General features: G+C 40.7%; 8 protein-coding genes across 16 annotated transcripts; 2 read left to right on the forward strand and 6 right to left on the reverse strand.

The window, feature by feature from the left end:
* The first annotated feature begins 11,184 nt into the window (after positions 1 to 11,184).
* On the forward strand, positions 11,185 to 24,332 carry adam28 (ADAM metallopeptidase domain 28). The gene is made up of 22 exons (XM_026344354.1): positions 11,185 to 11,320; positions 13,507 to 13,595; positions 13,688 to 13,764; positions 14,155 to 14,233; positions 14,376 to 14,452; positions 14,922 to 15,105; positions 15,225 to 15,287; positions 15,451 to 15,522; positions 15,710 to 15,879; positions 16,423 to 16,504; positions 17,782 to 17,915; positions 18,470 to 18,647; positions 20,182 to 20,271; positions 20,598 to 20,793; positions 20,881 to 20,986; positions 21,069 to 21,225; positions 21,384 to 21,464; positions 21,704 to 21,797; positions 21,927 to 22,032; positions 22,272 to 22,353; positions 22,442 to 22,537; positions 22,946 to 24,332. Exons 1-22 carry the CDS (start codon positions 11,263 to 11,265, stop codon positions 22,976 to 22,978), a joined length of 2,304 nt encoding a protein of 767 aa, XP_026200139.1. The 5' UTR covers positions 11,185 to 11,262; the 3' UTR covers positions 22,979 to 24,332.
* A 209-nt stretch (positions 24,333 to 24,541) lies between these two features.
* On the reverse strand, positions 24,542 to 49,023 carry ppp3cca (protein phosphatase 3, catalytic subunit, gamma isozyme, a). 2 transcript variants are annotated; one of them, XM_026344355.1, is made up of 14 exons: positions 48,284 to 49,023; positions 44,128 to 44,325; positions 42,895 to 43,019; positions 38,378 to 38,489; positions 36,388 to 36,533; positions 35,245 to 35,384; positions 33,996 to 34,073; positions 33,818 to 33,912; positions 33,579 to 33,704; positions 32,670 to 32,747; positions 31,742 to 31,826; positions 30,647 to 30,744; positions 28,928 to 28,954; positions 24,542 to 27,057 (listed from the first exon to the last, which is right to left on the reverse strand). In XM_026344355.1, exons 1-14 carry the CDS (start codon positions 48,342 to 48,344, stop codon positions 26,897 to 26,899), a joined length of 1,530 nt encoding a protein of 509 aa, XP_026200140.1. In that variant the 5' UTR covers positions 48,345 to 49,023; the 3' UTR covers positions 24,542 to 26,896. The 2 variants fall into 2 exon arrangements, with proteins under 2 accessions (XP_026200140.1, XP_026200141.1); XM_026344356.1 differs by lacking the exon at positions 28,928 to 28,954.
* A 910-nt stretch (positions 49,024 to 49,933) lies between these two features.
* Positions 49,934 to 65,188, reverse strand: vps37ba (VPS37B subunit of ESCRT-I a). The gene is made up of 4 exons (XM_026343211.1): positions 65,003 to 65,188; positions 59,567 to 59,738; positions 54,634 to 54,716; positions 49,934 to 52,583 (listed from the first exon to the last, which is right to left on the reverse strand). The coding sequence occupies exons 1-4, from the start codon at positions 65,105 to 65,107 to the stop codon at positions 52,101 to 52,103; spliced, it is 843 nt and encodes a 280-aa protein (XP_026198996.1). The 5' UTR covers positions 65,108 to 65,188; the 3' UTR covers positions 49,934 to 52,100.
* Positions 65,189 to 65,561: 373 nt separating this feature from the next.
* LOC113150631 (ATP-binding cassette sub-family B member 9-like) lies at positions 65,562 to 76,953 on the reverse strand. Its single transcript, XM_026343215.1, is given in 14 exon segments — positions 65,562 to 67,455; positions 67,646 to 67,782; positions 69,237 to 69,396; positions 69,877 to 70,050; positions 72,157 to 72,345; positions 72,426 to 72,554; positions 72,645 to 72,842; positions 72,927 to 73,132; positions 73,794 to 73,924; positions 74,052 to 74,166; positions 75,161 to 75,713; positions 75,715 to 75,826; positions 75,934 to 76,028; positions 76,701 to 76,953. Coding segments are annotated over 12 exon segments (2,343 nt in total). The 5' UTR covers position 75,826; positions 75,934 to 76,028; positions 76,701 to 76,953; the 3' UTR covers positions 65,562 to 67,215.
* Positions 76,954 to 79,087: 2,134 nt separating this feature from the next.
* LOC113150630 (ATP-binding cassette sub-family B member 9-like) lies at positions 79,088 to 88,956 on the reverse strand. Its single transcript, XM_026343214.1, has 13 exons — positions 88,864 to 88,956; positions 88,710 to 88,771; positions 87,821 to 88,485; positions 87,344 to 87,458; positions 87,100 to 87,230; positions 85,699 to 85,904; positions 85,264 to 85,461; positions 85,045 to 85,173; positions 84,776 to 84,964; positions 83,101 to 83,274; positions 82,742 to 82,901; positions 80,012 to 80,148; positions 79,088 to 79,821 (listed from the first exon to the last, which is right to left on the reverse strand). Exons 3-13 carry the CDS (start codon positions 88,482 to 88,484, stop codon positions 79,504 to 79,506), a joined length of 2,421 nt encoding a protein of 806 aa, XP_026198999.1. The 5' UTR covers position 88,485; positions 88,710 to 88,771; positions 88,864 to 88,956; the 3' UTR covers positions 79,088 to 79,503.
* A 1,156-nt stretch (positions 88,957 to 90,112) lies between these two features.
* On the reverse strand, positions 90,113 to 94,033 carry zgc:113436 (uncharacterized protein LOC503528 homolog). Its single transcript, XM_033326137.1, has 8 exons — positions 93,686 to 94,033; positions 93,011 to 93,204; positions 92,803 to 92,914; positions 92,568 to 92,706; positions 92,419 to 92,473; positions 92,051 to 92,308; positions 91,854 to 91,967; positions 90,113 to 90,964 (listed from the first exon to the last, which is right to left on the reverse strand). Exons 1-8 carry the CDS (start codon positions 93,852 to 93,854, stop codon positions 90,707 to 90,709), a joined length of 1,299 nt encoding a protein of 432 aa, XP_033182028.1. The 5' UTR covers positions 93,855 to 94,033; the 3' UTR covers positions 90,113 to 90,706.
* A 188-nt stretch (positions 94,034 to 94,221) lies between these two features.
* ogfod2 (2-oxoglutarate and iron-dependent oxygenase domain containing 2) lies at positions 94,222 to 102,975 on the forward strand. Of its 8 annotated transcripts, XR_003297676.1 has the most exons (8): positions 94,222 to 94,777; positions 94,944 to 95,054; positions 95,144 to 95,243; positions 95,461 to 95,585; positions 95,941 to 96,198; positions 96,622 to 96,894; positions 100,851 to 100,964; positions 101,177 to 101,266. XR_003297676.1 is itself a non-coding variant. In XM_026342917.1 (7 exons), the coding sequence occupies exons 1-6, from the start codon at positions 94,574 to 94,576 to the stop codon at positions 96,886 to 96,888; spliced, it is 1,065 nt and encodes a 354-aa protein (XP_026198702.1). In that variant the 5' UTR covers positions 94,222 to 94,573; the 3' UTR covers positions 96,889 to 96,894; positions 102,893 to 102,975. The 8 variants fall into 8 exon arrangements, 7 of the variants coding, with proteins under 7 accessions (XP_026198702.1, XP_026198703.1, XP_026198700.1 ...); XM_026342917.1 differs by lacking the exons at positions 100,851 to 100,964; positions 101,177 to 101,266 and adding an exon at positions 102,893 to 102,975; XM_026342918.1 differs by lacking the exons at positions 100,851 to 100,964; positions 101,177 to 101,266 and adding an exon at positions 101,526 to 101,599.
* On the reverse strand, positions 98,551 to 120,899 carry slc4a5a (solute carrier family 4 member 5a). The gene is given in 22 exon segments (XM_026342922.1): positions 98,551 to 98,724; positions 100,937 to 100,989; positions 101,079 to 101,258; positions 101,630 to 101,803; positions 102,259 to 102,327; positions 102,624 to 102,696; positions 102,902 to 103,080; positions 103,214 to 103,375; positions 103,554 to 103,667; positions 104,112 to 104,303; positions 106,304 to 106,601; positions 107,495 to 107,628; positions 111,472 to 111,646; positions 112,074 to 112,217; positions 112,479 to 112,633; positions 114,395 to 114,482; positions 114,593 to 114,750; positions 116,344 to 116,399; positions 117,159 to 117,287; positions 117,754 to 117,906; positions 119,866 to 120,026; positions 120,832 to 120,899. Coding segments are annotated over 22 exon segments (3,066 nt in total). The 5' UTR covers positions 120,885 to 120,899; the 3' UTR covers positions 98,551 to 98,558.
* Between the last annotated feature and the right edge of the window lie 23,280 nt (positions 120,900 to 144,179).

The following is a 144,179-nucleotide window of genomic DNA, read 5'->3' on the forward strand; positions in this document are numbered from 1 at the left end:
GAGGTATCAGTCACGTACAACAGAACTAGAGTTTAAAGTGATGATAGTGTCCTTTAAGATAACACAGTATGACTTGAGGGTGCTGCAGCATTAGCAGCATCCTGAAAGCAGTCTTCTGATTGTCACTGGCAAAGCGTACAGAGCAGGGTACCACAGTGAGGTGCTCTTCACCCCCCCCAGTGAGGTAATCCTGGAGGCACTGCTGCTGACAGCTCTTTGACTGGGTTACTGCAGCAACAGGGAAGCAGTGAGTCAGTGCAGTGCGTGGAACGGTAACATCCTGTTAAAGCGGAGGCAGACCCAGTTTCTTTGGAGACTCATGCTCCTCTGAGTAAACTGGAAAAGGTTACAGTGTAATCTTGTTGCATCTGAATTGAATTAGAGGTGAAGCTTTGTGGTGTCACTTGAGGTTTTCTACACACAGCTGTTTTAAAGCTGTGACTAAAATGGACACTAGAAAAAAGCTCAGTTCAAATCCCCCTTGTTGGTGTGTTTCCCCCTCTGTTCCCCTGCTTCAATTACTAATGTTATTACTTTAACGATTCGTTTACTCGGCCAAGCTGTGCTACAGTCAGATAGCTCCCACTGACACTGGAGCTTTCCTGTAAAACCCCCACTGTTGTGCTGTAGCTGTTTACCTCTCCATCACTACACTATGTAAACAGACACTTATTAAATGGTCAGATGTGCTGAACCCATATTCATCTAACAGTACATCGGAGAACTTCATGAATTAATGGGGCCTGGGCCAGCGCCATGTAAAGTAAAGAGCTGGAGCTGGTCAACAGTTGGCCTCTTGTTTGTTCTGATGGGACGGTGAAGTAATAATGTTGGAGACATGAAGCTCTACACTGAGACATGAAGCTCCACACTGAGACATGAAGCTCCACACTGAGACATGAAGCTCTACACTGAGACATGAAGCTCCACACTGAGACATGAAGCTCTACACTGAGACATGAAGCTCCACACTGAGACATGAAGCTCTACACTGAGACATGAAGCTCCACACTGAGACATGAAGCTCCACACTGAGACATGAAGCTCCACACTGAGACATGAAGCTCCACACTGAGACATGAAGCTCTACACTGAGACATGAAGCTCCACTGAGACTTGAGCTACACTGAGACATGAAGCTCGCACTGAGACATGAAGCTCCGCACTGAGACATGAAGCTCCGCACTGAGACATGAAGCTCCGCACAGAGACATGAAGCTCCGCACTGAGACATGAAGCTCCGCACTGAGACATGAAGCTCCGCACTGGGACACGAAGCTCCGCACTGAGACACGAAGCTCCACACTGAGACACGAAGCTCTACACTGAGACACGAAGCTCCACACTGAGACACGAAGCTCCACACTGAGACACGAAGCTCCACACTGAGACACGAAGCTCTACACTGAGACACGAAGCTCTACACTGAGACACGAAGCTCCACACTGAGACACGAAGCTCCACACTGAGACACGAAGCTCTACACTGAGACACGAAGCTCCACACTGAGACACGAAGCTCCACACTGAGACACGAAGCTCCACACTGAGACACGAAGCTCCACACTGAGACACGAAGCTCCACACTGAGACACGAAGCTCTACACTGAGACACGAAGCTCCACACTGAGACACGAAGCTCCACACTGAGACATGAAGCTCCACACTGAGACATGAAGCTCCGCACTGAGACATGAAGCTCCGCACTGAGACATGAAGCTCCGCACTGGGACACGAAGCTCCGCACTGAGACATGAAGCTCCGCACTGAGACATGAAGCTCCGCACTGAGACATGAAGCTCCACACTGAGACATGAAGCTCCACACTGAGACACGAAGCTCCACACTGAGACATGAAGCTCCACACTGAGACATGAAGCTCCACACTGAGACATGAAGCTCTACACTGAGACATGAAGCTCCACACTGAGACATGAAGCTCCACACTGAGACGAACGATGTGTGAAAAGACAGCTGGGATAGGCTTCAGCACCACAGAGACCCCTAAGAGGAAAAGCAGTTAATATAATGGATGGACGGATGGATGTGTCCAGCCCCCCATTGCTCTGCTCCTCAGTGCTCTTCCACCATCTGCTCATCTGCGTGACGCTCCGCACGGCTCTTCAGGTAGTCATCAAGTTACAACAGAGTAACAAGAGTTACTTTAAATTCATGAAATAAAAAGCAAATAACAACGTACAGTGTAGACAAGTTCATTTATATTTGTATAAATTGTAGTTGTGGTTATGTAGTGCAGAGACTAAGAAAGTATGACTTAAAATATTTCTCCAGATGATGTGAAACTACGGCTCCGTCTTTGAATCTGCTTGCACTTCTCTTATCCAAAAGCAGAAACATGGGAACGTGACTCATCCTCGTCTCAGAGTGCAGGCATCGCAGACAGACCGAGGTACTTTCAGCCACACAACTAGACTGCTGCTAAGACACAGAGGAAACCATCACTTATTCAAAATGAAGCACCTCTTATTTTACAGCTCTGATCAAAAGGTCAGGAGAAGCTTCCTACCAGAGGAGTACAGTTTCATGAACAGCACAACAAAGCCAAAAGCTTCACGGCTGTTTTCTCAAGGTTCTGATCGATTGAGCTTCAACTCACAGACCAATGACCTGATGTTCAGGATATTCTGGCAGTGGCCCTGGCACACAGCAAACATTACACCTCCAAGCTTCACCTCAGAATGATGTTCTGTGTTTGGTTTGCACCAAATGTAACAAGACCCCAACAGTTCAACTGTTGAATCATCAGCCCATATAACATTCTCCTAAAGGTTTGAGGATCATGGTAAGTTATGTTAATTGACATGAGAAATGACGGCAGTTCCTTCCCGACTTCTGCGTACTTAGACTCCTTTTGGAAGGTCGTTAAATTCTGGGAAACTATTGTTCCGAGTTTTTCCTATTTGTAGATAATGTCTTACTCTGAGCAGTCCCAGAGATTTACAAATAGCTTAGAGACCAGAAGCAGAACAGGACCAGTTGGTATTACATTATCTCATTTAAAATGTTGTGTTTGCTCAGATTGTCTGATACAACAAAATGAAGCGACAGAACATCCAATAGAAAGTGTGCTGCATGAAAAATGCATCAGTGCTGAATAGTCCTGAAAGTAGACAGATTAAGAGGAAGTCTATCAGCTGCTCTTTTAAGAAATTCTATGAGCTCAGGGAGATTTTAAAGTGCTTAGTGCAGTAGCCTTGATATGGAACTGAGAGCTGGTTCAAACCAGTCAGTCCGTCACAGAAATCTGCCTTGAGGATGACTTAACTCACCCTCTGAGTCTTCTGTATCTGCACCCAGGGTAGATACTAGAGACAGTTGGGTGTGAGCAAATATCAGTAGTGAAAACCCAAAGCAGCCTGGAACTGTTCACCTCAAATGAAACGCATAATAACGTATATGACAACAACAAAGAGGAGAAAAGTAGAGAGAGTAGCAGTGGGAGATAAAGAAGGACACGCTGAAATTAGGTCAACAGTCACGCCACAGCGTTAGGAAACAACTCAGCATGCACAGTGCAGTACTACAATGGATACATAAGGTACAGAATCGAGCATTACACTAAAGAATGCTGAGTGAAATGTTGGCAGCAGAAAGGACAGCAGGGCAGGCATCATCCCCACGCTCCAGTCCGAGGCAGCAGCACGTGGCCAAAACAAATTACAGCCAAGTGTATAGTGTAGCTAATGCAGCTCAGGCCTTCATCTTCCAGCTGTCAGCAACATTTCTGCAGTCAAGATCCTGTAGAAATACAAAGACAATACAGTCGTCCCCACAGATGTGTTATTACTGTTCCAAAATGCACGCACAGAGACTAGGAATGGATTCAAAGCACGGCGAGAATGGCTCAAAGGCACAAGCTAAACAACATAAATACAGACTTCCAAACAGCGGAGAAGTTGATCCTAACGGGGAGATTTGTTGCAGAGGTGGAATGGTTTGCACGAAAGCACGACAGAACAAAGTTAAACAGAAAAGATAGATCGACCCAGTGTTGCATAAAGTTCTGCACTGGCTTAGGGTGAAGAATGTGTTTGGACTCGCATGAGAGCCTTTACGCTTCAGCTTCCATTTATTTTCCTCCTTTCACTCTTTGTCTTTATGTCGCTGGCTCTGTGCTGTGATGTGTGGAGGATGAGTCCTCAGCACAGTCCCTGCTTCTCCGCTCCACAGCAGCAGGGACTGATGACAGGGAACTGCCTTTATTTTTTAGAGAAGTGACAATTATCAGGTTGAATCATCAAGTTAAAGGAAACCTTGGTTTAGATTTAGCTCTGAATGAAACTGTATAACATCCACTGGGGTAAACTAAATACATTTATTGCTACAGCACTTTACAAATACTGTAAAATACAACATTTTTACACACTCGAGTTGCAGAGTTAAGATTTGACATTCACAGGGCGCACCATTCTCTAAAGCAGTACAAACATATAGCTTCATGCAATACAATGTTATATTATTAAGCATATACTGTATATTATTATCCCACCAGCCCAGGATTAATAGCGTTTTTTGAATCTTGAATTAGAAATTAAAAGTCCTTCACGCCCACACGGGGTCTTGCAGTTACTATGGCTGATCAGATTTGGTCAGGTTGGCATTGTCCAAAGCTCATGTGAGGTCACCATGACTCAGCTGTACCAAGAAGAATGATCAATGGACGCAGACTACAGAGGCTCCTCTTCATCACACGGAGGCAGTAAGGCCAACAACAAACAAATCTCTGTCTAGAAATCTGGACTTTGTATTTGGGACATTTTGGGATGTCCTGTTCTGACTAAATACCAGTTTTTGGTTACGTTTGTCTTAAACATAAGTTGGCAGTAATGCTCTTAAACTAATTCAGATCACATGACTGTGGTATCATTAGAGTACAGGTTATGAAATGTTCTGTCCAACAGCTAAAAGATTACATCTGGAATCTTTCACAATAAGATCTGACACATTTCAGCATGGATCTGAACCTGTTCCACAGCCGTGATGTGGTATGGATCTTAGCCTGAAGGGAATTTGGTCAAATCTGAACGCTGATTCATCTTTGATCATCAAGGTCAGACCGGCAGCGTGGAACAGAGTGCAGTGTTCCTGGCAGGACTCCATCAGCAACATAGTTTCTGCTGTCGCACTTTCTGCGTACGAAGTCAATAAAGTCACATTTTTCCACAGAGGTTCAGTCACGCAAGCAAGCTGTCCTCCCACTGCCCGGGCCATTCAGTATCATCATCAGACCCCAGGGGTGGGCAGCTGACAGCCAAACAGGCAGAACAGACTCAAACTGTGCACAAAGACACAGCGAGTAGCTTCCAGTCTGGTTGGAGTGAAAGATGTCATTTGTTTGGAGAACAAATAAACACACTGATACGAGTGAGGGGATATCACTGACTTCAGCATGTTTAAAATAAACTGCTGCCTCCATCACTTAAATTATGTTTAACATACCTTAAGTCTCCATGTCACACGTTGTGCATCACTGTGAGAGATTGGATGTTGTGTTAAAGTCCAAACCAGGCTGCTCAGGTTTGGTTCTGTGAGTTTATGAAAGGCAGACACTGCTCTCTGGTGGTGATGTAGTGAAGTGCAAACCAGTGGTGAAAACACTTTAATAATGATTCATGTGTGGGCTCTGGTCTAATGTCAGTCTGATTTAAACAACCATGCGCAGTGTCATCTAGCTAAATTAATGAAAATCATTTAATATAATACTCATACTGGGATCATGAAACTCAAAATGCATATTTCATTATCATACATTACTGTGTTACAAAGCAGATCTCTGTGTGTGTGGGTTGGTGGGTGGGTGTGTGTGTGTGTGTGTGTGTGTGTGTGTGTGTGTGTGTGTGTGTGTGTGTGTGTGTGTGTGCGCGCGGGTGGGTGTGTGTGTGTGTGTGTGAGATGGCTGCACCCACAGACACACCAGCAGCTGGTGAATTATTTTCCATTCAGATGTTTTACTTCTGTACAAGTAACGTAACTACTGCAATATAAATATAAGTTTAAGATTTTCATTATTTCCTTAAATGAAAAAACTAAAAATACTAAAAATAGTAAAGTAAAAGTATATAAATACCAGCCACAGCAATGCAGAATGATTAGAAATGAGAAAAGAATTGCATTTGGGTACATTATTAATGGTGAAGCTGATAAAGGTGGAACTAATTTAACCACTTAATGATAAGTAATAATACATCATGAAGTATTAGTTGATTATATTTTGTACTAAAAGGAACTATTGATTAAGTGGCCAAATAGATAGTCGTGGTGGAGTAACAATGCACATATAAGATGTGACTCATGCCATTGTGTGGTTCCAGCTAATAGACAGTACCACATACACTGGACAATGGTTGTATTCAGTCTTCTGGTGGACACTAGGAAAAATCGGTAACGGTGTCTGATTCGTTTATGCCTCTGATCATTAAACAGAGGTAACATGAATTCACTTCCTCATTCTGAGTTTACACCACCCACCAGTCAAAAGCAAAAATCCAATACAGTCAGTCTTAATGCCCAACACATCCAGGTGCTCTTACTGTTCGTCCACAGGCTGATAATAACAAAAATCAGGATTGTTTTTTTTTTTTCTTTCCTGGTGAAACAAACATCAGAAAACATGAGAACATATACATATAACTGAAGTTAAAGTCTTTGTATTCTTTCAAAGGATGGAACAACCCTGATACACCATGAGACGCAGCAACAGTCACTGAAGTGAAACAGGACAAAGAAACAGAGGCTGATATTAGCTAAGATACTTATAACATGCTAAGTGTAGGTTGTACACACACCTACAAAGAAACAAGTGTGATCACACCTTCTGTACTACTGGATTCACAATTCACACACTGTTTTCAGCTCTTCTCATTTTCTCATGTAATTTGGTCCCAGAATAAGCAGGTGAAATGTGAGGTAGTCCCACAAATAAAGAACAGGACAGTTTTCATCTGTCCTGCTTCAGCTTGGGAAAGATGAGTGAATGACAACATTAGTTTTAGGTTCTGCCAAATTTAAAGGACATGTTATGTTCCCTAATGACCTTCAGGATCTCAGCATGAAGACAGTCGAACTAGAACTAAACTAGTACACACCAGGCACAGATGTGTCTAGTAACAGGGAAGTGAGCAGAAGCAGTCAATGTAAGAGATGTAGACATGGAACCTGCTGGAAGGATAACCATGTAAGGAGCACTCTTCCATTTAAAAGACTATGTACGTGATCTGAGAAGATTAAAATCAACTCTTTGGGTAGAAGCTGCCTTCATTTACTGTATATAGGCTTGGACTTCATACAAACTCAAGACAAAAAGAACAACACTGTAAGCCGTACTGTTATAGTGTACACAACCGGACAAAATAGTTGAATGAAAGGAAAGCCCACAAAGGTCACTGAAGTAACTTGAAACTGACAAAAGTAATAATTAACCAAAATTTACTTAAGATTAACCAATGAAAAGCAGACATTGCTTTTGAACAGAATCATTAAAAAAAACAAACTAATGAATCTGGCCATCTGGTAAATCAGTTAAAAGTCAGTTTCAAGTTATTTTCATGACCATTGTGGGGTTTTCTTTCATTAACAGAGGGGTACCAACAATTCTGTCCACCTGTGTATGTGCATCCAAAGTGTCCTACTGTTGTACAAGAACTAGTAAATATGCATCAAGCTCACCATCATCAGCATTAAGGTCCTTAATTAATCTATGTCCACACATTTACTGTATAGTTCAAATACTCAGCACCAAAAAGAAACCCCAACTTTTCTTTCATATTTCCTTTATTGCCTGTAAAGATATAAATACATTCTAGTGAAAATAATATGTAAAACCATAATCACACACAGACACAACAGGTGCAAATATAACAGTAGAACTTCAGTGCCTGAGTGCCTATGTCAACCACATATCACAATTTCACGACTCTGTAAACCTAAACCATTAGAGCAACAACTGGCTGTGACATAAAAGGTGAAACATAAAAGTTGCATCACAGTGGCAGAGTTGCTGCAATCATTTCTGTTCACTCTGATGTTAATCAGTGTTGTCCACATGTGATAATGTACAGTATTTCACCACTTGGGGGAGATACTCATCCCCTCATACCTAAACCTTGATTCATGAACCCAAATCTGTTGGGAAGTTTGACATGTGACTGTGATAGCATATTCATTGAAGTGATGAGTAGCAGGGTTTTATCATGTCCAGATACTATTTAGTTAACCTCCACACACAAATACTGAATTATACCCAAAGCTGGAAGGTAATTACTGTACTGTAAGTACATTTACTCAAGTATTGCACTGTTCCATTACTGTAGTGCGCTATTGTGAGGTACATATAAAGTACCGCTCAAACATTTTTGGATCACTTAGATATTTTATTGTTTTCCAGGTTAACACACATGAAATTAGTCTGAATGGGAAATATAGCAAAAGAACTGGACATGCTGATATAGTCAGAGTTAGAAATAATGATTTTAATGAAAATGATGATTTGTTCTTCACATTTTGCCTTCATAAAAAAGATCTTAAGCATTCTAGCTGTCCATTTAAAAGCTTTTCTTCCACTCTGTGTAAATCTTATAACTTACCACCTCCAAAGCACCCAGACCATCACGCTGCCTCCACCACACTTGACTAAAGGTATTAAGCACTGTACTAGCGTCTTTTCATTTGCTCTGCATCTCACAAATGTTATTCTATTTGATCTGAAGACCTCAAACTGTAGACAACACTTTCTTCCAGTCTTCCAGTTTCCGATGTCTGTTGCTTTTGTTGGCCAGTCTGAGATACGGCAATTTTAAGTGCAGCATCCTGAACCCCTTCTCTTCACTGTTGATGCTGACACTTGACATGTACTATTCAGTGCAGCTGCCAGTTGAGGACCTGTGAAGCGTCTTTGTCTTAAACTGCACACTCTCAGATTTTTGTATCTTGCACAGTTGTGCATCAGGGCCTCCCACTCCTTGTTCTGTCCCTGTTTGAACCAGTTGTTCTGCTCTCTGAAGGGAGTAGTGAACAGCATCATAAGAAAGTTTAAGTTTTCCTCACATAGACTGACAGATTTGTAAGGACAGTTCTTTCTTTCTTGCTTTTGGTATCTATTGGAACCTGTAAATAAAAACCTGCTGTTGGTCAGATACTAAACTAACCTAAAGAACGCCATTCTCATTTGTTTTCTCTTTGTTTAGTCAAAAGGGCATTTCACATAATCAATTAGCCTTAGAAAATGATTCAGTTGAATTAGCAGCCATACCAGTAGTTTGATACAAAGGACTGACAATTGAAAAATTGATTGATTGATTGTCATCTGATTAATTTTAATTGTTTGTGAAATGGATAAAATTATTGTGAATTGTTTTTCTTTAGAAAACAAAGAAATTTGCAAGTGATCCCAAACTTCTGAGCAGAAGTGTACTTTTCTGGATTATCACCATTTTATGTTTACTTTTACTCCACTGTATTTATTTGATGATAGTTTAATTTACCAGTTATTTTTGTACATTGTCAAACATAATATACAAAATAAATAAATAAGTAAAAATAACTCATGCTGACCTATAATTGTGTAGTTGTAGTAGTCTTTCTGTTGTAGATTTACTGCTTTTTTTACCTCTGTTGAGAGTCATTGTCCTGCTACATCAACCAGCTTCTTCTGATCATCAGTTTGCAGACAGTCACCCTAACACGTTTGCCGTACAGGTTCAGGGGTAGCAAAGCAGCCACGGATCATGATGCTCCCTCCACTGCACGTCACTAATTTCGTGTTGGTTAGTGGTTTCCTTTTTACACCATACCTAGTGCTGTGTGTCCTCTCCCTAAAAACATTGCAACACACCTCATGTTTGCTAAAGAGTACCTTGACACACCACAGTGCTGTTGGGAAAACGTTGTGAGGCTTGATGAAACTAAGGCTGAGTTGTTCCAGTTTGGAGTGGTCACCACACCTACATTTGGGTCATGTCCTCTGGGGCACAGAGAAATGAACCAGAATTATAAAACTGGATGAACCAGCATTATACCCCACCCCCCCCCCCCCCCCCCCTTTTTCCTTAGAATTTCTGTTGATACTTTTAGTGTGTTCTTCTTTCCTGTTTCTAAAGACTGCTGTTATTTCCTGTCTCGATCAAGAACCACATAAAAAGATAAATATGAGATGATTTCATGCTACAGCTAAATTAAAAAATACTTCTACTGCTGTTGTAAAGAACCAAGTAGCCATAATACTAAAGTCAAATCAAATGGAGCATAACATTACTAACCTGAGATACTCACATGTATATGATGATGATTTCCATTTGTAAATTTGCAATTTGTTTGTACCCTCCCCCATTACGTGATTGATTGGTCGGTTCCAGGTTGAATTGTATTGGCTGGTGATTTTTGATAGTTGTCACAGTTCATTCACAAAGTGTGAGCGTAAAATTCTGTGATAAAATGTTTAGAGCGTGCGGAGAAAGGTTTCAACGCACAGGAACCAGTTAACCTGAGAGCACAAGTCCAGTTTTGAACATGAGCAGAGCAAATCTGACTAAATCTACTTAAACTTCACCATTCTGCACCTACATCGAGCCAGTGTTCAGCCAGTGGACTGTCTCTGAGGGAGTGTGCACATTAGGCCTCTGACACTGTGTTTCAGCTCTGACTGTAAGCATGTGTCAGTGGGTGAAGGACAGTGGAGCAGAGGAAGAAGCACTGTGAACAGAACTCACTTTTGATGTCTATATTTGGCAGATTTTGTGGCACAATGATGCAAGTGTGACAAGCGATTTAAGTGGAAACAACCATATGGTTTAATGCTGTTAGTGAGTCATTCACAATACAAAAGGAGTCAAACTGCTGATCAATGGCTTTTCTGCAAAAAAGGAAGAAGCAGCTAAAATCAAATTCATCAGAATGGTACGAGGTGTAAAACCACTGACAGGCATCATGCTTTTCGTATGTCTGTGTAGACTGAATGAGGACAGTAAGAAGAAGGTGTGTCCTGAAATCTAATATGGGTGAATGTAAGTTAAGCTTTGACCACAACACTCTCAGCTGTATTCTTCCTGCATTCCTCAAAAAAAAAGCAAAGGCGTGTTCAGGCCGGTTGAGAGCGAGTTGTGTCAATGAGGAAGTGTGACTCTCTTGAAGGGGGACGGGTGAAGGTGTGGCCTCATGACAGCAGCAACACAGCGCTGCAGGTAGACGGCATTAAAGCCTGATCAGAGCACCCATCTGCTCTGTTACAGCAACTGTCTGCACTTGGACAATGACGCGAACTCTCCTATTGTGGGTTCTCATCCTAAATGCCTCAGTCAAGCCCTCAGGTAAGTCACTGGATACTGTTACCTCCACTCACCCCAGCGGCTAATTAATAACTAAAGCCTGGCTTCATCCTATGCTTTTTGTTCAGAGCACTTTAACCTGTGTCAGACTGCATACAATATCTACATTATCGTATAATGTCTCATAGATAAAATGCATATAGACTATAAACTTAAAGCCAGTATAATCATGTATCCATCGTTTGTCTTGAAACTGTGGTTGATCTAACTTTACCTGAACTTACCTTCAACAATAATACCTGTGTGGGATCAAATGTTAACCAGACCTAATGCATTTACTCGATTATTAGAAAGCAAAGGCTCAGCCACAATGATAGTGTGTCTGGTCTAACATCTATCTTGCTGTGCAGTAACACCCAACCGTTGCTGTTACACTGTTATCATACTCACTACATCCAGAGGGATTTACTTTAAATGAGTTTCTGCTGTTGTGACACACTTGCCAGAGGTGGACTTTGGATCATAACAAAGTCACCACCCGCTCAGGTGCTGTTGAGTACCTGCCTACAAGTTAGCACCGAAATTCCCTTAGTGCCTTAGTCATTTCCTTACAAACAACCCTCGTCATATTCGATCCAAACGTTTCTTTACTTTGGTGACAACAACTCATGAAAGATGAAGTGAGCAGGGAAATTTGGGAAAAACACACACTGTCAGAACTGAGTTTGTGATCCATGAGAAAATAAATTTCTGATAGAAATTTGTCAGAATAAGGAACAGAAAACAAAAACAATGAAGTGGTACTTGTTGTTTTTGTTGTTGTTGCAATATAACCAATCGTGGACTGTTGGATTCACTACAAAGAATGAAAAGACTCGTCCTTCACTGGTTTCATCTGACTCGTACTGTGAATGAACACTGTGCTCACAAACTGTCATCAACACAGCTCACAAGGCTTTGATTTCTAAAAAAAATTAAATAAAATCAATTAAAATAAAGCTGAGTTTCAAGAGTTTGATATAAAACATTGCGGATGTGCTCAAAGTGTAGACTGTCAGCTTCAGTTTAGAGATGTGATGGAAAATACTGCATGAACTGTGTAGGAAGTATACACATTCTTACTCGTATATGGAAAATAATCATAAATTAAATTAAAAGTTAGATTTATTTTATTTAATTTATTACACGTTTTGTAATCATTGAACGTCTGGTACCCACAGATGTCACTGTAGCTACTGAACGTATTTCAGATAAACGAAGATATTTTGTTTACATTTTTACTTATTAAGTAACTAAAGTAACTAAATCTATTTATCTTAACTACAATTCTGAGGTACTTTTAATGTTTTTATTCATTATGGTTGTGTGTTTTCCTTATGGTAGACTAGAACATGAACAGTTCCTACAGATATTACTTTCAGGCCAATCCAACAATGTCCCGGCTGTGTAGGGCAATATTCCAACTTTTTATCAGTGCAGACCTGTCTTATGGTGGCAGGACAGTAAGCAAGAACCAACCAACCCATTAGTGTGCTTAACCTGACGGGAAAATATGCATCTTTTGAGTTTCTGCTGATGAAGATTTACAAAGGAACTCTTCTTTTTTGCAGCTGTTGTCCCCTGTGGAGCTCTGTTGATACTGTACACACTTCATATTAATATGTCATGCGCTGTTAAACAGGCATAATAGAAAATCCTGCACAGCTCGGTTGCCCAAGTTTCTGAACTTTCTACAACATCTTCTAAAACTTGCATCTTTGTACATAATCCCTTGAAATGGAGCAGGTGTCATAGTGTTTGTCTTTATACGATATACCAGCATTTGCTGTTTTTAAGCTCCACTTATACCATAAATAGTTATGGTGATGTTTTCCTGGTAATGACCTCAAACAACAGCATAGGTTTGCCCGTGATGTTTTTAGCACTTCAAAACCTCATCTGTAGGTGGTCTGAACTGTTTGTTTCACAAGAGATCACTGTTTGTTTCCTGTTCCCATTGGTTTATTTCTATCTTGACTCTCCTTCTCTAATCTTAATGGTTCTGCTATTAACCGTGGCCACACAGATAATTCCCCACATTTCACTAAGCACTGCTTTTTATTCAAACTAATATGGGTGGAAGTGTCAAATAATGAGTTTCTCTATGGGGCCTGTTTATCCTTTTAAATGCCCTCTCCACGTATTCTTTTTCATCACAAAGTCATATAATATGTGTTGCATCTTCACAGAAAGCCATGGAAATGTGTTTGAAGAGGTGAAGGACTACGAAGTGGTTCGACCCGTCAGGCTTCACACAGTCAGAAAAAGGCATGCAGAGGTACGTTGTAATCGAGCCATGGTTATGACGTTAGTTATGGAAACTGATAAAATAATTTTTAAAAATAAATTTTACACCTCTATTTTTTGCAGCACCTCAGACCAGACACTCTTAGGTATGCCATAACGGTGGGAGGAAAAGACATTGAAATGCAACTGGAAAAAAATTTGTAAGTTTCAACTTCCTCAAAAGCATCTGCACATCCGGAGAGAGATTTACTGTAAGACTGATTTTTGCTCTTTGTTGAAGGACTAGGTCTGTTTAAACATGATAAGAAAATAGCCGTGTTTAAAGCTATTTTTTTTTACTTCCATGTATTCTTTTATTTCTGTGTCATTGGACAAATTATACAATTACATTCTTTATGAAGAACCTTTGATAAGCTGACTTCTGGCCTCACTTCTCTTATGCAAATGTGTTCAATTCAGTTGTTTCCAGCAGAAACATTTTCATGTCAGCTCTCAAAAATAAGTGAGGCGAATCATAAGTAACAGGAAATGTAATAGACGACAAACAGTGAGGTGACAAATAGTTGTATGACATGAGTTTTCATTACCAGTGAATTACTCACCAAAGACTACACTGAGACCTACTACCGAGACGATGGGGAGCGAGTCACCACAAGGCCAAATGACATTGTGAGTGTTTCAGTACATTTGTAGATTCAGCTTTTTAAATAGGCTATAATGCAAATTATACAAACATTAATTTGATTTTGATTGATCATGTTATTTTTGTAAAAATGTAGAAAATGCATCATCATGCTCATGTCGTTACCAGGATCATTGTTACTATCATGGGAGGATCGTGAACGACAGCAAATCATCTGTTAGCATCAGCACTTGTGATGGACTCAGGTGAGTTTTTAAACCAGCTTTAAACTGTCAATAAATACTCAAAGAATCCTTAGTCACATTTCAAACACAATTAATGGATTAATGGAACCTCAAGTAGCTAGGCCAAAGAACCAGTTTTTCTAGTTTGTATAAAGGACTAAGGTAAGCGTGTGGAGGCAAGAGTTTTAACCTGGATGAACTGTTGTTAAATAACCTGAGTTGTAAACACTGAATTAATGTCTATGGCTTAGATGAAAGATTCCAAAATGCCTCGCAGACTTGTCGAAACCTCCAAATGTAATCCTCTTTACTCCACTGATAAAATGCTAAATATTAATTTTAAGCCCTTTAGGCCAAAAGTTCAATTATTCGCAATATCGAGTTGGCATCTGTCTTTTGGGTCCACTCACACTCAACAAAATGAATTACAGTATTTCTGCTGAAATCAATGTCAAGAAACAAAAGATTGACTTACGTCAACTTGGTTTAGGGGCTACTTCCGAACATCCGCCCAGAGGTACCTGATCGAGCCCCTGTCTGGTGAGGACGAGCTGGATCATGCAGTAATGACAGTCAACGACCAGTCCTCCACACCTGCAGTTTGTGGTGTCACCAACACCAGCTGGAGCGACGACTTCGAACCCCCCACAAGCCGCAGCCGCTCCAGATCAGGGGTAACACTGTTACTGTCATAACACCTTGGACTATTTGAGGGTAGATGAAGTAAGTAAAGGAAATTTGTTATCACATGAACTAAAAGTGTTTTTTTCTGCTTCATTATTTTGTCCTACAGGGTATAAGTATTGTCCAGCAACAGAAATATATTGAGCTCTACCTTGTTGCAGATAACCGTGAGGTACAGTACGATACTGTCTCTATTTGATCTGATTCTAGTGGATTAATAACTCGGTTAACGCCAAAGTGTGTGGGGATCAAATCATGGGTCATCTCTCATGCATCAAATGCTGGATGTGAAACAGGATGGGACCTTGCTCTGACATGATCATGTGATATTTCAGTATTTGAAGATGAAGCAAGATCAGACAGCGCTGAGAAAGAGGGTCTTTGAAATTGTCAACTTTGTTAACATGGTGAGTCTGGACTTCCTGAACTAATGCTGTCATTCATAGATGACACATAGCTGTCGTCAGCTGCTCAGTAACACTGAGTGCATCTGACTGTGACGTAATGAAAACGGACCTAGTCCTAACTCGTCATCGGTGAATTGGTCCCGTGCTCTGTTCAAAGCGTCACCTCTCTTTCTCTGATCTCCTTCAGGCATACAAGCCCCTGAGGACCTTCATCGCTCTGGTGGGGCTGGAGATCTGGTCCAGCCGTGACTTGATCAATGTGACCCCTCCTGCTGGGGCAAACCTGGACGCTTTCATGAACTGGAGGAACAATGACCTGCTGAAAAGGAAGCCAAATGACAATGCCCATCTGATCAGGTCTGTATAGACACTAGTGTAATGAAACAAATTGTGCTCATGCAAGAAACTGTATTTTTAGACTTTTATTGCTCACTCCCACGGACGGTTGAAGTCAAGCTGCCAGCAAAGCCAGTACAATCCAGTGATCTCAGCACCAGACGTTATTAAATAAAAGGAAGTTTCAAGCTGTGGTTTTCTTCTCAGCATTACTCAAGCTATCAAGATTTGTTTCCCAAGTTTAACCACTTTGACGCATCAGTTCTTTATGTGCTGGAACTTTTTGATTTCTGCATCTTGTGGAACTTGCGTGTATTTGTATTTACTTAGTGCTTGAGGAGTATCTGTGGTTAGTTTTACATTTGAATCCTCACAAACAAACCAAAGTAAAACATGTAAGTGTGAGTTTAGTTGTTTACCCTGAGCAGTTCAAAACTAAAAAAGACCACACCAGTGAAACTGATAAACTTGTTTAGTCTCCATCACATTTGATGGATGGATGGAGGAAAGTACGTCATATTGTTGCTAGATTTAATATGATTTGTTTCTCGCGTTCTCTTTCAGTGGCATAGACTTTGAAGGAGCAACTGTGGGACTAGCCTTTATTGGGACTCTTTGCTCGGGTCACTCTGTTGGCGTAATACAGGTAAGGTGTTCCAGGTAGACAGGAAGACTTTCAGCACACGGCTCGATGGGTGGTCGATGCATCACTTTAGAACAGTGCTAAAATATCTCAACAAACATTGGCTGGATAGTTGTGGACGTTTGTGCAGAGATTCACAGAGTCACTTCATCCCTGTAGAGCCACCATAGGGTTGATATGTTTGGTTTTTAATAGAATACAGATATTCATGGTTCTTAGACTATGAATTATAGTTACGCTGATGGTGACTCTTCCTGTAGGTTTAGTTGTTATTATTTAGTTAGTTAGTTATCAGACAATTTTCTAGATTGAAACAAAATGTATTTCAGACATGTGGCATTCCCAGACGATGTATCCTGCTGACTTAAGTGGTTCTTTTTGCTTCACCATGTAGTTCCTATTTGTGGTTTATGTGGAATGAAATGACACTGAAACTATTGGATGCACTGGCACGACATTAGGTAGAGACATTCATGTTCCCTTTAGGATGAACTATAAAGACGCTGGTGGTCTATTAACTTGTCATCCAGCACCATGATCAGATATTGATTTGATTTACTTATTACCTATCAATGCCCCTACTAGCATCAGTAAGTGATATTCTACCCCTTTGTATTATTTCTTTGTTTGAAGAGGAAGTGTCCCTTTTTTCTCATTCTGGTTTGAAAATCTTCCAGTAGTAAAGAGCATGTCTAGACTCATGAAATGTCAAAGATTACTGGTTGGAAAATGAGGAAATAGAGCTGCCTGTATTTTATTATCATGTTCTAGCATAATGGAATGACGATGATAACAGGGACCACGTTAAAGAGAATCCATTCATACACTGGAAGAAAAAGTAAAAAAAAAAACGAAATCACTGTTGTTGTTTTACTGAAGTGTAAAAGGAAGATTAAAGCACAGACAGCATGTTCCTCATTCATGTGTTATCATTAAATCAGTAGTTAAAACATCTAAGACTACAAACATGACCTTTTATAGTCACAATCACATCAATCACAGTTAAACCTGAAGAAATTCAAGTATGGATAGTCTTAAATTAGAATAATAGCAAATAAACTTAGATGGACTAGAATAAACTAGAACCTAAACTAGATAATTTTCCATAGAAACTCTTCAGTCTATACTGAGAAAGGAAGGTAGTTCTCTATGGGATGTTGCCAAGAAATTTAAGATTTCCTTACACGTGCTGGTACACGCTGCTGGAATCAAATCAATAAGAAAAAAATAAGAAAAGTGTGCAGTTGTTTCTAAAATGTTTCTGATTTGTCACATGTCAGGATCACAATGACCAGGCCATCGCAGTCGGAGCGACGCTGGCTCACGAGATGGGCCATAACCTGGGCATGGACCACGACGACTCCAGCACCTGTATCTGTTCTGCTGATAGCTGCATCATGGCTGCAGCCCTCAGGTAGGAAAGTAGTTTAAATGTAGAAAAGTAGCTTTTAAAAGCTTGTAATGAGGATTTAGCTGCACCATAGACAATTATTGATTTAGAGCCACTTAAACATCAACTATAAACATGCTCAATAATCACGGAGGGAGAAACACACCTTAAAAGAGAGAATGCTATTTTCAGTAAGGGAAGCGGCCCTTCACTTTTAAATAGGACAATCCCTTGTTCCCAAGCTGTCACTCGACTGTTGTGTGACATTTAATCTGTGCTAAAGCCAAACACGAACAATAAGCCTTTTTGAAGAGGAACTTCACAATGTTTCCACATCAGAGTGAGCTTCCAGATGTAGGACGTACGATCATTTTCATGAAGTAATGTCACTGGATTCATCCACATTTGGGACTGAAAACTACAAGTTAGAAGCTAATAAGTCTGTTTTTAGCACAGTCTGTGCCGTGCTGCATGACAGGCCTGTAGAACAAGCTGGATCCAATCTCAAAGAAAAACTAATTGTAGTTCAAAGAATGTGACCGTGGCGCTGACATGGAAACCATGTTGCTTTTCCACAGCTGGAACATTCCTCGGACCTTCAGCAGCTGCAGCACCAGTAACTATGAAAAATACCTGACAAGCCGCAGCCCCAGCTGCATTCTGGACAAACCGGACTTCAGGAGCATTGTGGCTCCTGCGGTTTGCGGGAACGGCTTTGTGGAGGCTGGAGAACAGTGTGACTGTGGCACTGTGGAGGTAAATAAAGTGACAGAGATGATGTATTGCTGCTCCGAAATACTTCAGAGGAAGTTCTTTCTCACGGCTCTTCCACAAACTCAAAATGCCCAGGTTCACACAAGTTTCATTGTGATCAACGTTTTCTTGTTTGTCAAGCAAAATATTTGCTTTCAGCTGACAAAAACAACAAAAAACCTTGACTTTAATACAGGTTAGTGAAGCAAAGGTTTCATTGTTGGAGTGACTGTCATTGAACTCGCTGAGCTGGCACAGGCAGTAGATGAGTCACGTCACGCAACACTGGACAAACTGTGTCAGGTCTTGTTTGTGTAATCTGCGGTTATGTGTATTATAAATATAATATATAAATATATTGAAGATGAGTTTAGTTATTTTTAAACGATCGATATTACAAAAGAATAACAGATGATATTTAATACAAATTCAGACAGACAGACAGACGGACAGATTTGATTTTAGCTCCTAACCAGGAACAGTGTATATCCATTTCTATAATGACTCATGGCGTAAACTCAGCTTGAGTTATTTGCCTTCATTTTTTGTAAATTATATGTTTTTTATATCTTAATAACTGTTTAGTAATGTGAGTGAGCAGATTTATTCTTATATTTAACTCCCACAAGTATTAATTGTGTTTGAAATTTAAAAATGGATTTAGGTTTTACAGAAAGGTTTGGTTCGATTAGGCTTACACTGAAATCTGTTTGTTTTTCCTAACTCATGCATGAGGTTTAAAGTTAGAGTCTGTTTAATTAAAATCAAACACCTGAGAGTGGAGCAGGTAGGGATTTGTCTGTGTTGACTGTGAAACAGTTTGCATGTGCTCAGACAGCAAGTCTGCCTCAAGGCCATTGTTTTCTGTGGCGAAGGCTCAAGACCTTGTCTTCTTTGTCTGCTCTTGACTCTTTTAGTCACTACAGTAGGTTTTCAGCTATGAAGCTGTCTGACATGCACCGACACAGATTTCTAGGACATGTGAAGCGTGTCTTCTTGTATAAGTGAACTGATAGCTTCAATTTTGGAAACAACGCCCGTCAGTCAGACACCTGCCAGTCCAGGTGGGGCAGCGTGTCCAGCTTTTCTGAACATGCTTCAGTTGTAGTTAGATGACCAGCACGTTACTGCAACATGTAACTGGAGCACAGATCTGGAAAGCAGAGCAGTGAAGCTAAAGAACAGAACATTCCAACGAGAATCGTGATGCTGAGCTGTGTATTTGTTCAGACCTGTTTTCGCCTGTGCTGGTATTCAGCCAACCCATAAACCAAAAACAAACTCACCACAACTTTCAGCTCCTCCATCCCGTACCCCACAAAAGAATTTTTAAAAAAAAAGTCATGTGGACCTTGTGGGTGGGGTTGTTCTGAACGCAGTGGGGGATATCAGCACATGAACATCTAAATTCTACTGTAACTATTTCTATTCTATTTCCATTACATATATGGATTTGAAACTAACCTAGGTTATTAATAAGTCAAAAACAATCTAAAAGGACATTTAATGAACTGTGTCTTCTTCATTGTCTTTGTAGGAATGCAAGAACCCATGCTGCAACGCCACCACCTGCACCTACAAAGACGGCTCGCAGTGTGCTGACGGCGAGTGCTGTAACAACTGTAAGGTGAGTAAACATGAAATACTAAATGATACTGGACTTGATGCAAAGGACATCCTTTTTTTATACAGTGGAATTTCTGCATGAAAACCTCCTTTAATGGACATGTGTGAGCCAACACAGCCCTCTAGTGGCCATTTTGGGATAGTACAAATGACAAATACTTTTCCCATCACAACTAAGGCAGAGCGAGGCAGGGTTAATACAGTGAGGCAGGCTCACAATGCAGGCGTATTAGTACATGCATAAAGTTTTAATATAAATGTACCTTAAGTAAAGTAACTGATGAGATGATCTTGAATCTGACTGACCGTCCTGCCACCTCCACACAGATCTCTCCTCGCTCCCAGATGTGCCGCGAGAAGCAGGATGAGTGTGACCTGGCAGAGTACTGTGACGGGAAGAGCGCCACCTGTCCCGAGGACGTCTTCGCTGTGAACGGTCTCCCGTGCGAAGGAGGTCTGGGGTACTGCTACAACGGCAAGTGTCCACAGAGGCCAAACCAGTGCATCAGGATGTATGGACCAAGTGAGTATCTTGTTCTTACATTGATGTTGGACACTTTGCTGTCCTATTATGTTAAACACACATCAACACATGCCTCCATGTCACCAGGTGCTAGAGAGGCCCCAGCATCCTGCTATAGCCACAACACAAGAGGAGTCTACTATGCCTTCTGCACACGACCTTCGAAAGACCAGTTCATCCCCTGCCAGCAACAGTGAGCATCAGCAAAGCACACAGTCAAACACTGTGCACGTGATCCTCACTAGAGTTCAACACATCAACTCTTTACTTCACAGGGATATTTTCTGTGGGAAGCTGTTCTGCAGCGATGGCAACGACAGCCCGAACTATGGCCGTATGGTTAGGGTAAACACATGCAAGGCAACTTTCTTTGAGGACTACACCCAAGACTACGGCCAGGTGGACAGTGGGACTAAATGTGGGGATGGAAAGGTAACAGGAAGTGTCACCTTACCGTCCACTGTTACTCATTCTATAGAAATGCTTCACGGTCATGATTGGATCACAACCAGATGAGAAGATGTTTAAAACTTCAAATTAAAAATGATTTGACACCCACAGTGTTTAACAAAGTACTGTACTTTTCCAAGGTGTGCAGCCAGAATCAGTGCGTGGAGCTCGAGACGGCTTACAGAAACACAAACTGCTCTGCAAAATGCCCAGGCAATGCTGTGAGTACATGCTAACACTGCTCTGACTTGTATAGAACTCAGTCATTGTGCAACCTTGTGTTGCAGTGTCTGCACTCTCCAACTCGAAAGATACTTTGGTTTTTTATGTCCAGTCTTGTGTTCTCGGATCACTGGGTTACTGAAACTGTTGGTGAAAATGTGTAAAAATGACTTATGAATTATTATAACATTGTAAAAAAACCTTCTGCCAGTGGTGTGACCGTCTCTGTGCTCTCCAGGTGTGCAATCACAGAAGCGAGTGTCAGTGTAAGCCTGGATGGATGCCGCCTAACTGTATTAGCCAGGATAGAGAATTCACACCTCCTGTAACTGGTACATACTTAACACATAAATATGACTATATAAAACAGTATGCGTGCTTCATGGAGAATTTGACTAAAAGATGAATTGAACCACTAACTACTGCATCCCAACAAAACATCTGTTTTCCCGTCTCTGCAGGTGTAGTGGTTGCTATCGCCGTGACAGTTACACTAGCAGTTCTGGGTATCATCGCTCTAGTGATCGGCTGCATCTGGAGGAAACGGCAGCAGACCAAGTTGAGAAGGTGAGTTTTACAGGTCTTGGTTTGACTGTGTCACTGTAAACCAGGCACGTGCCTTTTTTTTCTGACAGCTTACTTCTCAGTATATGAACATTTGATAGATTTTGCATAAATTCAAATAGATCCCTACACTTTTATTTTCATTTGAGCCCCCGTCCTGCTAAATGTTTCTGCACGTCCCTGCTGTAAACCTTCCTTTGCAGTGTTTGAAAGCCAGCTGATTAACTCTTTCCCCATCACAGTGCCCCCACCCAGAGGGTGCAGGTAGCCGTGGATAACTACAACCACTGTTTTAACAGAGATCCGCCAAAGCCAGCGCCGCAGGTAATGTGCTGAAACATGCTCTACTGACTCATATCTACTTATATAAATAGGTATTGAGAGCATTTCCTAACAATACCTGGCATTTTAGGCTGAAAGGCCAAAGCCCAAAGGACCTCCACCTCCACCACCTCCAGCAGGGAACAGACCTAAACCCCCAACCAACACCTACGTAAACGCACGTCAGGTAACTCTGATTTTAAACTGTTTTTAAAGTGCACGTGACCTGCGTGCAGAACATGCGTGCTGCAGTTTCAGTGCACCCAACTAGCTGAAAAGGTTAAAGCAGTCATTTGACATTCGGAGACATTTCACTGTCCTGACAAGGTCCAGATATCGACATAATGCTCACATCTGTATGTTCGTTGAATATGAACCTACAGGTAGTTCTATTTTAGCTTAACATCCAAACTGACAAAAAGGGAACCACTACATTTTCTGTGTGTTGACTAAACCTACTATGAAGGTGTAGCATGAGTCAGGACGTAGTAGAAGTTCTGATGTGTAACTGCTTCTAAGCTGACTCATCTAATTATGTGCAAGAAAGAAAAGGACCAGCAGAGGTTAAGTGACGTCTTTCTGGTTTGTCCTCTAGGCTCTGAGGCCAGTACCTCCACCTAAGGTCTGACATCTGATAAGGTGCCACCTAGAAGGAGACTAACAAGAGACCAGAGGGAAGAGACGTTTTTATCACAAGAGACCTGGCCAAAGGTTTCCTCTGCACCTTTTTCATTTCAGTGCTGTCTGAAGCACCCGAGTGCGTGTTTGCACCAAGGTTGATTTTGATTTGACTGACAAAAAAAATATCCCAATTGGAGAGCAGCATGCGCCAAATCGCTGTACAAATTGTTATTTAGTTTAATTTATACATAGTTTCTATTTTTTTTTTTGCATTCTCAGACACTGCACCACAACAATGATCTTTAAATGGGTGCCGATTCTACCGATTCTAAAAATATGTGTCATGTCTGTGTATTCAGATTTGACTAAGTTATGACTCCTGACACACTGTGGTGTTAACACCTCCTGTGTTCACCTGTCCCCGTCACCTCACCTCACACCGTATCTACTGAATGCTTCATTTCTCTCTCTCTACATTCACATTTTTCTCTGCTTGATCTCTTTGTAGCTACTTGCATGTCACGCAGTCGGTCTGTTATTCCAGGAATTTTCAAGGCACTTTTTTTTTATTACAGCGTTGGGGTTATTGTTATTATTATTATTATTTTTATTTTTTAGTATATTGAGGTTATACTGAATGAATATATATTGCACAAGAGCAGATGTAATTTTTAAGTTGTATTGAGTGCTAGAACATCACAATTTGTAGTTAAATGTCAAGTCTTCAAAATGAGAAAAATTTGAAAATATAGTTTGGTATGATGTTTATGTAGGACTGTCACTTTGTGTTTACATAAATTAGAAAAGTGATGACTTGAATGTTCTATTGTGAGAACACTACCTGATGTTTAATCAAAACTTTAAACAGAGTACGCTGTTCCACTTGGTTAATGTAAATACGTGTTTGCATTGTGTATACACCAGATTGTGCTGCTTCTCTCAAGTTTACTATGTGAACATGTACATAACCTATACAAAAATCATTATATGAGCTCAAAAGTTTTATATTTATTTCTATACAAAATGACCATGATGCTTTTGGGTGTTGCAAGGCCAAAAACATCAGGTTAAATATATGAATATACAACAAACAGCAACATTTCAAATGGCTGGAAATGTCACAATTTATCAAATACCTGTGCAACCAAACACTATGTGGAGGTCTTGTGCTCTGTTAATGTGAGCGACTCTTCCTTGTTTAACTGGCTGTCCTTGAGCAAGGCATTAACTCCAGATGCTCCCAGTGAAAGAGGTGTTGTAGTAAAAGGCAGCTCTAAGGGAGAGTGCCTCGGATGTGTTGTTGGAAACAGGTACGCTTATTGTACATTAATGGAGAAATAAATAAAGTAACACAAATGACACTGTGCTGAAATGTTATTTCTATATGTGGGAACATTTTCATGAAATCTTCTTATCTTAGTATCTCAGTAATTTTGGCCGCTAGGTGAAGAATGAGCTGTGAACACAAGACATAATTATCAAAATCATCAAAATTCTTTAACTTGGAGAATTGAGAATCTCCTGATGCACTTTTGAATAAAACAAGAACCAACACCTGAGACAAGTCAAATAAAACACTGTATTTGAATTTTATTCTTTTCTTTCAAGTGATACATCTACATAAAAGATTTCATGGCCTTGCATGACAAGTACGGTGCACTTTTTCCGCCCCTTTTAACAGCTATTTTAAGATTATTCATCAACAATATTTCTTACATTCTGCGAGATATGTATAGGACCTAACAGGAGGTCAATATACTGTATGGCTCAACAAGTAAAGCCTTACTTTTATAACAAATATCAACATCACACTTATGACTGTAAACTGAAATACTTCATCAGGAAGCTTTCCCAGAAATCTACTAAACATAACGGCAAAACATATTATATCCACATTTTGGAAATTTCTAGCTTTGCGAGATTAATATTACTGACACTTAATTTTTTAATAACTCAAAGTCTCCTGGATTCCTGGACCATCCACACACACACACAGATCTTGACATGTGTGGCCATGATGGCATGGCACATGGGTGCAAACTCCTCAATTAAAAAAAAAGATTACATTTTAAAGCTTCTTTCCTCTTCCCTTTCTTGGTTGACAAAAAGATAACAGAATTACAGTCAGGTGTGTCGAAGCACCAGTTGAGTTGGGTGTGTGTCGTACAAAAGCAGGTCTTAAAGGGTTGGGAGTGCCTGTGAAGAGGAGCGGAGGTGTTCGGACCAGGAGAGCTTAGTGGCAATAAAACATGTAAGCTCCAGCAATCTGAGAAAGTGTTACTGGTCCCCCATCTTGGTACGACCACGAGTTGTAAAAATAATATACTGAATATGTGAGTCAGCCATTGTTGAGATGATTACAGTACTGTTAGGCCTTGATGGACAGCTGTTAATGCGGTGATGGTGGTGGTACCTTTTATAGTATCATCCCTGCCGAGGGGGATGACTCAGTCCATTGTGTCTGGGTACAGCATCGTTGAAGTGCTGTCATTCCACTGAACATCAAATATTTCCCTTATTTTATAGGTACGGTTGTCACAAGTCAAAAAACATCTGCCTACTGTATAATCAACAATAGATGGAGACACTAACACAGCTTTAAAACAAAAGAAAGCCCCCAAAGCACACGAAATGTTTTTAGTGTCCGGCAATAAAACATCAAATCAAACTGCCATAATTGTGTTAAATACACTGAAATTTCCTAAGCAAGTCTATTCTGAGGGCTGTATGGCCAGCTGTTCCTCTGTTTTGTAAGCACATATGTCCTCTGTTCTCCAAAAAGGATGTCTGGAGAGGAATCCTTTTGTGCTGGGATGATCTCGTGCAGCGAGAGGTCGGTTTAACTTCAGTGCTTAGAAAGAAGAAGTGATTCAATCCAGGATGTGGGAGTATTGACAGGTGTAGCTGTGGTGACACAGTAAGACATGCTGTATATTCCTTATTTGGTTTAGCAGAACGAGGATGTCCTAGCTGCAATCAAGTGAATACAAGTCATACCAGTACAGGGCAGCCAGCAACAGCAACTAGCATTTCACACAAATGGAGAATCCTTCACCTTAACTGTTGCACTCGCTAATGATACAGCACAGGAAGAAGCTGAATACTGAATAAAGATCTATTCAGCATCTTTGGGGATTTGTCAAGGTTTTGTGGAAAATTCATAAATAAGACATTAAATTTCTGATTTGAAGTATAAAATATTAAAGTGTAGTAACTGTTCTTGTGTAACATTCCCTTACTGGTTTTCACCTTGCAATACATATATAATTTATCTTTCAAGTGACACATATATAAGCAAACACTGCACTGAATATAGAAACTCAAGAGTGAGGGGCGCTGAGGCTGTAAGATTTGTACTTCAAATTGCCCCTTGCTAAACACATGGAGAACAACAATAAAATTTAAAAAAAAGTAACTAAAACTCTTGAATAACAAGGGCTTCATCTAAATGTGTAACTTCAAATTTATAAAATTTACTCTTTTTTTTTTTTAAATCATTTTGACACATATAAGTTAGGACTTCAGTGTACAGTATACATTTGAACAACTGCAAAATGATTTGTTGCTATTACACAATATATCTAATATATTTAATCTTTAATAAATAAGATCAGATTATTCCCCAAACAACCCTTCATGTGTTTGTCTTCGTTTCAACTGAAAGTGTTTTCCCAGCACTGTGGGCTTCTTGTTTTCTTTTTTCTTTTTTCCCCCCACTTTCTTTCTTTCTTTTTTTTTTTTTTTTTTTTATTATCTACTGATGTGTCTGCTTCCTTTCTCCTCCCAAGTGTGGGCGGGCAGAAGATGGACAGGCAGTTTCAGTAGAGGCGACAGACGGAGACAGAGAGAGAAAAAGAGAAATGTTGAGGGCTATGAGTCAGGGGATGTAGGTTGTGTGAAGATGGGAGGGTGGTGTTTCTGTTGCCTATCCATCAGTGCCATTTTTGTTGGGGGTGTTGGTGTTGATCGTGGTGCCGTCTGGCTGCTGGCCATCTTTGCGAGGCGGCATCCTCTCGTTTATCCTGTCCAGGCCACGTGCCTCCTCGAAGTTACGAATCTTCCTCGTTGGAGAGAAGCCTTGAATGGCTGAAGGGCACAAGACACAACAAGGAGAAAGTTCTCAGAAGCTGGTAACACTTCATGTATAACGTCTCCACATGTCACTGCACAAATCTACTGTTACTGTTTTTTTTAGCTTTGTCATAATCCTTGGCAAAACTGGAATAATTGTGCAATTTAACTTGATAAACACAAAATACAGTATCAGCCTATCACAGTACAGATAAAAAGTGAATAGAACACATGCACAGGTAAACAAAGACTACTAGTGTTCACACATCAGTGGGACAAGCTACAACAGTAACGCCTCACACTTGATAGACTTACGGTAAAGTCCCGAAACAGCCAAGGAAACCAGACAGAAAACGTGTGCAAATGAAAAGCAAACTTGTAAAGGACTGTTTAGATATACACTTCAGTTATCTTAACTATCACATTAAACAGAAGGAACACTCTGAGGTGAAGGCTTTATAGGTGGATCAGCCATAGAAACAAGAATTCTCAAGGATACTCTTGCACAACCAGATATCTGTCATAATGAAGCACTTGTGACTATCTGAATTAACTGAACAAATTTTAGTAGCATAGTAGTAATAGTATATTCAGTCCAAAAAAAGAAAATGTCAGTCACGATATATGGTATAAACTTTGCTGACTGCGTAGTACACCCCAGGCTGCGTCAATTTTAAGATGTTAAAGCCACTTCAAAAAATAGCCAAAAGTAGCAATGATGGTGCAGCGTCTAAACTGCAACTAAAAGTAACTGTAATGGTTGTAGCAATAATGAATTAAAGTTACAATTTGCTTATAAATCAGCTTAACAGTTAGAATTGTTAGCCATAAGTTATGAATAAAAGATCAACTTGTTAAAAGTAATGATTTTAAGTTAAAATAATAAAAAAAAAAAAAGGTTTGGGTAAGGAAAAGTAGTAGCAATTAGCTAAAGGTAATGGACAAAGGTTGAAATAATTAGCTAAAGGTAATAGATACAAATAACATTAAGTTAAGAGTAACGTATAAAAGTTTAAACAACTGGCTAAAAGTGATATGTAAAAGTTAAAATAATGAGCTAAAAGTAATGTTTATATAGCTATAAAAGTATTAAATAAGCAGCTAGTATAGTTCAGCTTTTTCCAAAACCAAGCGTATGGCTTGTTAGTTGACCAAAAGACCTAAATAATTCAGCTGTACTGAAAACGCTTAACTATTTAGTATGTTGGAATAACTTTTCTCATGACAACGATGCCTGCTGATCCATTAACTATCAACTAGAATACAGAAACAGCCAAATGGTGTAACAGGATTACCTTCTGAAAATATCCCCAGGCAGGGATGTCCCTGGCCTTATTTTAGCCAGGTCTTAGTGGGAGCCACACTTGGCAAGTAAAGCCTAAGTGGCAACAGCCAGGAAATTCAACATGAGACATGTCATGTCCTAAACCTGATATACATAACTAGTCTGTTTGTGACGGACTTTCTTTTTCTTTTTCTGCCGTTTAATGACAAGCCAGGATTAAATAAGGCTGGTAAAATATTGTATTTATGTTCTGTGCACTGTAATTTCATGTAACTGCTGACCTAGATAACACAAACAGTTACTGTTGTACGAGTTGTCTTCTTATGCAAGCTAATTTTCATTTCACTTACAAACTTTCACCTTGTAAATGTAGTGTTACATAAACTAATTTAAAACAGACACTGAGAATGCAAGAGCAACCAACAATATCAATAAATTCTATATAACTGTATATATATCAGTGCTATAATAAACAGTGGGAAGTCATACGTATATAATGAAACCAAGACAAATTGACTTATTTTAAGGGAGGGACTGTGTTTAGGGGTGAACAACACACAAAACAATCACAAGAAATAGGAACCACACAGCCATGCGTACCTTTTGCTTTAGCTGCCTCAATGGTAGCTATGTTAATAAAAGTTGGGGAAAGGGGGAAAAGTTTAGTCATCAAAAGCACCCAGAGACAGCAAATACAACAGTGTAAACCCTGGTGTGATAAACAGAGCAAACAGATGGCAGAATATAGGCCAACACCCATGGCACAATCATTATGGATGCAAAATTCACAGCAGCTGTAAAAAACGTCATCATATCAGTGTGGAGGTGAAGGTTAAAGCCAAGAAGCCTGTTGGAGATATATGGTGGAGTTTGTGTTAAAGGGCCATGAGGACTTGAGAGTGGGATTTGGCCTGGCCATAAGAGTCTAAGACCAGGGAGAGATGTTCAACAAATATTTTTTAAATATATTTACAATGAAAAGAGTTTAGCAAGACTCAGTGGTGAGGAACTTTACATAATTAATATTCGTCCCTGAAAATTTGATGTTTGTGATTCTGTATGTATTCCTATGAAATGTGCTGCTGAATTCAAGAGAAGAATTGAAATCTGCAAATGTAGACAATCATCTCAGGGTAACATAGCAACCTACACATGCAGAATTAACAGCACTGCATTGTGAGGGTGCTGTTATTGATTAGGAAAACAGTTTTGGTCACCTGCAAACCTCTAGTGGATCTCTGAAGTCTTTGAGACTTGGCGTTTCCTCTCATTATACTGTATACTCTCAGAAGCAACCAATGTTCAAAGATCGATGAGAAGCACCCTCCAAAAACGCAGCTGTAGCCCAACAGCTTCAAATAATACACAGAGGGCGGGGAAAAAAAAGGGGTGAAGAATCGAATAGGATGGACAAATATCCTCAATCACCTGCCCTCCTTTTGTTTGAACTGGTCTTGTTGATCTGAAAACTGTGGCTATAAGTGTGGACATGGACAATGACATTCTCCAAAAGGTCACAACATGTGGTTTCTCCTTCGATTGCTCCGCAGCTTCTGTGAGCCTGCAGTGTGGCAAAGCACGACTCCCAGCATGTCCTCTTGGCGGGTGAGACCAGGCACTGACCTTTAGATGAGAGTAGCCACTTCCAGGTGACAGGCTGACCTCCCTGACCAGACAGCCGACAGCTCAATCCCAAAACGTTACGCTGCATGGGGGGTCTGCCATTGCTTCCTGTTATGGGCGCATTGATCTAGAACCCTTCAAAGCAACTATCAAGACAGGTAGGCTAGCCTCCCCAAAGTGGAGGTCAAGATAGAAACCTTCATATCTACCATCCCCAATGAAGTTAACAATACTTAGTGATTATTAAAGTGAGACTGATGTGTTGTATAGTTGTGAGCATAATGATTAAAAGTCCAGTCGTTATCTTTTGCTTAAAGGAATAGTTCATCAATTGATCAATATGGTAATTTGCTTTATTGCATGATAAAAATCCATAGACAACATTTTTTTCAGCTGACTGTACACTCAACATGTATTCTTCCTTTAAAACAAAACAGTGTTCTAGTGGGTTTTTTGCAATTACCTATCACCTTGTGTTTTCACCTACTGGTGTGTTTGAGAAGCAATAGATCGTGTAACACCACATCTTGACATGAAGGAAAAACTGTTTGCTCACAGCAAATACTAAAAAAACACAACACACTTGGTGACAAGGTGTGAAGAAATGTCTGTGGGGATGTGGGTTGTACTAAATGTAGATAGTAAGGAGGAATGAAAAAAAAACATTATTGGTTATTGAGTATAAAACACACTTACCAGTCTGTAAAGTCTGCTTTCCCCCAGACAACACTCCCATTGGAAGAGTTCCAGTTGGGGTCAGGCCTTTGAGTGTTAACACACTCTCGCTTTCCTCCCTAGTGCAGAAACAAAACACACACACACACACACACACACACACACACACACACACACACACACACACACACACACACACACACACACACACACACACAGATTACATTTCAACAAGCATGGCGGTAGACACTTGGTGGTTACGAGGCTGTTCTGTAACTAAGAGGTCATAGGCTTAATCATGGCTGGATATTTAACCTGTCCCCACTTGCTGCCTGCTTGACATAGAGACACTCAGCTCTAATAGCCTCCAGCCAAACTGCTAACAAGTGTCCTGGTTCTGGAAGTGGGTCAATAACAACTTGTGTCAATTTCAGCAGCTAAAAAAAATATAAATATTTTTAAGGATCTGTTTTCAGTGTTAAGATTCATGTCAACACACATATATCTTAGCACACTTGAATTTTCATTTTTGTCATCTTATTTGAATATTTTACATTCTATTCATCCTGAAAAAAATGTGTTATTCTGCTTTCTTTTTTAATCAAGTCAAAGCATTGTGTAAAGGAATTTATGACAACACTTAACATGTGGCTCTATCCTTTGTTTTTGTTCTGGTTTTGTTCTGGTTTCTGAAACACTCATTGAAGCCACTGACCTACATGCAGCAGTTTGAAAGACAGGCTGCTACTACATCTTGCCCACTTGAAGCAGTGAGACAAGCTAGCAGCCACAGCAGCATTAATCTGGAATAATGTCTAATGTCATTATACAGTCTAGGTGACTCATCTCCTGCCAGCTCATTAATCCTAGCGGGACAACATTGTGTTTTCAAACACAACTTCATTGTGTACTCAACTGACTCCATTCATTTTACCAACACTCTGGCGTCTTCCTGGCATAGTGACCTGTTATTCAGTTTTGTAAATTTGACTCCCCCGCCCTACTGTGCTCATTGAAAGCCACATATGCGTGTCCAGTAGCCTTTTACACATGGAGTGTTATCATGAGAAAGGAAAAGGCCGCATCAAAGGGAGTACACTGTTGACTTGGTCAGACCTGAGGACGGAGAAGACTCGGGCCATTTTCCCCACCGCGCGAATCTTGTTCCGAATGACCTCTTTACGCATTGCAGTGGTGCCACCTGGAACATACAACAACACACACTATAAACCGCTTTGATTGTTCTATACTTCTGTTTACACCATTTTGCAGCTAATTTTCTTAAACTAAACAGTAAATTGTACAAAGCCTTGTGGGAATGAAGCGATGTCACAATTTGACGGAGGAACTGAGGGTTTAATGGTGCGTTTTAAAGCAGCTGTACTCCAGGGAGCATCCCTAATCAGCATCAGACATGTGGGCCAGTGGCCGAATTCTGATGAAGTGCTGCGGATAAATCACCTCCCTGCATACTATGTCAATTAAGTGTCTTCCCGGACTCATTTTCTTCCAATTTAAAAGTAAACTGAAAAAGCAACATGCAGTGTAAGAGAAGACAAACAGGGAGGATTTTGGAAACATTCAACATTTTCATATAAATCTGTGTAAAATATTCACACCCATCCCATGACAGGACTGAAATGGCTCTGAAACTGAATTTTTTGCCATCACTAGACATCCCCACTAGACCTTGCATTGATAATAACAAAGGGTGTTTTAGGTGTCAGTATCAGAATAAAGACAAGTGTTTACTGTATCAGTTTATCAGTCAAACTAAATCATAAGAGTGAATATTTAAGCACATAGTTCTTCAAACACCATAATGGGCCTCATTCACCAGCCATTTGAGAAAAAAAAAAAGTGCAGTTTTCACAAAAAAGCTTTACAGTGATTTAAAATGTATTGCTCACAAGAACAAATCTGCAGTTTAAGAAGAGAAGAAGAAGTCAGCAATGTGATTAACAGTTTCTAAGAATAAATTAAATGAAGATATTGGAAAGATATTGGTGAATGAGGCTTAATATTGTTGCCAACACAACCTTACCTTCATATAGGTCGTCTCCCTCAGACATGAGCTCATCATCAGAGCAAATGTTCAGCACATTCACCAGCATCTCTGTCACTGTGGGAGAGAAAAGCCAGTTTTAGCATCCAAATTGCCGAAACCTATGTCTGAGACATGGTTTGCATGAGATTACTTGACGTTTAAATGGATATTCATTTCAAACACAGCCACTCTGTCCGTTATATATACTGTACATGTTTGTGTCTTCTCTAAATATTAACCTCAGGTTCTACACTTATAAATTACTTCTTCATTCTATGCCAAGTAAATCAGACACAGAAGAGGAGCAAGGACAGGAAGATGAAAGCAGTGACCCTAAAAAGTGACATTAGCAAAAACTGTGCTTAATGACAAACGTATGACTGAAGTACTAACTAGTAAGCACTAACTTACTAATCACTTTCTTATTCCTTTAAGTTTAACAGGCCGATACAGAACATAAGCTATTATCAAACAGAGAACATTTAGCTGTTATCTTCCAGAAAAATCAAAATGACAGAATATGTGATAGTGGTTTACAAAGACTGCTAGATGTGGCACACTATTACAATTAAGTAAACTGGTTAAAACATGCAACAATATAAAGATCACCTATGACTAGAAAAAAAAGAAACTAGCTGTATTGTACCATTACATCCTGTGCTTTGTTCTGTGCTCCTCTCCATTAGTTTAAATGGGTTTAAAACCTTCATGAAAAGCATAATTTTATAAACAGGCCAATTTTACAGTTCAATCCTATTGCACAACTTCATAGACAAATACTTTTCTGCGTGCCTGAATCACTCTGGGTTGGGAAGTTCTACAAAGTCAATGAACCACAGACAACTCAATAAAGGGTTTTTAGTTCTGACTTTCCGTTCACATTTTGCTCAATTTATACAAGCATACCTTTTTCTCCAACAAAAGGCAAAGACCATGTGAAGACATCCATGAAGTTGGGCAACCAGTAAGGGTGGGGGGAGCAGTTGAACTGTCGAATGTTCATCACATTGTTCTCATATTTTAATACAGCAGCTATGGTCAACAGAGGGAAAGAGATGCGATGAGGTATTTAAGGACTGAAGTCTGGTAAATACAATTAAATATAACAACAGTGAGAGAAAAGATGGAAAATAAAGGAGAGAAACCTTTATTGTTGTAGACGTCTAGGTAATTTGGAGCTGAAAAGATTGTGATTAATGAAGGGAAGCCTGTGGTCTGGCTTTTTCTGTACATCCGATACCTGCGTGGCCACAAAAGAAAGGTCTCAAACATGATCAATGTTATAAAAATAAAAAATAAATAAAATAAAAAATAAACACTTACCCTGCATCCTGGGCTTCATGGGCTCTTATTACTGATAGTAAGTTATTATTTACCAAAAAGTCACAGACTGCAGAGTAACTGAAACAGGAAAATGGCCAGAGAGAGATGTGTTAAAACACTGAGTGCAGGTCAAAGCTTTTTATTAACTGTGGCCGACTCACTGTTACAGCCTGTCAATATCAGATATTCTGGTATTGACAGGCTCTGTTGGCCTCTCTAGAAGCCGAGGACTACATTTTAGATTAAAAAATATCTGATTATAGTAGCAGTATAACAATTCTCCAAATCCCCTGTATTTCATGACTCTTTTTTATATTATATATAGTGTTAACTGTCAAATGAAAAATATAATATTTTGGAGAGGTGTTGGATCAGCCGACGGGGTGGAGTGTGGATGCTACTGGACTGGTCTGGACTGAGTGCTTCCAAAACACAGATGACCTACACTCTGTACGGTCCCTGAACACTGCTGCTCAAAGCACAGCAGAGGTGTTGCTAACAGACAGCTCATGCCACGCGCTCTAAATAAACACTGTTACTTTCCTATCTGTTTGTGTGTTAGGCCCACACACAAACAAGAACATCTGAACCTAGTTTTTATGACTGTCTATCCAACACCTGATGAGAAATGTTATTTATATCAAGCCATTCCACTGACTATCATGCATCTCGGCCCAAATCACCTGGACTCATGACATCTTGTAGTATGGTGCTTGCCTAGCAGCAACTCAAAATCAGCTAATATCAATAACAGTTTGCTACCATATACATACTTCATATAAGGAGGGGAATTTGCCTCCTATTCAGAATAAGTTGTTTGATAATATTCAAGCTACAGGGCTCTCTTAGCTTTCAACTTGCTATTAAGTTGTTGGTCTGCTCTTATATTTGTGGTACACTATGAACCCACGTTTCTTTCTGGTAACCCTATTCTGCAGAAGCCAGATTTAATGTGTTAACCTATTTTCAACAAGCTGTTTTTATCTGTTAACCTGTTTGAAGGTTGCCATTTCTGAAAGTGCCTAAATAAGCTGTTTGACCTACAAAAAAAAGCTGAAGCTACCTGTACCACCTGAAGTACCTCCTCTGACCTGTGTTATGAAGCATATTTACTATTATACTCACATGTGTAAGATTATCTGTATTTGTCTGAGAGTGGTATATAAAACACAGTTTGATCAGAACAGCAACTTACAGTACAGTAATATGTTCTATATGCATCCGAGTGGCTGATTTCTATATTTAATACCTGAAAAAGTATGAGCAGCCTCTGACAGAGTTATGGTTGAAATGTTCTGTTGTTTTTTCACTGCCGTAGTCTTCACTGGGGTCAGCCCAAATCAGGTCACACATTGGCCCAAACGCTGGAGGCTCTTTAAACCTGTCTAACTGTTAACACAGAACATATAGTTTAGCCTGACTTCTTATATTAAGGAAATGTGATAAATGGCTATTAAGAGAACACTGCTCAAATAAATTAAAGGAACACATTTTAATGAGTAAACTTGGTAAAGTTCTAGGATATTGATCTGGTCAGTTAAGTAGCAGAGGGGGTTGTTAAGCAGTTTAGAAAGTCCTTAAACCCATCAGCAGGACAGTATCTGGTCCTTTTTGCAACGAGGAACAGAATGAGCACTGGAGCTCGATTGGTATCAATGAGAGCAGGTTCAATACTGAACACATATGACAAACATGAAAGGTCTAGAGAAGCCATGGAGATCGTTATGCTGCCTGTTACATCATTTAGTATGACCGGTTTGGCAGTGGGTCAGTGATGGTCTGGGGAAGCATATCCCTGGTGGGACGCACAGACCTCTAGAGGCTAGACAACAGCACCCCGAGTGCCTTAAGGTATCGGGATGAATTCAGAAGAACAAAACATCTTTGGGACATTATGTTTTGGCCTATCCAATGGGATCAGGTTGCACCTCAGACTGTCTGGGAGCTCAGTGATGTCTTGGACCAGATCTGGGAGGAGATACCCCTCGGCATCATCTGTCATCTCTTTAGGAGCATGTCCCGACATTGTCAGGCATACAAGCATCCCATTTTGAGTTACTGAAATGAAATTATAGTAAAATGGACTAAACTGCTCCATCAATTGTCCACTTTGATTTTCACGGTGTCTTTGAAATTGATAATTTTAATGTCCATCAAACGATGTGGCATCCTTTCATTCCTAACACATCACCTAGTCCATATCAGTATAAATATCAAGCATGTTTTTTTTCCCCTTTGAAATCTGGTGTGTTTTCAGTGTTCCTTTAATATTTTAAGCAGTGTACAACATGTGGAAAATTAGTTTTTGATCATTTAAACCAAGGAACCAAGAATTAGTTTTTGAGGAGAAGCATTTTAACACAGCTTCACGGGCCAGTGGCTGATCACTTACTTTCCTTATGTCGTCTAGGCAGTTGATTTCTGGTGAGAGTCCTCCATGCACACACAGGAACTGTTGGTTGAGCAGGGCAGCGAGAGGCAGGCAGTCAAAGGCCTCCATGCAGGCATCATACACCCGTTCAGAATATTTTATTTTACCTGCAGCAAATACATGGTGATAATACTAAATATGGTTTAGCCTTGTAGCTTATAACAGTTAACAATAATTTGGAATTAGTTTATAAAACAGATTAAAAATTACAGAAATTCTGTTGCATCAGCTTATTCTGGTAATTTCAAGTAAAGAGTTCCAGAAACAGTGTAGCAAAAAAGCAGTTCCAGAACAACCAAGTGTTTGCATGCGCTCTCCGCAGTGTCACTTGCACCACACTGCAGGTCAGATAAGGTCAAGAAAAAGTTGACCTATTGCAGGGCAGGAGTCATAACACACAGACAGGGCAATGCAGTGGGGGTGGTTAGTACTGTAGCGAGTGAGGGATGCGTTCAAGTCATTCAGAAAAGTCTGTAGATTCATACTTCTTTAAGACACTTGAAATATATCTGTCTCCAAAGTTTTGTGATTCGTTACTGTTTGAAACTTGAATACAGCAAAATCATTATCATCACTTTTGTTATTTGTTCTTAGGTGCAAAGACAAAACACCACCCACCTACAGTCCAGACTGTAGGAATTAGGACAAACTTTGTACTGTCAATAGATCCCCACAGAGTAAATCTAATTTTCTCTAACTGGAAACACTGCATTACATCTCTTATTCCATGAGGAGTTGCACAGGTGCATATTTTATTGTTCCCCAGGTTCTAAGCTTCTGCACATTCAATTTGAAATTAAAGATAAAAAGAAAAAAATATATATAATTCACTGACTTCAGTATGGAATATATATTTTAGGGTATTTTTTGCCTTTATTTGATAAAATCAATATGGAAATGCACAGGAAATATGTGAGAGGGCAGCAAAGGTCCCCTGCCTGAATCCCATTGTAACCATTTGGCTACCAGGGTACATTTAAGAGCAGTATACTGAATCTTTTGAGCTTTTAGACACTTCAAAGGACAAAAAAGAGTGATCTACTGATATCACCTTGGCCTCTAGGAAGGGATGGGAATTCATAATTCTTTCCGATGCTGTGTAGCTCTAACCAATAACTGATCTGAATACTTTTCCTACCCCTGCTGCTTTGCACTGTAGTTTCCAAACCCCTATGATTCTTAACATACAAATAAAAACAACTTGAGTATTACACTCTGCCCCTGTGACCACCAGTTAAACCACTAACATGGTACAGCGTGTCACTATACAACGAGTCTGAAGATGAGGTGGTATGTGGGCGGGTGGTGGTGTGTAGTGAGTGAAATCTATTTACAGCTGGCAAGGTTGTCTTTCCTTTATTTTTGAGTTTGCATACTAATGCCTCCACACCTGCTACATGCATGCGCCCCCACACACACAGGTTTCACACACCCAACGCTCACGCATTGCAATCAGTGTGTGTAAGTGTCTGAAAAAGTATGCGTGGCTGCTTTCCATGCTCCAGCAGTTCACCGCCTGTACCATAGAGAAAAAAAAAAGGCTCCATCACTGACGGGTCTGTAATGCTGGGACTTCTTATCTCACAGATAGTTGCTGACCAGCATGTATCACCTGTGGGCAGCTAGTTATTTTATTATTGGAAGTCAGTCAGTCATAGTTAGTGCCCTTGTGTTCTGGCATACAACTCAACTTACTATGTTGGTATATTTCAGAATGAATTTTTGAGGCTATTGTGAAAAGAAATAAAAAACGTCCATCAACTAACCTGCAAATGTGACTGTGAGAGCAATCCTGCACTTGAACTGTGAGTACTATGCTTAGCCCTTATACAGACATTGTCTGACGTCTGACTGATGTGACTGATTAATACAGGCCACTCTGAACTGATGCATACAGTGGAGGAGCACATTGGATTGGCCTTCATATGGCTGAAAGAGGTGCTGCACTTACATTCCTGTTTGAAGGTGAAGTACTCTGTGAGATGCCGGCACTCATGGTTCCCCCGCAGGAGGAAGAGTGTGCTGGGGTGGTTGATCTTGAGCGACCAGAGGTAGAGAACACACTGGGAGGAGAAGCAAGAAGCAGAAAACATGGTAAAAGGCGGGAGAAAAGGCAAAGTCAGAGATGTGTGCTGACTATGATTTTCAGCATTCAGTTGGTTGTTGACGTGTATTTCTGCTTTCTGCTCATTGCTATCATATCCTGGTATTATACTGGACCACAAGGAGCACAACAGTGAAAGCAACATATTTAAATCACTGCAGTTACATGAATATTTTCAATTTTAAGAAACAGATCCTGTACTCCCACACACTCATCTCTGCTTATTTGTCTTTATTATTCAGTTGGAGTGACCTTGAAGCCAGTTGTGCTTCATATTGCGGTAAGAGTCTACAGGAGATTTTAGAGAGAAAATGGAACCAGATATATTCCTCTTATACTCAAATAAGGAGCAGCAGGTTTGTTTTCTCTTCACAAACTCATCTCACATGAGAATCAATAGGATATCTTCCTCTGGTCACATTAGAACTGCAATTAAAAACACACTATGAGACGCAGACCAGTATTTACAAGTGCTCAATAGCAACCACTCGCCACTCTCAACCCCCTCTTAACACACACCAATGATGGCCTGCTATTAAGTTGCTGGAACAAAATGGCAAGGAAAGTAGTGCCTGTACATTCACATAACTGGCAATATAATATAAAGGGAGTGGAGGGGGCCAGCACTACCTTGTCATGTTCACTTCAATTGTTGGGACGAACAGTGAACTGTAGGTAAATGTGTCGGTGTGACTTGATCCATCATGTGTGGAGGTGGAGAAAGGGACACGGGTTGAAGTGCCTGGAAGCTGACAGGGGTTTTAATGAGAGCCCTCTGCTCTCTTTTAGCCAGCCACTCTACGCTCGAGCCTGGAGTGGGGGAGGCAGACAAAGGAGAATGGCACCGTGCTTTGTGTGGCAGACATGAGCACTGGCTACTTTCACCTCAAGCTCAGTCTCTATCGCACGCACGCACACGCGCACGCACGCACGCGCACACACACACACACACACACACACACACACACACACACACACACACACACACACACACACACACACACACACACACACACACACACACTTCGAAGCATGAACATGCACTTCAGCATGTGACTGGTGTGTACAGGTGCTATGCATGAACACGGAGACACACACTCTGTACTGCTCACATGCACTGAATTTAGACTTTGGCAAATTGCTGGCATGCAAAGCTAATAAACTACTTCAAGAGGCTACAGTGACTCTTTATGTTACCTAGGTAACCACATCCTGATATCCATTTTCCTTTATCGGTCTTATGTGTTACTGAAGGGAAGTGAATCCCTTTAAAGCGCAGAGAATTTTTAGCCCTGCTAGTGAAAGCAGATGTAATGCAGGGTTTTAGGCTCTTTGTTCTTGTTTTGTGGTGATGTTACATCAGCAAAACAGACAAAGCTGCTTCCTGCGATATGTAGATTTCAAGCAGTACAGGCCTGTGACTGATTATAATTTCTATTATTGATTAATCTGCTGATTATTTTCATTAATCAATCAATCACTCATTTATGCTAGGAATGTCAGAAAATAATTAAAAATGCCTTGTATAATTTTCCAGTGCTTATTTTATTCTGCCAATCAATGCAAAAACTAAAAATATTCATTTAACTGCTGTCTCATGAATGACAAAGAAATTTCAGAGAGAGAGAGAGAGAGAGAGATTTCAGAAGCTGGTAATTATCAAAACAGTTGTTGATTCTATTTAACTAGTAGACTGCTGCTTTATATCCAATAAAAGTGGGTATGGTGATCATATAGTCAGTACTAATTTTGCTATTACTACCTCCACTGAAGAGATATTGGGAAACGAGAATTTGCTTAAACAGCAATCACTGGGGCAACAAGTTTGTGTCCAAACAAGCTCAGAATTAAAAATGTAAATATAATTTTACTTAAATCATGTTTATTCTGAGCATGCTCAGACACTCACTGATTGTCCTATTTATTACCATTTAACACAAGTTCTTGCTCACTGAATCTCTACAACAAAGGTAGCAGAATTAGCACTAGCGTGAGAGAGTCACCATATCCACTTTTAGGGGAAAAGAAGCAGGTTAAAATAAAGTTATCCTTTACCACTGTGTATGTGTGAAGTGCTAAAGTGCAATAAGTAGGTGACAACAAACACTTATCTAATGCCAGGCACAAAAAACAAATAAATAAATAAAAGAAAAGAAAAAAGACAGAAAGTCACTTCGAGGCTAAATGATACACCTCCTGACTGCTCATTTGAATTTTATTCAAATATGTGCTTTTTTGCATTTAAATGCAATTAACTGTATGTTCCATGACTATGAATTAGCTCTTCCATATAAAATCTGACAGTGCTGACAGCATGATGTACACTGTGGGGACTCCTCTATGATCACACCCATGCCTTAGCCAAGGTGAATGGGTTAGTACAAGAGTGATAAAGGCTGTAGCTCTGACAAGCTGAACTTAATGGAGAAGTGATCATCTACCTCTTTTAGGTGAGAGTGCTTAAAACAGCAAATGTGTAGAAAGATAATAAAACAGTGACCGTTTTTGAGGCCTCAACACAACCCATAAATACCAGTTTATAATTTCCTATGCTGTTTTAGTCTCTTTCTTTCATCTGTGGCATTTCACCCACCTCAGTGTACTGCCCAAAAACTCCCAGAGGGTGGTCAAAATGTAACTGTACTTCCTCGCTTGCAGTATTTTTACTTGCCTGACTTTTAGATACAGCTGGCTCCACACAACCTTCTCTGTGACAAATGTTCATTATGACATTTTGGCACTTAGGGAGTATGTCTTCAGGATGGTACAATAAATCCAACAATATATGAATCAAGCCTGCCTAAGACAGATATTTATATGTGTTATGCTATCAATGGCCAACATAGCTTGGATCCTTTAGACACAGATGTGGTGCAGGCTTCAGAGGTGTGGTAAGTTCATGTGTTTCTAACGTCACAAACCAGGTTGTTTGCATCAGCAAACTATGTTTTTTATGTTTTTATGTTGTTTATCTTAATTGTCTGCTTGTTTGTCTGCTCTGGCTGTTTGTGTATGTGCCTACTACAAATCAACCTCCCTTTGGGTTAATAAAGTCCTTAGGCCCAGCTGAGACTGACTAGAGGAGTATCACTTAAAGCAACTTAAGCTAGAGCTAGCATGGGTCTTCAATCAATCCACTGTGCTCTGCCCAGCCATGCTCAGCTATGTTCTTCTACCATCTGCTACTTTCCTCCATGCATCCGATTAAAATACAATAAATGCGAATACTGAGCTCCCCCTTAAAACAGTAATAAAACTGTACTGAACACTATAAGGCCTCTTGCTCCACAGTGAGTACTACAATCAGATCACATCCTGTGAAATATGTACAGCAATTTGAGTTTGCTGTGAGCTAAAGAATACTGATGATGAGTCATACCCAACACAAAAGACACTGGCAGTCTATTACAGTGGGTCAGAATATGCTATTTACAATATGAACGTGAGTCTTGGTGGTCACACTACTCTCAGAGGGCACCCTATCAAATTTACTAATCTAGATCAATACAAATATAATTTCATGTCATCTAGTCCTGTTGCTGGCACTGAGGATTTATTCTGTGCTGCCAAACTGCAGCTCTCTGTTCCCATCCTTGGTCTTATTTTTAACCGTTCCAATCAGCATGTATGAACTGTGCCCTTTGGTGCACTCATTCAAATAGAATTCCAGACTGCAAAATATATTTGGTCAAGAAGCAGTGAAGTAAGATCTTTAAAACAGCTACACAGCAAGGCTGAAATCTGAGTAGCTATTTGACCCATAGATCACTACATCATCCATCCTGAGGATCAATATATGACACACCACCACCCAGTTTGTCTTCATCAAATCGACTTCTTTCACTCACTGGGCTTAAGTCACACACCACATTAGTACAGCTGAGTGTCAGAAGCTAACAACACACTGGCAAAAGGTCAGTTTGCATTATGATCTGACTTCAAGAAACATCAACAGGGCTTCAAACACCAATATAGAAGGGTTGTAATGATACAATGAAACTTGTTTTCTCAATATTCCTGCTCGAGCCTCCAAATCAAAGGTTTAGTTCAGACCTCAGGCTCTGAGTGCTTTGAAACACAAATGACCTACAATCTGTACCATCTCTGAATACAAGAGGTGAAGCTGATAGATAGCTTGTACTATGCTTTCTATGTAGACACAATGCTTCTTTCTCAATATAAAGCGCATGGAAAAAGCAAGTGGCAGGTCCTCTTACAACAAGAAATACAAGTTTTAGCCTTGGTTTCTTGGGGTTACTTACACCACAAAATATCAGATTTCTCGCATACTGGATTTTGGGGAGAGTTTAATTTGATATGCCTAAATATATAGTGCAATAAAATGTGATGACAAAACTACTTACCTCAATACTGAAGTATCCTCGATCTACGTAGTCACCGAGGAAGAGATACCGTGTGTTACTGGGTGATCCACCTACTTCAAACAACTTCATAAGGTCAAAGAACTGCCCATGGACATCGCCACAAACTGCAAAAAAAAAAAAAAAATTACTTGTGTAACAAGAACTAGAAAGTATACAGTATAATAATTAGCCAAGCTATGAATACACTGCATTCATCACTTCAGTTGAAATAGAGACGACAAATATCTTAGATTTTACCTCCCCAATACTGCATGAACAAATTCAACAACTTTGATGAGGGATAAAAAAGTGCTAGCATTGATGATAAGTGAAATCAGCAATAACAGCAAGATAACAAAAAATATCAGTCACCAGGAGTAACAATAACCAGGTTTTGTCTCACTAATGATCAATTGATGTAATTCAACAAAGAGGTGTAACTGTTGAATCTTTACAGCGACACTAGGCACTCACGAATGCTATATTCAGAAATCTGACACTACCGACAAACACAAATATTTTTGGAAAACCAGCAGTGATATGTGCAGATGGAAGCATTTAAGACAAAGATTTATGCTTGGGTGGAATGTGCAAACAGCTCTGCATTTATCATTTCACAACATTTGAAATATAAATATTTTTCTGTGCTAGAATGTTATTTCAAAACAACTAGAACCCTCACATCATCTCTGCTAAGTAGCAAATGTTAAAGGTTTGAGTGTTTAAGTTTCTTTCTTTAAGCTCCATGAAATAAAAATGCAATGCTTTCCTGAGAACTAGTTTCTGAGCATGTTTGGATTGATAGTATTGGACTGAGGCCACGCAGCAGTCGGCTAAGAGGGAGCATATTTTTCAAGTGCTGGGATGACTCTGACAGCCTGCGTGGCCCTTGGATCCGACACAGAAGTGGGCATACGCCAGCTGCTGGCATACAGAAACAGTGCTGCAATGGAATAATACCTTGGTTGGTTGGAGCTGTGTTTATTCTTTGTTCACAACACTAATTTATTCTGCATCCAACAGTTAGTTACTTGTTGAAGTTGAAGACTCTCAGTTGGACCATCCTGTATGGGAGATCTCACACACTGTGTGCACATACTTTTTAGGTTTTGAGGTGTCTAAGGTGGGCAGAGTTCAGAGTAAGCAATGTGAACGCAAACAATGAGAGGTCTAGAAATGGCCAATACATGACGAGGTCCCTTCTGGGATCTCAGTGGACCTCTGCCAGCCTACCTGTTATAGGTGCCTCCACTTCCAACATGCACTTCTCTTGGCGGAGGATGTTGGCGCCGTCATTGATGATCTTTAGAGCCACGTCCTCTTCAACCCTGCCTTCCTTGACAAGGTGATTGCGGAGCAGCTCGGCGTTGGGCTTGCCATCTTCAAACAGCTCTTTCATAGTCAGCTTATGTTGTGGAGGGTATGGTACAGCTGGGGAAAAGCAACACTGTCTATTATAATAAACAGGTTAGAGCAGAGGCTGTTAAAAACTGTGAGGTCACCCTGAGGCACATGAGCGGGTTTACAGTGGGGCGAGTAGGCAGAGATATGGAGGTGTGAGCCACAATATTATCAGAATTCATACTTGACCAGTTGAATCTGAACACAGACATATTTATCACCATCTATTTCTCATATTTGATTCTATGTCGTGTGCATCTTATTTAGTAAATCAGGTTCAACTAGCTTGCCAAATCTGAAAAACTGCTTCTTCAAATTGAACATGTCAACATGCTTGAGACAATTCAGATTCTCTGCAAGACACTATTTCAATTTCATACAGCCTGTGTAGAAATGTACTGCTTCTCAGGCTGCATTAAAGTAAGTTGATGAGAGGCATTTGCGAAATGTGAGTTAAGTGTGGCAAGACAAAGTTAATGGCAAAGGAGGATGGACGTGTGCACCTAGATGATAATGCCACGCAAGAGGTACGCAAGCCCCACACCTCGCTTGACCCACTGTCCCTCAGTAATCTGCTTCACACCACCTACACAATCCTTTTACTGTCATCACAAAAGGTCAATGCTTTCGGGGCTGAGAATGATAGGACATCTGAATGCATACCAAGCTGAATAAATGCCACTATTAAAAAAGGTTCAGATCTAACTTTAGTGAGGCGTTCGCTGTGCAGATCTGTACCGTAACATTTGTATTAGCTGCATCAGTTTAAGATGCAGATAAGCAGCACTTGTTCAAAACAGTAGTAGAGTGTGATCCAAACCCTCTCACTTGCAGGGCCTGAGAGGTAAGAGGGATTACAGTTGGTATGCCTAATAAAAGGCCAGACGCACACCAAACACATTATGCCATCAATTAACTATATAATGACAGTCAGTCAGGTAGTGCAAAATTAAGGAATGAAAATGTTTGAACAGCCCAATAATACATTTGGGGGGATACATTAACAGTATAAACACTTGTACTGACAGTTTCATCCCGAATTCCTCATATGATCCAAATCAATGCACAGGTCAGTGACCAGGACACCCTACATGAGCTGGTGGAGATCGGAAGTATTTGTGTGATAAGCAGGGCCAGAGGCAGCTGACAAGAAAAAAAGAGGAATTCTAAGGATGCAGTTACACCTACACACAGCAAATCAAAAGCAATATGAAAAAAGTGTTAATGAGTGTGTAGCGTGGGTGTGTTTGATAATCAGTGATGCAGTGGATGGGGACTGTATTAAAGTCTGAACTAGAGGAACATATTACAGTTTAGAAGCAGGTCTAATGGTGTTATTGAAATATTGGAACTATGTATTTATTGCTGGAAGAATAAAGCACAGGCTGTGAACATGAAAGTGTAGCCCGTGTTAGACTCAGGAGAGGCAAGTAGCTGATGTTAGGTAGGCCACAGACTTTAGCCTGGCCTGCAGTTGGAAAAGCTAGAGCACAGTTCCAACTTGGCTAGCCTGTGCTGAGAGCAAGCTGTCATGTGTCGACCAGTGTGGTATAAATAAAATACAAAGTGCTCACAGGTCTACGAGGCACAGCAACGAAGAGAACTGTAAGCTGAGGTACGAGCCTTAAGAACAGATTAGGTAAAGCCTCTATTAGCAAGGGCTTCCAGATTCAGGGGCTGTTTACTTAAAAGCCTTGTCACACTGAGGGAAAGCTCGAGTGCGAACAAAGCAGGCTCTGTGAAAAAAAATGATGACACAGATGAAGATGCATCGTGGGCATGAGACAACCAGACCGTGAAACATTTCAGGAGAAAGCCATGCTGACTAAAAGTACGAGTATTTGCCTAGAGGCTGGTGGTAATTACCCATGCTGACAGTGACAATAATAGCTGGTTTCAATGCCAAAGAACTGAACACTCCATCCAACCCAACAGGGATGATCCCCCTGCCCCTCAATAATAAAAATAACAACAATAACAAATTCTGGCTTGGTTTGCCTGTATAATCAAGGCTGCACCCGTCTGTTCAAACACAGATACAAGTGAACCTCTGGCTGCCTGTAAACTGCAGTTCAAACTGGCTGGTGGAAAAAAAGAAAAAGAAACAGCAGTGCAGACAGAGTGAAGTGAGCCATTCGTTTTTCCAAGACATAACACAATGAAGAAAAATGTTTTGTTAAAAATAAAAATCTGCCACCGCATCGAGACTGCCTAGCTTAATTAGCATTAATGTTTGATGAACTCGAACCACAGACACATGGTGGGCCACTGCTGCAGTGCATCAACACCCACACTGTCTGGCATGACAACAAACGACTCAAGAAACAAAAGACACTACTATCTACCATCCTGCCCACTGGAGGATAATGTTTTTGGACAGTGATATGAGCCAGCATCTCGAATATGTTCACTATTGTTCCAAAATCGTCACAATAGAGAAGGATTGAATTACAAAGATGCGGCTGGGTAGAGATGAATGGAGCCGGACTGTTGCTGGATGAATCATGAAGTCCACTTCAGATTGCTCTAATTATCAGCGAATGCATTACCCTCCTTACAAGCTAAATAGCCTGGCCTCGGGTTTGTTCGTCATCTCTGTCAGTCAGTCAGTCTCGTTGTGTGGTAGTATTAGCACACACTCCCCTCTGGTCTTTCTTTGATTTTATTTCAGACACAAGAGAGTCAGTTTTAATGCACATCAACAGTCCAGTTTAGTTTATATCAGAGTTGACATGAAGCTTTTTAATAACTGCAACATGGATGTCAAAAACCAAATTTAGCCAGGAAAGACTGGTGGCACCGTCCACCCTTTATCTGACCACAGATTCACCCACAGCTTAGGGAGAAAATTAAATGACCAAATGATTGAGTAACCAGGTCGACTGCAGTGAATGAGCTTAACTGTTGACTTATACAACCAGAACAGCGTAAGAGGTTAACTCCACCAGTTAAGCCACCAGTTGCGCTGGAAACGGTACTGCTGCAAACTAGCAGCACACATTTATTAATTCTAAAGGTACAGAAAAAAGAACTGAGCCCTGCCCCATGTGAATAAGAAACTAATGATCTAACTTTTGAACACAAACCAATACTGGTTTAGGGTTCCGCCGCAGCAGAGTTGTATTTACTTCAGTCTACATTTCTTCTGTCTTCTTCCATATCATGTTCCTATTCTCTCTCTCTCTCTCTCTCTCTCTACACCATGTTGGGGACATTGCTGGGGAGATTCTTTCCACAATTAACTCACCCTCTCCCTACTGGCTCACACTTCGGCATTCCACTCCCCTGGCAGGACACTCTTCCAGTGCCTGTGTAGACAGACAGGGATGTGAGCCGCACTGGCATTAAGCAACAGCAGTAGTGGAGGTGGTGCTGGTGGCAGGGGTGGGGTTGGGTTCACTCTCTCGGGAGCTGCCTCAGACTTGGCTCTGCCTGTCCTGTCTTGGGCAGACACAACAAATGCTGTCCTGTCCATCCAATGAGACACAGCAACCTCAGTGTGAAGGAATCCATCTTGTCAAGCGCTGCCAGTAACCCGAGCAGACCTTTGGTGCTCCCTTGAGATTTAAGATCTGATCCATCCTAAATGTCAAGAAGGTTGGACAGTGGCATAGGGCAACTTCCTGCCTTTGATTTCTGCTACGTGGTAGAGTATTGCAGGCTGCAGTGCACACCTTGGGAGATGATACCTTATTGAGGGTTTGTCCATAGACATCACTAAAAGTTATCCTGTCTCAATCTTGTCCTTAGATATCTGAGCATCTCCTAGAAAAACGCTACTTACAGAGCACACACGAAAAGCTAACTAACCTCTGCTGGCTTCTGAATGCAACAATAACATACCACACTTTGCCACACGCCTTCTGGAGAGGAAGGGCTTTAGACAAAGTTATTCCAAAAGCTACAGGTGGTTTTCAATTCACGCTTTAGCTGCCAGTCCAAGAGTTTATGATAAAGTTAGGATACGTGAGCAGTGGAGAAAACTCACCTTTTACCAGCCGCTCCGTTGTGGACTGTTTCTCCTGTTTGTCTTTATCCTTTCCTGACATCTTGGCTTCGCCTGGAGGCTGATTTCGAGGCTCAAATACTGGACAGTTGTCTTGACAGCCAGAGGACAAGCTAGCGCAGCCGTCAGGCCGTCGGCTCCGTCTTGACTTTTGGTTAGGGGTCGGAGGCACTAATGTTTTACTTGCTCTTTCCGAATACTGAAGACTAGGCAGAGAAGGAGCTTCAGCTACCGTAGAGTCTGACTAGCTAATAACCGAGCTAGCTTGCAGCAACATCAATGCTAGCGAATAATTAAAGCACAAAGTAGCTATGTTGACACTATTGTAGATATGTGATACAAAACGAGCAGAGGCGAGCGTCTGCTGTGCAGCGAACCGCTGTCAACTACAGCAAAAAACAAAAACTAGATATTACCTAGACGGAGGCTGCCGTGTGCAGCTAATCCTATTTAGTTACTCCTTTTCAGCTAGTTAGCCAGCTAACATTTGAACGTATTGGTAAGTCGGCGGACAGGCAGAAACAGCAGCAAAAGACTGGCGTTTCATCTTCTACGTCCAGTCCGGGTATTGTAGAAGATGACAGCAGCATGTAAAGTCGCGTTTATTTAGTATAGCATAAACACCTAGTGTCCTTCCAAGATGCAGACAGCGTCTTGACAGCGTCTCCGCCTCCTCCCCGGATTAAACTCTAATCTGACAGTGAGTGAGGAGCAGCGGTGAATTTCCTACAACATGGTGGAGCCGAGGTGACGTGACTATGGAAACGTAACACGTGGTTAGGGCCACGTTCAAAAACACTAATCTGCCCCTGGGGTTTACCAGAGGCTCATTTCGGAGCCACCGCCAAACAGGAGGGAAGATACAAAGAGTCATCTCTGCTACGATGGAGTACAATGTTTTTCCTTTTTAGTTAAATATTTCCTACACAGGCCTGGCTTTATTCAACTCGCTTAATCTGGAGGTTTAGTCTAAATAAGCACAAAATGGCTAAATGTATCTCGATTACAACTAATATTGAAATATATTAGTTGTATATATTAAAATATATATTGCAGTTTTAATCCTTGGCGTTTTCATTGAATTGAAATCCAATTCCGCTTTAAATGCACGCAATGAATCTAACGTTACAAACACAGGGGTACATTCAAAAACACAACCTGTTTGACACAAAGTTAGATAAGATTGATAAGATACATAGATATAGTATATTCAAATAAGTCATACTTACCATTTAGGAATAACTGCCATAATACTTATTATGATTATAAATAAAACCTAAAATATAGCATTCCTAAATATTTTAAGATTTTAAATTTACTAAGACCATGCAATTCTGCCATATACATACTGTAAATATTGGCTATAAATAAATATACATTTATAAATATATGCATATGAATATAATATTGCTTCAGCCTTTCACAGGACAATGTAAAATGTGTATTTCTCAGAAAAAAAGTTTCCATGCGTTACCAACTCAGAAACACTAGATGGCCGTCTCATTCCATTATCAAAACAGCACAGATGGATCTATTCTTCCATGAAACAAGCCTGCTACCGACTTTAAGACATGATGAGACAAATCAGACACTTTTCACTGTGTAATAAAGCAACTGGATAAAAACAGATACAAAAATTTGAGATTTATTGAACTTGAAAATTTAAATTCCACTTAAACACTCATAAGTAAATACCTACAACATTACACTGAAAATATCACCAGCCACATATGAAACCATAGATACAGAGGATCAGTTCAAACATAAAAAGTAGCTCAACAGCTTAAAAAAATAGTATTAAAGAGGAATCTTCAGACTGGACACTAAGAGAAAAGGCCATGCACAAAATGAATAACCCACTATTAGTTGTTAGAAATGGTGGTTCATTGAGACCATGACTCTTTAAGCTTCTACTTGGTAGTTGAAAATGCTCTGTCCATTCTAAGGTCCACTTCTTTGCCTTGTGGTGATGTATTATCAACAAGATATGACACAAAACATTTCAGAGCCCTGTTATTTCACCAGTTATTTCAAAATGAAAAAAAAAAACAACAACAACAGCAAGAACACCACATGCAGAAAAAAAATCTCTGAATTCACCCCAGGCAAACCTCAATGCAGCGGAGGAAGAATGGAAGAGAAGTGCTAGCACCACTAGGCACACAGCCTCAGGGTGTCTCTCATCTCTCTGGCACGTGTTCAACTTTGCTCTATTCTGGCCTTCTGCTTTCTAGTAAGAAAGCACAGCCTGACAACTCAATTGTCAGACACTGCCTTTTTTACCTTATGGTGGAACATGAATTCAGTAGCACACAGAGAAGGTCAGTTTATTTTTCCTATCAGAAGAGTTGGGTAAGGGATGAGAGTGGGGTTCTATCCTCTACATCTGAGCACAGAGAATCCTGGGAGCAGTCGGCAGGACGCGATTAACGTCACTTTTAGTGAAGGCACTCGTGGCTCTTCATCAGTGCACCGCAACAGCAGTTGGGAGGTGAAAGTGAAATTGCACCAGAGGAAAAAAAAAACCTCCCAAAGCCAGTTTAGCATGGCAAGATCCTCTTGAAAAAATCTGGCTTGCATGTTCAGAAAAAATAAGTGTGTTAAAGAGTGTTTGAGCTCACAAAACAGATATGTTGGGAACAATCAAATCTTATCTCACTAAATTAATCAGTTAAATTAAAAAACAGATTTTAGCAAAGAGTGATGTTGAACGTCTTTGGTGCTCAGTGTGAACAGAACTGTACTTATAAGATCCAAAGAACTGTTTGCACCATTTTCAATCAGGAGGAGTGTTAAAAGAAAGTGGACATCATAGCGGAGTGTTGGGTTACAACAGGTACCCACAGAAAACACACATCTGAATTGTACACTATGGCTATACAAAAGTCCTTCATTTCAGGCAAGGCCTAGGAATATTTGTTACAATAATTCATCCACTAATCTCTCCTTTGACCCCCCCTTTGACTTCTGCCCTGAGACGGAGCAAGTGCCACAGCCAGCCATCGTGAACCAGGTAGGTCTCGACTCTTTCGACACATCCGCATTTTGAAGAGGAGAAACATCCGAGCCCTCCGTAACATGTTAATCAGTCTATCCTGGCTAATTTTAACATAATTCCAGTAGAACTATATCATAAAAAGATGCTGAAATTCAAATATTTGTATGTACCTTGTGAATTAAAAATAAAAAGATCACAGCATAGATGCAGTTTCGCCTGGGAAATATTTTCATCAAAACTGCACAGTAATTAGGGTCTCTCTTTACTTGCATATAGAATACCTGTAAATAAGTATGGTGAAGATGGAAATGGTTAATCAAACCCTCATTTAAATGATGTTATTGTTCCATAAAATCTTGAGGAACAAGTTTGATGGAAGGTGAGGGACTGAAAACTACTGGGCCAGCAGAGCTGGGAGTGCTGCCTGGAGGCCAAAGGTGCTGATAAATGACAAGTCCCAGCTCAGTGACCAACATACCCACACTGGTTTTTACTACAGCCTGCAGTGGGGCCCTTCCACTGTAGGGACTGAAGCCCGATCTAATTACGTCTGTTATTTTTTGTTGTTGTTGGGAGTGTTGATGGGAGACGGAGGTGAAGCATGAATCCACAAAGACTATTGGAGATCTGCTTCAGCTCAACGTAACCAGACCAGCCAGCGCACATCTACCTTCTTGCATTGTGATTAGTTGTATTCCAAGAAGGTAGACAACATTTCTTTAAAAAAAAACTGTCAGAGGAGATCCAGTGGTGACAAGTCCACGACACACACTGCATCCTCGGACCAACAACTGCTTTATCTTACTGCATGATGAAGCCGGGCTGCGGGGCCATGCGAGGTGGAGCCCTCTGTGGCAGAGCAGGGGGATATTGGGATAGGAAGGGGTTGGGGTAGCCAGATGAGATATTGGGGAAGGGTTGGCCTGTTCTGGGGGGAATTGGCGGGTATGGAGATGGTGAGTAAAAGACAGGCTGGGGGATAGTAGTTGGAATTGGATCTAAAACTGGGGCTGGTTGAGATGGAGGAGGAGGGGGTTTCCTTCTGGGCTGAGGGATGGGGGAAGAGCTGTTGTTGGCCTCAGCGAGGAGGGAGGCTGCTACTGACACATCCTGAGATCTGGAGGCGGGGACAGATGCCTGGGGGAGCCGCTGGCCTCTTAGCACCATCTCCTGCAGCTTCTCGATCTTCACCCTCCGCAAGTGGGCAAGCTTCCTCTTGTTCTGATAGTCATCAATGAAAGAATCCAGGGTCATGTCGCCATTCAGGAATGAATCAGCCATATTCTGGAGATGGGAGAAAAAGCATTTGAAATGGTTTTAATAGAGAGAGAGGGAGAGAAGTCCCTACTGACTGTTTATTAAGACAAAGTTGAGTGCCAGCATGAGTCACGAAGATAGAAATGTCACCTTTAGAACAAATATAATACAAAAACTTACACAAAAAAACAAGGAAACAAACTCACTTAGATAAATTGCAATTTTACATTTACATATATTTAATAAAATGTCAAAACTATTGATCACAAACGGCAAGGGTTAAGTATGTAAGATGGTTAAATATTTTAATACTAGCGACTCATAAAAACATAGAACTCATGAAGTCAGGTCACAGGGTATTTCAACATGAGCTAATGTTGCATGTTCATTTCCACAGTCTGGAAGAACTGGTTCCAGGTACTATGCACAAGTGTTATGAGCTTCAGAACCATAGAGAAAACTAAATCTCTCATTTCAGCTGAGGAATATACAGTAGGTATACAAAGAAATATACAAAATTCCACATGTAATTATTTTTCTCAATTTAAAAGCTGCAATAAAATTGTTGTAAATTGTGTGTCTGTTTATATTTAAACTGTATGTTTAATAATGTAAACAAATGTCAGAGACATTAATATCAACAACACTACCTCCAGGTAGCATCATTTTACAAGAGTAAATATGTACAATATGTTCCTCAGAACTGTAGTTAAGTAACAGTAACATGAAATGAAAATACAAGTACAGGTACATGAAAATTGTACTTAAACACAGTTCTTGAGTAAATATATTAAGTAACTCAGGTGATAAAACAACTGTAATTAAAGTGGTATCTTGAATGCAGATGCATTACCAATGAATGTAATGAAAATAATCATCTATGTCACATGTCACAAAGAAGTGGGAAAAAAGGAAAAACAAAACTCTTTCCATGAATAAAACTGTATAATAAACTGCCTGTCCAAAAAACAAAAAAAGACACACACACTCACACACCTTTTTGTTGGACCACCTTTAGCTTTGATAACAGCATGCATTCACGGTGGCATTGGTTCGATAAGCTTCTTCAATGTCACAACATTTATTCCCATCCAGCGCTACACTACTTTTTTTTTTTTAAAGATGTTGTATTGATGATGTGAGAGTCAGACCGCTTCTCCAGCACATCCCAAAGATTCTCAATGGGGTTAAGGTCCCTGAACCACTCTTTTACAATTTGAGCCCGATAAATCCTGGTATTGTCAACTTGGAATATGACCATGATATCAGGGAAACAAATCCTCTCATGGAATAACCTGGTCATTCAGTATATTCAGGTAGTCAGCTGACCTCATTCTTTGGGCACATAACATTGTTGAACCTAGACCTGACCAACTGCAGCAACCCCAGATCATAGCACTGCCCCCGCAGGCTTGTACAGTAGACACTGGACATGATGGAACACTCTGGAACAGGGTAAATCTGGACTCATCAGACCATATGACCTTCTCCCATTGGACAGTTCTTAACTTAGTTTTAGTAGTTTCATCATTCTGAAACAGAATAACATCTTTTCCACGACTACAGGATGTGTCTTCAGACACTGAAAAGTAATCATCCATGCAGTAATCATCCAATGGGAGGTTCTTAACTATTTGCTTAGTTATATCCGGGTGGTGAGTTTTTTTTAGACAGGCAGTGTATAATAATGTTTACATGTATGTCTGTAATATAAGAAGTAATTACACATGTGTACCCCTACAGGTTTGTTGTTCTCGCTGTCAGGAAGTGTTATCAATGTAGGCACGTTTTTATACACTGAAACTGAACATTTGAATATATAAAAAAGGTAATAATAAGCTGGCACATGATGAATTTTGCATCCCCGATGACAATTTTATTATAATTGCTAAAATTAGGGAGGTTGAAGAAACGGAAGCCCATCAGCAAACCTAGATGGTGTTTCAGCCATTCTGCTGCCTATGTTCGGTCTGCCCAACAATGGAGCCTCTGTAGGAGAGGCCATCAAAAACCAGAAAGGCAAGTATATGAATTACTCACTGGGCTGCATGAAGTCATCCACAGAGAGAATTCTTACCTCCGTTTCCTCCTCTATTTTGGCTCCCTCTGCCTGCAGCAGTGCGAGCAAAATGTCCAGGGAAGTGTTTCCTGACTTGTGGTCTGAAAAAAACAAAACAGAAGGAAACACAAATGTTTTCATTCTGTTGGACCTGAACGGAGTGAAGGCAAATCCAGTCTTGTTAGTAGTCAGACTCAACATTTGTGACATCAACACTGATCCAGATGAAATGTGGATAGAATGTCACCAGTGCAACATACTGTACATCAAAATAGTGTTAGCATGCAAATGCTGGAGAGAAACTGATTATAACCCTCTCATCAAACACATTTCAAACGTAAATTAGAAAAAGAGCTCATATGCTAGGAGAAAAAACTAAAAGAAAAAGGAAAACTAAATATTTTCTCAACTCTTGAGCTGAAAATGTACATGCTGTTAATAATAGGTTTTAATGATCCTGTCACACAAATCTGAGGGAGGTATATGAGATGTGCCAGTCATGATCCTGTGACTGACACATCCAAGCAGCCATAATGCTTCACTGTTTGCTGTGAACTTGCAAAGCTACACTCAGTCGTGTGAAACTGGGCTGGTGTCTCTAAGGAGGAAGCCTGTTTTGTTTGTGTTCCCAAGCAGGACTGTAAGTCAACACCAACTGGTGTCAAGACTGCATACACACGGTGGCCAATCACTAGCTACTGATCTCCACTCCGGTGCGATCAACTGACCTACAGCCACTAAGCCTGGACTACATTATAGTGGATCTCTAATTACATGAGAGACTCCAGTCTGACCTGATAGGCTGCTGACACACACTTTTCATATTCTGGCCTCCTTGTATAAGTGGGATTCACCATAGTCCCTTAACTACTCAAACTTGCATGAGTGGCTTGTTTCTGACTGTGACTGACTTGTTTCTGTGTTAGCATCAAGTTTGTCTTATATTCACGTATTATATTTAAACTCCAAATTCATTCAGATAAAGTCACTTAATATTTTATAAAGACAAACAACTGTGTTTCCCATCTGTTTTTAATTTGTGTATTTTGTTTATACCGAAAGATGATGACAATGAGAAAAATCACTTGAGATTTTAAAACATATGAATTAATTCAACTGGTTCTTGCATGAGACCGACTGATTGTAACATAGGTCCAAATTCAGTTCAATTCCATAAATAATAATACTTTTTTGGCACTTGTGCTCTGGCACGTGTTCTCTGTACACAACCACACTGAATTTAAAATTAACATTCAAGTTGTGAGCAAGCCTTTAATCTTTAATTTGAGAAAAGTGTGGCATAAACCATTCAGGAATTACAGAGAAGGGTATCGTGGGTAACTGTAGGTCACAGAGAGGGACTGAAGGGCTGATATGCACAGCTCAGAAATCTCAATGTGCCAAGCAGAGCAGTGCATCAAAGATTTAACATATCCGCTTGCCATAAAGGTCTTACCAGGTCGACAAGATTCACGTTACAATTAAATTCCAATTAAAGATACTGTATCTGTAATTACATTTGGACTAGTCAGAATGGCTCATTGACTTGAATTGAAACAGTAGTATAGTATGTGTGACCATATTGTTTATAGTTAGTTTTTAGCTTAGTTAACACCCATTCAGATTTCAAATATTTGCCAGGTTGGAGCTTTGCTCCACTCCTGTAAGAGAAATGTGAAGACCCACATTGTTACTCAGGTGACAGTGACTTCCATTTTCAGATTTATCCTCCATTTCCAGAATTCAAGGTGTGGTTTACTAAATGTGACACTGCCCCTAGTAGACATTAACATCTATTGCACAAGTGTAACAGTACTTCTCTAACACAACTTAAGCAGCATATGTTTACTTATTTGTAACGCATAGAACAATGTTCCATATTTAGGAATTTAACATCCTCTCTAATAAAATAATGGTTAAAAAGTGTAAATGAGTTACAGTAATTAGGTTTGTGATATGCAAAAGAAAACAAGCTAAATAAATATGGGACGGTGTTGACAAAAGGTAAGGCCAAGCTCTCCTCCACCCTCCTATCTCTGTGGTGCAGCCTCCACCACAACACCACTCAAGGAATTTCCCAGCTGTCTGAACATGTGGTCCTTCCTGCCCAAAAGCACTGAATGCTATTTAACACATAGTGTTAAGACCACAGTTACATTTCACACAGCTTCATTATGTGGCAGATTTAACAATAAAACTGTGTCATTTGTTGGAAAAAGGCGATAATTACACAATAAATTCAAGCCTTTCTTATTTTTACTAGTATGGGCAATATGGTTCTGATTAAATCATCTCAAGAACCAGTGGAAAGTGTGAGGCAGTTTCAGATAGCTTGCAATAAACAACCTGCTAGTAGACGTGACTGACACACCTTGTAAATAGAATTGAGTGGTGTAATAAAGCATTAATCATTAATGAAAGCATAAAAGCAGCAGTCAATCAGCCTGCTTTGTTAAAACTAGCAGCACGCTGACCTGTAAAAGACAAAATAGAACTAATAATAACCATATATTTTAAAAATTGCCCGTTTACTGACTGAACAGGACACATCCAAAGAAATGCTTCAGTCTCGAAACAAAACCTGTTCTCCCGTCCCTGTCCCATTCCTTTCCGTCTCACGCAGTCTTCCATAACAAGACAGGAGACTCAAGTGCATCAGCAACACACACACACACACACACACACACACAGTCTGGATCTGACGATCGTGAGACAGCTTTTCAGAAGGAGAATCCACGTCCACCTCTCTGCTGTGAATCAGAACAGGGGGAGGTTTGTCCTGCCTCACTCTCTTTCTCTCCCACACTCCCAGCTTTCCTGCCGGTCCCATCATGCACCACTCCCTCCCACCCACTGTGGCTGTTTTACACCAGCTTGCCTGGCAGTACAATGGCCCACTGTTGGCTGCTGACAGTGGATGGCAGTAGTGGTGGTGGTGGTGAAAGGGGACTGCCCTACCATTTTGGCCTCCAGAGGTTGATAGACAGTAATGGGTGATGCAAAGACCACACAATCTAGATGCATGGGGGTGCTGCTGCTGGTGTAACTGTATGCAGCCCGACAACACAGCAAGCAACTGTATGCTGAATCTCTCATCTGGGTCAAACTGCTATGTGTTTCTCGCAGCTGTAAGCATCACTGTCCTTCCCCAGCTGCTCTACAAATCCACTACTAGTGCATGGAAGGCAAGGAGGCGGGGGGCACTGGGTAACCTACATTTGACAAAAGCCATTGCTTGCTGACAACAAACGAAACCAGACTGTGGCAGCGGTGTATTGACTCCTGTATGGGTAAATGCTGTCCTCTAAGACAGCAGGATCTTGGAATGGTAAAAGGCTGTCAGAAAAAAAAGATTATTTAGCTTTAAGAAGAGCAATTATTCTGTTTATGTAACCTTCAAATTATGGCCTTAAAGAAATAAAAGCTTGAACTTTTCAGATACCTAAGACCTTTATGTGTGTTGTAATCATGATAGCAGCAAGCTTACAGTGTCTGTATGGCTGGCAGGGAAGGAGGCAAAGCCAAACTTTTATGATCGGAGCAGAAGTAGTTGGCATGGTATTTCAAGGGGGCTGCTTAGCAATGAGTGCGTCAACATAGTCACATGTATGGCTATTGTATCTTTTTTCACATACTAGAAAAAAGTGTGAAGGTGTGTCACTGTGTCATCTTACATCCACGTAATGCTTTCCTGGAGTGGAAATCTACAGTAAATGAGAACAGGAACTTGCTTAACCAGAACAGAGCTCAATCGCAGTGACTCCTGCAGCAACATGACCAGGAGGCTTTCTGGCAACAGAATGCAGAACAAATGCCAAAGAACAGGTCTTCTGTGTTATTAGCACGTGTTTAAGCAGAAGAAGAAATATTAAATAACACCTCAGCTTATCATTAACTGACAGCTAACAGGAGGAGACGGTTGGCTCTTAAACTGATAGTGGATGACTATAATCACCTTTTCATATTATCAGTGTTATCATACTGTATGTTTGAATTTAAAACTCAAATCATTTGCTAATTCAGTTTAACAACTTATATGCAGTGATCTGTTTTACTGATGCTCAAAAAGATGTCGATTTCCTGTGGACCTTTTTTTTGATGGCATCGACAACAGAAAGAAGCAGTTTCAAGTTCAGTTCATGGCTGTAGTACAGGCTGATGACAAGGGATCTCCAGAGTTCTCTGTCCTTTGCTTTCCTTTCTATCTGATCCCAGGTATTTCTTATTATCTTGATGTCTGCCTGGATATCCCCTGGCCAAGTGTGGTTTGGCTTGCTCCCTCTTCCCTTGAGGGTTCCATATCAAAGCTTGTTTGGTAGAGTTTGTTGCTGGTTTTCGTAAAGCCCACCCCCATCCATTGCAATCTTTTCCTTTCAATTTCCTCTTCTGATTGTTTTTCCATCCACAAATTGTTATTGCTGATCTCGTCTGGCCAGTGGATATTAACAATTCTTTTAAGGCAGTTGTTAATGAAGGTCTGCACTACTGACTGCGAATTTTGTCATTCGCAAAGTCTCAGCATCACACAGCAGCACTAAGTTTACATTTGAGTTGAAGATTCTTATTGTTAATTGATGTAAACAATAGGTCTGAGCTGCAAGTAGGCCCGACATCTGAATCTGTACCTGTTTATCAATTATACTCACTAAATTTTGTACAGGTCGATGGAAAATTAACAAATATTTAGAAAAAGATTTAAGTAAAAATGCGTACTGTTTGACCCTTATGTTTTTACGTTGACTTGATAAGGCCCATTTAGTTTTTAATTTTAGCTAAAAATTCTTGTGTTGTTTGGTAAAACCATCAGAAACTACAATTAAACATATTGTGCCATGTGTTTTTCCACTTATTTATTTAGAAACTTTCAGTGACATAACACATATAAAAACTTGTACAAGACTGCTGGATAAAATACAAAATGAAAGTCACAGATAAATTACTGCTACCGTACCTAGGGAGGACTTGCGAAGCTGATAGGACTCAAAGATCTCCTGAAGACAGCTGTAGCCCTTGATAAGCTGCTCTTTCTTGTGCTCCAGGCTAGGCTGTAGGGTGAGGTTTTGCTCAGCGAGGGTTCGGTTGCTGGCCAGTGTCTTCTCCTTGCTCTGCTGGACCTCCTGCATCTGCAAAAGGAAGAAAAACATGTCAGTAATTTACTTTACTTGTACTTTAAGGTGCTTTTCACCATGAAGGACACCCAGAAGAGACAAGACGCCTCTCTTACATAGTGGACACAACTTTAAACATTAACTATGATTCATCACACTTCAACTGACAGTTTTCTCACAACTCCCACAATCCTGTTCACAGAGTAGTTCAGTAAGACAAATCAAGACCACAAATTTGTCACAGAACTGAAAGAATCTGCGCCTTTTATTTACAACAAGAAATGTTTTTGTGTCACTTTCAATAACAACCCTTAATTTATTGTTCAAAGGTGTCCATGAAGTGACAAACTTCCTGGAATAATTATAATTGAATAATTTCAGCTTAAACAACATTAGGCATTTGTGCACTAGAAGACAAACAAAAATGCAGCAATGCAGTTGTGACACTAGGAAACTCAGCAGACACCTGACAAGTCATACCAGGAAAACCACGAGAGGATAAATAACAAATCGTTGCTGCATTCAATTCCTGTGTGCCAGTATCTGGACTCATTCACTATTTCCTCTACAATACAGTAAATACTAGACTCTATATTGAATAGTGAACAGTGCATGGAGATTTCGGCAACATTATCATATATAGTAAAAAGGTAATTCTTTTATAATTATTTATTTCATAATCAAATCATCTTTGGGCTCCTAAATGGAGAATATGTCTCATTTAGTTATGCTAACAATTATTACTTAATCTCTCAGGACAGAACAGGTAGGTATTATGTTGGATGGATGGTACTGAGGCTAATCTACACATATATACATATATATGTGTACAGTGAAGCAATGATTATATAGGAGTACAAACATCTTTCAGGGCCAAACCATATCATGGCAGTGCACAAGCACAAGTTTTTTTTTTTTTTTGTCGATGGTGCTGCTCCCACAATGGCTATACAGATTCTCTTCTACTGTGGGGTTAAATTGAGGCAGAACTTATCAGAACAATCTCCAGTTGTTGGGCATCCACATCACATGCTGCTAGACCTCTGCTCCATCTCCTTAAGTAGTGACAGTATCACGTTTGTGTTTTAACATCACAGCTTTCAGACACCATGTAAACCAAACCAAGTAGAAGGTAACACCTTTTCTTTGACTTTATATAATAGCTGCATTCATCATGTAGCAGCAGGATCAAGACATCTTTCTCTCAATTTATCCGACATAAATCCTTTACAATCAAACCTTAAACTTACCATAAAAACCAGTGGCGTGTTGCTTTAATGCAAATTTTAACTGAGACAATAATAAGGAAGATGGGAAGAGCGAAGTGCTGCAATGCAAATAGAGGAGGATCAAAACGACTGAGCTCTCCTGTTACTTCTCAAATGACTCATTTCACACATTGAGCCTGCATGTTGTATGTGCAAATATAACCAGGACTGGGCATCTAGAAAAACTCTAAAAATACACTACAGTGTAGGTTGTGCTTATGGAATAGTTTCTAAAAATGACTGAGGTGGGCCTTGTTTGGTGGTCAGACTGAATTGGGGGAAAATAACTTTTCACGTAAGAAAAGCCACTAGATCATGTCTAGTAACGCTGTACTTTGCATCATCATATCCTGAGGTGACCAGGCCTGCTTTTGAGAGAGCTGATTCGCTCATTCATTGTGGCCCGCTGAAGAAGCAGACCTCTAAATAGATTTTCTAACTGCAGGCTTGTTCTGTCAAACCAAACACATAATTGTTTGCTGGGGGAAATGCTCTCCAATACTCCGTTCTCTCCATCAAGACTGGAATAATCACAGGAAATGTAGGTTAAGAGCTGGTCTGAATGGACCACAGACCTAAATTTTGGAGCGGTGTCGTAATAACCTACAATTAGATACAGGTCACTGTAATACACCCCTCACACCATCTAAAACCCCTGAACGTGGAAGCCCATATTGCTTCACTCCGTTTTATGATGGTGCATTTTCGTCTTCCTTATTTTCAGTCTAACCACACTCACAACCACATATCAATGTTTGACAGGAACTGAGAGTTGTTCTGTTAATCACCAGAGAGAGTGAGTGTGGTTAGACAACTCAGTACTAGTTAGAGCAGTCCTCACACTTGGCCAGAATCAGCAAGGTATTTTTTGAGAAATGTATTCAAATATTAGATTATTGGACGTAGCCTAATAAATTACCATGTCAATATATTGCTTGGTATCAGCTTTTTGTGGTTAAACTAGAAGAAATGTTCTCTCTGGCTCACCAGCCAAGGTCTGGGTCATCCTCCAGTTTACTGTTAGGCCCAGTGCCCAGTTCTCCTCCCCTCAGAAACACCACAAAGGCAGTAAAAGCAATGAGAAAGTGTCTAACAACTGTAACATCTGTAAATTCAGAAGTGTATTTAATTTATCTGTGCAACAAATTTTAAATAAACTGTACATAAACTGTTTATCTACAGCCTCCATAATTTTAAAGGTAACAACAGGGGAACTATGATAAAGATGAACAAGCTAATCCAGGTTCTGGACTCTGACATTAGGGTTAGACACTGTTCATTTTTGGTTTTAGTCCTTTTATGACATTTCTGACACAGAAAATCAAGCATACAAGTATAGAAATATATAAATACTAATACTAACTAATCACTAGTTGGTGTTGCAATTCCATCTTTCAGAACTACGATATAAAGCTGTGGATGTTAGTGTCTCGGTTTCGGTTTAAGAACAGTTACACCCATAATTAGCGCCACTGGAAAAGCCTGTAGGACGGAGCATTGGTGCAGCAGTAAGTATTGTTGGCTCAAAGCGGGGAGGTTCTGGATAGATATTGCATGTTCTGTCTGTGCCTGCATTGGTTTCTTCCCACATTATCATTAACGTGGCCCTTAGGTGTGAATGTGAGTGTCAATGGTTAGTAGTATCAATATGTTGCCTCTGTGATGCACTGGTGACCTGTCCATGGCGTAACCCATATCTAAACCATTAACAGCTGGGACTGGCTGCGGTCCTCTGCCCTTAACATGATAGGCAAGCCAGTATACCTTAACTTGTACACATTTGAATGTGCAAATATTTTATATTTTTCATTTGACACCTTATGTCACTTCTAAACTGATATAACTGAACTCAAACTGCTTGCTTTCTAAAATTCATTTCTGGATGAATGAAAAACATCAATAAGGAACTAAAACAAAAACAAGAGACAGTGCTCAGCTTAATTTTAACTTTGCTCAGTGTATTGCGTATTATACTGTAGAAAGCTTAAATCAGCTGAAAGATCATGTGTTGACATTATGAAATAAAACTGGGTCATCTTCAAATAAAGATCACACTGGCTTTAGCTGAGCTGACGCTCAAAAGGTAGCTAAATTCTTTTTAAATAGGTCCTAAAAATAGGTTTTTGCCTCAAAAAACAAGTCACAAGCAGCCGATTACTACAGAATAAACTGACACAACTGGATGCAATGAAACTAAACAAATCAATGGTGGTGATATTTGCATCATTCAAAAGATGCCACATGTGCTGGTGTCAGTGTGTTTTGCAAAACAAGATTACTGCCTACAGTAAAGCATGTGTCTCCATCCGAGGCAAAGGTTTATGTCCATGTACTCAGTACTTCTCAGCACACTCAGGTTTCACTCAGTGCCTCATGATACCTACTGTCTTTGTTTCCATTTTATCTTTTAAACTGAAAATTTCCCAGTTGGTTTCACCTTTGACTCAAGCATGTCTTCACTTGGCTGCTTCTCTTTCATTGCACTCATAGTCTTGTGACTAACTTAAGTCAATAACTGCTGCGTCACTGCAGTAAACAAGTCTCTCCCTCTCTGTAACCTATGGGATGAGGAAAACGAAACCATGGAGACAATCGCGTAGGGTGTGGATGAAAAACACAACTGACAACACAAAAGGCTGGCTCACAGCCCACATTAACACCAGAACTCTAAAATACTGTATTGTATATACCTTGCTTGTGCAAGGTGAAATGGATCTGGGGCCCTTACAGTCATATACAGTAGTTTACAGTTTCTTTCATGTCAAGAGAGAAGCTATTTGTCGCATTTCAAACAGTGAGTTCTCACTCTTACGCAAAATGTGCTTAAATTAGACCATGAGAGAGAAAATCTCAGCACCATGACAACAGACAAGAAAAATTCTGGTGTCCTGACAATGTGGTTAATGTTTGTAATTACAGATGAGGTCCACACTGTAGATTAAAAAGGGAGGAGGAAAGTGCTTCCTGATGCCTTATCACTTTACAGTAAAAAGAAAGCGAGTATGGTGGGAAACTGGGGCTGATTCAGCAGGGCAGGCACCAGGGAAGACTGAAGCCCAAACTGGAAGTGACTATTTTGGAAGAGGCAGCAGCATAGGAAATAATCGGAAGCACAAATCCTGTATATAAACCCTACTAATCTGTTAGCCCTCCCTCTTAATATGCCAAATTTCAGCGTCTGATAAAAACCTGTCTGTGGACTATGGCTTGTAATCGCTTTGTGTATGGAAAAAGCTGAGGCTTATCAGCTGCTTATAATGACAAGGGCAGACTAGTGACAGAGTGCAAACAGGTAGACGTTCATCAGGAACTGCTGAGGCCAATAACTCCAACAAGTCAATGTGTGCTTCATGTAGCATCACTTCGTTCACTGTTTCAGATAATTTAGTGAATTTATTTTAATATTTCTGTTTTAATCCACACACTGGCACTTGATGCTAATAAAGTATCATTTAATATTTATGCAGTAAGTGCTACTTAAGTTATTAGTGAAAGCAGAGCTGGGAAACAGACTATATTTGCTCAGTATCTTTATACCTGTGTGGACAACAAAGTAAGCTAGAAATAAATTGGAGTTCGGCAGGACGACCTGCCGCTGATAACAGTGTCGGAGCTAGGCCAGTGCTCAAACTACGTCTTCTTCTAAACCCTCAGTATGGCCACTAAAATAAAGTGTTGTTCGTCCATATGACTGAACACACTCTGTCCTGAACAACTAATGAAGAGATCTAGTGTTTTTTTGGAGCAACATCGTCGCTAGCTGTGACTCCTCGCGTGTTAAAACTTGAGACAATGCTTGCCCCGCTCCGTCCCAAGGTTAACGATGTGTAGCCTATTTTGGATTTAACAATAGTTAACTTCGGTTAACAACGTGTATTTATCATTAAACCCGAGGTCGGAAACGACCATTTCCGTGACAATACCGAGCGTTCGCTGGAAAAGCACAACAAAGGCTTGAGGAAAAAACTGTGACCGAGCAAAGCAGTCAGCAGCTAACACAGCCTAACGTACCTCATCCATCTCCTGGATCATTTTGGTGAGTTTTTCGTCGTCCTCCAGAATTTCGTGAAGCTGAGTCATCGTGTAAACGCTGAATGTGTTGGAAAAACTAGACATTTTAGCTCTTGTTGTGCGCTTCTCCCCGCCTGTGAACCCTGTCCTCGGCTTTCTGAGTGTGACAGCTGACTGAGCTTCTCTTACAGGAACTGGACAGGATACAGGCCCACGGATGCCTTCGCTTACTGTCGGAATTATTGCAATCACCGGTAAAAACATGCAGAAGGTTAGTTTGAAGCCATATAAGGACTATATAGAGTATTCATAGCAATACATGATATTGTAATACCACTGTAGCAATATTCTAATAAATATAATAACAAATACCACTCCACATTGTTTTAGCGAATTTCATCTTATGCCTTCACACTATGAAGACAGTTTACATACATGAGAGCACCTTTACCAATCCAATACTTTTCCAAAGTAGTGAAATGGTGAGTGTAATTTATTTGTACTTGAAACACAAACACAACAATTGAGTTTAGGATCAAAAGATGCACATAAGACAAAAGATGATCACACATTTAGCTTTTATTTCCTGGTATTTACATCAAAATACATTACATAGTAAAAAATGGATCACCTTATTTTAAGTGATCTCAGCTAAGAATTGGAACTTGTGACTGCCAGGTGTTTCATGACACTCAAGTGTATCCTGATAACTGACCCTCTCCCTGTGATTGATTTTTTTTTTTTTTTTAAGCAATTAAAATAATTAATCAGAGACACTGAACAGACACAAACACTGGCCATAGCCAATATTACAATTTGGAATAACTTTAAAAAAAAAGAAAACTGCAGATGAACTGAGCAACATACATAGAGTAAGGAAACAACAAGAAAAACAACAGCAGCTAATACAGAAACATTTTGGGAGTTGAGAAGTAAAAAAATACAATTGATCATTACCAACAACCTCCACAGAGCAAGGATGAAGATATGACAAACCACCATATGAAGAATGCTTCATGACCAGGAAAGTCCATACCACAATACCCCACATATTTCAGCAGAAGAATTTTATTAAGACAAAGTAACAAGTATGAACTCAACATTATTGTGTGACTTTTTTTTTTTAACTTTTTTTACTTTTTGGATGATTAATGTTTTTTATTATTTATTATTGACTAAGGTGATAATTATTTTTTGTTAAATAAATTGATCAATTAAGGCTTTGAGCTTTAAAATGCCTAATATTAATTCCTAAAGCCCAAGGTTGTGTTTCCAAATTCTGCCGAAAAACAGACCAAAACCTAACCAGTTTAGTCTCAAATAAAACAGAGAAATCTTCACATTTAAGAAACACGAACCAGAAAATGTGTGACACTTACATATAAAACTAGCTTATATGTATTAGTTATAAGTACAAAGACAGTTTCAGATTCATTTTCTGTCACCCAATCAGTTCATTAACAAATTGATTCAGTTACCTGTAACAAAATAATATAGAACCCACATGATATGACACATAACCCATTGAAATCCAAGTCCAAAAAAGTCCAATGAATTCCAATATCACAGCAGAAAAAATACCTTTACAGTACAAATGTTTAATTATTAGTATAGTGGAGCTAATGCCACTTGTTCCAGTTTGTGTTGATTGAAATCTGATTGGGTGTTTACCCGAAGACAGTGAATGTAGCACTAAAGTCTTAATTCAGTGTTTACATCTATAAAGGGCACCATACAGCATATTTCACAGTATTCTTGTTTTACAGTGTGGAATACAATTACCTTAACTATCTGCAGTTACGTCCATAGTTCATTAATTTTTACAAACAAAGGTGCCTTTCTTTTCTCGTATCACATTATTCATTTGTAAATATTCACTATCTTCACACTAGTCTTGTAAACATTTATATAAAAGCAGAAATAAATTCTGTGAATGAAAAAACCATCATACATAGCTTCATAGTGCCTATTCCTAAAGGCAATATATCAGTTAAAAATCATATTGCCTATAGTCATTCATGTTTTCTGGGTATCTGTGCAATGTTTTGAGTATTTGGTGTTATAAAGCCAGTGAATACCTGCTACAGTGATCTGCTACTTTATACATGGCTTAATAATCCAATGCCAGTTGATTCTTAGTAGCTAGCATTGCACTCAGGCCCACTGTTACTGCTACTGCTTTGTGTTCTCTGCGGACACACCCTTTTGGACTGTCAGCTGATGCTGTCACACATGTTGAGGACGTCTTCTTGTGTCTCGATTCCCTGGATCTGCCTCTGCACCAGCTTGCAGTAGAGTCCCCCACTGGCCATCAGCTGACTGTGAGACCCCTGTTCAACCACATGGCCCTTGTCCATTACTATGATGTTGTCCGCCTTCTCCACTGTGCTGAGTCGATGAGCGATCACCAACACCGTGTGCTCCCTCATGATGTTGTTCAGAGCCTGCTGAACCTGCAGCAGATTTGGTAAAAGTCAACAAAACAACCCTTAAGATAACTCAACACTTCTCTGACACATTATCTCATTCACTAACATAGCATTTATAACTGGACTGCATTATGTAACAGGTGCTGTGTGACTTTTGTTCATCCCCCACATGCCAGATATCATTTGAATTAGGTAAATGTAGCAGTCCACATACAGTGTGTTCACTTTCCGCATCCAGGGCGCTGGTTGCCTCATCCAGGATAAGAACCCGTGGCTTGCGAATGAGAGCTCTTGCAATAGCTACTCTTTGTTTCTGCCCCCCTGACAACTGGGTGCCTTTCTCCCCAACACCTGGGAAAACATAAGGTGCATTAATTCAAACATGTGACTTTAACTTTGTGAAGAAGAGATTAATTGTTAGCTGTATAATCATTTTATAGTGGCTGGATAGTGTAGTGGTAAGATCCCCGCCCTCTAGTGGTAACATCAGATGTTATAAAACTATATATGTACAGTGTAGTAAAGAGTTTGCAAACACCTAAACCCCTAGATGTTCTCATTATGTTTTGTTGGTTTTATTCAATCAAATGGTAGGAAATTAATAACAAAACACACAGAAATGAACAACAATCCATTTTAAGCATATTTGAGCACAGAATAGTGACCAAATCAAATTTGCATGTTAAACTTTGCTTTCATAAAAATCATTTTATTATCAATTTGCAATGGACAATAGTAACTGCTTGACAAATCTATGGCATTATACTGATAAGTTTTCAGGTATGATTTTATTCCTGTGCTTCTGCAACACTTCCCAAAGGTCCTCTGTGCTGTTTAGGCAGTGTTCTCAAAGTCTTCGGCCCAATTTTCACAGGGTTCAGATCTGGTGATTGAATTGGTTAATTTTAAACCAATTCTTAAACAGAGTTGGTACTTTTTTTTAAGAAAATTGTTATACAACAATGTAACCAATTATGGAGCAGTGAGGCATCCGTTTCTCAAGGGCAACACTCATAAGTACTTGTCTTCTTAGACAGATGTGCACTTGGGCCTTTCACTGCTTCTTCTGTCCTGATTGGATCTACTTGCAGGATGTCCCTGGAGACTATAGCGTAAACCTTTTAAAGACTATTAATTTCTCGGATAGATCTCAGAGAATAACCTTCCTTTCGCAAGACAAATATAGACTGACAGATTATCTAAGGAAAACGGTTTTGGTTTGGTTAAGTTTAGCTCTAATTTACACTGAAAATGAGAGGTCACTCTACTTACGGAGGAAGAGCCAAATATAAACTCAAATAATTGGTTTGCTGGACACACCCATATGCATACATGATAAATTAAAGACTTCACCACCAAAGTTTTTGGGAAAAAACAAATGAAAAAACAGTGTAAAATGCCAATAATGGCTTGGTGTTCCCAGACCTTTTTAGTTACCCAGTAGGCATTTTATAATAATATTGACATACTTTATTGAACCCCTTGGGGAAATTGTTGTTTGGACAGCTGCAGTAGATGGCTGCACTACTGTGGGGTGTTGATGTCTTGTTCACGGACACCTCGACATGTAGCTAGGAGGAACTGGGAGTTGAAACACTCATTCTATTGCCAAGTGCTCTACCAACTGAGCTACATGTCGCCCCAAAAGTTCCCTATTAGAATGGTGGATAGTATAGGTATAGGCTTAGTACAAAACTAAAACATAAACTGCTACTTTCCTAGCAATAATACTTTTTTAAAAAGCTTTCTTACTATAATTTCTCTTATGTTCTGTCACTGATTAGGGAAATAGATCTAATAATTACTTGTCTCATAGCCACTGGGCAGGGCTGTGATAAAGTCGTGAGCATTAGCCTTAGTAGCAGCCTGCACCACAGTCTCCATGGGGACATCAGTCAGGCCATAGGTGATGTTTTCCTCTACTGTCCGGGCAAACAGCATCGGCTCTTGGCTGATGAGCGCTACCTACAGAAACATAATAACAAAAGGTGTGTCTTTATCCTTAAACGTGAACTTATCTAAAATTTTGCATAATAAGTACAACAAGTGTCAAAAGGCAAACAAGATATATCCTGGCATATGCCATTCCTGTTTCATAATGGATTTAAACATTAGCACACATACAGTTTATTTTGGCTCAATCCAACATTCAGCATCATGCTGCTGTTTTTAATCAAAAGAAAAGTAATCTGCACCTTATAGTAGCCCAACACATGCACTCTATTCCTGTTTGTGTAACACTTGTTAATTACAATACCCTGCTGTTTTAGCTAATTAGTTTTTTGCCTTTTTTAATAAAAAAATTACATTATTACATTTGTCTGTTTGTTTTTTATAAAAAAGGAATATTTATTGCCATATTAACAATAAGAAACACACTAAATAACATCAGAACATCCTGTCCCATCCTAGAAACTACATCTATGATATTAATACAGATAAAACCTTAGAGTGGAGGTAGTCGTGGCTGTAGGTGTGAACAGGCTTCCCATCAAGCAGCACGTGGCCCTGCTGAGGGAGGTAGAAGTTCTCCAACAGACTCGCACAGGAGCTCTTTCCACTGCCAGAAGGTCCCACAAGGGCTGTGACCTCTCCAGGCCGCAGAGTGAAGGACACTCCCTAAGAGAAGAACCAGTTCAGATAGTGATCTTCTATAAACTGAACACTGCAATATACAATCAGCTTCAAATATTAGAGCACTAGGTTGTTTGGCTTTTGGCCTCTGTACACCATCACAATAAATTCAAAGTGAAGCACACACTTTCAGCTTTGATTCAATGGGCTCTAACAAACTCTCAATATAGCAGGCCATGGCATTAATAATCATAGTAGAGGGTCTCTAACGGTTGCACTGAATTTGTTCAGGTGGCGTCATTAACAAAAAAATAGCCAACAACACTTGATCATCCTTCAAGCACTGTGAAAACCCGCTCCGCTCTCCAAGGATGCTATAGTTCCACGCCTCATCAGGTTAGCACTGCTAACTTGATGGACAATTACACTTCCTCTGAGCATTTCGGCTTGCATTTAACACTGAGTTTGTGTGGCGAGTGAACATAGCAAACTAAATTATGTTGCTAGCTGCCAAAGGTTCATGAACAAACATACCTATATTGAGTGAAGGACTGTAGATATCAGATTAACTTAATGGTCATTTACACTCCCACAAAATCATGATTATCATTGGTTATAATGAATGATCTCAGTATGATAAGCAAACACAATCATACATGATTGATAGTCTATAATGAATGACCACACATAAGGCATAAAGGTGGGTTACAAATACAACAAATCACACTAAATGTCAATCGAATCTTTAGAATAGATTGTCAAGTGTAAGCATCTCTTGGATTTATCAGCCAATTATTCACTTTTAAGAAGAGGCACCAGTTTTTTTGTCAGTTTTCTTCCCCCTACTTGAACCTTAATTCGACAAACTAAACTGTCAGAACCATCTATGGTTTTAACCACTTGTCCTTGCCTTATAAATCAATCATAGTCAATAAAGGTTGGCTACTTTGACAAAAATATTTTTAGAAAAATTGCCTATTAATGTCAAACAGGTTTCTACAAAGTAATGTCAAATAAATAAAAATATGTAAGGTGCAGAGACACTTTGGGACTGTGGCTACTTTACCAAGAAGTGGGCAGCCAGACAAAATGACCCCAGTAGGACACAACGAACACTTCAATGTGGTAAAGAAACAACCCATAGTGACAGTCAAAGAAGGCATCATTAGAACTGGCTAACATTTGTGTTCATGAGTCTACAGTGAATAAAACCTTGAACAAGCAGGGTGTTTATGGCAGGACAACAGGAAGCTGCTGCTTACTAAAAAGAACATTTCTCTGCTAAAGGTTTGCCAAAGAGCTTACTGACACTCCAAAGCGGGTATGTCCACAAATGTTTTGTGGACTGATGAAAGTAAGATTAACCTGAAAAAGAACACGCAGCACTACACAGTTTTTCCACAAGCACTTTAAGGTTTTTGAGGTTTTATGGTTACATCAGATGTTTTTGTGTTATTTTAGGCTCATTATATTTGTCAATACTGTTGAATGAGGTCCAAGAGCTGTCTGTGTACATAAGAGGGCTTCCTTACACTGAATAAACACAATCAACCCATCACAGTGATGATACCATTTCATCTATCAAACATGGTGGAGGCAGCCTTATGGCATGTATGGCTGCCAAATGAAACCAGGTCACTATTTTTTATTGGCGACCTGACTGCTCATAAAATTATCAGGGTCAATTCTGAAGTGTATAGGACTATATTCTCTGTTCAGATTAGTCAACAAGACAACAACACAAGCAAGACTAAAGGCAGGAAGACCCACAAATAAGCAGCAGCTGAAGGCAGATGCAGCAAAGGGCTTAAGGGAGAAAAATCAACATTTGAGTTCATTGACTGCAATGGATTTTTATCCAAATATTAAATGCATTCCCTGTGTTTGTAATTTTGTAATTACTTATGAGCCACCAAAACTGGGTAGGAATGGCTGCAATTCAACATGAATAGCTAGTGTCACACTTTTATCAAACCCTTTAAATTACAGCTAAAAGTCTTGACTTCCTATATATCTTGAATGTTTCATTCCAATTTCAGTGTGGTGGCGTAAAGACCAAAAATACTTATCATTGTTCCAAAATGTATGAAACTGACTGTGATGCCAAACTGAACAGTACATTAGTTATACCAGACCTATCTGAAAACAAACCTTGAGAATATCAATGTCGGGGCGTGTTGGGTAGGCAAATGTAATCTCTTTAAACTCAACCAGACCAGCGCATGTGTCTGGAGCCTCTGTGCCGTCAGCTCGGTGTTTGGGTTTCCTGTCCACATACTCAAAAACCTTCTCAGCAGCTCCAACTCCCTGCATGAGGCCCGTGTACACTGATGCAACGCTCTGTAAAAGACATTATTTAAGTGCACTGTTTTATTTTCATGCCTAAGAAATGAGTGACAATAATAAAACAGAGCACATACCTCTAGACATTCTCCCAGCTCAAGCAGGTAGATGAAAAAAGATATCAAAGCACCACTAGTTATCTGTCCGGTAACTACAAGGTGGCCGCCGTAGTACAGGATAGCAACTTCTAGAGCAAGCTCTGCGCTCTGGAACACACACACACACACACAAATCGTATTTGTGGCCTCACTGTAACACAGGTATCAATATCTTAAAAAGCAGTAGTTAATACCTACACAACTGGACCACATGTAGCAAGCATATGCCAAGGCTTCTTTTTTATTAAGCTGAAACATGACTAAGAGCTTAGCGTAGTAGGAGTCAGCCTCCCCACACTCGTTGGCGAAGCTCCGCACCGTCCTCATGGCTGAAATGGTTTCTTCTGCAATTTTATTGGCCTCTGCAAGAGTTGTTTGCACCTCTTTGGTCAATTTCTGTCATAAATAATAACAAATACATACACAAACATTACTTTGGCTTTATCTTCAAAATAAAAGCACAACAACAAACTACTTCACCTTGTAGTATTCTCCATAGAGTTTAGATATAAGGGCGATGACAGGGAATCCCATGATGAACACCATTGTGAGCTTCCAGGAAATCCTAAACATGAAGATGAACAAGCCAGCGCCCTTGATGGTGCTTGTTAGGAAGATGTTGACATTTTCAGAGATGAGGTCACTCATTTGGGTGGTGTCAGCTGACAGGCGGGAAAGGATGTCACCTACAGGTATGTGACAGTGTTAGAAGAAGGGATGTGCCATCAGACTTTTTCACTACCAATGACTGGGCTGTGCATATCTGTGGATGCCTGATACCGATCTGATACAATGATTATATTCATAAAAACTGAACTCGTTGGTGTGTGTTACACACTGAGGGGTTCAGCCTTGGCTTAAATATTGCAAACATTTAGTGCAAACAGGAATATAAAAGATAGCACCTTAGCTGCTAACATCTTTGCTGGGCATCCAACAAAGTTTACTGCTTGATCGTATTGTCTCCTTTTGTTTTGATCAACTGTTGTATTATCAAATGTTGATAATACCATACCCAATCTTGCCTTTTCTTTATATTGGATTGTTGTATTGCTGGTAGCTGGACTGCTTCTTTGTCAAAAGAATACGATTAAATGCAACAATATCTCTCAAAACATTTCCCACAACACAAAAACACTGGTTCTCCTTCCATTTTCAGTACTCTGACATGATGTGTTTTCTGTACTGTTCTATTTGTTTGTTGTTGTGTTTTGTGACATGTAATTGTGTTTTGGGAAATGTCTTTGTTCTTTACACCTACAGGCCACTGTAAGAGAAGGCCTTTAAATAGATGAGGAAATCAGTGATGCTGATTGGATGTATTTATTGATGGTGCTTTTGAATTACCTGTATGGTTTTCATCAAAAAAGGCTATTTCCTGCCTCATCAGAGTTCGGAAGAGGACGCTCCTGATCCGAAGATTTAATCTAGCAAAGGTTAGGCTGAAGACTCCTTCACGCACTCCTACTGCGAGCGAACTGAAAAGAAAGTCAGAAAGAAAAAACAATGAAAGACTGTAATTTTTCTTAGTTAAAATCATTATTTTGGAAACACACAGGATCACAGTGGTGACACAGGCAGAATACAACCTGTACACACCCTCACCTGCCTAAGGCCAACATTGCTACTGCGAGCACAGGTTTAGCAAAGTACTCCATGCTCTGGTGAACCACAATGCTGTCTATGGCCTTTCCATAGTAGTACGGTATGAAGGCTTCACCTACAGGTAAAGAGAGAGAACACATCTAAGAAGTGATTAGGGACAAGGCATGTTTTGTTTTTTGTCTTACCAGGCAATAAGTATAGACTTTTAAATATAAATGGCGTTTTGGTGGTTAATTAAACAAAAACTCCAGCAATTTCAAAATGACGTAGGGCTCCGGAACATTTTATGGACACGTCTGTTTCATAACATTACATTGGATTTGGCTATTAAATGTGTTTGGTAATATGATAATTAGTCACAGAGTAACAGCCAACAGGCTCAGTACTCTGTGGTAGCCTCTGCTATCCACTACGCCGTGGTCTGCTGGTGAGCAGGCAGCACAGACCGGGACAGAAAGAGACTCAACAAGCTGGTCAGGAGGGCCAGTTCTGTCCTGGGCTGTCCACTGGACTTTGTGGAGGAAGTGGGTGAAAGGAGGATGTTGGCCAAGCTAACATTCATCATGGACAACACCTCTCACCCACTACATCGGACAGTGGAGGCGCTGAGCAGCTCCTTCAGTTGCAGACTGTTACACCCTCCATGTAGGAAGGAGCGGTTCCGCAGGTCATTAATTCCCACAGCTGTTAGACTGTACAATGCAACAGTTTAAATATACATGTACAAAACCGGTTATCATGAATCCATAGCCCATCTGACTATATTGTTTTTTACTTTATTTTATCATTACGTATAACATATTGTATATGTTTAGTCGTAATAGTGTATATAACTGTAGATTCTTGTAAAATGTTTATTACTTTTGTATTTTTGCACATTCTAAACACCCTTTCATTCTTTTTGCACATTACTGTTGTTTTTTTTGCACTGACCTGTTGTAACAATCGAATTTCCCCAATGTGGGATCAATAAAGAATATCTTATCTTACTTAGTCATTTAGTCATAGAAAGTCACTGTTGAGATATTGCACCAGAGTGTTGCAATCCTTTGTAATAAACTGTAGTAAACACTGTCAATTATCTGCTTTACTATGTCACAGACACTCACACACAGCGGAGATGATGAGGAAGAGGACAGCTACAGACAGCAGTTCAGCATCCTTTCTGCAGTAGTTTAGCAGACGTCCTAATGTGGCCCCAGAGCTGCTCTGCTCCACCTTCGTCTTCTTCCTACTTTCACACTCCACCTCCTGCTCCTCCTCACCAGCTGTCTCCACAAGCTTCTCCGTGTCCTCAGAGCCTCCTCCTCCTCCTCTACTTCTGCTGCTGTTATGACTGCTCACTGAGTTGGACTCCTTCCCCAGCAGTCTCCAGAGCAGTATGACACCCAGAGAGGAAGCACACGTCCAGCATATCAGGCTCAGGTGCCAGGGCTGGTGGGTCAGAGAATCCAGCTCGGTCAGCATCAGCAGCTTGGTCAGGGCGTAAGTGATGACGATCAGGCAGATGATGAGAGTGAGGGTGGCGAGTGCAGCCACTCTCGGTGGGCCATCCTCCTTGTTCAATGACACCCCTATGCAAGCTCCCAGGAGGAGGCAGACACGGAGCAGCACGGTCCCCCAGAGATCCAGCATTGATTGGAGGATGCTGAAGTCCAGGGACCTCGTCTTTGAATATGGTCAGGTTTGATCCATGTGTGTACACAACAGTGGTGATGACAACATCCAGTAGGATGTACAGCACAGTGCAGCTCACAGCTACTTTGGTGTCCATGCTGATGATAAAGGCAGAGTTCTAATAAGTAATCAGTACAGTTTTACACTATAGCAGCTGATAAATTTCAAAATACAACTTTAAAAGGCAAAACACACAGACACTGACGCGCTTCTCTGCGTCAGGACACGTCACTGCCCGATCCTGTCACCGTCCACAAACGCGCATTCGCTCTCTGCATTGAAATGTCCTGGCCACCGTACCTGTTAATAAAAAAGATCAAAAATAGAAAAGCTCATTTTTAATAAATAATAGAGCCTGTAGAAACAGACGGTGGCTACAGATATCTGTTCTTGGGTGATAGAAGTAAATGAACACTCCCGTGACTCAGCAACTTCACTTCATGCTGATGCTTCATTTTTTTTTTTTTTTTTTTTTTAGGAATCATCGTGTTGAATCTTTTCTGATGATACCATGTTTTTAGACACCGACAAAAAGTTAATGTTCCGATGTCCTGTGTGTAAGATGTATTCATATTGTTTTTTAAATCAAAGAGTGGCTTTGGGGCTTCCTCTTATTTTACGTCAGGTGTCATGACGTAGAGGAGCAGGTGACAGCTCACCTGAGCTGTTCATTGTAACGTACAAATCTGGTATTTAAAGCTGTAATAGTTGAAGAAAAACACAGATGATGAGGGAAATGTACTAAAAGCATAATAATAGACCGCAGATGTTGATGTCTTGTCAGTCATTTGTACAGTGGAAATAATACACAAACCAATAATTAAAAAAACCGCTCCCAGCGTGTTGTGAACGTCACATGACACATGAAAACTTAAATGAGACCCTACACTCATAAACAAACATGCTGCTCACAGTTTAACAGAAATGACTCCACAAATAGTAAGATTTGAATTAGTGATGCTCTCCACTTACCTTTTTTTAGTCCTATCTCCAGCTAAAGGAATAAACGTCAGGTATTAAGTTCTACCTGTTGACAGGTGTTTCGTCAGTTTACAAACGCCTCCGTCCATAAGGTTAATTTCCTGCGAGGTGTCCGCATACATGAAATAATAATTCACGACGGTTTGTCTATATTCATGCTGGAAAGCTGCACTTGCTAACAGACAACTTCCAGGTATGAAACTGAGTCAAGTTATGTTAAAGTGACTGAACCCGACCGACAGTGAAGGGGACACCGGTATCAAAGATCGTCTATGCTACACAGCATTCACAAGTGGCAGGAATCTGATGGCTGCGATTTGAGGACAGGTAACATCATTTGGCAGGACACGCGCTACTATGATGGCTTTGGAAAGTGTATTTCATGGTGATTATTAATAACTACAAAAACGTTGATAATTCTACTCCATGTTTATTACTGAAGCCATAGTGGGTGGTGGAGTCGTACTTGAGTGAAGATTCTTAGTCATCCAAGTCCAGTTGCCATGACTCAACTTCCAGATTTTTTTAAGAGCCGGCTCTAAGGTTTTGTATAAATTCATTCACAATTTTCTTTCAAATTCTAGTCATTAACTACTTTAAAATTAAAGGTAAAACAATGATGCAGCAGGTTAGCCCATTTTACTAATATTTCATTCCAGCAACTCAAAATGGTATGCTTGTATGGCTGACAACGTCAGGACATGGTCCTAATGAGACAGGGGTATCTCCTCCCAGATCTGGTCCAAGGCATCACTGAGCTCCCAGATAGTCTGAGGTGCAACCTGATGCCATTGGATAGGCCAAAACATAATGTCCCAGAGGTGTTCTATTAGATTTAGATCAGGCGAGTGTGGAGACAAGTCAACAGTATCGATTCCTTTGTCCTCCAGGAACTGCCACCATACTCTAACCGCATGAGGCCAGGCATTGTTGTCACCAGGAGCAACCCAAGACCCACTGCACCAGTGTTGGGCCTAACAGTGGGTCCAAGGATTTCATTTCAATACCTAATGGCACTCAGGGTGCTGTTTAGCCTGTAGAGGTCTGTGCGTCCCTTCAGGGATATGCCTCCCCAGACCATCACTGATCCACCACCAAACTGGTCATGCTAAATGATGTGACAGGCAGCATAACGATCTTCACGGCTTCTCCAGACCTTTCATGTTTGTCACATGTGGTCAGGATGAACCAGCTCTCATCTGTGAAAAGCACAGAGGGGATTGTTTGGTCAGGGTCATTAACACAAGTGGTCTGCTGGAGGTCGTTTTGGAGGGCTCTGACACTGCTCATCCTGTTCCTCGTTGCACAAAGGAGCAAATACTGTCCTGCTGATGGGTTGAGGACCTTCTAAAACCCTGTCCAGCACTCCTAGAGTAACTGCCTGTCTCCTGGAATCTTCTCTGGGGTCTGGAGACTGTGCTGAGAGACAGCAAACCTTCGGACATCGGCATGTACTCATGTGCCATCCTGGAGGACTTGGACTGCCTGTCCAACCTCTCCAGGGTCCAGGTATCACCTCATGCTACCAGTAGTAACACAGACCCTAGCGAAATACAAAGCTTGTAAAATAGAGAAACAAGTATCGAGAAACGTATCTCATCGATGAATTCAAGAAGTCAGTAAACTGATTTTTTGAGGCTCCAAACACATAACTTAATTAAACTTTCAGACGGCCTGGTGGCTCAGTGGGTAGAACATCTGCTTTGAATTCAGACAGTTCGGGGTTCAAACCCCGTCACAGACACCAGGTGTGTCCTTGAGTGAAACACTCCACGCTAGCTCCCCGGGCGCTGTATGTAGCTACCCACTGCTGTTAAATGCAGAGGACAAATTTCATTGTGACATATGACGATTAAAGGCTTTCTTCTTCTTAATGAACCGGAAAAAAAGAAAGGCAGATACTATTTATGGCAGAAGTGGACATTGTGTTTGTCTCCTCACAGTATGTATTTTGAGTGAAGTGAAACGCCAAAATGATGAAGCAAAGTTGGTCAGTGATCTGATCCATTGTGTTTTAAATGCTATTAAAACATGCAAAGTAAAGTCCTATTCTACTATTCTACTAAATTCAAAATGATACTTTTTAATTCTATCTATCTTGTTATTATGCTACTAGTTAATTAATAATGGAATATCAAAACCAGCATTTTTAAGCACCTACAGGAGTAATAACCTTTTTATTTTAAATCTGCAATGATAAATATTCTTACATTACAGAATCAAGTGAAAGGAAAACTGAGCTCTGTGGGGACAAAGCTGCAGAGCATTAACTTTGCAGTTCCTCGCTGATCAACAGAGCATCTTTCAGCTTTTTATTGTGTATTTTATATTAGAATTATTATATAATAATATTTAATACAGTGACATGATGTATCTTTAGTTCTATTAGTTGACCGATTTGTCATCATCGACAATCATAGATGTATATATATATGCATTTATTTTCACAGACAAAGGCATCTTTCTTTTCTCCTCACCCGTTATTCATTTATAAACATTGAGTGTTTCCCACACCTGCCATTGTAAAATGAATATAAAAACAAAGAATGGATCCTGAGGCTGATAATAAAAAATATTACTAAACATTACCATACCAATACAGGAAAACAAACAGCAACACACTGCCTATTCCTAAAGGTAATATATCAGTTAAAAATCATATTGCCTATAGTCATTCAAGTTTTCTGGGTATCTGTGCAATGTTTTGAGTATTTGGTGTTATAAAGCCAGTGAATACCTGCTACAGTGATCTGCTACATTATACATGGCTCGAGAATCCAATGCCAGTTGATTCTTAGTAGCTAGCATTGCACTCAGGCCCACTGTTACTGCTACTGCTTTGTGTTCTCTGCGGACACACCCTTTTGGACTTCCAGCTGATGCTGTCACACATGTTGAGGACGTCTTCTTGTGTCTCGATTCCCTGGATCTGCCTCTGCACCAGCTTGCAGTAGAGTCCCCCACTGGCCATCAGCTGACTGTGAGACCCCTGTTCAACCACATGGCCCTTGTCCATTACTATGATGTTGTCCGCCTTCTCCACTGTGCTGAGTCGATGAGCGATCACCAACACCGTGTGCTCCCTCATGATGTTGTTCAGAGCCTGCTGAACCTGCAGCAGATTTGGTAAAAGTCAACAAAACAACTACTAAGATAACTCAACACTTCTCTGACACATTATCTCATTCACTAACATAGCATTTATAACTGGACTGCATAATGTAACAGGTGCTGTGTGACTTTTGTTCATCCCCCACATGCCAGATATCATTTGAATTAGGTAAATGTAGCAGTCCACATACAGTGTGTTCACTTTCTGCATCCAGGGCGCTGGTTGCCTCATCCAGGATAAGAACGCGTGGCTTGCGAATGAGAGCTCTTGCAATAGCTACTCTTTGTTTCTGCCCCCCTGACAACTGGGTGCCTTTCTCCCCAACACCTGGGAAAACATAAGGTGCATTAATTCAAACATGTGACTTCAACTTTGTGAAAAAGAAAATAAATTGTTAGCTGTATAATAATTTTATAAAACTGAATATGTAGTTAACCTCTAGGCTGTTTTATCTGGACAGTGGACAGGTGACTATAAGTGTAGTCAGAATAAGGATCTCATATAATAACTAAGCTCTACTGACCTCAAATGCACCAAGCAGCCACCACATTACCACCACCTGGTGGTTTTTATGTTCTAGTGGATGTTGTCAGTATGGGAAAATGTATTGCTGGCCATGATTGACAGGTATCAGAACACAAAGTACACTGCAGCTTGCTGTGTGTCCACCACAACATTAAAGTTACTACTTGATAAGAGGACTTGGTGGACACCAGCAGGTGAGTAAAGGTAATGGTAGACACTGGCGGGTTAGTAGGGGAAATAGCAGAGATTGACCTTTGAAAGAAGGGCTAAAACCAAAAGGCTGATAACCGTAGACAGTCTTAAAGGGGGACAACCTAGTGGCTACAGATGGAACGGTGTTTCCACTTCTTTATTTACCCTCTGTGTCTGGCTGTAAGTTTGAGGGTAGAAAAAAGAGGAGAGGGTCACAGTGATCCTCAGCAAACAACAGAAGTCAGACCACACCCTGGCAGAGAACTGAAGGCCCTGATCCAAGACAATGTCGAGGTGGATGCTGTATTGCCAGACCACCTACTGGATTGAGTCAGGAACATGGTGCGTAGCACCCACGCTGGAGTCACTCCAGGCGAGAACCTTAGGCTGAAGTTGTGGAGGCACAACTTGCTTGCAGAAGCAAACCAGGAGTCCAAAACCAGTCAGCTGGTGATCGAATCCAGGAACTCCTGCACAAAGTCCAGCTGTTCTGACCTAACCTGCACAGAAGGTGGTAGTATGTATTTGGGGGATGTCATCCTCCGCAGTGAATTCTAGTAATAGGGTGGCAAGCTTATGATTATTTTATTCCTGGACGATAAGAGCGCAAAGTTAAATTGATCAAAAAACAAAGCCCACGTGGCTAGACCGCTGAACTGTTTGCCTTATCGAGGACACTCAAGGTTCTGTCCATTTAAGAAATTGTTGCTCTTCACCCTCATGTCAGTGCCACCACTCCTTGAGGGCTAGGTTTACGTCAATGTCAACTGATCCTTCAGGAGGCTAAACGCCATTTCAAAGGGGAAGGACTAGGCAAAAGGGACATTGAGAGAAGAGAGTCTGTGGAATGGCGTAAAGAGGGAGCTGCAGTTCTTGACAACTTTCTTAAATTAGCCAAGGTCAGTCCTTAAATGTTTTTACCTTATCTGGGTCCATCTGAATGTTACAGACGTGGACTAAATTATTGGCACCCTTTTGTTAAAGAAAGAAAAACCCACAAAGGTCAATGAATTAACTTGACTGACAAAAGTAATAATAAATATTTACCAAAATTGAACTCAGACATAGAAGACATAGAAACAGTTTTTTAAAAAACAAAGTAATACAACTGGCCTGGACAAAAATGATGGTACCCCTAAAAAAGAAAAAACTAAACTAAAGTGTGTCCTGTAATTAACATCACAGGTGTCTTCAGACTTGTAACCAGTCAGTCTGTCTATTTAAAGAGTGAAAAGTGGTAAATGTGCTGTTTGGTATCATGGTGTGTAGCACACTGAACATGGACCGCAGAAAACTAAAGAGAGAGTTGTATCAGGAGATTAGAAATAAAATGATAGATAAACATGTTAAAGTTAAAGAGCATCTCCAAGCAGCTTGATGTTCCTGTGACTACAGTTGCACATATTATTAATGGTAACCAAAGATCCCAGAACAACTTCCAAAGAAATTAAAGGTGAAGTCCAAGGTCAAGGCGGATCAGCACCACATCACACCATTCACTGTTTAAGCCAAAGTGGACTTAATGGAAGATGGCCGAGGAGGACTCCATTGTTGAAAACATATTTAAAAAAATTTGGAAAATACATACTGACAAACCACAATGCTTGTGGGAGAATGTCCTTTGAACAGATGCAAAAATTAAGCATACAAAGAAAAGTACACTGTATCTACTGTGCAACATGGAGGAAGCTTGGTTATGTTAGAAACGGCTTTGCTGCATCTGACACAGGGTTTCTTAAATTTGTGCAGGGAAGAATGAAATCTCAAGACTTTTAAGGCATCCTGGAGCAAAACATGCTGCCCAGTGTCAGAAGGTTTGGTCTTTGTCACAGGTCATAGTTCTCCAACAGGATTATGACCCAAAACACAGCTAGAAACACCCAAGGATGGTTAAGAACAAATCATTGGACTATTCTGGAGTGGCCTTCTATGAGTCCTGATCTAAATCACATTGAACATCTTTGGAAGGAGCTGAAACAGGAGCTAAAATGTATGAAACCTAAGTCGGTCATGCAAATTTTGGCATATTATAAGAAGAGAACATACTGTAAACCACAACTATCCTAGCTTACTTAATACTTTTTATCTGTTAAACTAGTTGTTTCTGTGATTTAATTGTCACTGACTGGGGTGTTCTTACCTTTTCTATTACTACTACACTACACCAGTAGCTGGCTTTCATATAAATAGATATAATAATTACTTGTCTCATAGCCATTGGGCAGGGCTGTGATAAAGTCGTGAGCATTAGCCTTAGTAGCAGCCTGCACCACAGTCTCCATGGGGACATCAGTCAGGCCATAGGTGATGTTTTCCTCTACTGTCCGGGCAAACAGCATCGGCTCTTGGCCGACAAGAGCAACCTGCAGAAATAAAATGTGTGCAAGGCCTTATCCAAAAATAACTACAGTAATCAGCTGTTTTGGGAAATTACTGTTTTTTTTTTATAATAAAAAAATGTCCTGAGATTTGTTAACACTGAGAAACACATACAATAATGCCAATGTCATCCTTTAAAAAAACATACTCATCCTAAATACTATTAAACTAGTATATACAGACCTTAGAGTGGAGGTAGTCGTGGCTGTAGGTGTGAACAGGCTTCCCATCAAGCAGCACGTGGCCCTGCTGAGGGAGGTAGAAGTTCTCCAGCAGACTCACACAGGAGCTCTTTCCACTGCCAGAAGGTCCCACAAGGGCTGTGACCTCTCCAGGCCGCAGAGTGAAGGACACTCCCTAAGAGAAGAACCAGTTCAGATAGTGATCTTCTATAAACTGAACACTGCAATATAATGTCAAATTAAGGATGGACTGATCCAACCTTTTCAATCCCAATAGCCATACATGGGCTGTGCCTTTACTAACTCTATAATACAAAATGTAACAAATGAACACATGGATAAATGTACTGAAGTGTTATTCATTAAAATAAAATAATACATTCCAGCAGCAACTTGGAACAGCATTCATAAAAATAGTATTTAAACATCCTTATAAACATTTAGTGCAAACAGAAATACAAAATGCATTATAAAATATAACATCTTAAACTGAGAATAAGTTACGAAGAAGTTAAGAAGTTTCTCATGTTTTTGCAGTGCATCCAACAAAGTTTACTGCTTGGTCGTATTGTCTTCTTTTGTTTTGTTTACCTGCAGGAACTTGCTGTGTGCTGCTCTTTACGCTTTGGTAGTGCTTGATCAAAGGAACAATATCTAATATATATATATATATATATATATATATATTGTACTAAATAATTAAATGACTATTACATGACATCAGAGTAAAATGCTAAGGCAAAATACCAGCTAACAGCCTGTAAACTCTCATTCAAATGTATGTTGGCAGGGTGGAACATCCATTTACCTTTGGACCTATATGATCCTGTCCACTGTGCATTGGTCCACTAACATCGGGACACCACAGGTTGACGTTAAACCACTTAGAGTCCAGATGGCTTTAAAGTTGGACACAGAGTTGGCCAGTTTTCTTCTGGAAAGGCAGGCCTAAGCAGTTGGCCAACTTTAACTAGCAGCATGGCTACTAGTAGGGATGGTTATTTTGTATTAAAAACATTGTGTACTGGCTTTCAAACTGGGTTATCTGTGTTATTGGGGCCTAGAAAGTACCAACTCCATCTCCAGAGTGTATATTTGTTTGCAGGATAATGGGCTTAGCTGTGGCTACAGTACTTACACCCACCCATGTATCAAGCTGGCAGAACACTGACAGAATATTATAACATTTACATATGCTGGTTTATTTGCAAAACAACCAACACAACAAATGTTTATAGAGTGTAGGACTCAAGGCCATTTGAAAGCTTAACAGTTTCATTTCGTGTTCACTTGGGTCACATGGAAGACTGGGGTTCGATTCCCCAGATTGAACTTGTCTGTGTACAAAGCACAAAATACCTTCACACAGCTTCACAGAGTCTTTGGTCTCTGTGTTGTTGTTCTCAGTCAAGCTAACCAGTAAATGTATGTATGTAAATGTATGTAAATTTATGTGCTGCTGATGCAAGACCTAACATACGTCACAAACATAGAACTGATGTGAACAGATTGGTCCCATGGATCAGTCCCATTGTCCAGTACCCAATTGTGGCTAATATCCAAAATTAAAATTAGACCAGTTCACTCCAATGCCAAACTGAACAGCTGTGAATAGTACTTTAGTAATACCAGATGTATCAACACAACATGAAAGCAATGGATTCCTGAAAACAAACCTTGAGAATATCAATGTCGGGGCGTGTTGGGTAGGCAAATGTAATCTCTTTAAACTCAACCAGACCAGCGCATGTGTCTGGAGCCTCTGTGCCGTCAGCTCGGTGTTTGGGTTTCCTGTCCACATACTCAAAAACCTTCTCAGCAGCTCCAACTCCCTGCATGAGGCCCGTGTACACTGATGCAACGCTCTGTAAAAGACATTATTTAAGTGCACTGTTTTATTTTCATGCCTAAGAAATGAGTGACAATAATAAAACAGAGCACATACCTCTAGACATTCTCCCAGCTCAAGCAGGTAGATGAAAAAAGATATCAAAGCACCACTAGTTATCTGTCCGGTAACTACAAGGTGGCCGCCGTAGTACAGGATAGCAACTTCTAGAGCAAGCTCTGCGCTCTGGAACACACACACACACACACAAATCGTATTTATGGCCTCACTGTAACACAGGTATCAATATCTTAAAAAGCAGTAGTTAATACCTACACAACTGGACCACATGTAGCAAGCATATGCCAAGGCTTGTTTCTTGTTGAGCCGAAACATGACTAAGAGCTTAGCGTAGTAGGAGTCAGCCTCCCCACACTCGTTGGCGAAGCTCCGCACCGTCCTCATGGCTGAAATGGTTTCTTCTGCAATTTTATTGGCCTCTGCAAGAGTTGTTTGCACCTCTTTGGTCAATTTCTGTCAAAAAAAATAAATATTTTGAAAGAATACTTTTTTTTGGCATTTCCGACTTCAGTTCACTTTAGTTCAACAGTAGAGAGGCAGACAGGAAACAAGGATCCTCAGCTGTACTCACAATATGCAAGTTACAGTTACAGTATGTGACGTGTGCATTAACAATTAGACTACCAGTGCTTTATTACTTTGGTTTTATCTGCAAAATAAAATATCTGCAGGAATGCAAAACTACTTCACCTTGTAGTATTCACCATAAAGTTTAGAGACAATGGCGATGAAAGGGAATCCCATGATGAACACCAGCGTGAGCTTCCAGGAAATCTTAAACATGAAGATGAAGAAGCCGGCGCCCTTGATGGTGCTCCTCAGGAAGATGTTGACATTCTGAGAGACGAGGTCACTCACTTGGGTGGTATCAGATGACAGGCGTGAAAGGATGTCGCCTACAGGCACATAAAGAATTCAAACTATTGAAGAATACGGTGGCCCTGAGGTGCAAAACATGACATTCCACCAAACACAACGCTGTTGGTTTCCCAACCTTCTTCCCAACGTGTTTTCTACTTTGTTTAGGAAAATTTTGTTGTGCTTTCAGGTAGAATTACTGTTTACATTTTTAATTACCATTAAAACTGTGGCTTTAACTCCCTAGCTGAAGATTGAAATGCAGTCCAGCATCAACCAAAGTTAGCTACAGTCTCTCAGACACACAAACTATGGGTTAGGAGCAGGCTGAGCTGTAGCCTATGTGATATCTGCAGACTCTGTTCACTAACCAAAATCTGTACAAACTCTGGTACCAGTTCTCTTGGGAACTCTTCTCCATAAACACTTTTAGTGTGTGTAGGGTTCATATTTGTTTTGCATTTTCATTTAAATACTTTAACTTACTAATACTTATTCATATGCAGGTTATTTCTTATACCTGCTACTGTCAGATGACCATACATACAAGTTATTACACATGACATATTACAGTGATGATATTGATGATTTGTATGATTTTGTAAATTATTAACCTAATTATCAGCTTGATCTTTCAGGAGGATATCAATGTATATCATTTATTACAGTAGTATACTGTATACAGTACATACTACACTAGCCAGTATATTGTATTACGGTAAATACATTTACTCCTATGTGTCCTGCACTCTTGTTGCTTGAAAGGTGTGAAATATGTACGAGAGTCTGTATAAATTTAAAATTTAAAAAGGTTGCACCAGTACATAAAAAACCAAACATCCCTGCACTACTTCTCTGTATTTACCGTATGCCAGTTGTTGGGTTCATTGCAGTTACTACAGGTACACTGTCTTCCTTGTATTTCCATATTAAAATGCAAAACAGATGATACACACTGTGTATGTGAGAGACAGAGGTAATATCAATAGCTTTAAATCAATGATTTCAGTTTGTGTATCAGCACTCTTTCTCATTCTCAGCACATTTAAACGATAGTGTGATCATTTTGGTCGCTACAATTGTGACATTAAATGTTCTAAAGTCTTGATTATTCTGTTTTGTAAAAGGCTGCTATGTTTTCTTACTATTAGTATTTTAAGTATTTTCTTTTGTTTTGTGTGTTTTGTGACACGTTATTGTGTTTTGGAGAAATGTCTTTGTTTGCTGAGTTACCTGTATGGTTTTCATCAAAAAAGGCTATTTCCTGCCTCATCAGAGTTCGGAAGAGGACGCTCCTGATCCGAAGATTTAATCTAGCAAAGGTTAGGCTGAAGACTCCTCCACGCACTCCTACTGCAAGTGAACTGAAAAGAAAAAAACATATGCATTTGCATTTGCAAAGTCCGGCATTTGTCTGGATTAAATCTTTTTTTTTTTTTTGTGACACAGGCAGAATACAACCTGTACACACCCTCACCTGCCTAAGGCCAACATTGCTACTGCGAGCACAGGTTTAGCAAAGTACTCCATGCTCTTGTGAACCACAATGCTGTCTATGGCCTTTCCATAGTAGTACGGTATGAAGGCTTCACCTACAGGTAAAGAGAGAGAACTTCAAACAATTTAAGGTCAATTCTCTTCTGTCCTATGTGGAAGCAAAGTAAATATATTTGAGTTTTTGATGGTTGATAAAATCATTATAAAATGATATAGGCCTCTGGGGACATTTTACGGACATGTTTTTTCTGTTTTATGATATTACATTGGACTTTGGCTATTAAATGTGTTGAGTAATATTGAATTAGTCACAGAGTAACAGCCAACAGGCTCAGTACTTAGTCATTTAGTCATAGAAAGTCACTGTTGAGATATTGCACCAGAGTGTTGCAATCCTTTGTAATAAACTGTAGTAAACACTGTCAATTATCTGCTTTACTTTGTCACAGACACTCACACACAGCGGAGATGATGAGGAAGAGGACAGCTACAGACAGCAGTTCAGCATCCTTTCTGCAGTAGTTTAGCAGACGTCCTAATGTGGCCCCAGAGCTGCTCTGCTCCACCTTCGTCTTCTTCCTACTTTCACACTCCACCTCCTGCTCCTCCTCACCAGCTGTCTCCACAAGCTTCTCCGTGTCCTCAGAGCCTCCTCCTCCTCCTCTACTTCTGCTGCTGTTATGACTGCTCACTGAGTTGGACTCCTTCCCCAGCAGTCTCCAGAGCAGTATGACACCCAGAGAGGAAGCACACGTCCAGCATATCAGGCTCAGGTGCCAGGGCTGGTGGGTCAGAGAATCCAGCTCGGTCAGCATCAGCAGCTTGGTCAGGGCGTAAGTGATGACGATCAGGCAGATGATGAGAGTGAGGGTGGCGAGTGCAGCCACTCTCGGTGGGCCATCCTCCTTGTTCCATGACACCCCTATGCAAGCTCCCAGGAGGAGGCAGACACGGAGCAGCACGGTCCCCCAGAGATCCAGCATTGATTGGAGGATGCTGAAGTCCAGGGCCTCGTCTTTGAATATGGTCAAATTTGATCCATGTGTGTACACAACAGTGGTGATGACAACATCCAGTAGGATGTACAGCACAGTGCAGCTCACAGCTACTTTGGTGTCCATGCTGATGATAAAGGCAGAGTTCTAATAAGTAATCAGTACAGTTTTACGCCATAGCAGCTGATAACAAAATGACTCTTTAAGTCTAAGGGACCAGACTAAAATGTATGAAATCCACAACTTAAATCAGACCCTCCATTCATAAACAAGAACAAACATGCTGCTCACAGTTAAACAGAAATGACTCCACAAATAGTAAGATTTGAATTATTGATGCTCTCCACTTACCTTTTTTTAGTCCTATCTCCAGCTAAAGGAATAAACGTCAGGTATTAAGTTCTAACTGTTGACTTATCTGAAGCTGTCATCAAAGTGGGAATGGTTCCTGAAGGCTGCAGCACCTACATCTTTAGCTAGCTAGTCAACAGACGCTAGCTTTTACCAGGTGTTTCGTCAGTTTACAAACGCCTCCGTCCATAAGGTTAATTTCCTGCGAGGTGTCCGCATACATGAAATAATAATTCACGACGGTTTGTCTATATTCATGCTGGAAAGCTGCACTTGCTAACAGACAACTTCCAGGTATGAAACTGAGTCAAGTTATGTTAAAGTGACTGAACCCGACCGACAGTGAAGGGGACACCGGTATCAAAGATCGTCTATGCTACACAGCATTCACAAGTGGCAGGAATCTGATGGCTGCGATTTGAGGACAGGTAACATCATTTGGCAGGACACGCGCTACTATGATGGCTTTGGAAAGTGTATTTCATGTTATTGTTTAGTGTGAATTAATAAAGTGATCAAGAGTTTAGTCTTAACTAAACAGCAAGTAAAACATGTAATAAGTAAATCTGATGTACTTACGATTAAATTACCACTTACGAGTCACTTAAAACTGTCACAATTATATGAAAATACAACGTTGTATTATCAATTAAATCATAGTTTTCCCACAATCACTATCATATCTTCATCGAACTACTTTAAAAAATAAAGATAAAACAGGCCCCTTATCAGAACATATAATCAAAGGTAGTGTGGGTAAATGCGATAAACCTACCTCGTCGATGAATAAATAAAAAGTCAGTAAAATTATTTTTTAAAGCTCCGAAAACATGATGCTAAACGTTCGCGCTACATAACGTGATGCACAGGAAATAAGTCAGAGTGACACCTCTCTGCTATTCGCCTATCTGACGTACTAGCAGAGGCGGAAGTGGGCGACGAGTTAATCTGCTCCCAACAGCTGTTGAACAGTAGTGAGCGAAGAAGCAGCTGTGTCCTGGGAGAACCTCTCAGGTGATGGCTTGTTAAAGCATTAATTAAAACACACAAAATTAAATCCCATTCCAGTGTAAAATGTTTTAACATACATAACTAACTAACAGGATTGATAAAGATGAATATTTTTTAGTCCTAAAGCTGCAGTAGACAGTAGTTTTCTATTAATGGATCAAGTGAAACTGTGCAGTTCCTCACTGACCGACACAGCATCCTTCAGTATACTATTTTTGGAGTCTTGATTCACACTTATTCCTCTCAACATCACTACTGGTGGACTCACTGAAAGTGGCTACCCACCACCACATTCCAGGTGATATGATCAAAGTACATTTTCGTACCTAAAATGAGTTTGTTCAAATGCCTCACAACCATTGTTGAGCAGATTTGTCTATTTTATTGCAGTTTGAGCTCATTCAGACTGGGTGGTGGCTGTTTAATTATATTAATGACATATTATATTTTATTGATCCCTTTGGGAAATGAATGCTTGGGCAGCTGCCAGACAGGAGATAACGGCATTAATGCAGGGCTTCTGTGTCTTGTCCAAGGAAACCTCGACAGGAGAAACTGGGACTGGAACCACTGACTCTGGGTTTGGTAGAGGACTTGGCTCCTCTACCAACAGAACTACTGCCACTCCCCCTATGGTGAAAGCACAGGCCAAGTAATGACTGTACAACAAGGCCACACAAACAGAATAATACCTGCATTTACTGTAGTAAGAATTGTGGCTTCAAATTGATGGTATGACAAATGGAAAACAAATTAACACTCTCCAGTTCACATGGGTCAGGGTTTTCCTGCCGTTTCGTTGACCACGTGGATCATCGATTCATCTACAAATGAAACTTTGAACAAGCAGTGCTTTCAACTGACTGGCAGCACGAAACAACACACTCATCTAGATTTTCCAACTTCTGTCCAAAACAGAGAGAGAGAGAGAGAGAGAGAGAGAGTCCGGGCAGCTCATAGTCGTGCTCCAACAATGTGTGTTCTCATCAGTGGACATCAGACTCGGCCAAGTGATACGCTAACGCAGTCTTTATGTCTCCCGAGCTGCTTTGCTCAGTGGCCAGCACCGTCTCAACAGGAAAAGACAAATATAAACTGTCTTTCAGTTTTTTAGGGGAAGGCGAGTCTCCTGCGCGGAACAGAGGATCTGCTATTTTAAATGTCACTGAGGGAACGTTGTGTGTCCTGCGTTTGGCGTTCTTCTTTTTCTCTTGTTTGTAGGCTGCGTTCATGTTGGCCATCACCTGGAAGTGGAACAGAAAACAGAAGTGGATGGTGCACGTTAACATGTTTGCTGTCACATAACAAATCAACATAAGTTTGTTACACAAACACTCAGATGTAATACTAGTGTTAGTGCTGCATTTTAAATAATTGATGAGTCTCCGTCTCTGTGGTGTATGAGTCACGTTTCTGTTACATAATACATGTAATTGTATATTATTATTACTCTATTGATCTCCTCTGTATTTTTGCGCTATGTTTAAGACTTATTCTAGATGAGTTCTGTTGTTATCTTATCTTAATGTTAACCAACACAAACACCATGGTGATGCCAGTGCACATGCCAAGTACCACGCATGCAGCACATAGAAACATAAACCATCCAACAGGAAACAGGATTGAATTCACAGTAATGGCATTGTTTGCAATTTCCTGGTTTTTCTGCATAAACAGATCATGAAACGTGATGTAAACATAAAATAAAATAATATTTATAAGCTGATACAGTTGAAGATCCGATCACATTTCATGATCAAGTTATGCAGCAAACAGGAAGTGGCATTAACTTTTTTTGAGCTGGACATAAAAGAGTTGATTTTTACACAGAACGAGTACTGTGGATTTGAATCATCCATCTCTTAAAATATGTTTAGATTTGGATCTCTTCCGGCCAGCGTGATTACAGATCCAGACAACCACTTCATTGTATATACTGAACTGGACCATTGTTTGAAGCCAAATAGTAAAAGTAATGATACTATTTTACGGGCTCCTTGAAGGTGCAGTGGCGAAAAACCATCATTTCGGAATTTAGTATTCCTGCAAAGCTGTGTGCATGTAATGACGGAGAACACACCAACACCAGCATCCATTTTCAATCATGGGAACATTTAACAAAATGTTAATTACCAGCTGCTTAACAGAGTTCTGCTGCTCCTGCATTATGGTCATATACATCGAGGCCTTCTCCTTTGTGGAATACATATCCAGCTCTTGGTCGTCATAATTCAGACTCAGTGTACTCTGGAAGAAAAGGAAACTAATTGAACAAAACATAAACAAACCCACCTGTTTGGATGTTTTTCTTTCCTGAAATAGGGTTTTACCTCATTTGGTAAGTTAGCCTTCCTGTTGAACATAAGGGAATAAGGGGTGAACTTGGTCGTAGGGTTTGTGGACGTTCGGAAGAGAAACAGCACCGGCTCCAGATAGTCATCCCATTCGGCCTGCTTCTCCGTTACCATCTGCACAATGGCCTCCTTCAGTAAAGGACTCGTGCAGTCGTGCATCGGGTTGAGCTGAGGCTGATCGGCAGGAGAAACCTTCTGCACAATGCTCCACCTGTCACACAGCAGCTTGGTCACCTGGAACACAGCCGTATCTGCATGAAAAACCACGACCACAACAGCGCCACGGTCTCGAATCAACACACTGACATGTTTATTTTTAACTGAATATGCGGCTCATATCTCACCTCATCACAGAAGTCAGCAGTCTGCGTGCAAACTATCGTTTTAGGGGCACCAAACCTGACCCAACAGAGATCTCAATGAGTTTGGATTCAAGGTAAAAATCTTCTGCATGTCCACACATCCCTGCCAAGTAATGATCTTTTCATCCTACCTGTATATGCATTTGGAGATGCATCTCGCCACAGACAGAGCATCTGTCTTCTGCACTGGAAAAGCCTCTGGCCATTTACTAAAATAATCAATGACGACTGTGACGTAAGTGTTGCCTTGTTGGCTTTCTGCAAAAGGCCCTGTATAAGCAAAGAGAACAGATGTCAAATACTGAAAAGAAATTATACAGCAGAAGAGAAAAATAATAATTTGATTAAATTAATTGAGGCAAAAACCTATGATGTCAACTCCAACAATATCCCAAGGCGCGTCCACTTTTATAGGCCGGACTGTTCGTGCTAGGTTCTTATTCCTCTCTGTGTGCTGACACGTTTCACACACTTTAATCTGAAACAAAAAAATTAACTGTTGTCACAAAAAGGTTAGACATTATTATCATTATGTGTCAGTGTTGTGAAGGGGACATGTTTTGATGTTTCATACCCAGTCCACCACATCCTTGATGATCCCTAGCCAGTAGTACTTGCTCTGGATCCTGTGCACCGTCTTCTTTTGGCCCAGGTGATGACCGATGTCATTGAAGTGGCAGGCCAGAAAAATCTGCCTCTTCCTCTCAGCCTCAATCACCACCTCCCTCTTCTCTTCTTTCTTGGGTCCCACATAGTACAACTTACCCTCTAGAGTGAAGAGCACATGTGAGATACTCAACACCTAATTTCAATGTAAGCACCGTCTCAATATCCCTAAACAGAAGACTACTATAGAGGAATTCTTGATTTATTTGAAGAAGACACCAGACTCCGTTCAGAAATGCCGGCATATAATGTTTGCTTGTTAGTCTGACACATAAAGATATGGCTCAATATGGGTTTGGGCCAACAAAAAAAACAGTTGACGGTCTAACAGTAGGTTAGCGGGCACCAAGAGCCGGTTTAGGATGTTGTGATGTTCCTAACAGAAAGCTAGTTAAATGTAATCACTAATTCTGTGCGCCGAATTTTCTACAGGCCTCTGTAGATTGTTTTATGTGATATATCATACCCTGTACATTATACACTTATCAGCAAGCAAGACGGTTTTAAATTAGCTGCTTTTTTTTTCAATGGGAGTTCGTGATGTCAAGACAACAAGAATACTTCATTGTTAAATAACTCTTACCATCAATTATAAATTTCTGGGCGTATCTTTTGAGATTCTTCTTTCGTAAAGGATTCATCGTCTGAGGAAAGCAGCCCTTAGCCACGAAAGTGTAAATGTCACCGAGTTTATTGGAGCTGGATTCAACCACCTCCTCCTCAGCCACTTGCAACGACTCCGCGCTCAACATTTCAGCAGAGACTTAACAAAGCCGTACAACTCGATAGACATATATATGCTGACTGGAAATCGGCATAATTAACAGCAGTAATAACGACTGCTAATAAAGACAAAAACCCACAACATCACAGCGGGATACAGATGTAAACGTGAGGTTGTTGCTTACGTCTTCTTCTTCGTCTGCGTTTAATGACAATGTTGTGCACTTGCGCCCCCTACACATGACGCCTGGTAATAACTACCAGCTCGCTGTAAACACGATGAGCCTGTTCTTATTTTGAAAGTCCTCGCCGGAAGTCGATATATCTTTATGTAGAATAAGGCTGTCCATTGGGCAGATCAACAACTGTACACTGATGAATAATGTAGCTTGTTACACGCTGCGACCGCTGCAGAGTGATGAGTAGTCATGATTAGACACACAGCCATTAGCTGTGGAGTCAGTTTTGTTTCCTTTATAACAGGAGCTTTTATTTTCAAGACGTTGAGCCGGAAGTGCTAGCTGGTTGTGTGTCGCTGTTAGCAGAGAAGTAGTTCACGTCAGTATTTACACGGTTCGTATAACTGTTGTTATTTGGTAGTTTTTATCATACCATGCTTTCCTGCGTTTTACGAAAGCAATCCCATTTAAAGCTAGAGTAATGGCAAACGTGGAGGACGGGAAGCCCCAGTTTTATACTTGTAAATGTTTCACGACGGACAATATTTTCCTGGAGGACTATCAGCTCCATGTTCGCTTTTTATCCGAGCAGCAGTTCAGACTGGACTACCAGACGGTGCGTGGACACTGGACTCGACCCTCGACAGGCTGCTCAGCCCGGTGTGTCGGGAGGAAAACCTGCTGACACGTTTGTTCTCTCTTCATTTGTTACACAGCTGCTGCACAGACTGGGCTGCGTCACAGACCAACAGTTTGAGGATGTGCTCAACCAGGTGACTGTGTGTGTGTTTCTATTTCTAATATTGTTTGTGTTTAATCAAGTTCATGCACATAAGAGGAATAACAAAGTTATGATTTCTAGACACTACTAGATAATGAGACGACAATAAGCTACAACCCTACTGGACTGTCACTGAACTGTCTGACTGCTCTGTTTAGATTTCACAGGAACTGGAAAGGCGAAGGCATCTCTGTGCGATGTCTGCCGAGAGAGCTGCTGCTATAAAAGACATTTACCAGCCCCTCCACACTCATGTCTACCACCTGAAGGTACTGAGCGCACCTGCCTCTGCTAATAATGTCATTTATAATGTTCCTGACTGCTCGCTGAGACACATCTGCACGCCACCTCTCCTCAGGAGACCTACCTTGCTCCAAAGTTCAAGGAGATTGTTGAGTATTGTCAAAGCAGCAGCGCCAGCACAGAAGGTCTCCTAGACTTGTTGGAGGAAGAGGCAGGTGAGCTGGAACGTGCTTTCATTATTGAACCGTGCTCAAGTGAGAAGGAGTAACCCATTTCGAATATCAAAGGATACTAAAAATCAAACCCGTCATACTTCCCCATCCTAGTTTTCTTTAAAAAACAACTTGCTACCTGCAGCTGTAGATGTTGGCCAGGACAGGAATTTACAGGAATCCACTGATTTTTTTTTTTCCCCCTATGTGACTGCTTTAGCTCCGAAGGTGTATCGCTTCCCTGTGTTTGAAAAACGTTTCTGTGAGGAGCTGGTGGAGGAGCTGGAGCACTTTGAGCGGTCTTCAGCCCCTAAAGGAAGACCCAACACCATGAACCACTATGGGGTAATGTATCCATTTCTAGCTGCTGGAAGGACTTAAAGCACCAATTAATCATTGCTCTGTCATTCATGTTTCATTTTTATTGTGCTGTGACATTTAGGTCCACGGCCCACTGCAGTCACAATGGCCAAGAAATATGTGGAACTCTATGAAATCTGTGGGGACAAGACAGGGACATACAGGATGAATGTTCTAGGAAAGTCGGGAAATATGCAGGGTTCATGTCAGAGAAACGTGCATATAAATCAGACCAGTGTGACATGTTAAAGTCAGCCAAGGTCCGGGAACAACACGTGAGGGTAACATCATCTGTGACATGCATTATTCACACGGTTTGTCTCATTTCCTCTCTGTCCAGATCCTACTGAATGAACTGGGCTTTGACGAGGGCTTCTTCACGCCTCTCCGTGAGCTTTACCTGCATCCGCTCACCTCCCTGCTATTTCCAGACTGTGGGGGGTGCTGTCTGGACAGTCACAAGGCCTTTGTTGTCAAATACGACATGAATGAAGACCTGGACCTGAGTTACCACTACGACAACGCAGAGGTCACTCTGAATGTTTCCCTGGGCAAGGACTTTACAGAGGGCAACCTTTATTTTGGTGATATGAGACAGGTGACCTTATGGTTACAGTACTATACTTCAATACCTTTCAATTACTACTGCTACTGTTATCTATACAGTTTTGATCAATCTAGACTTTAGCTAATGTGGATGAGTGAAAAAAATCAAAACTCTTTCTTTAATGAGCTTCACAAAATCTGCACGTTTACGTTGTCAAAAGAAATATTTATTCTATGTGTGAGACTGTGTCAATGGTTTAGTCGGTGATTTAAAATCAAATGTATTGAATGTCTTTTGCCGACAATTGTGACAAATTGTTAGTGTCATTGAAAATAATTACCAGTAAATCAGTGGAGAACTGATATGTACCTCCTGTAGTTGCAGTTTGGATCATTTATTTCAGTTTCAACTTTTAGACATCAGAGGCTTGAAACCATCCAGTCATTCAGCAGGTGGTATTGTTGTCCCCCGCAGGTGCCTTTAAGTGAGACAGAATGTTCAGAGGTGGAACACAAGGTGACCGAGGGCCTCCTCCACCGGGGCCAGCACATGCACGGGGCCCTGCCCATCTCCTCCGGCCAGCGCTGGAACCTCATCATCTGGATGCGAGCCTCGCAGGAACGCAACAAACTGTGCCCCATGTGCAACACACGACCAACGCTGGTGGAAGCAGAGGGCTTTGCCGACGGGTTCACCAAACAGTCTGAAGGGCTGATGAATGTTTCCTGTGTGCTGACGTGACATACGGTAACCAGCTGCTGTCAGCAGCTTTTATTAACACTGTTTTAATTTGCTGCTACACTGGACAGGCAGGTGTAGAAAGTCATTAAATGAAAATAATCCCAACGACATACTTGGACTTAATTCCATGTTGGAATGATTCATATTTAGCATTTGATTTTCCATTATAAATAGAGTCGGTTAGACAGTCTGTGATTTTAAGATATTTCATCTTAAGACGTACACTGAACACACTTCTCAGACCTTGGAGACACTCAGTTTTGATATAGTTTTTTTTTTTTTTTTTTTTTTTTGTTTAGTAGAAATATGTTCCAAAATGTATCTTTATGTGATAATGTGAGGTATTTGCTACTAAAACATTACCAATTATCAATGATCATTTAAACAATTTTTGGTTAAGGTTTTTAGTTTTACTGCTTCATATTCATATTTGAGCATCGTAGAGCTGGTAGGGAGAGGAAGGTAGGGCTGCAGAGCTTAAGCTTGCACTAGGCTCATGCTAGTGAACAAATCAGATCAGTACTTTGCTTTCAATATACATAATTTTTTCCCATAACCATTTTATCTCAATAGCTACTTTCATCTTTGTTCAAAAACCCAGATGTGAGAAATGCTATAATAGAAATGCTGTTTCTGGATTAGGCATTAGAAAGACAGGCTCTAATCTGGTGTTTGCATTTTAACCAACATAGTTGACTTTGTGACATCTGGCTGATCAGCAGCCTGGATCAGGACTAATGGAAGTTTTGATATAACCAAGCCAAAGATTTCTACACAGGACAACACACATCATTTGGAATAATGAAATTTAATGACATACATTATATCTCTTAATTGAATTGAATATTCAGATCGTGTCCATTTCATGTCACTGTCATATGTGTGTAGGGTCGTGCTGGAAGTGAGCTACGTCCTCACATGGTGTGTTTGAGAGGAGACACATAAGCATGAACATGTGCGCTGAGTAAATCCTGCATCTAATAAATGAATCACATGCAGCAGCATGAGAACATCAGGACTTTTTGGTTGTTTCTTTTTGCTCCAGGTAAACGTACCAGTGTGAAGTGTTGAACTGGAGGGAAGCAGGGGAAAGGGGAGCTTATTCTTTAGGGGAGAGACTACAGCATACTCAAAACTCACGCAAGGACACAAACATGCAAAGTCTAATAGGGAGTAAAAGGCGTTGCTTTGTGCAGACTTGACAGCGTCTCAGTAGATGTCTGTACACCTGCTGATGTGAGATTATTGTACAAAATGTTTCACCATTGTAATGATTTCAAGATTCATTTGAATGCAGAGTAATTAGACAAAAGCAAAGTATCATTATACAGTATAGCCGAGTAATAATAAATATATATATATATATATGTTGACATCAAATATATATAGAAACATATTCTCTGTTCCGTTAGGGACACTGACTTCATACAAATAGATTCAGTTTTCCATAAACTATTTAGAGCAACGTCCGTCAATAAGTGCACCAGTGTTAAAGCAGATTTACTACTTCAACTGCCTTGACTGCATCAGTCAGTCTGGTGTCAGAATGCACACAGCTGTCAGTCTGTGTCACCTTGGACTGTCTGTTGGTCAGCACTGGCTGCATTCAGTAGTCAAGGCCACATAATGTGCGTTGCTCTGTCAGCACGACATCAGCTTGTGTCTCATCTTTATAATGTGGTCTCACTGCTCATGTCCCGAGGCTGGTGGGGGTCGATGTCCGAGTCATAGTCCGACTCCATCTCGATCTTGACCTGGGGGACAGGACAGGCCATCCCTCGGGTCATAGGGATGGCCGGAGATGACGGACAGGAGATCTTCAGGTGGAGGGTGATGCTGAGGAAGGGCAAGCTACAGTTATACACACTGACAGCCAATGAAACCAAGAGTTTCCCACCAGTCTTCATGGTACAGAGTGGTGACAGAGATGGGTTTGAGGCTAGGGAAGGAACATGGGAACCAGCTTGTTGTGGTTTTTTACAAACATCCATTTTACCAGTCCAGCGGAGAGCGAAGCTCAAACCAAATGTTTTAACATTTGCTTAAAGTATGTGCATTTCAACCAAACGCCAAATGAGCTTTATGTATTTATTCAAAACGATAAGGGACGAAGGGCAGTGGTTGGCACTGTCTCCACTGTCTCCTCACAGCTACAGAAAAAGGGCCAACCAGGTGCTGTAACATGAGGAGTTAGAATGTTCTCCCTTATGCCAAATAAATAAAGTTGGAAATTTTCAGGCCAGAAATGTATTGAAACCTGATTTCTTTCATCTAAATCCACAGTTGACACCATCTTGCAAAACAGGTTTATACTAATCAGTGATAAATTACACTGTCAATTCCAAACCATGCCTCTTTCAAAGCAATGCAGACGTTAAAGTTAATCCAGAAATGTCAAAAGTATCTCTAGTTAAATGTGTCGTGAATGAGCACAGGCTGCTCCTCCAATGCAAACGTTTTCCATTGAAACAGGAGTGGCTCTAGGTGAGGGTAGTTCAGAGGCTGCTTTAGTGCAGAGATTCAGTACGTGGAGGAAAAAGAAACAACCAAAACAATGATGCTTGTTGCGAGTGGATGATTACAGTTTTAAACAAACTGATTTACAGGAAATCTATGAAGAAATGTGCACTAGATGTAAAATACACTTAACATATCACACATTATCTTTATTGTTCTATTGTAAGTCCACATGTTAATCTACACAAGGAACTTTGAGACACAAACATTTTATTACAACATGCATTTTACCTTTCACCACCTTTTACATCGCAGTCACAGTACACATGCTGTGACACGTTAATCATACAACACAGTTTGAGTAGCAGCAGGATTGCACTCTTACTAACAGTTCAACATTTCAATGATCTGCATTGCCTTAAAGAGCATGGAGAGGAGAGATGGAGCCCAAGTTTGTCACTGGGTGGGGGGCAACTGTGCTTCAGGTGGTGGAGGGGGGTGGTAAAGTAAATTGTGTGTTTATGGATGAAAAATCAAATGTATAATGGACAATCTGAAATGTGTAAAAAAAAAAAAAAAAAAAGTGTAATAAATGGCATTTTGTTGTTGGAGCATCTGTAATGAAGCTAATAAATAGAGATCTGGAAGTGCCGTGATGCAGTGCAATAAAACACCAGTTTGTTTTACATTCTCAGTTATCTGTGCTGCATCAATGTTTTGGTTTCATTTGCTTATGAGATCTTGGACACTGGATTTCTGCTGTCACCACATTACTGTGGAATTAATTCAGTGTACGGTGCTCACATCTCTACTGCAAAAAATACTCTGTATTAAACTCTATAAAAAGTGCTCTGACTGGAATTAGCAAGAGACATTTTAGTTCTCAAATTCAAATATCTTGCTCAGGTAAAGCTCCAGGCTGAAACCAAGATTAGTCATTTAGAGTGATTTCTTGATTGAACAATCAATCTCATAGGAAAACTCCTGTAATAAAGAACCAAGGTTTTACACATTATAACATGCATTTACAAATGTGCAAGTAAAGGGGCATAAAAGCTTTACTAAGCAACTGTATATGTAACAGCATACTTTAAATCAAGGTTGTGTACTTCAACTATTACTAAGATCACAGATGTCACTTGTTTAGGTCAGCACCTCATTAGCCCCACCTCCACCCTAGCAACCACCTGTTGGAAATGAATCTACGTTCCCCCAGGGGAGGAAGTTATTATGGATGCTCTCTGCTCGTCACTTTATCACTTTGCACAAGAAGGATGAAGTCAGAGCCTATAAACTACAATCAGCACTGCATCCCACTCCACACTAGGTGGTTGACTGGGGTAAAAGAGAAACTGAGCTAATGGCTATCACTGGATGTTAGAGAGAAAATATGTTTGTCTGCTCATTTACTGTGTAGTGCTAAATGCTCACATGCATACAGGAAAACAAAACGTGTCAGTATGTGTGTATGTGCGTGCATTAAAGAGCTCTCTGTGTGGCAGCAGCCTGGCAGTAGGCTCCCCACTGAGTCTGAGAGACATCCGGATATACGAGATCTTTGTAGGGGATGTGCAGTTTGAGGACACAGTACCTGCGATCCAAGTCCGACTCTGAGCTGGGTGAGTGGTTGGAGTAGGCGTGGTACTTGTCCTGTGTGGAAACACAAACTCGTTAGAAACTCATGCCATGATCCCTCATCCCTGCAGGGGGCAGCAGAAGCTCTAGTTTCTCACCTCTTCCTCGCTGTCGTCTGATTTGGGCTTCCTTTTCTCCTTGTCCTTCTCCTTTCCTTTCTTCTTATCATCGTCTTTCTTCTTCTTTTCTTTCTCAGGCAGCAGGTCATCTAGCCAGGCCAGGTCATGCTGGGAGAAAACCATGTCCAGCATCTTTCGGACCACCATCAGACCAAGGATCTGGGGGGGTTGCACAGATTTACACTTACAGAAACACCTGGTTTCAAAAGTTCCATTAACATCCAATACCATTCTCATCTCTGAGCTCTGAATAAGATTTAGCTGGATGGTATTTGTAGATGACACATGAATCACTAGGACACGCAGTGAACTCAGACTTTATATTTACACCCTGTAAAACTGACATTGTCATGTTATTTCTATAGTTTCCACGTGTGCATTGTGTTAGCAGCAGCTAACGTGTGCTGTCACTATTTCACTGTCCAGAGAGTCCAGGAACAGCAGCCTGCCTTCCTACATGCATCCACAGTAGAACAACACAGGATCGCTCACAAGCCGTGTCACAAAAGTGAGCCTGATTCATCACGTACCATAACGGGGAAGACGATGGCCAGGAAAGTGGATTTAAGGACCCAGAGTACGGCGAGACACATGATCTGGATCAGAGTGAACAGGTGTACTCTCCTCAGCGGGACATGGCGGAGGAAAGAATAGTCCGGCTGGTGCTTGGACGGCATCATGTACAACTTAATCCTGTCCCAGAACTGTGGGGGACAATGAGAAAACTTTTACTACACAGCTAATATATGAATGATTAATCCCAACTTGTTATTAGGGGACATAATAACCCTGTAGCCGACTGAATTCATCTGTGTAACTATTGGTCTTTCTTTGTTATCAGCACCAGTAAAGACAGTGCAGTGCTATTTATATATTTAACCCACAAGTGGACATTTCCTGTTTCTCCATTTCATTTATTTTGCACTCTTACACTTATTAACACATCCTGCTGTTGCTCTATCCTCCTGTTTGTTTGAGTCTGTTGTCTCTGCGTCTGTGTGGACACTACGGATCATGTCTCTCTGCCCACTTTATTGTTTGCTTGGCAGCTCTAAATAAGCCCCCACCCCCGTCAGGAATGCAATAAGTGAGATGTCCAACCACACTAACTCAGTGTATTATGATAAATGGCATCAACAGCGGACACATCGTCTCGTACCTGGATTCCACTGAGGGAGGCTACACCCATGTAAAGAAAGACACCATACAGCACAGGCATGGGGATGAACTAGGAACAACAGAGACAGATAACATGTAATGTATCTCACTGACGTATTAGCTTTGGATGCACATGTAAAAACATTTTTGCACACAACAAGGACGCTGGCCTCCATCACTATTTCGGTTTTTCTATTGCTTTAAGACAATAAAATGTGAATCTATCCTTTAAGTTAATCTATCCTTTAAGTTCAGAGAGGAAGTGGGTAATGTGATTGGTGACCACTCGTGTGTTGTCCATGTATTGTTCATGCTGGAAAAAAACTAGAACAATAACATTTGATACTAACGGTGGGCCCTTCCTACCTTTAGTATTGGTGCGAGGAAGATGGACACTCCAGTGAGAACGAACACCAAAATGCCCGTCACTCTTTGTTCTCTGAAAATTAGACATTGGTGAAACATACATGAAAGTATTCAGACAATTTCACAAAGCTTCTCACGATTTCAACTACAAAGGGCTGTGAAGAGTGGCTGTGTCTTCCTATGACACATCTAGTGGCAGCCTGAAGGCATTATCTCCCAGTTTAGAGTCCTCTTTTTATTTTTGTCTTCCATCTTTCTTTATTTTACAGTGGACCAACCTGACCCCGAGGAACTGCGGCTGCTCTCCGGGAGCGCTCGACTCACTCTCCATCTTCAGAGAGTCGATGTGGGCGATGGAGATGACGGTGGCGGCGACGTACCAGGGCAGGCCAATGAAGGAGCAGGCGGCCATCAGGATGCCAACCCAGAGCAGGTCTAGATGGTAGCCACAGCCTTTCTGCCAGGGAAACCAAACACAGATCTTATGTGTTATAATAAGACCTGCAATAATATAATTAGTTAATAACAGTATCAGCCAGAAATATCTCTTCAGCAGTATGCAACATGCAGCATGGTAGCAGCTCACCTACCTTAAGTTTGTTCTCCTTGCGGTTAACAATCACAGCACTGATCTGCTGGTCCATGAAGATGAGGATGGTGACCAGGAGGGCAGGGACGGAGCTGGCCAAGTATATCCACCACGGGTTCTTACCAAAAGGCATTACCAGCCAGCCACGGTCAGGTCGGGTTGGCTAGTAGAAGATGAGAGCCCAGTAGAATGCAAATCTTTATCATCTTTACAAAAACTAGATCTGCAAACTGATGTCAAGAAATGGCCCCTAGGTACCTTATTTGCTTCTCTATGTGCAGTCTGTAACATTGTAAGTGCAGCTCTGAATTAAACTCTAATCAGAAAAGGAGTTTCTGTACCTTAAATTCTGTTGGGACAATTAGCTTGGGGGTATCGAGTCCTATCAGCATATCGAGCCCCACAAACGTCATTATGGACATGAAGATAGAGAAGTCACTGATGAGTTTCCTCAGCTGCCAGAGAGAGAGAGAAATAAAAATGATCTCACTACTGAGATCAGACACAGACAGACAGGTGTGAGCAGCAGAGCATGTTTGGTCAGAAGCACAGGTGGTAGTATGAAAACTCAGACTTACAGTGAAGTGTAGCACACACACACATTGTAAACGTAGTGAGTATAAGCCATTTCTGGTACGGTGAATGACACGTTGTGCTCATTAGTTGCTTAGAAAGTCATCACAGTAGCGCTGTGGAGCAGTGTTTCTACATTTCTAGATTCATTATTCCCACCAATGCACACAGCAACAACAGGGTACCACAAAACTCTCAAATAACCTTTCCATGCATCAAACATGTAAGACATGGGATGTTGATGGTGAACATTTTTCCATTCTATAGATTCAATATAAGTTTGGTCAATCTGAAAACAGACATAGACATGCAGGTCGTCTCGTCACCTTGGTGGGGAAGTAGCGGCTGAACTTGAACTTCTTGAGGCTGATGGTCATGGAGTAGGTGCCGAAGAAGAGGATGAAAGACATGAGGGCCAGATCGGGGACGTAACTGCAGGACTTTCCCACCAGAGAACCACCGTACTTCAGACACACCTTCTTGCTCAGCTGGCTCCAGTCCAGAGCTGTCACATTCAACTGGGATGGTGGGCGCCGGCGGTGAGGAGACAGGAGAGGGTGATTGAATATAGAAGCATTTTGACAACGACATAAAGGGGATAACGTAAATGGTCGACGCAGATGTTTTAGTTCCAGTCCATAGAGGAGAGTTGGAGGTTGATGGGACAGATGGTGAGAAACAAACAAAGGAGTGATAGGGGAGAGCAAAGAGACTTCTTCGTCTGACACAGTGGATGCCCGGGTCAGCTGTAAACAAACCACTCTGCTGTTTGCCAGCAATGCAGCCGTTTGTCCTTCATTCAGCCTAAAGCACACAGAACTAAAGAATAGTCAAAGAAATGGAAATGGAAAGAAAACAAGCACTTACCCCAGAGAGACCAGAGCTGTTATCTGGCATTGGAACTAACCCATTGAAGATGATTGTGGCCACTGTTTATGATTGACAGGGAGGTAATGAGACAGACAGCCAGGAGGTGGTGAGGAGGAAAAACAAAATGGGAAAGGAAAAAGAAATGCAAAACACGATGAGAATCCAGCTGCTGGACACCGCAGAGAGCACTCCGAGGTGCGTGCACAGAAACAAGGGGGGTACTCACTTGCAAGAGATGGCAGCCAAATAGTTAGTGCGTGGCAAAAACAAACAAGAGACAAATCAGTTACAGGAATCAATGTCTGCAGAACTTAGCGCAAACCGCCGCCATCTTCAAACACCACTGACAGATTAGAGGATGTGGATGTACATTAGAATTTCATGAAATCATGGAAGTTCAACATTCTTGAATTAAGGATTTGTTAATGCTTTTGATATGACAAATAAATAAATAAATACAACTGATGTCTGGTTTCTAAACATTTCCTGTGTTGCATTTTCCTGTTACTTCTCAGTCAACATGCATGACAGGATCATATTCTGGTCAAATTAGGTTCAGCAGCGGCCACAAATACCAACAATCACACTTTTGGAAAACCAATTACTTTTTGGGGAGATTTACTTCCCCAGTCATTCTCCCAGACCCAGATACGACCTAAGGCTGGACGTTCAATCGACAGCACGCAGTTGACGTTTAACAGCCTTTTACATTTATTTTTATTTATTCATGTTTTGTTTTGTTAGTTTTTTTTTTTCAAAATGACCTTAGCATGGAGCTAACTACTTTCAAAGCTCGCACACTACAGCATGAGATCCTGAAAAACACTGATAAAAAGCCGGAGGGCAGACAGTGATAATGGAGAATCAGAAAAAAGATGATCTGAGTTTTGTCTGAACTGGTTTAAAGAAAATCAATAAATAAACCGTGTGCAGTTGTGAAGGATTACCTACCACAGGAACCAAATGTCTCCAGTTGATTTCAGAGCAAAGTCAAAAGACAGGAATGAATCCATAAGCACCTTATTCATTGGAAATGGTTTGTAATAACGTGAACTTAACATTAGAATTTCATCTGCAAACATGAGGACACGACCCTCCACTAATGAGAACTGGATAATTTTCTGAAAGAAACCTTCTACCCAGTAAAGGCAAACTGAAAACATCAGTCTAGTGAACCCAATAAGAGCTGCATGGTCACCTCGGAAATTACAGCTTGACCCGTTAGTGTGAAAGACCTTTTCAATTTTAAAAGAACTACCTGGTAACTTGGCCATATAACAATACTAATTGTAATGACAGCGTTACAATTACTGTAAAGAAAAATGTAATCTTAAATGTATCTTAAATGATTAAACATTTTAAAAATGTACAAAATGAGTTGTTTTCTCAGGAAAACGTCTGTTTTATCTGTGAAATATTGTTTTAATCGTGCACAAAGTTCCACGTTATTTTCATAACATTTCAAACCTTCAAACCAATTGGTTGAAATATAAAGTGGGCAAATTAACAGGTTTTCTTATAGGTTATGTAACTGATCTCAAATTGATTTCACTGAACAGTTCCTGGGTAATTATTAGGTCATTAGTGAGCTGTCATCTACTAGGTTAAGGATTCACACCATAGCCACACTGGCTCCCGGTGGTGTGACCCTTCTGAGTTAAGCGGTGAACTCACTCGGGTCTGGGGCCACGCACTCGCACTTGTAGGTAGTGATGTAGTCGGGCTTGAAGTTGGTGTCGATGGGGTAGTAGCTGAAAGCACCCATCATCTTCTTGATGGCATCAGAGATGAAAATGAAGGAGATGAGGCTGGAAAAGCCCTCTTCAGTGAAGCGGGTCATGTACTTGATGATGTAACTGGCGTCAGTGGCTACCAGGATGAGACACTGCAGGCAGGCGTGGATGCCGACCCACAGACGCAGCTCCATGTAATCTATGTTGTTGTTCCTTAAGGAGGGAGGTGCGGGACAAGGATGGTGGACATAGACAAAAGATGTTCATTTAACTCTTACACTTACTTACAAAACTGCATTTATGACGTTCTTAAATGTATTCCCAGAATACTTCCCAGTATACAAATGATTGAGGCCTTAGCTTGCACAGTGGTAAAAACTAGTCTTTGCCATATAGAACAGTAATACTATGTAGTAAATGTCTAAGATAAACCAAGTAGGACAGGATATTAATAACCGACCAGAGCCACTACTGTATGACCAACCAGTCACACACACTTAAAGCAATATAGGCAACTTTTGGGCATCAAGGTAGCAGCAGTATGACAGTTAAAATCCACCCAGGGTGTTGAATACTGACGCTGCGTGATAACCTTACATGTGTGGTCAAAAGCTGTGAAAGGTACGCTGCCACGTCAGTATATGACTCACAGGGTTTGAATTTCTCTGATTTGTTAGAATGATGAAGAATCGAGAACCAAACTAGTGCATATAAAGTCAGCACAGATGATATATATATATATATTTTTTTTTTTTGTTTTGTTTTTTTTTTTTTTTTTTGTAATCTTAAAAGTGCCTTAAAGATCAGAACTTCAAACACAGACCTTTGTGACTGTGGTTCCAGGAGGAAATAAAAGCTTGAACGTGGTTAAACATAGATTTAAGGAGGTGCTGCTCATGTGGCATTTTAAAGTCCGACTCTTCACTGTGAACAGATTTGAATGTAAATCAACAGAATTTTGGGAAGAGGTCAAGGTCAGAGAAAAAGCTTCGCTTGCCTTATAATGGCATTAACAATTAATGCTCTAGTCGTTATTAAAGAACCTGTCCGCAGCATTTTCACTATATAACTCCACTGCAGGATCATTTGGCTCTGAGAAGGCTCACTTGCTGAATTCATAAAGGAGCTTTTCAAAGATGAGGATGGGTCCAGTGGAGCTGAGGATGATGAGGGGCTGACCGCCGAAGAGACAGAAGACAGAGCCAGCCAGAGCCGTACCCAGAAAACTCTCCATCACTCCCTGTTTGAGGGGGAGGAGGGAAGAGAGTCAGAGAGAGAATGTATTATCATGCACAGAATATGAGAGGAAGAGGGGAGTTCACAGAGTGTGTTGGTGGGAAAAGGAAATGCAGCTGCAGACAAAGGGCAGCAGGGACTGAATGACTGCCAGAATTTATCAGCAATGATTCCTGTCTGGGTTTATGAGCACGTACACATCTGCGTTGGCAAAGGATCAATACACTAATATAACTAGGTAGACCTGCTCTGTTGTAAAATACCTGGAGTGCAGCAGATCAGGACCAGTAAAACTGAATTAATGATTATGCCGGAGAGCGACATGTTGGAATTAATAATCCGACTCAGATTAAACTAAATTAAACAGAAAACAACTGTGTCACTTGTACAACAACGAAGCTGAATGTGGGTAAAAGCTCATAATCCATCACATCGAACATGATAAATGCGACGCACAAATTACACTTGTACTTCCTGAATCAAGCACTGCTTGTGTTTATGTCAGGTGCACTGGACACAGCATCGCAGCCATGTTAAACGTGAATGTGGAACAGACAAGGAGCTTACGGTGCACGATGCACAGTGCTGTGTTGAGCTGCAACACAACAAACACCTGTTGTTGCTGCAAGGATGCTTAGTGAGATGATAAGATCAATATCCACCCTGTGTGTGTGTGTGTGTGTGTGTGTGTGTAATTGGTTATAAAGGACACTGCAAACACATAGTACAGAATTACATCAATGGTTATGTGCAGTGCGTGTCCTAAAAAATGATGCCATGCTAGGGGTAGGAGATAGGAGATGGTAGGAGAAACCACGTCACAATGATTTCCACTTAATGATTAAACAATACACATCACACACTGCCTTTTAAGCCAAACAAGATCAGCGATCAAAAATAAAATCACCTAGTAGCTAAAACTGTATGTAAGAGGAATACTTCCTTCACAGAGGGATTCCTTGTCAACTGTCAACTGGCTCGGCATCGTGTGTTTCCACCATGCTTGTTGTGTTTGTAGGCCCACATGACATGCTTGCATTACAGTGTGTATGCAAATACATCATCATGCAGCTATATTGTCATTATGGTAATATGACATATTCTAATTACAGGGAGGAATAAGCGCAATATATCATGGACGACACAATAAGCGACAACCCTACACCTGGCACAACTAAACTGCCTTGAAAAACAGATTCGATCAGATCAGCACAGGGATAATCTGTGGTGACTGATGAGACAACGTGAGAAAACCAAAAGGCAAGATGAAGCTGACAAAGAAGACGTAAATATTGGCAGTGTGTTCTTTGGTCAAATGAAACTGAAATACAGTACAGGCAAATGTTATGGTTTTCTGCATTAATTTGTCATAAAACATGATCTGAAGTCAAGAGTATTAACAAATATAATGTGCGTAAAATAATAACAAAAGAAAATCTGATCTTTCATGTCTTTAGAACAACAATAAAAACCTCATAGTGCTAGTGGGAAAAAGTATGTGAACCCTTGGAATAACTGGTTGACCCCTTTACAGCAATAAACTCAACCGGGCATTTCAACATTTTGCCAGTACTGCTGTGCAGTGTAAACGTGTTCTTTGGCAAACTTCATAAGATAAGATAAGATAAGATAAGATAAGATAAGATAAGATAAGATAAGATAAGATAAGATAAGATAAGATAAGATAAGATAAGATAAGATAAGATAAGATAAGATAAGATAAGAAAACCTTTATTAGTCCCACAATGGGGAAATTGCATTTATACAACAGCTTAAACACTGTCAGAAATATAGTCTGACCAAAGGAGACAAAAGACTAAACTGGCACAGTCCGAGATAAATAGACTATGAAACCTGACAGTATAAACAGTTCAGTAATAAATAAAATATATACATGTAAGTACAGTATATGTAGCAGTGTGAGTATGTACAGTATATGGATATTTCTGGAAGCAGTATTGAAAATGTACATTGTAAAGTTGGTTATTGCACAGGTGTAATATGAGTATCAGCAGTGTTCATTGTACAGTCTGACTGCAGCAGGGAGAAAAGATCTGCGTAATCTCTCCTTCACACAGCGAGGGTGGATCAGTCTGTCACTGAAGCTGCTACCCAGAGCAGACAGGGCGTCCTGCAGTGGGTGAGACTCGTGGTCCAGCATGGATGTCAGTTTTGCCAGGATCCTTCTCTCACCCACCTCTCGCACTGAGTCCAAGGGACAGCCCAGGACAGAGCTGGACTTCTTGATTACTTTGTCCAGCTTCTTCCTCTCCCTCTCTGTGATGCTGCTGCTCCAGCAGGCCACACCGTACAGGATGGCTGATGCCACTACAGAGTCATAGAAGGTCTTCAGGAGTGCTCCCTTCACTCCAAAAGACCTCAGTCTCCTCAGGAGGTACAACCTGCTCTGACCCTTCCTGAACAGTGCATCCGTGTTATGAGTCCAGTCTAGTTTATTGTTTAGGTGAACACCCAGATACTTATAGGAGTCCACTCTCTCAATATCTGTTCCCTGTATGTTCACCAGTGAGGGGACAGCAGGCTGCCGTCGGCGAAAATCCACCACCATCTCTTTGGTTTTCTTCGCATTGATCAGAAGGTGGTTTTGCCGACACCAGGCCACAAAGTTCTGCGTAAGTCCTCTGTACTAATAAGCAGCAGTTTCCTTCATGGTGCTCTGTCTTAAACACCCTGCTAGTTCAATGTTTTACCTACTGTAGACTCATGAACACAGATGTTAACCAGTTCCAATGATGCCTTCATATCTTTAGCTGTCACTCGGATTGTTTCTTTACCTCATTCGATGAGTGTTTGTTGTGCTCTTAAGGTCATTTTGACTGGCCACCCACTTCTTGGTAGAGTAGTCACATTCCCAAAGTGTCTCCATTTGTAGATTGTTTGTCTAACTGTAGACTGGTGAATTTCTAAAGTCATTAAAATCACTTTGTGACCCTTTCCAGCTTCATGTAAATCATCAGTTCTTGATCATAGATCCTTTGAAAGCTCCTTTTGTTGAGGTATGTCTCACATAAGCGTATTCTTCTTGTGCAAAGCAAACTCAAAAAGTTAGAGTGGTCAAAGTAGCTCTAGTCCACAACCTCCAAATCATTTTCTTGCAGGTTTACTTAATGCCTGACTCCAGCTTTTTTGAGGACATTATTCATACTTTCTCCTCTAGCACCATGAGGTTTTTTTTCTGGTTGTCATGAAAGATCTGATTTTTTAAAATTATTTTAGGGACATTATATTTGTTAATACTTTTGACTTAGATGAAAGTTAGATGAAAGTTTGTCACATTTTATGACAAATTAATGCAGAAAACCTTGAAAATCCAAAAGGTCCACCTACTTTTTCTTGCAGTAAATCAGTTTGGATCAGATAGGGATTCAGATCAGATGTTTGCTGTGAGCAGTGTCTGCACAGTGCCAAGCTGAAGTGATGGGAGTGTGCTGGTAAGGACCAAACACGATTGAAAAATGTTTACAGGAGATTAAATTGTTAATACATTATGAATACATGTTTGCCAACCCTAAAATACAGAATGAAAAGATGACTCCTGGTCAAGAGGCTCAGCAGAAGAGGAAACATGACAGTGACCCCAAACACACTGCTGCACACAAAGGATTTCTTGGCAGTGCAAATGTGTCCCCTGAATTCAAGATGTCTGAAGTATTTTAAAATGAAAAGGAGAGTGAGGGCTCGAACATGGACTGAATTAAATGGATGGGATTTGTGGTGTCACTGGTCAGGAAGTCAAGTTAGAGACAGAGGTCGACGGCTGCATGCGCTGACTAATATCAAGTGTTAACCTTGTTCTGTTCCCTGTTGGAAGCTCTGTGTTCTGTACCTGGTAATTGTCAGTAGCGTCTCCCAGCAGGCCACCGAAAGTGATGGCGTTGGTGATGCACCCCAGGTAGATGAAGAGCACAGCGGAGATGGACTGAATGTGGAAACCCTCGTAGAAATCACTGGGCAGCCATGGCAGTTTCCGCTTTATGTCCAGGTACAGGCCGCCACAGAAGCTATTGTACACATGCACACACAGCAGTCTGGATGCTTTCCATGAGCAGGTGGACGACTCTTAGTGACGTAACGTGGCATCTTGATACACATGCAAGCTACTACTACTACTCAACTTGTGCTACAACTAAGATATTAGAATCATCATGACCTCTGAGTTATTCACGATTAATGAATTCATTAATAGTTTTAGGCACAGCTGAAACTGACAGTTCAAAACTGCCCATTTGGTCAAAAATTAGTCTTTAGTATTCTCAGCTTAAGTGTTCGTTAGAGAGCATCTGCATCTTTTGAAACTGTACCAAGACAATTTTCCCCCTTTGCCAAATTTGGATTAATTTATGTTCAGATTTTCTCCCCATATGCCAGAGTGGAGTTAAGCCCGATCCAAACCTCTCCGCAGTGTGCCACATGGTCTGGACTACCTACCGTCCAGTGAATGCCAGCTCCTCTCCGAGCTCGTGTTGCACCGGCATCTCCTCGTCCTCAGCTAGGCCTCCTGCTCCTCCTCCTCCACCTCCTCCAGCTGTACCATTCATCTGCCCCAGTTCGTTCAAGGAAAACACAGACTTCCTGCAAAAAACATACACACGGCACAGATGGAACCAAATACGGAACGTATGAATGCATTCATTTATGTTTATTGTGCCGTTTCAGAGGCTTTTCAACCCCGAATGTATGGCAGATGCTTGCTGACATGGAGGTAAGATTTCACACTGCAACTGAGATATCATTTTTGGGAGTATATGCAGAAAACAGTTTGCTATCAAGCCTTGGTTCAGATTCACTGTACCACAAAAAAGAAGCAGAGTGAGTCACGTGCATTTCTCCAACCTTTTGTCAGCCGAGGTGACTTTCTTGGGCGGCTCAATGCGGATTTTGGGATCCCATTCTCCAGGTGGAAGCACAATAACCTCATCTAAAAACTCATCTATGCCTGCGATAAGGTCTTCCCGATCCCTGGCCTTGTAGGCTACATCACTGAAGAGCTGGGAGAGGCAGACAGATGAAGAGAGAGAGGATTTCACCAGTTCAGTTGGTCTGAGTCATGGTAACAGTGATCAGTACTGCATGTACTGCTCTAATAACTCTTTTCTATTCTCCTTCATGGCCTCCAGAGACTTGTTAAACTAAATTTGTGCAAGCTATGTGTGGACAGTTTGACACCAGTTGGATTACATTCAAAAACAACTGTCACTTTTGTAACTAATCATGTCCTGTACACACTGCAGGTCAAGTGCACAGGAGCACACGTTCAGAAACATTTTGGGCAGGTTCCTAATTGGCAATGACTTGGGCATTGGTCGAGCTCTAGTTTTGTAAATAGTCACTGCATGTTACACAGGCTTTAGGCCATTAGGATTGTAAACCAAAGCAGAGCTCAAACTAAGCATCGGAGTGAAACTTTTTCAAATTAAAAGCAGCAGGCGTTTGCAGCCTGGAGAAGACAGAAATATTTTCCCAAGAGTGGAATGTGGTTTCTCCATTGATTTTCTTCCTCCCACACAAACACCCTAACTTGATTTTGGTCTGCAGAACGATCGCTGGAATGAATTGGAGCGTTTTGCTCTAAGTTTCTGCAGTGACTCAAATCCATCTAATAACTGCAGATGGATTTTTATAGGCTGCCTGCACCTACTGTATGTTAAATAATATAGTGAGCACTCAAACGTAAGCCATTCAGCAAGATGTTGACAGATGTTGTAAGCTCCAAGTGACATAATAACATGTATATTTGCTGTGAATACTGAAAATAGGTGAATCAGGATTTATCATGTATGTTTGAATTTATTCTGGAACATAAAACCATTATTATTCGAGGCTGAAGTGCTTATAATTAAAAACATACTTTACATACATACTTATGTAAAAAGTTAGCAGCGTTAGGGAAGGAGGCTGCCTAGCAGTATGTTTCGGCTCAATAAACTGTAGCTAAGATACATTTCTACTGTGTAACAGGAGGATTGTTCATGGTAAGTAAAGCATCATCTAAAAATGACTAACAATGACAATGACAGTAAGTATTTATATTTATATAAGTTCACATTTTTATTATTTCCTATTAAATTATTTTGCTAATATAATATTGTACATTGTACAATAATTGGACATTATAAAAAATAAATTCTAAAGTGTGCTGCCAGAGGTTTACCATGCCATTATACATTTTGGTCACATGGTGGCACTATAGAGTAAGATGTTAGTTAAACTGACAAGTCCGTGCCCTTTGCAGTGACTCTAAGAACTTGTATTTCTTCATATTAAGATCAAATCTTTGTCATGTTAGTTAAAAACAGAATATAAAAATTATTGAAAACTATGCTACACTAAAAATTCAGCTCTTGAGTCTGACCCACCTGATCTAGATGTTGTGCCTGAACTTGAGCAATTTAAATAGTTTTTATTTCTTTACTTTTTGCATCTGCCATTAAAGCAACAAACTTCGCTTTGTGTTTAGAATTATAAGAAGAAATAAGCAAAATAGCACTTCCATTAGCCGCAAGCCATGGGTGACTCATTATCCCCATAGCAAGCCTGCTCCTAACTGATGGGTAACAATCAGCAGAAGCAAATACTGCACCACACATGCACATCCTGTAGGTTACATTTCAGCTTTAACTGCACTTTTACAAGAAATTACACTTCTCTTTTCCAAGGGTTTACTGACACATTGTCAGTTTCAGTATGTGCTGTGTAACAAAGACGACATGACGTGGAAACATTTTTAAACCACAGTGACAGATACTTACGTCATCCACCATCAGGGTTGCTATGGCCCGGCCGATCTCATTATATGACTTGGCCTTGCCTTGGGGTCCCAAGAGAATAAATAGGAATCTGTACAGTGATGAGACGAACATGAAGTATGTGCAAGGATGGCAGGTGCCTGAATAAAGGATTTGGTGAAGTGAGGGTGGAGGAGCAACAGATACTGCAGTTCTTTTCACCTGGTGGGTACAGGGACTTCAGTCAGACCCCCTAGTGTGGTGGCTTGGGCCAGACGGACAAAGGCGACAAAGGGCTTATTGAGGAAATCCACTTCACCCACCAAGACGTTCGAGGCCTCTGCATCTCTGGGGATCTTCTTCATAAATTTGTTTTTTAGCTACAAAGAAATGACAGAGAAAATATGGTGAGGCATCATAACAGAGAGTGTGTGTCTTCTCTAGGGTCTAATATACAGCTGGGTGGTTTTGTCTCTGCGTTCTTTTCATTAATTTTGAGCCCAAATATGAATCACAGTTTAGATAATTAATAAATCCAGTAAAATCCAGCAAAATGTAATGATGTGCAGTGTTTCATCGTCATGTGTGATAGTAACAGATTTCTTCATGTACTTAACATTTCATTACTGACAGACCTCTCTCGATGACCACTTCATTGTGCTGACAAATATCAGTTTATCTGTTGATCTATGTTTAAGTGTACTTAAAATACCATGTTTATTATTACTTACAATAGTTGATTATAAATTAATGACTAATTTATTATCCCATGTCGACATTATGACTGACTGCAATGACCTATGCAACAATTCCTCATTTGTTGCTACTTGTAAATAAAGCGTTATATCATCTGCATATTGCACACAGCTGTTGTTGCTTGATGTACAATAAGAGAAAACTCTTTGATGAAGATTATATTAATATGGTTATAACGGTTATAAATATATTAAAGTAATACATGTAAAAGTCTCTACAAACTTAGATGTCTGGCTTCATTAAATGTGTAGACACATGCAAGACAGTGTTGGCCCATGAGAATTAAACCTTCAGAGAGGTAAATGTAGACTGACACAGCTGTAAGTGAAACAGTGAGCGAACGCTAACTTGACCTGTTACACCACGTATACTGCAAAGGTGTCACAATAGCTCTCCATAATGAAGAGCCTTGCCAATAACCCACAGCCCGAATTTGTGGATGCATGTGAAGGCCAAGCACGCGGACCGGACAAAGAGGTCTATGTTTTTTTATGGTGCCAACTCAATATTGACACAGACAATGTAGCACACACAGACAAGCACACGCAGTAAGAGACCTTTACTTGTCCACTGTCACATGTGACCTACTGTATGGCTGCCAACCACTCATAACTAGGGTACTTGAAACTGGACAAACTCCCAGTTGCACCAACAAATCTAGTTCATAGCTGATAGCACACACTCCTAAACAAAATCATTCATTTGTATGTGTACATTTGTCATCTCAGTGAATGACACTTAATCCTGACCTGTCTGTTTGAAAGCTCAGTAGCCTAATCCAAGCAACAACAGCACGTCCTTGCATCGGTTCCGGATTTAAGCCACATTAATGCATCGGCCTTAATAATGAGTGGGTTATGTGTTTGCACGCTTCCTCTATCACTAGCTGTCACCCTCACTAGCAAACACAATGAAAGATTGATGACACTTAGGACAGAGCTGGCTCTCAACACCCCAATGAAACATCAATTCAACACAATGGCTTACTGAGACATAAGATAAGACATTAGATCTTGGCAATAACAGAAAGCAACAAAGTGGAAAATGCGTGCACACTGCAGAGATGACATCCATACAGATGTCTGAAACAGACAGGAGCATGAATTCAGCTGTGACAAAGACTCAGGAGTATGCAATAATACCCCACAAACATAAACTTGTTATTATAATTTTATTATGTATTAAATAATGTTTAGGCATGTGAGAAATGAACCCACCTGGTCTGTGCTGGGGGTATCTGCAATATCATTCATACTCCTGCTCTGTGCATGACCTGCAGGGCACAACAGCAGCAATAACAGCTATAAGACATTAATTACATGCTGTAAATGTCACATAAATTAGGCTCTGACATTGTTATCTAGAGCATACACTCAGTGGCCACTTTATTAGGTACACCTGCATGACCTGCTGTAAATAATCTAATAATCTGGGTAATGTTGGAATGTTTGTGATGTTTTTTTTTTGTTGTTGTTGTTTTTTTCACATGAACAAACATTAGGCACGTTTGTGAGCACTATTTGAACTGTGATGATTTCAGCAGCCACTTGACATCAGTAAAAACATGTATGTGTGCAGGTGAGTGCCGGTAGCGAGGTGGTTAACTCATTGCTAAGCCCACAATAGATTTCCTTCTTTAACAAATCAATCTGGTTGGTTCATGAATTAAAAATAAACAAGTAGATCCCAGTAAATGTCATCTGTCTTTGATGAGACAAAGGGTTGTTCCTGACTACAGTACGTTTATGTATTAGATTATTCTATGAAATCTCTAACTAAATACAGACGTATTGCATAATAATCTAGGAATAGCTGTGTAAAAGTACACAGCCTCCGTGAGAAGCTTCTGGTTAGTTAACTTTTAAAAGCTAACTAAATATTATTATACCTGAAAATTGGTTACAAAAGGCCAATTTGTAACCAATTTACAAAAGGTTGTAAATTGGCGCTATACAAATAAAATTGAATTGAATTGAATTGAATTGAAAACAGACACATGCTAATTGAAACCACAGAGAAACTATGAACAGACACTCACGCAGGCGGCCATAGTTAGCAGACTGCTGCTTTATTCGGAGGTCCTCTGTGGATCGATTAAAGTTGGCCAAAGGCCCCAAACCTGGCCCTGGGCCCGGTCCGCCTCGGGTCGCTACATTGCGATCTGGCAAAGGAAGAGAAGCAGAAACATACACATAGAGCACCAGAGCAGTCGGAGGTGATTTATCTAGCAGCATGTGTCCTGCCCAGATAAGATGAAGAAATACGACAGTGGTAATTAACTCATCAAACATTAATGCCTCCCCTGTGGAGGATATGAGCCTTGTTGACTGCAGGAGTTTGTTCATTTATTTACCAAATGAGTCAAATACGCATATGCATAATACATTTCTCACAGGCAGAGAAATTTCTATGTGGGACCAGAATGAGCTATATGTCAGGAGCGCACCCTGTTATTTCATGTGAAGGCATGTCATTACACATGTTCATCCAACACTGTACGGAGTAATATCAATCACACTAATAAAATAGTGTCTGCCATTCGCCACTACAGCCTCCTCAAACTGTGTAATGCCTGATCTTCTAATTAGGATTGGGTTTTGTACAGAGCTACTGATAATGGCGCTCACTTGTGGTGGAGCTGGACTTGCCGATGTCGGCGAGCGAGCGGTGGATTGGCTTCTTGGTCTGGTGTCGATGTTTCCTCAGCAGTACAAAGCTGATCTTCTCTCTAAGGTCAGGGGATATCATGCCCTCTTCTATCTGTCTCTCAATGATGTCATCTAAAAAAAAAAAAGACACATTTATACAGTACAATATGTCACATGAGGAAATACAGCAGGTGGATCCAGTGTTTTTCAATTTGACTCTCCTCTCTGCAGTATAGTAGTTTGTATAGTCCCTATTTGACTCTATAATGCACTTATTTCAGTCTATGTAATATGTATAAAGATGTTGTACACTTCAGAGAACTGTTTTTAAAATGACAAATGCTCTTTACCCATACCCAAACATATCTAACATTGTGTGCTACTATGTGACTACGTAAAATGTGACGCACTGGAACACTGTTTGGCGTTGAGTGTAAAGAATGTCTGTGCTGCCTGATTTGCCTCCTGAGATTTCATAATGCAGATCCCCAGGCTCTGTAAGAGCAGCAGACAGTGTTTGTGGAACTCATATGAATGGTGATAGTCTTGTGTGACTGTATATTATCATCACCATGATTCACTGGAGAACTCCCTGCGGCAATGTGGTATTTTCCAACAACATTTAATAACCGGAGCTTTCATTTTGTCACTTTGACTTAGAAATAATAGCTCAATTGAAATAAGAGCAAGATACAGAGTCAGATTTTATTAAACTAATACAATAAGCTGACAGGGGACAAATAATGCAAGCTAAAAACAACGTGAAGCAGTGTCACTGTCATGAACGTGCTTAATAGGGAAAGCAGCCTCTCTGTCAGTCAACAAAAACTAAAATCTGTGATTTGTTCATTTGCTTGAACCTTTATTTATCTAAGAAATTTGATTTTCAGTGTTTCCACTGTCTTTTAATTCATCCGTCATGCCCTGATCCCAAGAATTAGGTGGTGCCTCTGCATAATGTTCCTTGTGTAACAGAGTTTCAGGATGTATTTCTGGATGCTGCTGTGGTGGACTGTGTTAAGTGCACTAGTTCTTCAAAGTTCTCCTGAGCCCATGTGGCTCGACTCCTCACAGTAGCGTGGTGGTTTCTCATGCAGTGCTGCCTGAGGGCTCGAAGGTCGAACACATTCTACACTGGTTTCCACCGTTGGCCACTTAATTCATAATCCAGAACAGTGATAGTCAAATCTTTTAAATAGTTTAACAGAAACGTTTCAGTCTTTTTATAAAGTGTGTTGCAGCATCAAACCACATTTAGCTCCTTTTTCAATTGTTTTCTAAGATACAATTACGTTGCTCAAAGACAACACTATAAAACCTCTTCTTTGTACTTCTGTTAGAGAACTTTGTGATACTTCTTGTAAACATCTGACTCTAGACAGCGCATCCAAACTTAAATGATTAGCAACATTTTGCAAACTAGTAGACTGGGAATTTTAATTAGAAGAAGTCCTTAATGTGGCAGGCAAGAGTAATCAACTTAAAAGGTATTTGTGTGCTCTCTCTTTTTTCATGAAAATAATTAAGTAATAAACATCTATCAAGCCTGATGGGAAGTGGTGTTGCTCTGAAATTACCCCACCAATCACTTGACCAGGTAGTGGAAAATTAAGTAATGTGCATGCATAGAACAACTGGTCTTCAATTCCAAGGACCAGCACTGGTTTCATTTGGCTGCCAACTGAAGAACACGTCACTGTCTCTGTTCGTCTAATTGATTTATTTACCACTCCATATGCTTGGGTTTTTATGTTGTATGCGTAGCATGGGGAAAGTTTTGAAACCAGAAGTTGTTGTCTCGCTCTTATAAATAGTTCAATATTTACAGGGGACAGTTAAAAGAGTTATTGCTTCAATAAACACTGAGGGGGAAATGACACTACATAAACAACCAACAGGATTATTTTTGCTGTTATTCCATAACCGAAACATTACACCTAGGCTAATTTAAACTTATGATTCATTTTCTGAGGTAGTGATGTGCAACTTAGTGAAAATTATATGAGCATATATTTACAGCTAAACTAGGGAAAACATGTCTGTGTGGCTGAAAATAAAAAAGAACAATGACCACTATCCAAGAAACCTCACCAACTATCTGAGGCAGTGAGTAGCCTTCCAGGTCCAGCAACACTGTTCCTGTCTGGAGACATGTCCTGAGCTCGAAAAGACTGTGCAGGGACAGTGTGGACACGTGGGGTTTACTCCACCGCTCTCCTCCCTCCTCCACCTTCTCTTCGAACTTCACCCACCTGAAGGTGGAAAAACACACAGAAAGAAAAAGGGCAGGTGTTCATGTTTGGTTTCTCATCGCTGCAGTTGCAAAGTGGTGCCTTGGATCCTGAGCCGGCTCAAGACGATTTGGTGCCCTAGGTGAGAGTATGGCCCTACTCCCTCTTGGTATGCTTGTTTGTTTCCATTGAAATGAGCTTCTCACTTCTCACAATAACATCGTGACTTTAATGCTTACTTCCTTTTTGTATTTTTGAGTGTGAGTCAGTTTAGACTGAGACACAATGTGCTAGCGAGTCAAATGTAGTCACAAATGAAAAGCAGTAACAGCAGTAAACAGCATTTTTAAGGTTAGAAAGGACAACATACCTCTACTCTTTTCCTCCACCTCTCTTATCCACCTCCTGAAAGCTGCCCCTGAGGGCTTGATGGTAATATCAATATGACAAATATGACGATATGAGTTTTTTTTGTTTGAGGGCTTGAAGCAGCGCCCCCTCAGCATGAGGCGCCCTAGGCTATTTCCTACATGGCCTACGCCAAGAAGTGGCACTGCTCATTTCTGCAAAAGACCATGGTGATGTCTCTATTGGATTTAATCTGCTGTAAGTAATCCATGCACCTGAGTCAAGGTCAACCTAAGCTTCATGCAGCGAGAGTTAAGGTTATACATGTGTCTGACATGTGAAACAGTCAGTGTTTAATACTTGTCAATATGTTTCAGATTTCAAACATGAAGCAGAGCCATGATTGACGAGTAAGCTCGTTTCTGAGTGGCAGGAGCAGAACTCAGTGCGCTGTGTGTTTGTCGGCGTAGTTATCCACCTGGCAGACTCCCTCCACTCCAGCTCGTCTCCTTCCCGCTGTAGAGTGTCCATCTCAGTGAAGAGTGTCGGCGTGGCGTCATCATCTTCACTCAGGATGTAACGGAGCCGCTCTGCTGCCGGAGACACTTGATGGAAAGAAATAATGTTGTTGAAATTATATCATCTGATAGAGGATTATAAAAGAATAATACTGAAAGAAAAAGGTGAGTTGGCTTTTTGCTGCAGCAGCCTGTGTTAATGACACGACGCTCAGACCTTCAACAACCTTTTTACCACACACACGGGGGGTTTTACTTTTTCTATACTGACATGTTAAACCAAACTTATCTTACATATAAGCAGATACACAGATTAGACATACAGCTTTATTGTTGTGGTGGACAGGGGTCACTAACTAGTTAGTGGGAACACTAACCGGTCTGCAGATACACAGCCTCAAACCCAGAAAGCTGCAATGCACTATTTTTGGCATTTTTGCCCTTATTTAATAGCATTAGTAAGGAGACAGACAGGAAATGACCTTTAATGAATTGTCTACATATACAACTATTGGAACTATTGTACATGTATCTGTCAGATTCAGTAGTTACATTTTGCAGATGTAGATTCTTAGAATGAATATAATACACGATTATGTATTATTGTGGGTTAAAGTGGTTCACGTCAGCTCTACCTTAACGAATGCTGTTTTAACCCTAACCCTTATTAAGTAGTTTGATTTATTTTTCATATTGTTGTTTACCACATCTTTATAATGCCTGCTGTAATCCTCCTACTGTTACTGCATTATTCATAGACAGTACATAGGTCAACATTATTTGTAAGACAGTAAGTTTGTGTGTGTGCATCCAACCAAGGCAAGTAATCTGCTGTCTTGCCACTGATTGCACCACACTGATTCAGCAAGGTGGACAACATTTCCAATCAAAGTGTTCCTCCAGTCTACTCATTACTCTAACCCGAAACAGAAGCTACTCGCTCTCCGGCTGAGTCTTAAATTCCTGCTGCTCGCTCTTAAAACTGCTAGAGGGATGCCACATCACATCAAACGCATGAGGTAGAGGGATGCAACAAAACTGTAATACACGGCAAAGCTTGATTCGTGTGAAACATTTGAAACAAAAGTGAGTTCAGGAGCTGTGTGCAGAAGTAAAGCCTTAAAAACCAGACTCCACTGGTGCTATATGTGAGAGAGCGCACTCTCGTTTAATTGTATTCTCAGCACACTAATTAGAACAGAGACAGAAGATGTATTAGACACTATTCCTAGATTTCTCTTATTAAGGGAGTGAATCAGGCTGATGCAGAGGTTTCGTGGAGCTGACTGCATTCTTTATCACCACCATCATTATATTACATTCACCAAACTGCATATAACGGAATAGACAACTTACTGTATACAGTATGTTCATGGAACTAGTGGAGTAGGCTGTCAGCACAACATTTATTAAAGAGAGGAGATATAGTCATCCATAGACCAAATGTTATTCACTGCCCTTAAAAAAGACCCCAATGAAAAGTTAGTTGAACTTAGAACATGAACTTAGTTCTTACTAAGGGTCAAACTTTTTTGTTAGACTAAAGCTCCAATGTAGCCATGAGAAACATTGTTAAGCTGCTTTTACATGATGAAAAACTGGTGGGTCTTTATGACAAACAGTGTTGGGTTCATAACAAGTCATAATGATCTGAGGTTTGACTGTATGAGACTCCTGCTAAAGCTGTTTCAAGATGTTCTTGTAAAGTCCGACAGTACATCACATCATCTCATGTGTTTTTGTGGCTCTTTGGCCACAGACTTACTTGTACGGCTGATGTCCTGGAGGCTCTGCTCGTTTGAATCCACGAGTCCTTCCTCCATGTCTATGTCTTGGTACCGGTCATGCTCATGGCGTCTGCGCTGGCTGAAGCGCCTGTCCCTGTCCGTGTCAGTGGCTTCTCGACTGGAGCGCCTTCGCCTGCGCTTGCGGCGATATCCTCGAGCCACTGGGACGCCAATGTAGATTGACTGATGGTCTGAGGACAATACGGACAGTTCCCAGATCAAGAGGTGACATGAACATGCACTGCAGGAATGATTTCACTCATTTAAAAACAAAACTAGTTCAAACTATTGGATTTTGTGTAAGAAAGCTCCAGTGATTAACTTTAAATGAAGCTTTATTGTGACTGGAAGTGTGTTTAATGAATGTTTGAAAAATGGTTGACTGGCAGTGAGTTACACTAGCAGATGTCTAATAAAATCTTTCATTAAAGCCCCATACTCAGAGGAGAATTTTCATGAAAGGTACCCCACTTTTAACAAAATCTGAATAAATAATGTTTCTCATGTCTGCTTATTAACAACAGCAACATTCTCTGTTGGCACAGTCTCAAATAAAAACAAAACAAGTCTATTCACATTCACTCAGCCCTCGGCTTCCCTGTGATTTAGTATTTGGCTTCATAATCCCCGTTTTGCTACAAAAACTTGGATGATGTGAGTTTGATCATCTGCTGGCAATTAAGGCGTCGCTGTAAAACCGACTGAATGCAAAACTCTGTGGAATAACTAAACAACAAACCAATATTGGATTTTCGGTAAGGGAGCGCAACCTGCTAACCTGCCAATTCACACAAACATGCATCAACAACAGGCCAACCTCCCGACAAACACGTACACACACACTCTCATGTCAATCTTCACTCCTCATTTGCAGCCCATTACCAACATTCGCCCACATAAACTCTCAAAGCAAATTAAAAACAGAGAGAGCAATTAGAAACGATAAGGTTGTGTGATGAGGCAACTGTCTCATAGTGAGCGTAATGACTTAATTTCCTGTTTGTGATAGGAGAGGGCCAGTCTAAAATAGACATGGAACAGACACACATATGTTCGCTCATACATACTCACCCTCCTCCTCCTCATAGCGAAGATGAGAGACACCCATGCCTCGGTCTCCATGATCCATGCTGGTAAACAGGCAGAGACACAGTGTTAGGAGAGAGTGAGGTGACAGCTTCATGTAACATGAAACTGTGTCCATATGTTAGAGTAACTTACAGTACAGTGACTGTGTTTGTATATTAGTGTTGTCAATTCTGCACATATTCATCACTGTACGTTTCTGTGTTTCATGGCTCTCAGGAATACTGACTTGCAGCTGCTGCAGCACACACAGCTTCTGTTCACTGACCTGCGTGTTGGGTTACTGTGCAGATCAATCAGATAATAATTAAAAGGGTGGTCAAGTCGATGGAAATGTGCACAATTAAAACAAACACGAGGGGAACTCACTGCACGTGGCACCATGTCAAACTATGAGGGCCACCAGCAAAGTTTAAAACCACCATGTTCCTGCTGGTGAGATGTGAGAGCACATTGATGGTGTTATTTACTCCACTGCTGGAGGCTAGATGCAGTGGGAAATTTGACATTGCTTATAAAGGAAGCCTATAAAAAGTGAAAATTGTTCAACATTTGCAAGATAGGCAGTGAAGTGAACCAGCTGAAAAATGAAAACTGTGTGTGATACAAGCGCAAAAGTGGAACCCTAAAATATTATATGTGATGCTGTGCTCTGTGAGACCCGTTTTCAATGTTTACTAAAACAAAAGGAGCCAATTTTGTGAACAACGTGATAAAACCATTTTTAGATTAAGCATTACTTTATAAGCATCTGTCAAGCCCAAAGGCCTAATAGTGGGAACATTGTAGTTGAGAACAGCTAAACATGACAGAAAGCAGAAAATACATGCATAAATAAATTATTAATAACAAAAAATATACAGTGCCTGTAAAAAGTCTTCACCCCCTTGGATGTTTCATCCTTTTCTTAACGTTATAAATCAGTCATGGTCAATAAAAGTTGGTCACTTTGACAAAATAAAAGTCTCATTAATGTCAAAGTGAAAACAGGTTATCTTAATATTCACCCCCTTTAAAATGCCTGACCTAATCCAACAGAGGTCCGGATATTTAGTGCTAATAGTCCCACAGTTGGTGACATGGAGATCAACTGAGTACAGTGAATGTGTTTCAAGTAATTGCAGTATAAAGAAACTTGTCTCTGGAAGGTCCATTCACTGGTTAGTCAGTAGTCCTGGCTACCATTACACCATGAAGACGAAAGAACACTCCCAGCAACTCAGAGAACAGGTCATTGAAAACCACAAGTCAGGTGATGTGTACAAAAAAATCTCCAAGGTACTGAACATCCCCTAGAGTTCAGTGAACTCCATCATCAAGAAGTGGAGGGAATATGACACATGTCTAAATCTGCCTAGAACAGGCCGTCCACACAAACTGACAAGAAGGAGACTAGTGAGAGAGGCCGCTAACACACCGATGAATACTCTGAGGGAGTTACAAGCTTCAGCAACTGAGGTAGGAGAGACTGTACATACAAATGTTGCCCAGGTTCTTCAACAATCAAAGCTTAATGGGTGAGTGGCAAGGAGAAAAGCCACTGTTGAAGAAAACTCATGTTAAATCACGACTTGAGTTCACCAATAGGTATGTGACGTGATGGTCCAGTGGAAGAGGGTTCTCAAAAATAAAGATGCTGTTTCGCACCATGTCTCAATTAAGATAGTTTTACGTGCTACCCCTCGTTAGCATTTAACAGCATTCTGATTCTGTTCTTTTATTGATATCAATATTTTTATTGAGATTGATTCCTGTACCTGCTGCTGCAAATGAAACTGGTAAGAATAGTAGGAGAATGTTTTCTGATGAATGCTGCAAAGTCAGGCAGCAGATGAGTTTAGTGCAACAGAACCAGCTGAGCTACTGCTCTGAATGTTTGTGGTCCTGGCTTCCTGCCTCTGTAATTAGTGCTGTCACATTGGTGACCTTCACACCCAGTGGGCAGCTGGAGTGAGAGCTGCAGGCTGCTCCCCTTACGGGCTGATCGATGGGCTTACCCTGCCTTCAAAACCCCCACACTGCTTCATAGAAATCACTTCACTATCACTTCACATCACTGAATATGGTATTATTGGATCAAAATTTGTGCTTTCATGTCTTTAAAAATACAGATTGTAATGATGGTTATTTGAATAACTCCATACACTCTCAATGACTTTATCATTACTTTACATGACATTTTTGTGTTTACTTTATATAATTCAATCTGAATCTGAGAGGGATGTACTAAATTTACCATATTTTAATCTTTGACTTTGACCAAAAGGGAAGTGTAAACATGAATAAGCACAATCGCAACGTACAGGAAACAAAACACTGAATATTGAAAACAAAAGTGTGCTATGATTTACACTGTCTCATGCAAAAATGGACCTGTTGACACTTTTGGAGACTAGTGGCATTTTGTTGATACTAATAAAATATCAGCCTGTATTTAAAGGTAAGCAAGGGAAAATTAAATATTAAAGTGATATCTTTTTACTATATTACATTTATTAGTCAACCTCTAAGGATTTATGTTTTTGCCTAACACAAGATGCAAGCCCACAGTCACAGTAGACACACAATAACATCTAGATGGACATAAGCAAACTCCTGTACCACATACTTTAAACAGACATACCCACACAAACCAGACCCTTAAAACTATGGGGCACATATTACATTGTATGCATGTGTGTGGAGACAAAACGAGACAAAGATTAGAGTTATAAGGGTTTAAGGACAACCAGTGCTAATTAGTGCGTCAGTGACTATATGTCATCTTCTCAAGCCTGTTAAACTTCATTTTCCTCCTAAAGAAGATGGTGTCATGTGAAAACTGACTTCACATGTTTATAAAAAAAAAAAAATTTGCCCACACATCAGTGTCTGTGTTGCTGCTGTTTGCATATGCTAGGCCTGGAGCTGAGGAAGGAAGAACTGAGAAACGAAATGCCATGTCTGACTCAACAAACAGAGCAAATGAATAACCCAGTTTAGAGCTTAGACAGGAGAGCTCACAAAGACAAAAGGAGAATCGAAAAGTGCAGAGGTAGGAAAACAAGAAACAGGAGCAGACAGTAGAGACAAAAGCATAAGACAACTTACCTGGATTAGTTGTCAGCTAGAATGAGCAGAGGGAGAAAAGGCCTTGCCTGCTCGAAGGGTCGCATAGATGAAAACATGCCAGAGAAGCTCTCTAACTATTGAATGGCACAAACTCAGCAAAGAGCAAAGCTCCTTTCTGTTTGTCTCTGTGTGTCTGACAGGCTGTTGCCCTGTCTCTCTCTCTCGTGGCTGGTTCAATAATGGGCAAACTAGGACTCAGCAGAGAGCTCCAGGCACAAAGTGGTTTCTGAATATTGTTGACACCAACCACTGAAAATCCCTCAATATACTGTACCAGCAGGTCAATATACAGCAAAGTGGAAAAAGTGATAAAAGGATAGGACATTGGGATTGTTTACATTCTGTATCTGATCAAATAGACAGTAAACAACAAACAGTGCTGCTCATACGTGTCCTATCACATCAGGTTTTATAACACATCTTTCAGATGAAGGTATTTTCATTACATCTGGCACAAACATCTGCTTGGACTCCCGCATAAACGTATTAGAATATGAATCTGGACAACCAGTAATCTGCAATGTCACTAGTTAGTGGAGGCATACCAGCAGAATGTGATAATTATGTCTGAATTTGTGCTAATGTGAGTCTGTACCGAGGAACAGCAGTGCTCACAATAATAGTACGTTACTGATATTTAGCAGGTTTAACATGTAGGCCATGTCTAACGCCTCATTTAGTATGTTCACACACCAACATTTGGTAACTGGCATTAAACACAAAGTTGCACAGTTGTCCTCAAGAGGTCTTGCTTATAACTACCCCACTGCTCATTACCGGAATCAGGTGGGTTATGTCAAAGTTGTCCTCTCTGATTCAACGCTCATCTAAGATGGTGTCTTACAGCTTCTTATTGAACCTGATCCAGGTAACCAGCAGTTGGTAGTACACGGAAAGGTGGAAAACAAGCAGAGCAGCCCCCATCAACGACGAACTGTTATAAACCAAAGAACTGGACAAATTCAAATGTTTGACCTGATGATGGCTCTAGAACAAAAAGTCAGGGGATTCTAAAAGTTTTTATCTTTTTTATGCCCTGAGGTTCAAATGTTTGAGCAGCTTTTCAGAAGCAACCTGTAAAATTTGGAGACGCCTGACTCAAAGCCACAAATGTCATCCTCATGGTTGAGCTAGTGGAAAAGTCAAGAGATCACCTAAGTGGTTAGTGAATAATGAATGAATCATTGGAATTTTGTTCTGGGAAATATGAACATCTATACATAATGTAATTGCAACCCATTCAGTTATTGAGATATACAGTATCAGTCTGAATCAAAGAGGTGGACCACTGCTTGTAATTATTTACTAGCAGACACATCCCTGTTCTGTTTACATTCAGTCTGTAAGTTTAGTTTGAAGGCAGCCGAAAGGCCTCAAGCCAACCATGTTTGATGCAAGCCATTAACCTGTGTGTTTGCCGCTAAATGTTCCAACCCGGCCTGTTGTACATTCTCATTTTCATGACAGGGATGCCTTCATTAGACATGTGTGTACCACTATATACAGCATGTTCTAAGATACTTTGGATTTCCACAGGAACGGACATGAAGGTGGATCAATAATGGTACTGACTGAAGCATTCTAACAAGAGCCACTAAGTCTGATGAAAACAGTTTGTAAGACTCATTATGGCCACAGGACATTTCAGTGCCTCTCCTATCATTCTTCATCCCCCCATGAACACAAGGCAAAGACTCTTTACACAAAGAGATGTCCACAACTCAGTACACAGGAATTTTGCAGGACAGTTACAGAATAACATCTAGTCCTTTTTCAACAGACACAAAAAATAAATAAAATTTATAAAAATAAAAAATATATATATTTGCATGGTTGGATTAAACCATGGTATTTGTAATTTGGTATTCTTTAATATTCGTTGAAATAATGATATACACACCCAAAGGTGCCTATAGGCTATTGTTTGGCCAAGTTTTTAACATCAAAAGAACTCTTATATTTTATAGCTTCAGGGTTAACATAAAGCATGGTTGAAATTAGCTTTTCACTTTACATTACATTACAGTCATTTAGCTGATGCTTTTATCCAAAGCGACTTACAAGTCATTACAAGTTACAAAGGTAGGCAGGGCAGCGTGAGGAGGTCTTGCCTAAGGACCCCTACTGGAGGTAGCCATAGCTGGGATTTGAACCCCAGTCTCCCACATGGGAGGCGGTGATGTTACCACTACACTAACCAGCTGCCTTCACTTCTATTCTTAAATGATTTCTTCAGGGAGGATTAAACTGTCAGTCCTAACTCATCCACACTGAATGCAAATGAATGTTAATGTTAAATAAATAAGATGATATTCACCAGCACTGAAGTTGTAGGGACATATAGCAGCCAAGAAAAGATCACTCTTCACGTATTTATAAAGAGTATAAAGTGATAGAAGCTGCACTCCCTTTAAGTTTTCAAAGTGACTAATGGCATCAACACATATTGTTCCAAAAAAACTCGCAGCTCTTAGCAAAGAAATAAACTGAAGCTTGCTCAGTCGATTGTGTCGATGATAGTCCCCCGCGCTTCTCCTCGCATTGTATAAACTCATAGACCGGAGAAGACAAGAGAGAGGCTATTACAGTTGTCTGTTAAAACCTAATGGAGCAGGACTGCAGATCTGAAGAGGTGTAGCAATAAAGAGCACACGATATATAAAGACGTTAAGTAGGAGGATGAGACAAATGGGACACGTATGACAAGAAGCATCTGTGTAACCACCCAGTTCATGCAATACGTGGCCGTAATACACTGATGTAGGGCAAAAGCTCCTGGTAGAAGTATCAATTCTGTCTTTTTACCCCCAAAGCACATGGAGCGTTTAGTGTGAAATTGACTGCAGATTGCTCGGCCAGGCTTTACCTCTAACTGAAACCAGATACACAGGTAATTTGATCAAGCCCTTCTCTGTCCTGCTAATGTTATGAGGCTGAGTTGGAGTTACTGTGGCTCACACACATGCCAGATGCTGGTTTTACACAAATGTTGTTGGAATAACAGTAACTGTACAAGATGGAAGTATGAAAAGTATTTTTACTATAAGAACATGAAAGTGCAGCTTTGGTCTACCAATATTGTTCTTCAGTTTTACTTTGTATATTTTTAGGCTTCTTTCATTACTGGTTGCTTTGCAGACTAAAATTTCAAATAGAAAACGTGATCAGCTCATAAAATGTAATGCATTTTACTGGATTAAAGAACCAAACCAAACCAGAGTTTGAGTTAATGAGAATGAAACTCTGAAAACAGATTGATTGATTTTCAAATTTATTTTCACATTTACTGTTTAGTAATGTTTCAAATTGAATCATGCTCTAAACAAGTTAGTTTACAGCACTTCTCTGGGATTTGACCATGTAGTCGATTCTGTATCAGTTTTAAAATCATACAAGTTTATCATCATCTTTAAACATTACAAGTGAAATTTGATTCAGCCTCATTTATTTTTTTAATAATTTGTGTGAACGGGTCCCTCCTGTAGTATCTGCCTGTTATAGTGTGTCTGCAGCTGAACACACTGTGTGTGAACTCAGAGAGCATCCTGCTATGGGATGTGCACAAAGCTGAGGAGACAACACTGTGCTGCAGCACTGCATAAACATTATTGGTCAGAAAGCATATCTGGACAAGACTTCATTATTTCTTATCAGTTTTTAGTGACTTTTTAGTAAAGCAGTTGTAGGATGCTTTTATTTTATTTAAAAAAACACATCAATGTATGAATATTTGAACAAAAACATCCAGGAGACAGCTGATTCCTGTGATGTCACACACAGGTGATGTCATCATTCTAGAATCCAGATCAAAGCCCAGATCAGCTCAGAAACCAAAGACGGTCAGAGTAAACCACACAAATCTTTGTGTTTCCCCTGAGTTCACTGTGATTCACAACAGAGAGGATTTCACAGAAATACTACAGTACCAGTCGTACTTTTCAGAGCCATGGCTCAAAATCACACCACAGCGCGCAGAGGGGGACATTCTTCCCGGGGCCGTCTATTTCACCGCAGGCCTGCAGCTGATCCTTACGAGGAGATATTTCAACTGAGGAACAAACTTTATGACTTTGAGCTGCACAACCAAGACCTGGTGAACTCCATAGAAAGCATGGCGCAGAACCCTGCCTATGGAGAAATCCAAAGTCTGAACGTGCAGCTAATGGACAAGCAGAAGGAGCTGGAGGCCAAGGAGAACGAGTACGCGCATGCAAGTTACCACTTCCTGGACCGTAACAAATACAACGAAATGTTAATGGCCAACCTCTCCCATCGCTTTGAGGTGAAGGTGGAGGAGAAACAGGCCATAGAGACCAAGTATCAGCAGGAGCTCAACCAGGTAAAAGCACAGCTGGAAGAAGAGAAGAGCAAAGCGCTGCAGCAACAACAGCAGCTGAGCGAATTGAGAGAGCAGCTGTGCCAGATGGAAAGTGAAAACCTCCAGCTCCAGAAAGACAAAGAGAACATCACCGAGAAATGCACACAGGCCACCGTCCAGCAGCTGAAGACAGAAGCTGAAAACAGCTTCATCGACAAAACCTGGCAGACCAAATACAACAGTCTGCAGGAAAACATCAACCAGAAACTCGCAGAGAAACACGAGAGCTGGGAGGCGAGAATCAAACAGGTGGAGGACGAGAAGAGGAGACTGCAGGAGCAGAACAACGACCTGGTGGAGAAAAAGACACAGCTGGAGAAGGACAGTAAGAAACTGCTGGAGGACAACACACAGCTGGAGAAAGACTACAAGGAACAGGACGAGGAAAAGACCAAACTGGAGGAGGACATGAAAACCATGGCAGAGGAAAAGAGTGAACTGGAGCAGCGCTGCCTCACACTGCAAACCAAGAGGAGACGTTTCTGGTTTCACCTGAAGAAGAAGAAGCCGGAGAACGAGGCTGCACAGACCTCGGGGGCCAGCAAGGTGAGTAGAAAAGAGCAGAAGGAGAAGAAAATGAAGGAGAAACAGGAAAAGGAGGCAGAGAAGGAGAAAGAAAGGCAGGAGAAAAAGGAGCTGAAGGAGAAACAGAGGATGGAGAAGAAGAAAGAGGAGGAGAAGGTGGAGAAGGACAAGAAGAGGAGGAGCATCTGGAGCTGGACGCACAAGAAACACAAGTGTGACAGCGACAGTAAGGTGGAGGAGCCTGCTACTGCTACTACTGCAGCAGCTTCCTCCTCCGCCCTCTTCACCTCTCCACCCTCCCCTCAACCCCACAACTCCCCCTCCATCCCCATATCCTTCACCCCCTCTCCCACCCCTCCTTCTCTCCACCCTTCCTCCCTTCACTAACCCTCTACCCTTCCCCTACCTCTCTCAACCCCCCCCTTCCATCTAAACCCACCCTCCTTACTTCTCCCCCCACCCTCCTACTATCCGCCTCACCCCCATCACCTCACCCCCGTAACACTCCCCCTCCATCCTGCATTCCCTCCATAGAATTCAGGATGGGGGGGGTTCACTTCAGGACAGCGCGGAGACTCACAGAAACACCTCCACCTGTGAGGGTACAGGTGTTTCTGTGTGGAGTTTGTATGTTCTCCCCGTGTCTGTGTGGGTTTTCTCCTGGTGCTCAGGTTTCCTCCCACATCCCAGAAACATGCAAATCTCTCCCCCCAAATAAATCACCCAAACCCACTCATTTACATTGACAATTGTTTTATTTTTAATTTAAACATTTATGGTATATAATAAACAAGACAAAGCAATGCTAGAGGGGGAAAACGTGCACAATTCATACAAAGACTTTAACGTACACTTCTTAACAGTTTTCTTTAGATTTTTTCCAATCACAATCTGTGTAAAAACAAAACTAAACGTTCTTCAAGATGACTGTTAATATATAGACAGGTTCAAACATCAGTCCAAAATGTTTTCACAAATGGGCAACGCCAAAATAAATGAACAGCAGCCTCAGGAGAGTTACAAAACCAACGTACAGTTTAACTGGGTAAACCCTATGAAGGAGTTTGAAAGATACCTCTGTGACTTTGTTAGTTATCAAATAGCAATTAGGTAAAAGCCAAACCTTTTCTCATTTCAAATCATCCACACAAGATTCCAGTTTCTATGAAAGTGCGTTTGGAATTGTGGTGAAATCTTTTTGAAATAAAGTCCTAATGAATTTATTTTTGCTATTGGGGTCAGAAAAGAAACAGATTTTTCCTACAAGAAAATGCACAGGAGTAAAGGAGGAATCAACAGAGGACCATTAATCCTTGGTTGTTGCTTAAATAACATGCATTTACCAGATGAGATAGCACGAAATACATTTGCATAATTTCCACGTGTTACAGGAATATTATACTGCAATAATAAAATCCTCATAAGTAAGCAGACAACCATTTCTGTCAACCAGGTGATCAACCAAAATTAATTATTAATTATTAATTCTCAAATTATTTTGAATCCAATATTCCAGAAAAAATGATTTGTGTTTATCAGAATCTCTTTATTGTTCCATACAAAACATGTGTCTGGAGTCAAAGATCATGTTTGTAGATAAGTGGCCATGATAGAAAGGCCTGGTAATGAACAGCAGATAACTTTAGTGAAGAAGTTTAAGCCCCAGTGTTTGATAAAATATGGTCAGAGATGATGTTTCATATGGGTTTTTAAACAATCGTCTAATTCATTTGAAAGTATTATTTAAACAGTTCAGGCCACGCATGTTTGTGTTTATATTATAGATCACATCCTGACTAGTGCAGAGGAAAAGCTTTCTATATCAAACAAAACAAAACAAAACTCAAATATACTTAAAACTATAAACTTTTAAAATAAAAGGGGCTTTCCTCCAACAACTGGGAGCGAACAGAGGAACAGAGCGGTGTGTCCGAGGGGAGAGCGTCAGTGCTGTTTGAAACAGCTAGCTAATGCTCATTTGACATTTGAATTGAAATCTCTTTTTATCACTTTGTCCACTGCTGCTGCAGTCAACTGTGTAAAACTGTATAAAACAGTGTTAAACTGTGTTAAACAGTGTTAAACAGTGTTAAACAGTGTTAAACTGTGTTAAACAGTGTTAAAGGTGCTTCCTTGTGTCATTTTCAGTCAGTTTGTAATGCTTTACTTTTAACTCCTGTTAGCTTAAGAAGCTAACTTTAGCACATACACAGTAAACTGCAGAAGATGAGGACTCATCAACACTGACAACACACAGCTGGAGAAAGACTACAAGGAACAGGACGAGGAAAAGACCAAACTGGAGGAGGACATGAAAACCATGGAAGAGGAAAAGAGTGAACTGGAGCAGCGCTGCCTCACACTGCAAACCAAGAGGAGACGTTTCTGGTTTCACCTGAAGAAGAAGAAGCCGGAGAACGAGGCTGCACAGACCTCGGGGGCCAGCAAGGTGAGTAGAAAAGAGCAGAAGGAGAAGAAAATGAAGGAGAAACAGGAAAAGGAGGCAGAGAAGGAGAAAGAAAGGCAGGAGAAAAAGGAGCTGAAGGAGAAACAGAGGATGGAGAAGAAGAAAGAGGAGGAGAAGGTGGAGAAGGAAAAGAAGAAGAGGAGCATCTGGAGCTGGACGCACAAGAAACACAAGTGTGACAGCGACAGTAAGGTGGAGGAGGCTGCTACTGCTACTACTGCAGCAGCTTCCTCCTCCGCCCTCTTCACCTCTCCACCCTCCCCTCAACCCCACAACTCCCCCTCCATCCCCATATCCTTCACCCCCTCTCCTACCCCTCCTTCTCTCCACCCTTCCTCCCTTCACTAACCCTCTACCCTTCCCCTGCCTCTCTCAACCCCCCCCTTCCGTCTAAACCCACCCTCCTTACTCCTCCCTCACCCTCCCTCCCTCCTACTATCCGCCTCACCCCCATCACCTCACCCCCGTAACACCCCCCCTCCATCCTGCATTCCCTCCATAGAATTCAGGATGGGGGGGGGTTCACTTCAGGACAGCACGGAGACTCACAGAAACACCTCCACCTGTGAGGGTACAGGTGTTTCTGTGTGGAGTTTGTATGTTCTCCCCGTGTCTGTGTGGGTTTTCTCCTGGTGCTCAGGTTTCCTCCCACATCCCAGAAACATGCAAATCTCTCCCCCCAAATAAATCACCCAAACCCACTCATTTACATTGACAATTGTTTTATTTTTTAAATAAAACACTTTATATTTCATTTAAACAATTATGGTATATAATAAACAAGACAAAGCAATGCTAGAGGGGGAAAACGTGCACAATTCATACAAAGACTTTAAAGTACACTTCTTAACAGTTTTCTTTAGTTTTCTTTTCTTTGTGTTTGTAGAAAAATAGATTGAGGAGATTTACTGCCCGACCTTTTTTGAAAAGACCCCAAACTGGGGATTGTTGCCAGTGAATTTACGTTTTTTGAATATTAAATTTATGCAGCAAAAATAGTAAATTACAGATGAGATGAAAAGATTCTGTTTCTAAGTGGCCAAACAGTACGTTTCTCCAAAACAAAACTAAACGTTCTTCAAGATGACTGTTAATCAATAGACAGGTACGAACATCAGTCCAAAATGTTTTCACAAATGGGCAACGCCAAAATAAATGAACAGCAGCCTCAGGAGAGTTACAAAACCAACGTACAGTTTAACTGGGTAAACCCTATGAAGGAGTTTGAAAGATACCTCTGTGACTTTGTTAGTTATCAAATAGCAATTAGGTAAAAGCCAAACCTTTTCTCATTTCAAATCATCCACACAAGATTCCAGTTTCTATGAAACTGCGTTTGGAATTGTGGTGAAATCTTTTTGAAATAAAGTCCTAATGAATTTATTTTTGCTATTGGGGTCAGAAAAGAAACAGATTTTTCCTACAAGAAAATGCACAGGAGTAAAGGAGGAATCAACAGAGGACCATTAATCCTTGGTTGTTGCTTAAATAACATGCATTTACCAGATGAGATAGCACGAAATACATTTGCATAATTTCCACGTGTTACAGGAATATTATACTGCAATAATAAAATCCTCATAAGTAAGCAGACAACCATTTCTGTCAACCAGGTGATCAACCAAAATTAATTATTAATTATTAATTCTCAAATTATTTTGAATCCAATATTCCAGAAAAAATGATTTGTGTTTATCAGAATCTCTTTATTGTTCCATACAAAACATGTGTCTGGAGTCAAAGATCATGTTTGTAGATAAGTGGCCATGATAGAAAGGCCTGGTAATGAACAGCAGATAACTTTAGTGAAGAAGTTTAAGCCCCAGTGTTTGATAAAATATGGTCAGAGATGATGTTTCATATGGGTTTTTAAACAATCGTCTAATTCATTTGAAAGTATTATTTAAACAGTTCAGGCCACACATGTTTGTGTTTATATTATAGATCACATCCTGACTAGTGCAGAGGAAAAGCTTTCTATATCAAACAAAACAAAACAAAACTCAAATATACTTAAAACTATAAACTTTTAAAATAAAAGGCGCTTTCCTCCAACAACTGGGAGCGAACAGAGGAACAGAGCGGTGTGTCCGAGGGGAGAGCGTCAGTGCTGTTTGAAACAGCTAGCTAATGCTCATTTGACATTTGAATTGAAATCTCTTTTTATCACTTTGTCCACTGCTGCTGCAGTCAACTGTGTAAAACAGTGTTAAACAGTGTTAAAGGTGCTTCCTTGTGTCATTTTCAGTCAGTTTGTAATGCTTTACTTTTAACTCCTGTTAGCTTAAGAAGCTAACTTTAGCACATACACAGTAAACTGCAGAAGATGAGGACTCATCAACACTGACAGTGGACTCTTCATGGTCACTTCAAGTGGAAGAGATGGACACATGTTTTAACATCTCAAGAAGTCATACATGTCTAGAATTTGTGTGAACGGGTCCCTCCTGTAGTATCTGCCTGTTATAGTGTATCTGCAGCTGAACACACTGTGTGTGAACTCAGAGAGCATCCTGCTATGGGATGTGCACAAAGCTGAGGAGACAACACTGTGGTGCAGCACTGCATAAACATTATTTGTCAGAAAGCATATCTGGACAAGACTTCATTATTTCTTATCAGTTTTTAGTGACTTTTTAGTAAAGCAGTTGTAGGATGCTTTTATTTTATTTAAAAAAGCACATCAATGTATGAATATTTGAACAAAAACATCCAGGAGACAGCTGATTCCTGTGATGTCACACACAGGTGATGTCATCATTTTAGAATCCAGATCAAAGCCCAGATCAGCTCAGAAACCAAAGACGGTCAGAGTAAACCACACAACTCTTTGTGTTTCCCCTGAGTTCACTGTGATTCACAACAGAGAGGATTTCACAGAAATACTACAGTACCAGTCGTACTTTTCAGAGCCATGGCTCAAAATCACACCACAGCGCGCAGAGGGGGACATTCTTCCCGGGGCCGTCCATTTCACCGCAGGCCTGCAGCTGATCCTTACGAGGAGATATATCAATTGAGGAACAAACTTTATGACTTCGAGCTGCACAACCAAGACCTGGTGAACTCCATAGAAAGCATGGCGCAGAACCCTGCCTATGGAGAAATCCAAAGTCTGAACGTGCAGCTAATGGACAAGCAGAAGGAGCTGGAGGCCAAGGAGAACGAGTACGCGCATGCAAGTTACCACTTCCTGGACCGTAACAAATACAACGAGATGTTAATGGCCAACCTCTCCCATCGCTTTGAGGTGAAGGTGGAGGAGAAACAGGCCATAGAGACCAAGTATCAGCAGGAGCTCAACCAGGTAAAAGCACAGCTGGAAGAAGAGAAGAGCAAAGCGCTGCAGCAACAACAGCAGCTGAGCGAATTGAGAGAGCAGCTGTGCCAGATGGAAAGTGAAAACCTCCAGCTCCAGAAAGACAAAGAGAACATCACCGAGAAATGCACACAGGCCACCGTCCAGCAGCTGAAGACAGAAGCTGAAAACAGCTTCATCGACAAAACCTGGCAGACCAAATACAACAGTCTGCAGGAAAACATCAACCAGAAACTCGCAGAGAAACACGAGAGCTGGGAGGCGAGAATCAAACAGGTGGAGGACGAGAAGAGGAGACTGCAGGAGCAGAACAACGACCTGGTGGAGAAAAAGACACAGCTGGAGAAGGACAGTAAGAAACTGCTGGAGGACAACACACAGCTGGAGAAAGACTACAAGGAACAGGACGAGGAAAAGACCAAACTGGAGGAGGACATGAAAACCATGGAAGAGGAAAAGAGTGAACTGGAGCAGCGCTGCCTCACACTGCAAACCAAGAGGAGACGTTTCTGGTTTCACCTGAAGAAGAAGAAGCCGGAGAACGAGGCTGCACAGACCTCGGGGGCCAGCAAGGTGAGTAGAAAAGAGCAGAAGGAGAAGAAAATGAAGGAGAAACAGGAAAAGGAGGCAGAGAAGGAGAAAGAAAGGCAGGAGAAAAAGGAGCTGAAGGAGAAACAGAGGATGGAGAAGAAGAAAGAGGAGGAGAAGGTGGAGAAGGAAAAGAAGAAGAGGAGCATCTGGAGCTGGACGCACAAGAAACACAAGTGTGACAGCGACAGTAAGGTGGAGGAGGCTGCTACTGCTACTACTGCAGCAGCTTCCTCCTCCGCCCTCTTCACCTCTCCACCCTCCCCTCAACCCCACAACTCCCCCTCCATCCCCATATCCTTCACCCCCTCTCCTACCCCTCCTTCTCTCCACCCTTCCTCCCTTCACTAACCCTCTCCCCTTCCCCTGCCTCTCTCAACCCCCCCCTTCCGTCTAAACCCACCCTCCTTACTCCTCCCCTCACCCTCCCTCCCTCCTACTATCCGCCTCACCCCCATCACCTCACCCTTGTAACACTCCCCCTCCATCCTGCATTCCCTCCATAGAATTCAGGATGGGGGGGGGGTTCACTTCAGGACAGCACGGAGACTCACAGAAACACCTCCACCTGTGAGGGTACAGGTGTTTCTGTGTGGAGTTTGTATGTTCTCCCCGTGTCTGTGTGGGTTTTCTCCTGGTGCTCAGGTTTCCTCCCACATCCCAGAAACATGCAAATCTCTCCCCCCAAATAAATCACCCAAACCCACTCATTTACATTGACAATTGTTTTATTTTTTAAATAAAACACTTTATTTTTATTTAAACAATTATGGTATATAATAAACAAGACAAAGCAATGCTAGAGGGGGAAAACGTGCACAATTCATACAAAGACTTTAAAGTACACTTCTTAACAGTTTTCTTTAGTTTTCTTTTCTTTGTGTTTGTAGAAAAATAGATTAAGGAGATTTACTGCCCGACCTTTTTTGAAAAGACCCCAAACTGGGGATTGTTGCCAGTGAATTTACGTTTTTTGAATATTAAATTTATGCAGCAAAAATAGTAAATTACAGATGAGATGAAAAGATTCTGTTTCTAAGTGGCCAAACAGTACGTTTCTCCAAAACAAAACTAAACGTTCTTCAAGATGACTGTTAATATATAGACAGGTACGAACATCAGTCCAAAATGTTTTCACAAATGGGCAACGCCAAAATAAATGAACAGCAGCCTCAGGAGAGTTACAAAACCAACGTACAGTTTAACTGGGTAAACCCTATGAAGGAGTTTGAAAGATACCTCTGTGACTTTGTTAGTTATTTAATAGCAATTAGGTAAAAGCCAAACCTTTTCTCATTTCAAATCATCCACACAAGATTCCAGTTTCTATGAAACTGCGTTTGGAATTGTGGTGAAATCTTTTTGAAATAAAGTCCTAATGAATTTATTTTTGCTATTGGGGTCAGAAAAGAAACAGATTTTTCCTACAAGAAAATGCACAGGAGTAAAGGAGGAATCAACAGAGGACCATTAATCCTTGGTTGTTGCTTAAATAACATGCATTTACCAGATGAGATAGCACGAAATACATTTGCATAATTTCCACGTGTTACAGGAATATTATACTGCAATAATAAAATCCTCATAAGTAAGCAGACAACCATTTCTGTCAACCAGGTGATCAACCAAAATTCATTATTAATTATTAATTCTCAAATTATTTTGAATCCAATATTCCAGAAAAAATGATTTGTGTTTATCAGAATCTCTTTATTGTTCCATACAAAACATGTGTCTGGAGTCAAAGATCATGTTTGTAGATAAGTGGCCATGATAGAAAGGCCTGGTAATGAACAGCAGATAACTTTAGTGAAGAAGTTTAAGCCCCAGTGTTTGATAAAATATGGTCAGAGATGATGTTTCATATGGGTTTTTAAACAATCGTCTAATTCATTTGAAAGTATTATTTAAACAGTTCAGGCCACACATGTTTGTGTTTATATTATAGATCACATCCTGACTAGTGCAGAGGAAAAGCTTTCTATATCAAAACAAACAAAACAAAACTCAAATATACTTAAAACTATAAACTTTTAAAATAAAAGGCGCTTTCCTCCAACAACTGGGAGCGAACAGAGGAACAGAGCGGTGTGTCCGAGGGGAGAGCGTCAGTGCTGTTTGAAACAGCTAGCTAATGCTCATTTGACATTTGAATTGAAATCTCTTTTTATCACTTTGTCCACTGCTGCTGCAGTCAACTGTGTAAAACAGTGTTAAACAGTGTTAAACAGTGTAAAACAGTGTTAAAGGTGCTTCCTTGTGTCATTTTCAGTCAGTTTGTAATGCTTTACTTTTAACTCCTGTTAGCTTAAGAAGCTAACTTTAGCACATACACAGTAAACTGCAGAAGATGAGGACTCATCAACACTGACAGTGGACTCTTCATGGTCACTTCAAGTGGAAGAGATGGACACATGTTTTAACATCTCAAGAAGTCATACATGTCTAGAATTTGTGTGAACGGGTCCCTCCTGTAGTATCTGCCTGTTATAGTGTATCTGCAGCTGAACACACTGTGTGTGAACTCAGAGAGCATCCTGCTATGGGATGTGCACAAAGCTGAGGAGACAACACTGTGGTGCAGCACTGCATAAACATTATTTGTCAGAAAGCATATCTGGACAAGTCTTCATTATTTCTTATCAGTTTTTAGTGACTTTTTAGTAAAGCAGTTGTAGGATGCTTTTATTTTATTTAAAAAAGCACATCAATGTATGAATATTTGAACAAAAACATCCAGGAGACAGCTGATTCCTGTGATGTCACACACAGGTGATGTCATCATTCTAGAATCCAGATCAAAGCCCAGATCAGCTCAGAAACCAAAGACGGTCAGAGTAAACCACACAAATCTTTGTGTTTCCCCTGAGTTCACTGTGATTCACAACAGAGAGGATTTCACAGAAATACTACAGTACCAGTCGTACTTTTCAGAGCCATGGCTCAAAATCACACCACAGCGCGCAGAGGGGGACATTCTTCCCGGGGCCGTCCATTTCACCGCAGGCCTGCAGCTGATCCTTACGAGGAGATATTTCAACTGAGGAACAAACTTTATGACTTCGAGCTGCACAACCAAGACCTGGTGAACTCCATAGAAAGCATGGCGCAGAACCCTGCCTATGGAGAAATCCAAAGTCTGAACGTGCAGCTAATGGACAAGCAGAAGGAGCTGGAGGCCAAGGAGAACGAGTACGCGCATGCAAGTTACCACTTCCTGGACCGTAACAAATACAACGAGATGTTAATGGCCAACCTCTCCCATCGCTTTGAGGTGAAGGTGGAGGAGAAACAGGCCATAGAGACCAAGTATCAGCAGGAGCTCAACCAGGTAAAAGCACAGCTGGAAGAAGAGAAGAGCAAAGCGCTGCAGCAACAACAGCAGCTGAGCGAATTGAGAGAGCAGCTGTGCCAGATGGAAAGTGAAAACCTCCAGCTCCAGAAAGACAAAGAGAACATCACCGAGAAATGCACACAGGCCACCGTCCAGCAGCTGAAGACAGAAGCTGAAAACAGCTTCATCGACAAAACCTGGCAGACCAAATACAACAGTCTGCAGGAAAACATCAACCAGAAACTCGCAGAGAAACACGAGAGCTGGGAGGCGAGAATCAAACAGGTGGAGGACGAGAAGAGGAGACTGCAGGAGCAGAACAACGACCTGGTGGAGAAAAAGACACAGCTGGAGAAGGACAGTAAGAAACTGCTGGAGGACTACACACAGCTGGAGAAAGACTACAAGGAACAGGACGAGGAAAAGACCAAACTGGAGGAGGACATGAAAACCATGGAAGAGGAAAAGAGTGAACTGGAGCAGCGCTGCCTCACACTGCAAACCAAGAGGAGACGTTTCTGGTTTCACCTGAAGAAGAAGAAGCCGGAGAACGAGGCTGCACAGACCTCGGGGGCCAGCAAGGTGAGTAGAAAAGAGCAGAAGGAGAAGAAAATGAAGGAGAAACAGGAAAAGGAGGCAGAGAAGGAGAAAGAAAGGCAGGAGAAAAAGGAGCTGAAGGAGAAACAGAGGATGGAGAAGAAGAAAGAGGAGGAGAAGGTGGAGAAGGAAAAGAAGAAGAGGAGCATCTGGAGCTGGACGCACAAGAAACACAAGTGTGACAGCGACAGTAAGGTGGAGGAGGCTGCTACTGCTACTACTGCAGCAGCTTCCTCCTCCGCCCTCTTCACCTCTCCACCCTCCCCTCAACCCCACAACTCCCCCTCCATCCCCATATCCTTCACCCCCTCTCCTACCCCTCCTTCTCTCCACCCTTCCTCCCTTCACTAACCCTCTACCCTTCCCCTGCCTCTCTCAACCCCCCCCTTCCGTCTAAACCCACCCTCCTTACTCCTCCCCTCACCCTCCCTCCCTCCTACTATCCGCCTCACCCCCATCACCTCACCCCCGTAACACTCCCCCTCCATCCTGCATTCCCTCCATAGAATTCAGGATGGGGGGGGGGGTTCACTTCAGGACAGCACGGAGACTCACAGAAACACCTCCACCTGTGAGGGTACAGGTGTTTCTGTGTGGAGTTTGTATGTTCTCCCCGTGTCTGTGTGGGTTTTCTCCTGGTGCTCAGGTTTCCTCCCACATCCCAGAAACATGCAAATCTCTCCCCCCAAATAAATCACCCAAACCCACTCATTTACATTGACAATTGTTTTATTTTTTAAATAAAACACTTTATTTTTATTTAAACAATTATGGTATATAATAAACAAGACAAAGCAATGCTAGAGGGGGAAAACGTGCACAATTCATACAAAGACTTTAAAGTACACTTCTTAACAGTTTTCTTTAGTTTTCTTTTCTTTGTGTTTGTAGAAAAATAGATTAAGGAGATTTACTGCCCGACCTTTTTTGAAAAGACCCCAAACTGGGGATTGTTGCCAGTGAATTTACGTTTTTTGAATATTAAATTTATGCAGCAAAAATAGTAAATTACAGATGAGATGAAAAGATTCTGTTTCTAAGTGGCCAAACAGTACGTTTCTCCAAAACAAAACTAAACGTTCTTCAAGATGACTGTTAATATATAGACAGGTACGAACATCAGTCCAAAATGTTTTCACAAATGGGCAACGCCAAAATAAATGAACAGCAGCCTCAGGAGAGTTACAAAACCAACGTACAGTTTAACTGGGTAAACCCTATGAAGGAGTTTGAAAGATACCTCTGTGACTTTGTTAGTTATCAAATAGCAATTAGGTAAAAGCCAAACCTTTTCTCATTTCAAATCATCCACACAAGATTCCAGTTTCTATGAAACTGCGTTTGGAATTGTGGTGAAATCTTTTTGAAATAAAGTCCTAATGAATTTATTTTTGCTATTGGGGTCAGAAAAGAAACAGATTTTTCCTACAAGAAAATGCACAGGAGTAAAGGAGGAATCAACAGAGGACCATTAATCCTTGGTTGTTGCTTAAATAACATGCATTTACCAGATGAGATAGCACGAAATACATTTGCATAATTTCCACGTGTTACAGGAATATTATACTGCAATAATAAAATCCTCATAAGTAAGCAGACAACCATTTCTGTCAACCAGGTGATCAACCAAAATTAATTATTAATTATTAATTCTCAAATTATTTTGAATCCAATATTCCAGAAAAAATGATTTGTGTTTATCAGAATCTCTTTATTGTTCCATACAAAACATGTGTCTGGAGTCAAAGATCATGTTTGTAGATAAGTGGCCATGATAGAAAGGCCTGGTAATGAACAGCAGATAACTTTAGTGAAGAAGTTTAAGCCCCAGTGTTTGATAAAATATGGTCAGAGATGATGTTTCATATGGGTTTTTAAACAATCGTCTAATTCATTTGAAAGTATTATTTAAACAGTTCAGGCCACACATGTTTGTGTTTATATTATAGATCACATCCTGACTAGTGCAGAGGAAAAGCTTTCTATATCAAAACAAACAAAACAAAACTCAAATATACTTAAAACTATAAACTTTTAAAATAAAAGGCGCTTTCCTCCAACAACTGGGAGCGAACAGAGGAACAGAGCGGTGTGTCCGAGGGGAGAGCGTCAGTGC

This window comes from Anabas testudineus, chromosome 9 (genome assembly GCF_900324465.2).
Source record: "Anabas testudineus chromosome 9, fAnaTes1.2, whole genome shotgun sequence".
Classification (NCBI taxonomy): domain Eukaryota; kingdom Metazoa; phylum Chordata; class Actinopteri; order Anabantiformes; family Anabantidae; genus Anabas; species Anabas testudineus.

What these genes read in the sequence shown, in the direction of transcription:
- LOC113150630 (XM_026343214.1), bottom strand. Translation starts at nt 88,484, where the DNA reads ATGGACACCAAAGTAGCTGTGAGCTGCACTGTGCTGTACATCCTACTG. An exon ending in CCTCATCATCTCCGCTGTGT is followed by an intron (nt 87,459 to 87,820) that starts GTGAGTGTCTGT and finishes CTTTACCTGTAG; the next exon opens with GTGAAGCCTTCATACCGTAC. An exon ending in ATGCAGAAAGTGAACACACT is followed by an intron (nt 79,822 to 80,011) that starts GTATGTGGACTG and finishes AATCTGCTGCAG; the next exon opens with GTTCAGCAGGCTCTGAACAA.
- ogfod2 (XM_026342917.1), top strand. Translation starts at nt 94,574, where the DNA reads ATGTTCGCTTTTTATCCGAGCAGCAGTTCAGACTGGACTACCAGACGG. An exon ending in TTGAGGATGTGCTCAACCAG is followed by an intron (nt 94,778 to 94,943) that starts GTGACTGTGTGT and finishes TGCTCTGTTTAG; the next exon opens with ATTTCACAGGAACTGGAAAG. An exon ending in ACACCATGAACCACTATGGG is followed by an intron (nt 95,586 to 95,940) that starts GTAATGTATCCA and finishes CTCTCTGTCCAG; the next exon opens with ATCCTACTGAATGAACTGGG.
- zgc:113436 (XM_033326137.1), bottom strand. Translation starts at nt 93,854, where the DNA reads ATGTTGAGCGCGGAGTCGTTGCAAGTGGCTGAGGAGGAGGTGGTTGAA. An exon ending in CCAGAAATTTATAATTGATG is followed by an intron (nt 93,205 to 93,685) that starts GTAAGAGTTATT and finishes TCTTCACTCTAG; the next exon opens with AGGGTAAGTTGTACTATGTG. An exon ending in ATCTCCAAATGCATATACAG is followed by an intron (nt 92,474 to 92,567) that starts GTAGGATGAAAA and finishes CTGTTGGGTCAG; the next exon opens with GTTTGGTGCCCCTAAAACGA.
- adam28 (XM_026344354.1), top strand. Translation starts at nt 11,263, where the DNA reads ATGACGCGAACTCTCCTATTGTGGGTTCTCATCCTAAATGCCTCAGTC. An exon ending in CCACAAGGCCAAATGACATT is followed by an intron (nt 14,234 to 14,375) that starts GTGAGTGTTTCA and finishes TGTCGTTACCAG; the next exon opens with GATCATTGTTACTATCATGG. An exon ending in CAGCAGACCAAGTTGAGAAG is followed by an intron (nt 22,033 to 22,271) that starts GTGAGTTTTACA and finishes TCCCCATCACAG; the next exon opens with TGCCCCCACCCAGAGGGTGC.
- ppp3cca (XM_026344355.1), bottom strand. Translation starts at nt 48,344, where the DNA reads ATGTCAGGAAAGGATAAAGACAAACAGGAGAAACAGTCCACAACGGAG. An exon ending in AACGGAGCGGCTGGTAAAAG is followed by an intron (nt 44,326 to 48,283) that starts GTGAGTTTTCTC and finishes GCTTTTCCCCAG; the next exon opens with CTGTACCATACCCTCCACAA. An exon ending in CGAGTCTTCTCCGTCCTCAG is followed by an intron (nt 30,745 to 31,741) that starts GTCTGACCAAGT and finishes TTTCTGCACTAG; the next exon opens with GGAGGAAAGCGAGAGTGTGT.
- vps37ba (XM_026343211.1), bottom strand. Translation starts at nt 65,107, where the DNA reads ATGTCTAGTTTTTCCAACACATTCAGCGTTTACACGATGACTCAGCTT. An exon ending in GCTTCGCAAGTCCTCCCTAG is followed by an intron (nt 54,717 to 59,566) that starts GTACGGTAGCAG and finishes TGTTTTTTTCAG; the next exon opens with ACCACAAGTCAGGAAACACT. An exon ending in AAATAGAGGAGGAAACGGAG is followed by an intron (nt 52,584 to 54,633) that starts GTAAGAATTCTC and finishes TCCCATCTCCAG; the next exon opens with AATATGGCTGATTCATTCCT.